This window comes from Rhinopithecus roxellana, chromosome 1 (genome assembly GCF_007565055.1).
Source record: "Rhinopithecus roxellana isolate Shanxi Qingling chromosome 1, ASM756505v1, whole genome shotgun sequence".
NCBI classification, from domain to species: domain Eukaryota; kingdom Metazoa; phylum Chordata; class Mammalia; order Primates; family Cercopithecidae; genus Rhinopithecus; species Rhinopithecus roxellana.
In genome coordinates this window covers 101713079-101857257 of record NC_044549.1, presented here as the reverse complement: position 1 = coordinate 101857257, position 144179 = coordinate 101713079, and the positions used below count along the sequence as shown (strand labels likewise).

General features: G+C 37.8%; 1 protein-coding gene across 5 annotated transcripts; it reads left to right on the top strand.

The window, feature by feature from the left end:
- The first annotated feature begins 30667 nt into the window (after positions 1-30667).
- MME (membrane metalloendopeptidase) lies at positions 30668-121837 on the top strand. Of its 5 annotated transcripts, none has more exons than XM_010371541.2 (24): positions 31231-31479; positions 33028-33074; positions 35157-35326; positions 36055-36090; positions 65622-65783; positions 67114-67194; positions 67293-67388; positions 67500-67618; positions 69414-69479; positions 77978-78112; positions 80084-80185; positions 81914-82050; positions 82160-82253; positions 83374-83502; positions 84290-84388; positions 87069-87149; positions 88465-88568; positions 97938-97996; positions 104431-104550; positions 106031-106164; positions 106275-106340; positions 110010-110105; positions 110440-110516; positions 118483-121837. In XM_010371541.2, the coding sequence occupies exons 3-24, from the start codon at positions 35167-35169 to the stop codon at positions 118580-118582; spliced, it is 2253 nt and encodes a 750-aa protein (XP_010369843.2). In that variant the 5' UTR covers positions 31231-31479; positions 33028-33074; positions 35157-35166; the 3' UTR covers positions 118583-121837. The 5 variants fall into 5 exon arrangements, with proteins under 5 accessions (XP_030784358.1, XP_030784363.1, XP_030784359.1 ...); XM_030928506.1 differs by lacking the exon at positions 31231-31479 and adding an exon at positions 31881-31942; XM_030928498.1 differs by lacking the exons at positions 31231-31479; positions 33028-33074 and adding an exon at positions 30668-30777.
- The last annotated feature ends 22342 nt before the right edge of the window (positions 121838-144179 follow it).

The following is a 144179-nucleotide window of genomic DNA, read 5'->3' as shown; positions in this document are numbered from 1 at the left end:
TATACATAAACTCATGTCACAAGGGTTTGGTTTACAGATTATTTCATCACCCAGATACTAAGCACAGTACCCAATAGGTATTTTTTCTGATATTGTTCCTCCTCAGACCCTCCACTTTCAAGTAGACCCCAGTATCTAGCATTCTCCTCTTTGTGTCCATGTGTTCTGGTTGTTTAACTCCCAGTTATAAGTGAGAACATGTTGTATTTGGTTTTTTGTTCCTGCATTAGTTTGCTTAGGATAATGGCTTCCAGCTCTATTCATGTTGCTGCAAAGGACATGATTTCATTCTTTTATATGGCTGCATCATATTCCATGTTATATATGTACATTTTCTTTATCAAGAAATTAATGGGCATTTAGGTTGATTCTGTGTCTTTGCTATTATAAATAGTGTTGTGATGAACATATGCATGCATGTGTCTTTAAGACAGAATAATCTATATTCCTTTGGGTATATACCCAATAATGGGATTGCTGGATGGAATGGTAATTCTGTTTAGTTCTTTAAGGAATTGCCACATTGGTTTCCGTGATGTGTGAATTGATTAACACTCCCACCAGGAGTGTATAAGTGTTCCCTTTTCCCTGCAACCTTGCCAATATGTTATTTTTTTGACTTTTTAATAATAACCATTCTGACTCACGTGAGATGGTATGCCATTATGGTTTTGATTTACATTTCCCTAATGATTAGTGACATTGGGTGTTTTTTTATATGCTTCTTAGCTACATGTATGTTTTCTTTTGAAAAAATGTTTGTTGACGTCTTTGCTCACTTTTAATGGTGTTGTTTGGTTTTTGCTGGTAAATTTGTTTAAGTTCCTTATAGGCTCTGGATGTTAGAACTTTGTCAGATGCATAGTTTGTAAATATTTTATCCCATTCTCTAGTTGTCTGTTTACTCTGTTAATAGTTTCTTTTGCTGTGCAGAAGCTCTTTAGTTTAATTCAATCCCATTTGTCAACGTTTGCTCATGTTGCAACTGCTTTTCGGGTCTTCATCCTGAAATTTTTGCCAGTTCCTACGAGGTGACAGAAGTCTTGAGTGAATTGTGTTCTATAGTTGGGCAGAAAGCAAAACACATAAGTGATGTGTTTTGGATGTTTGAGCTGAGGATATTTCTAAGCAAAGTGTGGGAGGTTCAGCCTTATTTCTCCTTGTTGCTTGTAGAAAAATGTGGCAGAAAAGACATAAATTGAAGAAGAAACTGTTAAGCAAAAGAAACCAGAGTTTGATGATTTGGAAAATTCTCAGCCTATCAAATAGCATGCTCTGGAAGTAAGAACAAACATTCTGAACAACATTTTGCTGAAAAGATCACATGTGTAACTCAATAATCAGATCAACTCTCTCAGCAGAATCCAAAAATTTAGATGACATTATTCAAGAAAACGTCTGTGGAGGACTCTTGTTCAATAGCATGGACTGCCATGAATTCCATGGGAAACTAACAAGGCTTTTCAGAATGCTACAGTAGCAGAAACACTATGTAATGGTTTATTTTCACACTGCTATAAAGACATACCTGAAACTGGGTAATTTATAAAGAAAATAAGTTTAATTGACTCACAATTCTGCATGGCAAGGGAAGCCTCAGGAAACTTATGATCACAGTGGAAAGCAAAACAGGCACATCTTACGTGTGAGAGGCAGGTGAGAGAAGTGAGTGCCAAGCAAAGGGGACACTCCTTATAAACCCATCAGATCTCATTAGAACTAACTCACTATCATGAGAACAGCATGAAGGTAACTATCCCCATGATTTAATTACCTCCCTTAGGGTTCCTCCCATGACACATGGTATTATGGGAACTACAGTTCAAGATGAGATTTGGGTGGGGATACAAAGCCTAACCATGTCATTCTGTCTCTGACCAAATCTCATGTCCTCACATTTCAAAACATAATCACGCCTTCCCAACAGCTCCCCAAAGTCTTAACTGATTCCAGCATTAACTCAAAAGTCCAAGTCCAAAATCTTATCTGAGACAAGGCAAGTCCCTTCTGCCTATGAGCCTATAAAATTAAGAGCAAATTAGTTACTTCCTAGATACAATGATGGTTCAGGCATTGGATAAATACATCTGTTACAAATAAGATAAACTGGCCAAAACAAAGAGGTTATAGGCTCCATACAAATCTGAAATCCAATAGGACTGTTATTCAACCTTAATGTTCCAAAATAATCTCCTTTGATGCCACATCTCATATCCAGGTTATGCTGATGTAAGAGGTGGGCTTCCACAGCCTGGGGCAGCTCCACCTGTGGTTTTCCAGGGTACAGTCCCCCATCCTGGCTGTTTTCACAAGCTGGCATTGAGTGCCTGTGGCTTTTCCAGGTGCAGAGTGTAAACTGTCAGTGGATCTCCCATTCTGGGGTCTGGAAGATGGCAGCCCTCTTCTCACAGCTCTACTGAGCAGTGTCTCTGTGGGGACTTTGTGTGGGAGCTCCCATCCTACATTTCCCTTCTGCACTGCCCTAGAAGAAGTTCTCTATGTGCACACCTCTGCCTGGGTATCCTGGCATTTCTGTCCATCCTCTGAAATCTAGACAGAGGTTCTCAAGGCTCATTTCTTATCTTCTGTGTACCTACAGAACAAACACCATGTGGAAGCCAAGTCTTGGGGCTTACACTCTCTGAAGCAATGACCTGAGCTGTATCTTGGCCCCTTTTAGCCACAACTGGAGCTGAAGTAGCTGGGATGCAGAGCACCATGTATTGAGGCTGCACAGGACAGAGGCGTGCCCTGGGTCCAGCCCATGAAACCATTTTTTCCTCCTAGGCCCCTGGACCTGTGATAGAAGGGGCTGTCATGAAGGCCTTTCACATGCCATGGAGACATTTTCCCCATTGTGTTGGTGATTAACATTCAGCTCCTCATTACTTATGCAAATTACTGGAGCAGGCTTAAATTTCTCCCCAGAAAATGGGTTTTCCTTTTCTGTTGTATCATCAGGCTGCAAATTTTCCAAACTTTTATGCTCTGCCTTCTGTTGAATGCTTTACTGCTTAGAAATTTCTTCCACCAGGTACTCTAAATCATCTCTCTCAAGTTCAAAGTTCCACAGATCTCTAGGGCAAGAGTGAAATGCCACTAGTCTCTTTGCATAGAAAGAGTGACCTTTACTCCAGTTCCCAACAAGTTCCTCATTGCCATCTGAGACCACCTCAGCCTAGATTTTGCTGTTGATATTACTATCAACATTTTGGCTAAAGCCATTCAACAAGTCACTGGGAATTTCCAAACTTTCCCACATTTTCCTGTCTTCCTCTGAGCCCACCAAACAGTTCCAATCTCTGCCATTACCCACTTCCAAAGTCACTTCTGCATTTTTGGGTATCTTCACAGCAGCACCCTTTCTCTGCAATACAAATTTACTGTTTTAGTCTGTTTTCATGCTGCTTTAAAGACATACTCAAGACTGGGTAATTTATAAAGAAAAGAGGTTTAATTGACACAGTTCTGCATGTCTAGGGAGGCCTCAGAAAACTTACAAACATGAGAGAAGATGAAACAGGCACGTCTTACATGGTGGCAGGCGAAATAAGTGAGTATGGAGTGAAGGAGAAGCCCCTTATAAAACCATCAGATCTCTTGAGTACTTATTCACTATGAGAACAGCATGAAGATAACTGCCCCAGTTATTCAATTACCTCCCATAGAGTCCTTCCCATGACATGTGGGGATTATGGAAATTACAATTCAAGATGAGATTTGGGTGGGGGCACAGTAAAACCATATCACACTACCAGCCTGGACTGAAAGGGGCAGAGATAAGACAAAATGAAGGAAGGCCACCCGATTTCTGGGATTCTAGCAAGAAATGGGCTGATAGGGCTATTCAGTCGCAAATATTTGCTCATCTTTAAGAGAAAGGAAGAATTACTCTGAGGGCAGAACCACACATACAAATATAAAGGCCAGAGATAGCAGGGTGACTACCATGGGCCCAGAAAACAGAGGATCAAATCTCAGAGGATCATTTTCAGGCCTTGAGCTGAATGCAGTTTGTCCTGCCAATTTTTGCACTTGCTTGAAACCAGTAACCCTTTTATAACTTCCAATTTCTCCCTATGGAAATGAAAATGTTTATCCTATGCCTATCCCAGTGGTCCACAGATGGAGAGGATTGCTAAGAATTGCCAGCAATCACCAGAAGCTGTTCTCCAAAACTGTGAGAGAATAAATTTATGTTGTTGTGTTACCCAGTTTGTGGTAATTTGTTTCAGCAGTCCTAGTACACTAGTACAATGTAGAATTTATTTTTATTTCTTTGCTATTATTTTCTTATGTGATGGATTTCAACTATTGGATTTTTTAGAACTATGTGTCCTTCTTTAATCATTTTTATTTTAGTGCTTTTTAGGTAGGCTTTATGCCACTCCTTTTTGCCTTAATTATTTTTCATTTGTTCTATTAAGACCTTCTGTTTGCTCCTAGATAATTTTGGAATATTCTTCCTTTCATGTTACTGAGAGGAATTTTTTATTCTTCACAGCTTCAATATGAGTATTTTTATATTTCTGATTTAGCATGAAGAGGAAGAGTGAAGTCAGGCTATGGACAATCACAGATAGATTACCTTGCCTGTGCACTCTCCCATATAATTTTGTTAAAAGTTCACTGTATAAGAAAAATTGCTAGACTGGGTACAGTGGCTCACACCTGCAATCCCAGCACTTTGGGAGGCCAAGGTCGGCGGATCACTGAGGTCAGGAGTTCGAGACCAGCCTGGTCATCATGGCGAAACCCTGTCTCTACAAAAAGTACGAAAATTAGCTGGGCGTAGTGGCTCACCCCTGTAGTCCCAGCTACTCAGAAGGCTGAGGCTGGAGAATCGCTTGAACCCAGGAGGCAGAGGTTGCAGTGAGCCGAGATCACACCACTGCACTCTAGCCTGGGCAACAAGAGTGAAACTCCATCTCAAAAACAAAAACAAAAATAAACAAAACAAAACAAAAGGCTAAAGGCTTCAGTGAGTACCTCACAAGAGCATATCCAAATGACTGATTAACATATAACTAAAAAACACTGAGTTTCCAGGGTTCTAGAACAATACTAAATGTCATTAATTGCTGGCATAAATTAGTTAACCACCTTGAAAAATTGTTTGGAGCATCTATCTATATGTATGGTAATATATCGTGTGTTTGCTCTATGAACCAGCAATTAAACTACTAGACGAATACTCAACAGAGGTGTATTTATGTGTTTACAAAAAGACATGTAAAATATGTTCATAGCATTTCCAAACTGAAAGCTGATCAAAGAACTCAACTGTAAAATGAAAAAAAAAAAAAAAAAAAAAAAAAAAAAACCTTGTATGCTCACGCAATGGAATACATCCAGTAATAAGAATGGACAAACTAAAACTACACACAGCAATATACTAAATCTCACAAACATAATATTGAGCAAAAAAGACACTTAAAAAATCTATTGTATTGACCGGGTGTGGTGGCTCATGCCTGTAATCCCAGCACTTTGGGAGGCCAAGGCAGACAGATCACTTGAGATCAGGAGTTCAAGACCAGCCTGGCCCAACATGGTGAAACCCTGTCTCTACAAAAATATAAAAATCAGCCAGGCATGATGGCGTGCGCTTGTTATCTCAGTTACTCAGGAGGCTGAGGCAGGAGAATGGCTTGAACCTGGGAAGTGGAGATTGCAGTGAGCCAAGATTGTGCCATTGCACTCTAGCCTGGGTGACAGAGCAAGACTCCGTCTCAAAAAAAAAAAAAAAAAAAAAAAAAAAAAAAAAATATATATATATATATATATATATATATATATATATAATTCCTCCATTTACATAAATTTCAAAAACAGGCAGAACTAATCTGTGAAATTAAAAGTTAGGATAATGGTTATTCTTGGGAGAGGTGGATAATGACTAGAAAGGAGCCCAAAGAGGTCCCTGAGGCACTAGCCATGTTCTGTTTCCTGATGTGATTGCTAGTTATGCAGGTGTTTAAACTTTGTGAATATTAATTGAGATGTATACTTATGACTTATTCATTTTTCTAATTGTATGCTATGACTCAACATTATAGGGTTGAATTATAGGATTTTTGTAGTAAGTTCAGTGCCTTTAATTTACTCCTTCAGGTTAGGCTATTGTTTGTTTGTTTTTACTTTAACTGCTCTTAGGATGGAGCTCGTTAATTCGCTTACCATCACTCACCAACTGCCACTATCAACCCCATCCCACCCAGTTTTTCTTCTCTGTTTTTAACTACAAATTGTTGGTTCATAGAAAGGGAAATTGAATTCCACCTGCAGCACTCCAAATGCCTCTTCCCTCAGATAATGTTGTTTTATTTCCTCTTCTAGCATCCTTTATACTAGATCTCTGAACAGTTTTAAAGATCAATTGATTTAGATGATTGTCATAATTTTTCAGACTTCTTTACTCAGCTCGCCCCGCCGTAGTGAGCCCTGGTAGACTTGCCAGCCTCTGGTGCATTGGTAGGGAGTGAGTTACAAAATACTCTCAAAGTGTTTGGTGTGTTTTCCCCAAGCTGACCAGATATTTCTGGCATTCATTTTTTTTCATTTGTTTGTTTGTTTGTTTGTTTGTTTGTTTGTTGTTTGTTTTCAAATTGTGGTGACTTTGAGAGGGAGGGGAAGAGAGAAGTAAAGGGAATGGAGATCAATGACATTTTTTAGGATCTAATTCATCTCCTCTCCCCACACTGCTTACAGGATAAGTGGAGGAGGAAATCTTCACTATGCCTGTCATATTTTGCCTCTCTTTTCCTGTCTTGCTTATATATCTATATATTTGATTCTTGCTGCCACACTAAATTATTTTTTTTTACATCTTATAGTTGTTATTATAAACTTATTATTTATTTATTTTTGAAGAGAAAGGTCTATGATACAACTTTTTTCCACTATCTTTCCCCAGAAAGCACAGGACAAGTTTCTCTAAGAGCTATTATATATTCTAAGGTATACCAGTAGAGAGTCTATACAAAAACAAACAAACAGCAACAAAAATCAAAACAAAAAAACCCTTGTGTAAACCCCTATAAATAATGATAATAATAATAAATGCATACAGTAAGTCAAAAAATTTAATGAACACTCACACAATATTTGACCCAAGGTGTTACATAGTAGAATTCGATCAGTTCAGATCCAGAAGTAAGATGAACATCTCCCTCTCCTCAAAAGACAATTAAGCACTGCATACTTTTTCCTTGAAGGTAATGACAGTATCTTATTTACTATTCCCTAGCCTAACCGTACCACTAAGACTGTGGACAAAGTCCAGTTCTAAACAAATATTTGTGACTGAAGAACTTAATGGATGAGTAAGAATGTTGTCTTAACAAATAAAATATAAACATAGCATGTTAATGTTAGAAAAAAGAGAAAAACAGAAAACGTCTCTTTACCATTTCTTTACACTTTTTAAAGCAATTTGCTAGCATTGTGCCAAAGAATCAATAAGCATTTAACTTAATAATTTAGAAAAAGAAAAACCTAAGGAAAAAATATTAAAAAGGCAACATTGGAATTGAATGTATAATAAAGAAATAAATAAGTTGAGAAAACCGTAAACTGACTCTCAAATGAACAAATAAATAGATTTTAAGCCTCACCAGGAAAGAATTGAAAACTAAAGCTCCACATTGATATATTTGAAAAATCCTAATATTTTGCCAATACTAAATGTAATTTCGTAGTAAAACACCCATTTCCAAAACTACTTCATGAAGAATAAGAATCTGTGAACTTGTCAAAGTATTCTCTCACCCAAGGCACAGGTTCCAAATGATTTCATAACTGAGTTATTTTAAATTCTCAAGGAATAAAAAATTCTTCTTCCTCTTAACTATTTCCAAGTTATAGAAAAAGAAGGATCAGCCAGATGTGGTGGCTCATGTCTGTAATCCCAGCACTGTGGGAGGCCAAGGTGAGAGAGGTCAGGAGTTTGAGACCAGCCTGGTCAACACGGCAAAACCATGCCTTGGTGGTGTATGCCTGTATTCCCAGCTACTCAAGAGGCTGAGGCTAGAGAATCACTTGAAGCCGGCGGGCAGAGGTTTCAGTCAGTGAGCCAAGATCACGCCACTGCACTCCAGCTAGGGCTACAAAGCAAAATTCTGTCTCAAAAAAAAAAAAAAAAAAAAAAAAGGATCACTTTTAAGTGCACTTTATAAGGTTAGCATATTGATATCAAAACCTGCCCATAATGACATCAAAAAAGCTGATATTTATAAAGAGCTTTCTGTATACCAAGAACATTGTAAGTGTTCTAGAAATATAAATCTATTTATTCCACAAAATACTTACAAGTCTGAGCATTTCTCTCATCTTACAGATGAGAAAACTTAGAGAAGTTAAATAACTTCTCCAGGATTCCACAATTAGTAAACAGTGGGACAGAGATGGAACCTAGGTAACTTGCATCGAGGAGATAAGCTATTAACCACTATTTTGTATGTTTCCCATAGAAAATAGAAACTATAGGCCTATTTCATTTATGAATGATGATGCCACCATCTGAGATAATTTACTAGAAAGTTTATTTCAAAAGTATATTAAATGAAAAAAAAGAAAACACATCTAAATCATGATGAAAGTAGGGTTTATTAAAGAAAATTAAAAGTAGATTAATAGCATTAGAACTATATAATTCTTAAATTCCCATTTGAATTTTATGTAGTCTAATCAATCAGAAAAGATATACACACACACACATATATGGAGCAAAAATTATCATTACTCATAAACAACATAATAAACACACAAATAAAATGAAAAAGAAATTAAACAATATGATAATTTGTTACATGGGCTGCTAAGTAGATTTTGTTGGGCAGGCAACTAAACCCAGAGTCTCAAAGTAGGAGTTGTTAATCAGTTGACTACTCTTTTGAACAATAACAATAAGGGTAGAAGGTGACCACAAATACTTTACTTGCCACTTAAAATTACTTTGGCCTACTAAGTCATAGATTACTGACTCTAGGAGTAGATCTTCATACCTGCCCTTTGGGAGACTGGGAACAAGAATAACATGCTGAGAGGTTGCAGCAAAATTATGATTTCACAGCTGTGAGACAGCCACTTTGATCTGCCAATGTCCTCCCTTTGGGCTTGCTGAAAGCTGAAACCCCATTATTAAAGATCCTTCTTGCTGGCTGGAAGTTTTCATACTGTGTTAAATGAAATACTTATGGTTAAGATGGTTTACTAACTTTCAAAAGGCATTTCTACCTTAGGACAGGTAATTAAGGGTAAATATATTGGTTTCTCTGGTCCTTAGTTTACTCATTTGTAAAATGCAGCAGTTTGAACAAGATAATTCACATTTTCTTCCAACTCTAACACTTCATGATCCTAGAGTCCTCACAGTCTTCCCTGTAAGTAGGTGCTTACTGTTGAGATGGAGCAGAAGTTCTGAGGCCCTGATGATATCAAGAAGGAGCAAAATGGTGAGAGTGGGGAGGTGTAAGGGCAAGATTCAGGGAGGGTGTCTCACTTTAGGCCGCAATAACAGAATACCATTTCTCACCACAAAGAATTGCCACAATAATTATTTTGCGGCTTAAACAACAAATATTTATTTCTCACAGTTCTGAAGGGTGGAAGTCTGTAATCATAGTGCCAGCATGGTCAGGTTCTTGGTGAGGGCCCTTTTTTCCTGGTTATGTTCTCACCTGGATTTTCTTGGTGAGTACCTGCAGAAAGACAAACAGAGAGAAAGCACTTTTGCTCTATTCTCTTTCCCTTCTTATAAGGACACAATCCCATCATGGAGGCTCCACCCTCATAACCTCACTTAATTACTTTCCTAAGACCCCCACCTCCTAACAATATCCCTTTGGAGTTTTGGTTTCACTGTATTAGTTTTGGGTGGATGCAAACATCAGAGGGCTAAAGACAAATTCTAAATCTTTCAGAACTTTGAAGTATATACATTATCAAATGATCATTTGCATGTAACACTTTTAAAAAGTGTATCAAGTTAAAAGCAGCTGTATATATTAAAAATATCAAGCATTTTTCACTCAGCTTTATTCTGGGACAGGAAGTCACAGAGAGGAAAGCTAAGACTTTAACAACCACATTAAAAACTTGTATTTGTTACTGATGTATATAAATAAAATTAATTTTTATAGTGACTTTATATATTTCAACCTTACTAGATTTAGTTATTAATTCTAACAATTTATCTGTATGTAGGTTCTTTTTTTTTTTTTTTTTTTTTTTTTTTGAGACAGTCTTGCTCTGTTGCCCAGGCTGGAGTGAAGTGGCACAATCTTGGCTCACTGCAACCTCTGCTTCATGGGTTCAGGCAATTCTTGTGACTCAGCCCCCTGAGTAGCTGGGATTACAGGCACCTGCCACACTACCGTTTAACTCTTGTATTTTCAGTAGATACAGGGTTTTGCCATGTTGTCCAGGCTGGTTTCGAACTCCTGGCCTCGAGTGATCTGTCCACCTCAGCCTCCCAAAGTGCTGGGATTACAGGCATGAGCCACCATGCCAGGCCAGTCATCTACTCTGTATGTTCTTTTACATTTTCTAGGTACATACATATTATTTGCAAATAACAGCAGTTTTACTTTCTTCTTTCCAAATCCTTTAACATTTTGATTTCTATGTATTGCCTTACCACTCTAGCTAGGATTTCCTATTCAAAGTTGAATAGGAAGGGTGCTAAATAGCATCCTTGCCTCATCCTTGCCATTGTAATTCTATTGTTTTATATATTTAATATTAATTTATATGTACCTATCTATTTACCTTTGCACTGTTCTTTCTGAAATTTCACCTGCATTCTTTTCTATCTGCAACAACACCCTTTAATATTTCTCTTGGTTTGGATCTGTTGGTAACAAATGATATTTATTTTATGTTTATCCTTCAAAAACATATTTTTTCAAAATTTTGAAGGCTATCTTTTCATTGTCTTTGGACATCATTCTTCCTGTTGGAAATTCAGCTACCAGCCGTATTTTTAGTTCTATGAGTTCAAGATTGTTCTTCCTTCATTACCAGCAAGAGGCAAATGTAATGCTCTGTGTTGAAATATAATATCAAACTAAACTTAGAATTATTTCACATTATTTTACATACAATTTCCAGCATTCAATCAAAACTAACAAGGCACACGAGAATAAAAAAGAACAGAAACAAAACTTTGGGGAAACAATAGGCAACAGAAGCAGGCAAGTATCCAGAAATAATGATATTATTGGAATACATTTTAAAATAATTATGCTTATTATGTTCTGAGACATAAAAGACAAGCTTGAAAATATTGACACACAATGGAAACTTTAAAAAGGAAAGAACTGGCTGGGTGTAGTGTTTCACACCTGTTATCCGAGGCCCAGGGATCACAAGGTGAGGAGTTAGAGACCAGCCTGGCCAACATGGTGGAACCCTGTCTCTACTGAAAAAACAAAAATTAGCTGAGAGTGGTGGCACATGCCTGTAATCCCAGCTACTCTGAAGGCTGGGGCAGGAAGAATCACTTGAACCTGGAAGGTGGAGGTTGCAGTGAGCCACGATCATGCCACTGCACTCCAGCCTGGGACAGAGTGAGACTGTCTCAAAAAAAGAAAAAAAAGAAAGGAAAGAACTAAATCAAAACTAAATATATAATTAATGACTTTATTAATTATATAAATATATGTTATATATTTGTTATAGAAATATGTTATTATATATTATATAGTTTGTAATGTATGATATTTATATATTATCTATCATATTATATATGATAGATAATATATATTATGATTATATATAATATATTATATATAATATATAATTATTATATTATAACATGTTAATATATAATATATAATTATATCATATATAATATAGATGATAATAATATATTATATAATTATACAATATGTATATATAATCATATATCATATCATATATCATATCAATCATATCAATTGTATTATATAATCATATAATCAATTATATTATGTATAATATTAGATATATAATTATATATTATATATTAAGCACTATTTATAATTTATGATATATAATAAATTATATATAACATTATATATTATTTATATATTATATATTTTGGATATATAATTATATTGAAATTATGTGCTAAAAAATATAAAATTATTCCAAGCCTAGTATGATCTTCCTCCACAGAGGATTTACGTTAGCTTTTTGCTAGTGATGAAAGACTAATAATCTCGGATTTCCTTAGTTCAATTTTAGGGATATGTACATTTAAGCTGGAATTCCGTTTCTAGAAAAGACACGTTGCTTTCACTATACCCTATTCCTTAAGGCACGACCCTTTGGGGTCTTAAGATAAAGCACTAAGGGACTTACAAGTCCTTTTCCTATTGGACGGACCTAGGCTTCATTTTTTTTTCCTTCTAGTACTGCAAAGCTGTCAAAAGCACTGCTCCTTTTCCAGCTCTCACACGTCTCTTCAGGAATTGACAGATGACCGTAGAGAAAAAGTGCTCCAAATGGAGGTCTCACCACTTAAGTTTCCTTTTTCTCATGGACCTTGACCTCAGGGTTCATCACTATTTTATCATATCCTTTCTTTTTTAAAAAAATCATATCATATCATATCATATCATATCATTTCTTTTTTTTAATCATGTCATATCTTTTCTTTTCTTTTCTTTTCTTTTTATTTTTGCACAGTGGAGTTTTGTTATGAGTTGTGTAGTCCGCTATTACGCTTAAACACTTCTCTTTAATTCAAATTCCTTAGGTCTCGTGGTAATATATATTTTTAAAATTTTCTCAACAATGATGTGGCTAGATAAAAGTTACTGACAAAGTGATCACAGAAATACCTTGTAAGTTTTAGCTTAAAAGAAGTCAAAAAAAATTTTTTAATTATATTTCTATTTCCCAAAGTATCTTAGTCCATTTTTTGCTGCTATAACAGAACACCACAGACTGAATAATTTATGAGAAAGAGAAATTTACTTTCTCACATTTCTGGAGGCTGGAAAGTCCAAGCTCAATGTGCTGGCACCTGAGGACCTTCTTGCAGCATCAGAACATGTTGGAGGGGCAAAGATAGAGTTAGAGAGAGAGAGAGAGAGAGAGAGAGAGAGAGAGAGAGAGAGAGAGAGGCTGAACTCATCTTTTTATAAGGAACCTACTCACATGATAACATTAATCCACTCATAAGGGCAGAGCCCACAAGGCCTAATCACCTTTCAAAGGTCCCACTTCTTAACATCAGCACACTAGGGATCAAGCCTTCCCCATTTAAACTTTGTTAAACTTTGGGAGACATATTCAAACCATAGCATCAAGGTATAGATTGTGCAGAAATATTTATTTTGCAGGCACGATAAAATGATTCTTTGTTTATCATATGACTAATTTTCTTTTGCCAACTGATCTTAGAAAATTTTTTACCATATCATTGTCTTATAAAGGATGCAATTGTTGACTGGCAAAGGCAACTAAAGCATAAAATAATCTTTAAGAGAAAGTTATTCAGAATCACGTTTTATCATATGATGACCTACTTCCTGTTAGATGGTTAGAATCTAATAGTTAAAAGTAAAGTCTTTAGCAACAAAAATGCCTGTGTTTGAATTCTAGACTTGTCACTTGTTGGGGCAAATTAATCTCTCCCACCCTTAGTTTCGTCATGTGTAAAATAGAAATAACAGTAGTATATACTTAATCAGAGATATTTTGGGAAACATTGCTTAGGAATGATTTATTTAGCACAATGCTTGGTATGTAGTAAATATGTTATAAAGAGTATTCTTTATTAGCCATTATACTAGACTGCAATTTCTCAACCTTGGCTCTATTATTGACATTTTGGACTGGACAACTCTTTTGTAGTCGGGGGCAGGGGGTGTCCTGTATATAATATGTCCAAAAGCACCTTGGCTTCTATTCATCAGCTGCCAGTAGCATCCCCTCAATGTGACAATCAAAAATGTCTACAGACATTGCAAAATTGTCCTGTTGAGAACCTCTGTGCCAGACCATTATATATATATAGAATAGTCATCATACTCAAATGGAAATAATGCTAAATTTGGAATTAAAATACCTCAATTAATTTTCTAGATATTCCCTTTATTAGTTCTATGAAATTCAGAAATTTCTTTGATAAATCTTCATCTCAGTTTCCCCACTGTGCATCTATACCTATATACAGACACATCTCATTTTTTACACTTTGCTTTATTGCACTTCAAGATACGGCATTTTTTACAAATTGAAAGTTTTTGGCAATCCTGTGTCAGACAAGTCTATCAGCATCATTTTTCCAACAGCATGTGTTTACTTCATGTCTCTGTGTTAGCAATTTTAGCAATAAAGAATTTCTTAATTAAGATATGTACTTTTTTTAGAGATAATGCTATTGCTCATTTAATAGACCACAGTATAGTATAAACATACTTTTATATACACTAAGAAACCAAAAAAGCTGTGTGACTCATTTTATTATAATATTCACTTTATTGCTATGGTCTGAAACTGAGCCTCCAATATCTCTGAGGTATACCTGAATGCATATATAAGCACATATGTTACATAAATGTGAGTATGTATATATATGTGTGTGTGTGTATGTATATATATATATATATATATATATATATATATATATATATATAGTATATATAGGTGGTAGTTTTTCTCACACTGGAAAAGATCACAACTAAATAGTAAACAAAAGCTCTATAAACTTTCTCAAAATTTCATTGGCCTGGTAAAGAAAAAAATAAACATTGTCTGTCAACAGATGGCCAATAACCCACACTCCAATTTTGAGTCCTACAGAAACAGAAAATTGGCCATCACATAACCTTTTACAGTCAAGTTGAATTTTACTAGGAAGTTAGGTCCTTGAGTCAGTGGGTAGACAAAAATCATGTAGAGCCAAAATGACCCTTGAAAACTCATTAGGAAGGTGCTAAATTGGAAAGCTGTAACATACCTCTCAGTAATTAAAAATATATATCTAGTGTTCTGTCCCATATTTGAATAGATAGCTGTTTCTTTCAATGAGCACCAGATGAAGGGTTTGGCTCATCCTTAGGGAACAATTTTGTGTTTTTGTTTTAAAAATATATTTAGGGCCGGAAGCGGTGGCCCACGCCTGTAATCCCAGCACTTTGGGAGGCCAAGGCGGGTGGAACACCTGAGGTCAGGAGTTCAAGACCAGCCTGGGCAACACGGCAAAACCTTGTCTCTACTAAAAATGCAAAAATTAGCCAGGCATGGTGGTGGGCACCTGTAATCCCAGATACTCAGGAGGCTGAGACAGGAGAATCGCTTGAACCCGGGAGGTGGAGTTTGCAGTGAGCTGAGATCATGCTACTGCACTTCAGCTTGGGCAACAGAGTGAGACTCTGTCTCAAAAAATAATTATACATATGTAATATAACATATATATATATGCACTGTTCTAACCCTCTGATTTGCAAAACATTCAATAATGAAGGCACAAGAGAGGACAGTCATGCAGTCACAAAGGCAGAGATTGGGTGATTCATTAAGTGAGGCTAAGGAAAAACTGGTTTATGTCTCATTTCTCTTGTTGATTCTGAGGCATATACGAAATGTGTGAAATAATGAGGAATATAACACACTGTGTATATGTTATTTCTTGAACTGCACATATCGTGTCATATTCAGGTAACTCAATTATGTTGATGAGACTCTTCTGAATACTCTTTCACTCCTTCATGCCTTTGAACATGCTGTTACCTTCACTTGGAAAATCTTTCCCCTTGGTCTACTTAATGAGCTCCTAGATGTGTTATTAATTTTCCAGGGATGCTGCAACAAAGTGCAACTGGTGCTTAAAACAAGAAAAATATATTGTCTCACCATTCCAGAGACTAGAAGTCTGAAATCAAGGTGCTGGCAGAACTGTGCTCTCTCTAAGACTTTCTAAGGGAGAAACCTTCCTTGACTCTTCTGGCTTCTGGTGTTTGTCATCAACTTTTGGTGTCGCTTGACTTGTAAGTGCATCACTCAATCTTTGCTTCTGTTATCACATGGCCATATTCTCCCTGACAGAAATAGTGTCTCTGTTTCTGTGTGTCTCCTCTTCATCTTACAAGGATACCAGTCATACTGCATAAGGGCCCACCTACTCCAGTATGACCTTTTCTTAGATAATTCCATCTGTGACAATCCTGTTTCCAAATTAGATCACATGATTCCAGGAAGGACACGAATTTTGCAAGGACACTATTCAACCCAATAAAGTATCCTTTGGCAGTTTCCTCAAAGACAGTCTCATTTCTGAAGTGTGTGTGTGTGTGTGTGTGTGTGTGTTTTCTTTTAACCCACCACTTTGGACATTCTTTCATCAAGACACATATAGCTGTAGCTACGGTTTCTCTCTCTTCCTCTCTGCCTTACTAGACTAAAACTTAAGGAAAGGATCATTCTATTTATCTCTATGTCTTAAGGACCTACCAGAATGGCTAGCATATGTGTGTACTTAGTAAACATTTATGAAATAAAATGAATAAATTTCCCTTCCCTTAAGTCCTAAAGACCCTACAGAAGACAAATGGGGACACCTCCCCCAGCACCAGCTATAGAAAAGTGGAACAGGACTGAGTGGAAAGTCACACTCAGCCTTCAACAAATAACAGCTTATAGTTATCTTTAACTTTTCTTGAAATCTATATGAATAAAGTGAAATTTTGTCTCTTTATCTGCTAGTACATAACAACAAAAAAAGTTGCATGATAGATTCTTAGCAAGCACAAAGGTTAAGTTTTGGATTGCTTAACTTAAAACATGAGTTAGATGACTTACGCTCATGTGGAGCCCTGGGAGGTGCCTGAAATAGACAGGCAGTCAGTCACCACCCAGAGCAGGCCCAGCTGAGGTAAAGCGAGAGGGTGGTGACTAATTAGGAGAAGCATTTCATACATAATATGACACTGTGGTCATAAAAGACAGTGCTTTCAAATACGGGCTCAAGTTGTAGAGATATATACTGATGTTCCAGATTGTTGTAGTTTCTGTGCAGTGGAGCTGCTTCTCACACAGTCAGTTCCATGAACTGCTTTTCATGGTGAGTAGGACGGGGATTTAATTATTTAAGTAATTCAGGAGTGTTTCACTATTCACTTAACAGAGCAAAGGGCTGTTAGACCAGGATGATATTCTAGATGTCGTCTAGTCCAATTTTCATTTTATATAGAAGTAAAGCTAAGGTTTACAGTTAAATAAATATTCTACAGTCCAAAAATTAATTTTTAAAGAGCACTTAATGACAGAAAATTAGCATGTTATAGTACTATTTTTTTAAGTATGTAACATTATGACAATCTAATTTTAAAAATGTGTATGAGCTTAGAAAAAGATTGAAAGAATATACAGTAAAAGGAAATAATCATAGATGTGAATATGCATGATTATTGTCCTCTTTTTTTTTTTTTTAAGTTTCCTGTTTTCCATAAATAAGTAATGAGTTGCTCTAGTTGATTCCACGGCTGGTTTCCTAAACTTGTTTGCTCACTCTCTCCTTGCCTGCTCATTGCCATCTCCTCAACGCAATGGTGGAGGCACCTCCTAGTAAACCCTAGTTTTCCATGGAGTAAGTATAGTTTGAAAATAATTGGGCTAAACATTAAATAATTTTTCCCCAAACTGAGTCATTTGTGTATTATGGTAACAACTTTTGATGAACCTGAATATCAATAGAATATTACTTATGTAATATGTTTTCTATCAATTAACTCATTTCCTTTAACTAAAATACATGGTGTAAAGACATTTCATATCGCTGTCACTGGCTGACTGACTGAAAATCTATGTCACTTACTAAAAAAGTAAATACAATGAAAAAATGCAAACAAAAAATCCTAGCTTAGTACTCTCAACTGCTGAAGACTTGAGACTAAGGACTGCTCTCTGTTGAGAAAAGTGATCAACTATTATCACAGAGATGTTACACAAACATAATTTCCAAGTTGAGACTTTTTTCTTTACATAAGTAAATGAATCTAAAGAGAAGTCAAAATAGAATAGCATTCTTATAGTGAGATTTATCCTTATATAATAACTCTGTATACCCCTACAGCCATCTCACCTACTACCATTAGAACTCATAGCATGTTTTAGAACTCACTTATTTAGAGACTATAGAGGAACCATGAGCAATAAGGCAGAATATTTAGGCTGGATTCATATAATGTATTTTCTGGATGTAGATAATGTTGAAGAAAGCTATGCTTTCCTTGTGCTTGCAAATGATTCTCCCAGAGACTTTATTTGTAGTTATTATTCCAAAAATTATTTGGAAGAAAACATGGGCAATTTGAAAAAAAAAAAAACCTCTCATTCAAAGATAAAATAGAGAGACTTTTGTGTGTTTTAAAAATTTATATGACAGTTAGCTTTTGCAATTTATTTTCCTTTTTTTTTTTTTTTTTGTTTTTGAGACTGATTCTTACTCTGTCACCCAGGCCGGAGTGCAGCAGTGCGATCTTGGCTCACTGCAACCTCCTTCTCCCAGGTTCAGCGATCTTGGCTCACTGCAACCTCCTTCTCCCAGGTTCAAGCAATTCTTCTGCCTCAGCCTCCCGAGTAGCTGGAATTACAGGTGCGTGCCACCATGTCTGGCTAATTTTTGTATTTTTAGTCGAGACGGGGTTTCACTGTGTTGGTCAGGCTGGCCTTGAACTCCTGACCTCGTGATCTGCCCATCTCGGCCTCCCAAAGTGCTGGGATAACAGGTGGTCTTGAACTCCTGACCTCATGATCTGCCCACCTCGGCCTCCCAAAGTGCTGAGATTACAGGTGTGAGCCACAGCGCCCGGCCCTTATTTTCCTTCTAAAATACTTTTCAAACACTCACCAAACAAGATATATGGATAACAAATAGACACATGAAAAGATACTTGACATCATTAGTCATTAAGGAAATGCAAATTAAAACCACGATACACTATCATAAACCAATTATAATGGCTAAAACTAAAAAGATTGACTGTATCAAGTGTTAACAAGAATGTGGGGCAAATGGAATGCTTATACAGTACTGGTGTGAAAAATGCTACAACCGCTTTGGAAAATAGTTTGGCAGTCTGTTAAACAGTTAAACTTTACTGTCATATGATTCAGCCATTGCACTCCTAGATATTTACCTAGGAAAAGTGAAAGCATATGTTCCTATAAAGATTTAAAAATGAATTTACATAGCAGCTTTATTTGTAATGGCCCCAAGTTATAAATTATATAAATTTCTATCAACAAGTGAATTGATAAACTAAGGTATATCCATTCAATGGAATACTATTCAATAATAAAAAAGAATGAACTAATGCTACTGCATGAATGAATATCAGCATAATTATGCTGAATGTAAAAAGGCAAAAAAATAGTATATACTGTGTAATTACATCTATATAAAATCTAGAAAATGCAAACTAGTATACAAATGGTATACTAACAGAGAGAATAAGAGATAGGTAGGGAAGGGCAGCAGAGAGAGATTACCAAGGCACAAGAGTTACTTTTGGAAGGTGATGGATAAATTTATTATCTCAATGGGATGACTCTTTCATAATAAATGTCACATTTTATTAAATTATACACTTAAATATGTGCAGTTTATTGTTATGTCAATTATGCATTAACAACTGTTGAGGCCAAAATAATTCCTCCCAAAACTTGAATACTTTAGGCTGGTCTGACATGGTGTCACTGGTGTCACAGTATCAGCTACTTTTTTTTTTGTTTCTGTACTTTTAACTACATTTCCCATTCTAACAGGCCTAGCACGTGTAAAGTAGCACAAGTTTTATTAAATTAGGCTTAGCTGGCATAAAATCTGAAAATACAGAATTTTGCAGACCTAGAGAGTTATTGAAAGTTTCTGAACATCTGAGTGAGTAAAATATTCTGAGTTTCTATTTAATCGACCAGGAAATAATGTGAACAATGAATTGAGATAAAGAAAAGATGAAATAGTGTCTTTCTAAGGATAATGTTCAAAATGTTAGTATAATAATCCAGGAAAAATAAGAGAATAGAATTTCTGCTGGCTGATGTTGGCTTTGGAAATAAAATGTAGGGAAAAGGATTCAGGAGATCCTGTGGAGATCCAAATGCTGAGATTTGTAAATTCATTGTTTGTTGGGGAGTAATAAAGGACTCATCAAAGGCCACTAGGATGTGTCAAGCCTAGATGAACTGGAACAAGGCTGAGCCTTTAAAGTATATAAGTTCATGAGAGCATGGGTTTGTGAAACATTCTACAAATGAAAGGATAAGTGGGAAATAGGTTGGACTAATTGTTGTAGGTTTGGGAGTTGTCTGCCATGAGATCAGAGCTGAAATAATGATATGCATAAAAACAGTCCAGCAAGAATTTCTAGAAAGAGAGAGATGAAAGGACAAGAAAAGATGCTTTATTTAGTAGGCAAATGGAGGACAAAGAGGAGGGAGAGACCAGCACAATGTTGTAGAAGCTAGAAGAACCGAAAGTTCAAGAAATAGATGTATTAAAGATTAAGAAATGTCATCAGGCTAGAAATAATGGAGAAAATTAAAGATACTTTCAGTGAGAAGGATGAAAGAATTGATCAGCTTGGGGCAACTCAGAGTTAAGAGAGGTTTGTTAAGGCCCAGAATGACTGAGCTGACACGTGAATGACTTGGAGGGAAGATGAACGTACCAGTAATTGAACAGCACTAACCTGGCCCTTTTTCTCTGAGACAACTTCAAATAATATTATTCATATCATTCCTTGCTATAATATGAAATTGTGCCTTAGTAATTTATTGGTGATATTACAGGAAGGGAAACATTGTACTTTATGGAGAATCCTCCTTACTTTTATTAATACCTACTTAAATAGTGACTGGATAAATTAATATCACTCTGAATTTCTTAGCAGGAAGAAACTCACTGGGTTTCAAATGAGTAAAAATCAATACCTTCAAATTAATGAACTAGGAATAGGCTCCATTACCTTCAGCTATTTTAATACCCTAGTACTCAACAAGAATGTGACTCCCTCGCCCTTGTCCCTGTGATGTCGGTTGACGTCAGCAGAAGGACCTTATTGAGAACTACCTCCTTACCCAGCTCCGGAAGCAACAGGAAATGGGCATAACCACAGGGAACAGGAAGAGATTGTTTTCCCTTTGGAATGGAACTGCCACCTCTACCAATAACCACTACATAAGACAGGTGGACAAGGCAAACAGACAACAACTCTCTTGTAAGAGTACAGTTAGTGTGATAGAGACAAAAGCAAGACAATCACATTGTTTAATGTTTTTGGAGCTATTTTTTAATTATACACAACATCGTACTAGTCAAATGGGCCCTCTTAATGCTTTTATTTCTTTAATTTTTCTGGCCTAGTTTTAAAATTTGCAGTGCATTAATATGCATTGAATACGCTTTTGTGAAATAACATCCTAAATCAGTATACTTGAAAAGATTTCTTACATTAAAAGCATCTTGTAACAAGGAGCAGTTCGTTTCTTCAGAACTTGGCATTGAGATATTTTAAACATTGTAATGAAAGCATACAACAGAAGCCACTATGTACATACATCTGCATAAACAGATCAGGATGAGTTTTTAAAAATGTTCTTTTTGCTTGGACTTAAAGGATCTGGGTAAATGCAATAATCTGAATTGGTAAGAATCCTTGTGGTAAGAATGACCAGCTGATAAAAAAGATTAAGAATAACGGGGTTCAAGATAAACTTTATCTTTGCAAAAGGATTGGTATGGTATAAAGCATAAATAAATAAAGCACGGAACATAAAAGTCTAACATTTAGATATTTCTGTTTCACCTGGCACTTTTCCTGGAAGCATTATGGATCCAAGAGAAGTTAGGAATTGATTACATTTGGAATATGATTATTTCAAGTTAAGACACAAACTTTCCCACTCAGGAGTTGCTTAGAAGACGCATTTCTTCATCTTGCTTGTCCTAGTTTTGATTATTTGGAATCAGCACCTCTGCCAAACATCAGAGTCAGAAAGAACCAGAGATTTAAAGGTTAATCATGCCAAAATTGAACAGCTGTCCCCCTGAGAAAAATCTGGGGTGTTTGGGTTTATTCCTGTGACTGCTGCTGTGTAGTATTCAATACCCTGCTCTCGCCCCCAGCGTCAGGGCCACAGCTGTCCACAGGAAATGCATCAGAGAGGTCTAATATGAATGAATCATATGCACATGTTCCTTGGTATGTGGTGATGGGTAAACCAAAGGCTCAAAATCAGCCCTCCCTCCAGGCCAGAATTGGTTCCAGGCTTGTGAATGCAAAGTGTCCACACAAGTTGTGCTGTGAAACTACCCTCCTTTCCCCTTTCTCTATGTATTGCCAGTAAAGGAATTTTAGTGTGTTGCTGGGATGAAACACATAATCATCTTGGAGACATGAGGGGATGAGCATATCTCTGTAACTGAGCTTAGTCACATCATACGCGTGGCATGTGCAGCATGTCTGGGAGGGACTTTCATCCCCACTCCATCAGCACATGGAACAGTTTAGCCAGGGAATAGGCCCAATTCCATGTTTGGAAATTTAATTTTCAGTCACTCAGCTATAGTCAGTTGAAAAACTTTAGTGAGTGACTATTTTCAAATAATCATGTGGTAATCATAGGGTATTTTTTCTTGAATGAAATTTGAAGGTATAATATTTCTGAGTCTTATTTGTCCCATCATCACAATTAATTATTGCATTTGGCACATAACAAATATTTAGATGTTTTACTAAATTGTCGGGAGCAGCAAATATCCCATATATGACAGCAATGCTACAATTTCAACATGATGTCCGTCATCCTAGCCACAACTCACCACCACCACTATCAGATGTTCCCTATCTCAGTGAAGTGGTAGATCTATCCAGTTGCCTGATACTGTAGTGGTCATTCTGGATTCTTTCTTCTTTATCTTCAATATGAAAAAGTCGCTAAGTCCTATGGATTTTACCTCAAAAATCTATCCAATTGCCTTAGATCACTTATTTATATTTAAAACATCTCTCATAAGAATCACTGTCCAAGCCCTTTAACAATCTCCTTGCCTCCATCCTTTCCCATCTTCCTCATTCCCATCAATGCAACATAGACATTATAACGGACATTCCGACCTTATTGCTCCATTGCACAAAATTCCACCATGCCAAAAAGAGTAAACACTTTTCTATCACATGCAAATCTACTGTAAATGCTTGTTTGCATTTTTCTTACCCACTAAACTGTGGATTTCCTGATTACATAATCATTACATCTTCTGTTTTCTTTGTATCTGTAATATTCTACGCAGAGTTTTCTTGCTTTTTCATTCAACATTATTTTTCTCATTTGTTTAGCTGCAACTGGTTATTTTTTATTCTATGTAGTTTAGCTGCAGTTGGTTTGTTTGGTTGGTTGGTTGGTTTGTTGGTTTGTTTAGAGCAGTTGGTTATTTTGCATTCTGTGTAGTATTCTATTTTATGAACGTATTACCATTATCTATCCATTCTCTTATCAATGGACTTTTGTATTGTTTCTACTTTTTTGAAAATTAATATAGACCACGTTGCTACAGAATCTTGCACATATCTGCAGGTTTTTTTCTGAGACTGTGCACCTAAAGGTAAATTTGTTGGGCTGTAAGTCATGTGTTTCTTTAACAATTCTGGATAATATAAATGTTCTATAAACTGGTTTACTGAAAGTTTACCCAAGTTTAGTTTTTTAAAAATTATGTTGGCCTACCAAAACTTTTATTAGCCTATAAAATGTAATGCTTAGAGTTATCGTTTCCATGGAAATCTATAGGATCTCTCCCAGAAAAAGTTCATTTGCATGATTTTAAACAGGAATCATTTGTATTGTTGTGTTTCCTACAAATTGCTAAACTAATCCATTTTCATCACTACCTATTTCCAACAAGGACAACTTTTTCCGAGTTGTGGAATAGCTTGGTCAATGAAAAGTCAACCAAAGGTGCATATCTCAATAGAATCACATAATCTCTGGAGGATCCACTGGCCAGGAATCTGCAAACTACAACCAGTCAGCCAAATCCAACAGTGGTCAATGGCCCATTTCAGAGCCTACAAGCTAAAAATGATGTTACATTTTTAAGAACAAACAGACATTAAAATGAAGAATAAATAGAAATGACCACAGCACAGGAGATGCACAGTCTCATGAATTAATAAGTAAATGTCAGCTAAAACTCCAAATAAAACCAAGTCTTATTCACCTGACTTCTTATATACCACTAATAAGAATATCAGTTTAGACACTAGTCAGTGCATAAAGTCTACTAAGCCTGGTACACCACATTAGTTTGCTGTAAATAGAATGTTTTAAACAACAGTAGTGGGTAATAATAAAACACAATGGCATTAATTTTAGAAAAGAGTATGAATTTGTACAATCTTCCAAAAGAGGAAAAACAAAAAACCAAAAAAAAAACAGTGTCCTTGTAAAGAACAAAACCAATTATTGGTTGTCTTTTCAGTAGGATTCTGAGCATTGGCTAGCACAAAGGCAGTGAAACTTGCTCTGTATCAAGCCAGATAATACATATTTTAGGCTCTAAGGATGATTTAGGTCTCTGTTGCATATTCTTTTCTTCCCTTTTTTTTACAACCCCTCATTTAGGATATATCTATATATTTATATCAATGCCTGTTTATCTGTCTACCTATAGGACTGTAGATGGGTCTTTTAAGGTTATGTTTTCTCATTTGTTTCTCTTGTAAAAATGCAATTAGTTTTTTAATATTCATCTTATATCCAGCAATCATATTACTCTGTTATAAATATGAGTAAAATCTTATAGATTACTTTTTCAGTATTGATAATCACACTACATAATTTACCATTATTTAATTAGTTCTGTCTTCTTTTCTATTCACTTCCCTTCATCTCTCCTTCCTTTTCCTCTCTCTCTCTCTCTCTCTTTTTCCAACTACAGCATCCAGGCCTTCTAACCCAATACTTACTATTGAACTCATATTTAATTTTAATATTGAAAGTAAAAGAAAGCTATCTTTGGTCATTTTTATGTACTACTGCATTCAGTTTACTTTCTTAGGATTTGTTGTTTTCTTTTTCTAACTTTCCAAGTTATATGCTCACCTCATTAAATTTTAGCTTTTTCCCTCTAAAATAAAATTATTTAAGGCTACAAATTTTCTGCTATTGATAGACACCTCGATTGACATATATTGATAAGAAATATTTTTATTGCATTCAGTTACAGGTTTCTTCACTTCAATCATGATTTGCTCTTCCTGTTTGATTTATGTGTGTTTTCTTTCTTTTTCTCTTTCTTCCTTCCTTCCTTCCTTCCTTCCTTCCTTCCTTCCTTCCTTCCTTCCTTCCTTCCTTCCTTCCTTCCTTCCTTCCTTCCTCCCTCCCTCCCTCCCTCCCTCCCTCTTTCCTTTTCTTTTCTTTTCTTTTTTTTTTCTTTTTTTTCCAGAGTCGTACTCTGTGACCCAGGCTGGAGTGCAGTGGTGTGATCTCGGCTCACTACAATCTCTGCTTCCCCCATTCAAGTGATTCTCCTGACTCAGCCTCCTGAGTAGCTAGGATTACAGGAACATGCCACCACACCCATCAAATTTTTGTATTTTTAGTAGAGGGGGTGGTTTCTCCATGTTGGCCAGGCTGGTCTCAAACTCCTGACCTCAGGTGATCCTCTCGCCTCGGCTTCCCAAAGTGCTGGGAATACAGGCATGAGCTACCACGCCTGGCCAATTTATGTGTTATTTTAAGGTGTTTGTGTGCATTGTTTTACAATTTCTAGATGTATATGTGGTTTTATTTTTATTTAATCATGTTAAGGTCCAAAAATGTGTTATGAAAAGTCTTCGAGATTCACTGAAGCTTATTTAATAGTTTGGCGTATAATCAATGTTTATAAATATTTCATAGGTGCTTAAAAAATGTATAGTCTCCAATTCTTAAGTGAATTGTTCTATATCTTTCTATTGGATTATCTTTTAATATTGTTACCCAGATCATCTATATCCTTACTGATTTGTACACTTGATTTATCAAATATTGAGAAAGGTGTATTAAAATCACCCAGTAACATGGGTGATTTTACCCTTTTAATTCTTATATTATTTTTGTAATACATACTTAAAATTTATGCTACTCAATGTAATCAAGCTTAGAATTTTATCATCCTGCTGAATTGATTGCTCTCTTTTTTTGGTAAAATTTTAGTTTTATTACAACCTTGCTATACCAGCAATCCTTCAGTTATATTTGTTTGATGTATTTTTTACATTATTTTACTTTCAACTATTCTATAGCCTTATGTTTTAGATGTGTCTCTTTCAAACAGAAGGCAGCTGGATTTTGTTTATTTGTTTGTTTTATGCCAATCTGTCTTCTAACTGGAGAATTTGGTTCAATTATATTCATTGCAATTAATATATTTTTATTTATTTCTAGCATTTTATACTTCCTATATTTTATGTTATACTTCCTATGCTTTTTTTCTGTCCTCCTTTAGATTGACTTATGTTTAATTTTGTTTTTTCTTTCTGCAAAACTTGACCTTATGCACTATATTTTATCTTTTTAGTGGTTATATTAGTACTTTTTACATACATAATTAACCTAATGAAGTCTAAAGTATACAATTAATCAATTTCATTATCCTTCTTTCCAACAGTGTAAGTAAGGACTTCATTTTATTTATTTAGCCAGTGTCTCACTATGTTGCTCAGGCTGGTCTCAAACTTGGGCTCAAGTGCTTTTCCTGTCTCAGCCTCCTGAGTAGCTAGGACTACAGGTGCACATCACCAGGCTTGATTGAGTAAAGACTTTTGAGTGCTTTAATGGTAATTAAACTCGCCCAACTTACACACCCCTGTTGTCTGGTTTTTTAGTTGATCTTTTTTATCACCATTTTTTTATTTTTGTTAATGTTTGCTTAGATTTTTTCATGTTGTTACTATATTCTTTGCTTATCATTCTTTCTCGCATATCAGATCTTCCATAAACTATTACTTTGCTTCGTAAATTCATTCTCAAGAAGTTCTTTTGGTTAGAGTCAGTTGTGGTAAGTTTTTCAATTTTTATTTCGAACAGTCTAGCTGGGACTGCTTTACCATAAATCTTTAACTTGGAAATACTCAGGCTACACAATTAGTATCAATTCTAGCCCTGCATCCATCTGAAGTCTAGCTGAATCATGAATTCTTACAGAAAGTTTTTGTTGTAAGATTACCAGCCTGAATCAGGACTGAAAAAAGCAAATAGATTTCTGTTTCTTGTGGGAGAGTAGGGGTGAGGAGTAGGAGTTGGGGCTGAGTTTCATTTTTTGTTAGCCCACCTTTTCACTTTACTCTGAACTAGGCTTTGTATGAAGTCCCTCAGCACTTGCAAGTTCTGTTCAAGTGAAAACTCTCGGTCACTTAAGTCCAGTGAGGCCTCCTGAAATGGATAGATACCACCAGGACATCCATATCCTTCTTGATTTTTTTTGTCCGTGTTACAGGAAAGACATCTTGATCCCCCAAAAGAGGGTTCTTGGACCTCTTGCAAGGAAGAATTCAGAATGAATCTACAAAGTGAAATCAAATTTATTAGGAAAGTAAAGGAATAAAGAATGGTTACTCAAAAAATAAATAAATAAATAAATAAAAAGAATGGCTACTCTATAGGCAGAGCAGCAGCACAGGCCGCTTGACTGAGTATACTTACAGTTATTTCTTCATTATATGCCAAACAAGGAGTAGATTATTCATGAGTTTTCAGGGAAAGGGGCAGAGATTTCCTGGAACTGAGGATCCCTCCCCTTTTTAGACTATGTAGGTTAACTTTTGGATGTTGCTATGGCACATGTAAACTGTCATGGCACTGGTGGTAGTGTCTTTTAGCATGGTAATACATTATAATTCACAAATAATGAGCAGTGAAGACCACCAGTGGTCACTTTCGTGGCCATCTTGGTTTTGGTGGGTTTTGACTGACTTCTTTACAGTATCCTGTTTTATCAGCACCGTCTTTGTGACCTGTATCTTGTGCCAACCGACCTTCTATCTCATCCTATGACTAAGAATGTCTCACCTCCTGGGAATTCAGTCCAGCAGTTCTCAGCCTTATTTTACCTAGCCCCTATTCAAGATGAAGTTGCTCTAGTCCAAATGCCTCTGAGAGTTCCCTTTGTTTTTGGCTTTTAAGGTTTTCCTTTACTTGCCTCCTGGCTCAATGGTGCATATAAAAGTGCACTATTGCATTTTGAAAGGACTTAAAAAAAAATTCATCAAGCATTTGTGTCACACCGGTGGTTTTTAAGGATCTATTCTGCATATTGCTGGAACCAGTGCATTCCATTCTTAATAACTTATGTATGGTCACCAGGATGACTACGTTTTCCTCCATTCCTATAAGTAGCCAAACTGAGTGATCTTGGACCACCTCAGTAAGCCTCAGTTTTCTAAATTTACTTACTGTAAATACTTGAGGACTCTTTATTAGATCCCTTAAAAATTTTATCTCAAACTTGCATAAACTTCTGGGAGGAGATTTAGCATTCTTGATTTAAAAACAAACAAACAACAACAACAAAAAAAAACCCCTAAGTTTCTAATGAACTTGAATGAAATCAAGATATCGTAAGGCAGGTGTGGGTAGTAGAAGCCTGTAATCCAAGCTACACAAGAGGCTGAGGCTGAGTGATTGCTTGAGCCCAGAGTTAGAGACCAGCCTGGGCAACACAGTGAGACTCTCATCTAAAAACAAAACAAAGCAAAACAAAACAGAAAGAAAAGAGAAAAAGAAAAAAAGATTTGTTCTGGGAAAACAGTTAACAATCCATACTGTCGACTATCAGCTGAAATTCAGAGTCTAAAAATAACTTCAGGCATTTTTTTTTCTTTTGTCATAAAGTAAATCCATCCCCCCTTTTTTTTCCTTTAAATGTCCTCACCGCCAGGCATGGTAGTTAACACCTGTAATTCCAGCACTTTGGGAGACCGAGGTGCGTGGATCACTCGAGGCCAGGAGTTCGAGACCAGCCTCGTCAACATGGAGAAACCCTGAAACTAAAAGTACACACACACACACACACACATAAAATAAGCTGGGTGTGGTGGCAGCGTACCTGTATTTCCAGCTGCTCAGGAGGCTGAGGCAGGCGAATCGCTTGAACCCAGGAGGTAGCGGTGGGTCGAGATCACACTACTGCACTCCAGCCTGGGCGACAGCGCGAGACTCTGTAGGAAAATAAATAAATAAATAAATTCCAGTTGAGATGCTTTCCAGGGCGCTAGTCAAGCCCCGTATGCTTATTTGTGGGAGTGAAAACACCAATATTTCAGGATTGTTGTGAGGACTAAGTAGTGTCTGTAAGACGCACAGAGAAAGCATAAATAGTCGTGAATAGCACTTGTTAGGTCTACACACTCCATTTCTCTATATCAATCGAATTATTTAAAGATTGGCTAGCTTTTTGGGGAAATGTCTCTCCATTGTATTCCACTTATCTTATTAGCATGAACTACCTTTTCTCCTTGCTTTTCAGCTTTCTCTCCTATGAAAAATATGGAAAATGTTTTAGTACAAGGAGACCCTCTCAAGCAGTAAATCATTTTGATATTAAAGACAGATGATTGCAAACCCAATTTTACTTCAGTACGAGTTCCGCAGGGGAGTGTGAGTGTGTGTGTGTGTGTGTGTCTGTAATTACATGTGATTCAAAAGAGGAAAGGGATCAGTATTAAAGGTACTTGTATACTAGAAGCAAAGAAAAAAGCAAGTTTAGTTCCTCAGAGCTCCTTGTTAATTATAGCTGCTAAAGGTAGCTTTTACAAAGAAACTGCCTTTGTGCCAAAAGTAGTTATTTCCTTGTTTGTATTTATCCCTTTGAGGAGGAATCGCTGTGTCTTGAGTGAAAGGGGTGCTCTGCTTGCCAGCATTAAACTGATGAGGGTCCAGGTGCATGACGGATGATTTCAGTAGGTAGAGCAGACACACTTTAGTTTTATTTCTCTCTTTCTCACACCCCACACTCAACCTCCGATGTATACACGTTACAAGATTCCCTGGAGTCAGGAGGTGGGAGCGGAGAGTTTCAGTACAGATCTTGACATCAGAGTACTCCGACCAAGAAAAAGAAAGAAAAAGGGAAACGAGGTGGAAAAAGCAGGAGCAAGGAAAGAAAGAAGGAAAAGCGGAGGGCCACTAAGAAAAAAGAAAACGAAGGATGGAGGGAGAGAGGAAATTTAAGTGAAGAAGGAAGGAAGCTTGGATTCAGGGAGGAAAGGGAGCGAGAAAGAGAGCGAAAGAAGAGCGTGAGAAGAGGCAAGCATTACAGTCTCCGGTTCACAGGAGAGAGATGGAGCCCTCATCAGCACTAGAGAGTCCCAAAGAGCCAGTGTATTGTTTTCTTGAAAGCCCCGAAGCTAAGCAATTCCGAAAACGTTTAGCAAAGCCCTTTTGGGAATGGTGAGATGACGGGTGGGGAAGATAGGACATTTTCATTGCCACCGCCCGCCCCGTCCCCCCTCCCCCCGCCCCCGTCTCCCCGGCCCCCTCACATGTAGTGACTGGATTTGGGAGACCTAGCGGAAACATTCAGGTCACCCAGGGAACTGCTCCTCTCGCTGGTCCTGCATCGGCGAGGCGGGGTGGCAGGGTGGCAGGGTGGCGGGGGGGGGGGGGGCGGGGGGGGCGGGGGGGCCGTGAGAGCGCAGAGACGCGCGGGGCGCGGAGATGTGCAAGTGGCGAAGCTTGACCGAGCGCAGACTGGAGCAGCCGCCTAACTCCTGGCGCGGGATCTGCTGAGAGGTCACGGTGAGTCTCTGCGGGTGCGGGTAGGAGGGATGCCGAGGTGCCTCGTCGCCCCCCGGCCCGGGAGGAGGCGGGTCCGGAACCTCCCCCTAGTCCGGCCTCAGCCCGGAGCCCGCGCGCCTTGGGCGGATGCACCGATTGAGCGGCGCTCGGCGGGGCACCCAGCCAGCCAGTGCCACCCGGCCCCGCGCGCTCATTGGTCGGGATGTGTCGGCTCAGCAGCCTCCAACTTCTCCCGAATCCCACTGGTGAGTCCCAGGAGAGCGAGCTGAGGGAGAAAGGTCCAAAGGGCGCGAGCGCCCAGGGCGCTGGGAGCCCGTGGGACGGGCACGGGGAGGGCAGAGCCAGCCGAGAGGAGTTGCTGCCGGGAGGTGCGCTGAGCAGGGTCCGCAGCTAAGGTCCGGCGCGATCGGAGCGCCCAGGACCCTGCGGCCGTGGAGGAGGCGTGCCCTGGGAAGGAGCCACTACTGGGACCTGAAGAGTGAGGGGAGGGAGAGGGGCCCGGAGGTTGACCTGGAGGAGGGCTCTGGAAGTCACGTCAGGTTGACTCTTCGGGTTCATTTCCATAGTTCCCTGCGGCCTCTGCCTCGGGGAATTATGTTTGGTTACCGAGATCCGCTCTACCAGATTGCACCGGGGCTGATTTGGGGGCTGGGAATTTGCCATTCTGCTGTACAGACACTGAATTTTTTTTTTAAAAGCAAGGTTTGTTTTCATTTTGGTTTCTGTCGGATTTTCTCATTTGTAACTCACTTTTCTATTTTTACTTTTCTTAACCGGAAGATCTTTTCATTATCCCACCTCTTCATCTTGCTTTTAACCTGATTTCCTATTACATAATTTATGCTTAAATCTCACAAGGGTTGGTCGGTGCGGGGTTGGGGTGTCCTTTTGTAGATGAAAGTTTAAGACTTCTTACTTAACTGATTTCAATCTGTTTGTACTGTTTCAAAATAAGGGTAATTGCAATCAAATATCCCTCTTTAGCCTCTTGATCAAGTCGATTCCTCCCCCATGTATGATTCGAATGACAGTTTTATTAAACTGAAAACTAGTACCTGACTTGCAGCGTCAGCATTTGGAAACTGCTTATCGGCAAATCGACTGTATGAAGCCGTGTAACTTCATGCCCTGCCATTTTTGTGGGTTCCAGCACTTTAAAAAATTGGTAATTTCTTGGACTTAACGCTGTGTCTTTGGTTGTAGAGCAGCACTAACCAGGAGAGTAACATAGTTGGCACTTTGTGTCCAGAACTCCGTATTTCAGGCTGGGAAACACGTAATTAATGTCTGGGAAACAAGAAGATGATTATCCTGAGTACCTCTGTCCTCAGCTTCTGCAGACACAGTCTAAATATGCAAACTGTTTCTCCTTCTTCCTGTGCCTCAGTTTCCATAATACAAACTGTAATTGCAAAGCACAGCTTCAGGAACCTGCAGATATAAGTTAATGTTATAATGTACTATGAAGATGAAAATTGCTTAGCTAAGTCTAAGTCTGTAAGTCTATGAGGTTTCCTTTTTAACAAATCAGTTATTCAGGTTTTCTGCTTTGACTATCTGATATAGTTATGCTTATGCTCAGCTGGTATAAGAATTGCTGCTTTACATTGCTTTGAAATTCAGCTTACACTTAAAATAGTAATTTATTCTCTTGGTAATGTCGAGCTGAAGTTTGCAGGTTCTTGTTATCTTAGACCTCGTAATTCTCTATTCTCGTCTGTGGCAGTGTCCACTTTTCCGTTTAAACTTTTTATTTAACACATCTTCAGTTGAAGTGAAATATTTTAAGAATACAGGTGTGTTTTTGCATACCCTGCTTTACATGGGATTACAAGCATCAACTTTTTTTTTTTATTATTCTTTTGTTTACTTGTCCCCCTTACTCTTCTCTTAAATGAGATTGGGTGTGGTTAAGTTGGATATTCAGGTATCTGGGGGTTAGTCATATGCTCCACAGTGAGATTCCAGATACTGTCCCCTGATTTCTTAAAGAAAAATAGTGAACCTTCCAGAATTAACTGGAAATGAATGACAAAGTTAATTAGGAGATTAAACTTGCATCATATCTGCTTTCGCTCAATGCTTTTGAAAAAACGTTACTAAGAGCAAAAGACTTCCTTTAAGAATTTACAGAGCATTTACAAGAGGGGGAGATGGAGGAAGACCTTGTAGATTATTCAAAGATTATATTGTTTTGATGCAGCTTCTCTCACTGTCTTCATTTCTCTGTAACTGTTTCTGCAAACTTAGGTGCTGAACCATTAAGAGCCCAGCTGCTTCAGTACGCAGTCTTAAGGGTAAGGAGAAGCCAAGGGAAAGTAACTTACAGGGAGAAACAAATGCTTATCCACTAGTTTTACTACACCACAAGGCGTGGAGTTGCCACAGAGCACCTGTAATTTAGCCCTGAGGCTGCCCTGGTTCACCTCTTCACTTTACAGGGACAGTGACTGCCATTTCTAAGGAAGAACTAAAAAAACAAACAAACAACAAAAAACGTCATTTTGTACCAGTAAAACATTTCTCTACATTGCCTTCTGAAATATGCAGGGGAACAATATTCAGGAAAGGGAAATACTTTAGCAAATGTGCTTAATATTCAGATGTTCTTTAGGACAGTCATGAAACATCGGGAGACTGGGAGACTTATTATTGTTTACCTCTCTGTAAGGTGTCCAAAGTATTATTAAATTTGTTCCCATCTTTTATTTGCCCAACCAATACACTATTAAAATAGGACTACAATCAATGCAATTCCATATCATAACCCCAGGGGTGGTGAGACTAAGCCAGCATGCCTTACATAACCATTAAGTAAGACATTTTAACATTCAGATACATTACATTCCACTTTTATTGAGCAGACACAGTTTTCATTGTCTAATAAAATATTTTTATTTGATAGTCTGTCCTTGCTTATAGCCTCATGTAATCAAGGGGACAGCATGTTTAAGACTTTGTATCCAGAACCTTAAGGTCTAGTTGTGGTTCGCTTATTAATAATTCACTGGGAAGGGTAATTTCTAGTTTTCTGCTGGGTCTCCCCACCACACTTCAAATGTAAAATATGTTTCTTCTTTCTCCTATGCCTCAGTTTCCACAAAACACACCTTTAGAGAATTGTGTGTATTCAACAAAGATCTTTAACTATAAGAGCATTTCTGAGCCGTCCCTGCATCCAGGGACCAAATTCTCAGAGCAGTTTGTATTGAGCTATAAACAGCTAATCTGTCAGTTTAAGATGTTCTTTTATACAGTCATGCAGCAAAATGGAAATTGTGTGTTCTAATCCTTGGAAACAGACTGATAAACTGTCACTAGGCCCCTGATAAAGTTTAATATTTAGGCTTATACCCCCTTATTTTTCCCCCTAAATTTCTACAATAAGATCTAAATTAGCTTTTACTGCATGATGATACAGCTTTATTTTCAACAATGACCGAGTGTGTTCTTTCCAAAGAATATTGACTCGTTGTGTAGTCTTAAACACATTGTCTGACTTCTCTGTGCCCCAGTTTCCCAATTCTTTATTCTCTTCTGTGGCAGTGTCCACTTTTTGGTTTAAAGTTGTTAACAAATCTCCAGTTGAGGTGAAAGATTTTAAGAATACAGGTATGTTTTTGCATACCCTGCTTTACACAGGACTGCAAGTATCAACTTGGTAACTTTTTGTATTGTTTTGTTTACTTGTCCCTTTTACTCCCCTCTTAAATGGGATTGGGTGTGGTTAAGCTGGATATTCAGGTATCTTTTGGTACAGTGAGTGACCATTTTCAGTATGTTGTCTAACCAGTTAATAGATACCAGTATCAGTAGTAGTAGTAATTTTGAACTGTAAAAATAAAAGTTGTCTTTATGACTAAAATAAACTACCTCATGTGTTCATTCCTTTTGGTGTTTATCTATATTAATATTTCAAGTTATTGCTTAGTCAAAACCTCAAGGTATTAGTCATTGGTTTTTGAGCTTATAAAGAAAGCCACTGGAGCAAGATATAAAATTAACCTTTGATGTTAGTCCAGAGTTCAAAAGGGTGAGTTTAAAACTTTCTTAATGGTAGTATAGCAATTATTTGCTTAAAAACTGCTGAATTAATCCTACTTGAGTATTTAACCAAGTCTTACTGTCTAATTTTGCTGAGATTTTCAGTGATATATCAAAACAAAACAAAACAACAGCAACAAAAAACAAAAGGTTGTGATTGAGACCTGTCGAATTCATTTGACTCTATATTCTTTGCATTCAGCAACAAAATTTTGACTTCTCAACAGCAAAATCATATTTCTATTTTAAAATGACTGAACCTTTTTACTTTTATCCAGTCACATTACGCATTTGGACATTTTCTTTTTTATCATTAGCATTTTCATTTTTTGCAGATTTTAGGTGATGGGCAGATCAGAAAGTCAGATGGATATAACTGATATCAATACTCCAAAACCAAAGAAGAAACAGCAATGGACCCCGCTGGAGATCAGCCTCTCGGTCCTTGTCCTGCTCCTCACCATCATAGCTGTGACAATGATCGCGCTCTATGCAACCTACGATGGTGAGTTACTCCCACACCTGTGCATCCATAAATGCAAAAGAGAAGGAAATCTTCCTCCATGCTTTTACCGTCTATCTAACAAATGTGTTAGGGATAGAGGCACTTAAAGACTGACAAAGAGATTCATTTAAAAAATGTAACATCAGTATGTCAAAACAGTTAACTTTGAAGTACAGTGCCTCTTATGTTTGAGCTGTTATTAATTGCAAGTATATTTAGTGTGCTCGTGCTTACTTATGAGGAATCTCAAGTATGGTTTTATTTGATTAAAATATACACAATTTTATGGCCAGCTTTAGTAACAGTCATTAGTCAGTTTTTGTTGTGTCATTGAAATTCTAAAGGGCTTCACAGGAATTTAACAAATTTAATTTGAGTCTTGGAAGTTTTTCAAAACTAGGATTAAAAAAGATTGATTGTTTAATGGTTAAAAAAATGATTACCAAGCAAAAACAACTGATTATTTCAATTTAATAGGCCTAGAGCTTAGTTGGTAGAGAAGATATAATAACACATTCTTCTTCATAATCAAAATTTTAAATTTAGATTTTACCTATTTTATTTTCTTATATATTTTTCTAACCACTGGCAATGATATATAATGCTCAGTTTTTAGTTCTTGCTTTAAGAAATTGCTTATTTAATCTGCAGTTTTTAAAAGAACAAAAGAAAAACACATTTAAAAATGTGCGTTGCCAGTATTTATGCATATTGTCTCCTTTTTCTAGATGGTATTTGCAAGTCATCAGACTGCATAAAATCAGGTAAGAAATGGTTTTTACATGTAATAGTTATACAACTGATGTATAATATCGAAAATTAAATGCTAATCTTAGTTTGCTTTGTTTACACTTTTATTCATTATAGATCAATTATTTATGTGTCTGGCTCTATAATCAAGGGAAATAAAATTATATTTAAGTAGTAGATTAATTAACTTGTCTACTGTGAAAAATATATTACTATTTTCAGCCCTGGGCTGTATAGCAGAGCAATAGAAAACTATTTCTTTATTTGTATGGAGCTTGCCATGCAGTTGAAGAAAGAAAATGGACACATATGAAATGGTAAGCATTGTATCATTGTGTTAAATTTCTCAATGCACCTCACTAGGTGGGTGAGAAGAAAGGAGTGAGATGTAGCATGTAAATCTAGATGGAGAAGTTAAAATTTGGGAAGAAACTTCTTTTTTTTTTTTTTTTTTTTTTGAGACAGGGTCTCACTCTGTTGCCCAGGCTGGAGTGCAGTGACATGACCTCAGCTTACTGCAACCTCTGCCTCCCAGGTTCAAGGGATTCCCCTGCCTCAGCCTCCCAAGTAGCTGGGACTACAGGTGCCCACCACCACGCCTGGCTAATTTTTGTATTTTTCGGAGAGACGGGGTTTCACCATATTGGTCAGGCTGGTCTCGAACTCCTGACCTCAGGTGATCTGCCTGCCTCGGCCTCCCAAAATGCTGGGATTACAGGCATGAGCCACTGCAGCCAGCCTTAAACTTGGGAAGAACCTTGAAGTAGGGCTGGAATTTAGATGTGGCAGTGCAGAAGAGGGAATTCCAAACACAACAGAAGTAAACTATGTTATTGAGAAGTAGTAAAAATGTACGCATGATAGAAGGGCACATTGTGGAGAACCTTGAAAATCCATGTTTAGCCTTGATATTGTAATACAGGAGAAACAGATATTTTTGAAAAGAGGAGTGACCAGGCCAAAGGTGAAAGACGATTCCGGGAATGGGAGGGATGGATTGAGTGAAAAGGAGGGCAGGCAGGTGGGGGCTGCATCTGTACTCCAAGTGTAAGCTGAAGAGGTTGGCCTGTGGTGAGATAAGGTGCTATTGAGATAATATGGAGGGAGAATTGGATGACTCAATAGAACTGACTTGCTAAATAAAATGAATGAGTTGAGAGTGATGCCAAGTTTTAAAATCCAAGGGACTAAAGAGAATGGTGGCAGCCCACACAGAAAGAGAGAGGTTATGAGGTGGATGTAGATGTGTTTGGTCTAAGCCATGGGTAACAGCCCCATGAGAATAGACAGCAGGAAGATAGAGGTGAAGTTCAAGAAGCTGGAATATGAATTTGGGATCTGTCAGTTTAAGAGTGATAGTGGAAGCCTTGGGAGTATTTGAGTTCTCAAAAGAAGAGAAGAGGTTCAAGGGCTAAACTTAAAACAACATCAATGATTCGAAGAGAAGAAAAATAAGTCCGAGCAGAAAACAGAGAAGTGTATGGAGCTATATAAATCCCATCAATTAGAGTGTGGTGAAAATGGAAGTATTTCTTCTTTCATCAAGAAGAAGGAAGGTGGTAGCTGAGGGCAGCACTTTGGGATATGAACACAATGTTTGTGGCCTTTAACAAGAGATTCTAAACCTCCTTTCTAACATCTATGTGTCTTATAAGAGATAAATAAACTGTCCCAAATAATCTGAACCATTTTCTGCTGGATTTTTTTATTTTATTTATTTATTTATTTATTTATTTATTTTTTGAGGCAGGGTCTTGCTCTGTCACCCAGGCTGGAGTGTAGTGGTGTGATCACAGCTCACTGTAACCTTGATCTCCTGGGCTCAAGGCATCCTCCCACCTAAGCCTCCTGAGTAGCTGGGACTATAGACACCTGCCACCATTCCCGGCTACGTTGTTTTTTTTTTTTTTTAAGTTTTTTTTGTAGAGACAGGGTCTCTCTATGTTGCCCAGGCTTGGTTTTGAACTCCTGAGATCAAGCAGTCCTCCTACTTGTCTTCCCAAAGTGCTGGGATTACAGGCATGAGCCACTGCACCCAGTCTTGGATATTCTTTACATGAATTTTTGTTATTCACTGAACTTTGCAAAAGAATGACGGGAAAATATCTGGCAATTCTAGGTTATAGTCTAATGTCCTGAATCTATGCTCTTTGCTTTTTTTGTGTGTTGTTTTTTGATGTTTTATTTTGCTCTGGGTCACAAGTGCAATGGCCAGACACCCTGAGATGTGATGTGGGGAGCATGAGGGAAACTTGATTTAGATGTTAGCCATTTGCTCCTCAACATGGTGCGTTTTTCTCAAAAATAAAGTTTCTTTATTCCCCAGGGAAATGACTGCACAGGTACCTTGGCTGGGGGATCTCTGTGGTCATGTGCGAAAGTCAGCATGTGTCCAAGTTGTCAAAGTTAACATTTACTTCCTCCCTGGATCCTCCTATGCTTCCTCTCTCTACCAGCTACCCTATTACATGCTCAGGCTGTCCTGTTTTGGGAAACTTCCACTCACATATTGACTACTGAGGGTTAATTCGTCTATCTACATACAACACACTTGACATGTCTCTTTGGTGTCTTAATCTATAGGTTCTCTCTTCTCTCACTATTTTTCTTTTTTCTCTTCTTTTCCTTGAATTTTATTTTTGAAGAAACTGGATTTTTTGACTAGGTAGGCATGTTTTTATAAACGACAAGTGATTTTGCCTCAGAGATCTAGGCAGGTTTTTCTTCCCAAGGAGCAATGTGACATTCAGAATCTGGAATCTTAAATGTGACTTAATGTTTCCAGATATGGTTTTTAAATAGTGTTTGGCAAGTCTCAACTCACTAAAATGTATTTAACCTGTATCCTTTAATTGCAGCTTAGAAATCAAACCAAATGTATAACACCATGCAGAATATATTTTGGCAGAGAAATGTATACAATAGAAATAACTTCAGTGGGAAACAAAGTTCCTGTATAGCTATGTATTTTTCTTCATTCTGCTCTGTTGGTTCACAAGCCATTAGAATACTTGTTCACATTGGTAGTTACTGTTCTTCCTAGGAGAATAAATAAGATGACACACAGCCTCATGGATACACTCTTCATACTCATAAACACACACACACACACACACACACACACACACACACACACACGCACACAGAGTCTTCTGCTGGTTAGGAAATCTTTCTGCCACAGAAAAATACAACTATTTCTTTTAGAAGTTGTTGCAAATTAGGAAAACCCTAGAGGAAATCTTGGATAAAAGCAAGTATTAAAGAAGACTGACAAGAGTAGACTAGATGGAAAGAAAAAGAAATAAGAAAAGAGAAGGCTGGGTGCAGTGGCTCACGCCTGTAATCCCAGCACTTTGGGAGGCTGAGGTGGGCAGATCGCCTGAGGTTGGGAGTTCAAGACCAGTCTGACCAACATGGAGAAATCCCATCTCTACTAAAAATGCAAAATTAGCCGTCTGTGGTGGTGCATGCCTGTAACCAAAGCTATTCAGGAGGCTGAGGCAGGAGAATCACTTGAATCTGGGAGGCAGATGTTGTGGTGAGCCTAGATAGCACCATTGCACCATAGCCTGGGCAACAAGAGTGAAACTCCATCTGAAAAAAAAGAAAGAGAGAGAGAGAGAGAGAGAGAGAGAGAGAGAAAGAAAGAAAGATGAAAAGAGAGATGTTGAAAAAAATATAAAATATCTTACTAGCAAGTCTATAGGTCACTTTAAGAGAGTGGGGGGTTCAAACCTGAGCTCAGAAATTCTTGAGAATGGGAAAACGAAGTATTGACACTCAGGGTGCTTACATTATGTGAAAGAGGGCCCCAACTTGAACCTTTCTCCCAGTGGAAAGGAACGTCACAGCAAATGGACTTTTCTCTTTGATCCTTTGAAGTCAAGGAATAGAAGTCAAGCCGTACCAAGACAGAAGTAAAATATTGCAGAAGGCTGTTTCAAATCTGTTTGGTGTTACGTATTTTAAATCTGAGCATCTAGGATTTAAATATTTATGACGTACATAAAATGATGTTTATGTATACTTTAAATTAACTTGCCTATATGTGTAATGCTTCAGTATAAAAGATTACACCAGACCTAAAGTAAAACAAATACCATTTAAGAAATAACATCTTAAGGCAGAGATCAAAATGCTTCAAAGTATTATTCATCACTTATTTTCCCTATAAAGTTACTTGTATGTGATTTTGCAGACTTTTCCATATAAATCTAAATCCTGAAACTGACTTCCATTGCATTGTAACCTTCCTAACTCAACTTTCAAGGAATCTTAGGCTTTAAATCAGGGTTTCTCAACTCACTATTGATATTTTTGTGCTGGAATTATTCTTTGTTGTGGGTGTTATTCTGTATATTATAGGATATTTAGCAGCATCCCTGGCCTCTACCAACTAGATGTCCAGTAGCAGTCCTCTCCTAGTTGTGACAACCAAAAAATGTCTCTAGCTATTACTAAATGTCCCCTGCAGGCAGCACAGTCACTTGTGACTGGGTACCACTGGTTTAAATGGCCTCAAGATGTATCAATGCGTCCCTCTTAATGGTAGGCAGGATAATGGCCTTTCAAAGATATTCACATTCAATTCCCAGAGCCTCTGAATATGTTGCCTTACATGACAGCATGCCTGTAATTCCAGCACTTTGGGAGGCCAAGGCAGGTGGATCACTTGAGGTCAGGAGTTCAAGACCAGCCTGGCCAACATGGTGAAACCCCATCTCTACTAAAAATTCAAAAATCCGGGCATGATGGCACGCGCCTGTAATCCCAGAGGGAGGAGAATTGCTTGAACCTGGGAGGCAAAGGTTGCAGCAAGCCAGGATTGCACCACTGCACTCCAGCCTGGACGACAAAGCAAGACTCCAAAAGAAAAAAAAAAAGACAACAGAGATTTGAGGTGTCCACAAAAGCATGTTAGAAGTGTGGTCCTAAATTATCCAGAGACCAGAGAAGCCAAGTTAAGATGTGATCGATACAGTTTACAAGAGAGAGTGGGACCACCTCCACCTGTGTAGTCACGCAGGTTGTACACTGCACATTTGTCGATGGCAGCCTTGACAGACAGGCTTGTGGAACATCAAGACCTGGATGAAACACCTCTCAGGACTGTCCACTCCTTTTATTTTAATTCTGCACATATCAAGAAAATTTTTGATGATTATTTAATTATTAATACAAGGAGAGGTGGCATTCTGTTACTTGAAAGATATTTTCAGTATGGTGAGATAATGCATAGCAGTCCCGCTCTTATCCTCTGAGGATCCCCAAGATCTCAGTGGATGCCTGACACTGGACTGAACCAGTACTGAACCCTATATATGCTATTTTTTTATATATATACCTATGATATAGTTGAATTTATAAATTAGACATAGAGATTAATAACAATAATTAATAAAAAATTGAACAATTATGACACTATTCCAGCATCACTATTCTTATGGTTTGGGGCCATTATTAAGTAAAATAGGGTTACTTGAACACAAACACTATCATCCTGCAACAGTTGATATGATAATAATGGAGAAGGCTCCTTCATGACTTTCATCACACTACTCAGAATGGTGCGTGATTTAAGACATATGAGTTGTCTGTTTCTGGAATTTTCTATTTAATATATTGGACTGTAGTTGATCTTGGGTAACTGAAACCATGGAAAGTGAAACCACAGATAAGGGGGAGACTACTGTATGCACATGCCGATTTAATGATCAGATTTGTGTGCTTTGAGCTATGACCCTTGAACTCAAATGAAACTTGCAAATGTCTGCAAGGGCCATATCATGGTGATGCCCTAGGTGGATGTATCTTGGCAACAGCTGGCCTTTTCCTGGCTGCAACAAGGCATCTCTGCTTTCTTGCCTGTTAACACCTTGAAACCTCCATGAAGAAAAACAGCACAATTAGGTAAATACAGGAAGGACTGACGGCTACCTCATGGGGGCTGCTGGCCCTGTAGCAACCTTTCAGTGTAGGAAATGAGGCTATTTCGCTATGTGATTAAGTTTGGAAAAAATCTTTCATGGAATAAGAAAGCAGCAGACATCTTAGTATGAAGACCACTGAAGCACACCTTTGTTAATTTAAATGTGGCATGTGACAATTTGTTTTGGGTGGCTTCCCTGGCACAATTCTCGTGAAAATGGTATAGGGATATTACCTTACATTTATCCGGTCAAAATTAGCATCTTTCAATCAAATCCTTTCCAAGAAAGGGAATCAATTATATGATAAATATACAAATATATAACATGTGTTTTTACTCTCCAGGGAAATTTTAAGCAAATAGTACATCATCATTTTTTAAATGAATGGTCAAGAAATTGAAAACATACATAAGTTGAATTAAGCAGTTGAAGGAAAAGAAAATTAGCAATGCCTGGTAAGCTAAGTGGTGCTCCAAAGATTTATTTTATAGCTACGGAAATTATCTACATGTAAAGGGGGTGGATACAAACTAGCTTAGGTTGGGGTGAGAACCCTGGTTTGACATTTAACATTTTAGAATAAGAGACATAGAAAAATTCCTCTGTAGTTGAAGGATCCTGCTTTGTCCTACTCATAAGCAAATCCCTGGGGTGTAGCAAGGTGCTTTCTGGTAAACCTTTGATATAATATGAAGCTCAAGTTGATAAAATAGATTAATTGAAGTAAATTGAAAAATACAGAATTTTAAAAACTGTAAGGAGAATGTTGCACAAGCATTTGAATCCTGTAAATTTTCATTCTTTAAGACCATTCAGAAAAGGAGATTTTGTCGGGGCCTGGTAGTGACTTGTTTTGATCCTATTTCTGAACTGACTGAAAACTAGAATACATTCTTTCTGTTCAAAACATCCTAGAAGGGCCACATATTAGTCAGCCCTTCTCCAGAGAACAGAACCAATGGTCTATATATATAAAGTCTCAATATCCAAAGGCTCAAGAACCTGAAGTTCTGATGTCTGAGAACAGGAGAAGGTGGATGTCCCAGTTCCAGAAAAAACAGAGAATTTCTTCTCCCGCTGCCTTTTGTTTTATCTGGGCCCTCAGCAGATTGGATGATGCTCAGCCACAATGGCGGTTGAGTGTGGGTCTTCTCTACTCCATCCACTGATTCAGATGCCACTCTCTTCCATAAACACCCTCACGGATGCACCCAGAAATAATGCTTTAGAAATAATGCTTTACCAGCTATCTGGGTATCTCTTAACCTGGTCAAGCTGACACCTAAAATTAACCACCACAGGATACAATGAAAAAGATAGTTCCAACCGGGAGTGAGGATGTGGAGAAACGGAACCATCACTCATTAATGGTAGGAATGTACATTTTAGTACACCTGGATCAACATGTTAGAAACATTTTGGAAAACAGTTCGACACTTTTTACAAAATGTTAAGTATATACTTTCCAGACAACCCAGCAATTCTACTCCTAGGTATTACTTAAAATAAATGAAAACACATATCATCACAAGGACTTCTTTGTGATTGTTCATTACAGCATTATTTATAAAAGCCAAAATATGGAAACATTCCAAATGTGTATAAACAGGTGAATAAACAAAATGCCATATAGCTATGAACTATGATATCACACAGCAATAAAAAGGAGCAAACTACTGTTATGTGCAATGGTATAGATGAACATCAAAAATATTATGCTAAGTGAAATAAGCCAGACACAAACTGCATATTGTAAAATTCAATTTGTATGAAATTTCTAAAAGAGGAAAAACTATAGGGGCAGAAGACAAATATTGATAGCCTGAGGCTGGAGATGAAGCAGGGATTGGCTGCAAATGGGCATAAGGGGACTTCTGGGGGTAATGGAAGTGTTCTAAAATTGGACTGTGACAGATTCTCAGCCTTTTGGCTAAAGATCAAGTGTAAATTGGATTATGGTGATGGTTGCACAACTGTATAAATTTACCAAAAATTAATCAGGTGAATTTTATGGTATACCAATTAATAACCCAAAGCTGTTAAAAAAAAAAAAAAAAAAAAAAGCAAATGAAAATTCACCTTCATTCTTTCCCTCATCTCTCCAATGTCCATTTTTACATTGTTATCTCATGTTTTGATCTTATGCTTGCTATCATATATTGAGTCCATTGAGCTCCATTTTTGTAGTTTACATGATTATATGTAGTTTTCAATGTCTACCAAATCTTCCCCCAAATAAACTCAAGCTTTTTAGTTTGAGTGAACCTCTATGATTTAATTATATTAGCATTATATTGATGAAAAGTCTCTGGAAATAGTAAATCAATTGGGAAGTTAAAATTATTTCAGGATTAGGTGTTGGAAGCCCTGTTTTTACCCCCTGGGGTTTCACTTACAGAGGAAGTCAAAGACATATGTGTCCAGGTGTACCAGCCATCTGGATCAAAGCCAGACCACTTGGTCTACCACAGAGCAGTTAGCAGTTCCTGCTTCTGGAAAAAATGTGTTTGTTTTTCACACGGGTGCTGTGAGATGTTTCCCTTTCACCTTAACTGACAGAAAGCCAAGAACCAAGACAGGCGCAGTGGCTCAGGTCTATAATCCCAGCACTTTGGGAGGCTGAGGCAGGTGGCTCACAAGGTCAAGAGTTCATGACCAGCCTGGCCAAGATGGTGAAACCCTGTCTCTACTAAAAATACAAAAATTAGTTGGGCGTAGTGGTGGGCACCTGTAATTCCAGCTACTCGGGAGGCTGAGGCACAAGAATTGCTTGAACCCGGGAGATGGAGTTTGCAGTGAGCTGAGATCTTGCCACTGCACTCCAGCCTGGGTGACAGAGTGAGACTCTGTCTCAAAAAAAAGGAAAGTCAAGAGCCAAATTTGAATTAACTTGAAATTATAGGACTTCTTTGTATAAACTTGCTTCATCAGCTTTATTCCTGTTCCTCTTTTCTTTCTCATACAATGTATATTAGTTTATTTTATGTATCCCTCTAAAGCCACTTTGAATTATTTTAGGAAGAATGTAGGCTAATAATTAGATGAATAGAATATAAATTCCAGCAACAGGTATGTGCAGGAGAAGGGCTGTTAAATTATAAACTTTATTTCAAAGAGATGCAAGTGTTATGAGTAACTGAGGTACAATTTTTGGAAGCTTACTGCTTCTTTTTCCACTAAGCCAACTTTTAGCTTGGGAGATCTGGGATGTAAGTTTTGGCCACATCCTGTGTTATTGGTATGTGATCCTAATTAAGTCAGTTCAGCTTTCTGCATTTCATTTTCGTTATCTACAAAATTGGAATTAAAAGTGTCTCATTTTACAGGGAAACAGCAAAGACTAATGACAGCCTATTTCATGTTACACGTCCTTCAGGGAGATACACCATAGGTATAATGCACAGATATGATTCATATAACATCTTAGCTCATGAAAATTACAAATGCACTATTTAAAATTTTTTTATTGAGAACCAAATAAAAATCAAATCAAAAGGCAGTATATTTTTAAAAAGGAAGTTGTAGCCAGAGAGGGTGAGAAAGAAAGAGAGAATGCGGTACATTTTACATATTCTCAAATAAAAATGTGTCATCCTTTATTAACATTTTCTTTGATCACTGTGCTCTGTCTTAGCATGGGGGTGACAGTTCAGGCTTTGAATCAATTAGAATGAGCACGATCAGAAATGAACACTTGAATCTGTGTTTCCTGTAAAGAAAAACGTACCAATGGGGACACCTTAGTTTGCAAACCTAGCTAATCTGCACTCATCCTTGCCATTACCCTTTTTCTCACCTCTGATTAATCCCTAAAAGTAAATAAGTCAGAGGCCTGCATCAGGAGAATGACTAGATCCTTGGTATTCAATGCGTGGTCCGTGGACCAACAACAGCAGCAGCCGCTGAGAATGTGCAAAAATGCAGAGTCTCAGGCCCCGCCTCAGACCTACTGAATCTGCAGCTGCACTTTCAGTAGCCTCTTCAGGTGATCTGTTTGCACAATAAAGTTGAGAAGCACTGAAGAATAGTGATTTTCATATATGGCTGCTTATGACAATGATTTGGGAAGCTTTTGAAACATACCCATACTACTAAACCTTCTACTCTTCCTGGGCACACAAAATTTCCATTTCTTCAGTGGAGTAGTTTCTGTTATGTGTTAGGAGGAAAAGCAATTTAAGTAAATGAATAGATGTTAAGGGATATAGGAATTGCCTGCATATTTGCATTTTTTAAAATAAGGTACATATTGACCAACTGATTGCTTTAACAGGTTCAATTTCAGACTGTGTGCTCAGTGAAGACTTTAAGTTAGAGAGGAGAGACATCGAGCCTGATTTTCTGCTAATCATAGACAAGTTGAACCTGGAATGTCTTCCTAAATTTCCCCAGTGTGATGAAGGCATGATATTTCTGTAGAGACAGTAGCACAACTTTTTTCCTCTTCCATTCATTTATTCATTTATCTTTTCATTAGTTAATTAGTTGTATTTTTTCAATTTTATTTTTCATTTTCTTTTAGAGGCAAGGTCTCCTTGTGTTGCCCAGGCTGACCTCAAGCTCTTGGGCTCAAGCAATCCACACGCCTCAGCCTCCCAAGCAGCTGGGACTACAGGCACATGCTAACATACTTGGCATTCATTTTTTTTTTCTGCAAAAGCATTAATCAAGCACTTTCTAAATGTTGAACACTAGACATTGGAAATATGAACTAAAATACCCCCTGCCCTCAGGAAAATGATAATCTGGTCAGTGTGACAGACATAAACAAAATTACCATATTGTTTGATAAGTGCTATGATGGTGATAAGAAGATTTGTGTGCTATAGGTGCTCTGAGAGAGGCGCACTTAACCAGAGTGGATCTGGGAGTGGGCAGCTAAAGTGATAGCAGTGAGGCCAGGAAAGCAGTCCCACATCACCCACTAAGTTCTGAAGAGTTGGATTGCCCAACCAGTGGGAGCAGGGGAGAGCATGTGCATAGGCTGTATGCAAGATGGAGGCAAGAGCTCAGGGAGTTTAGGACCTACTAGTGGTTCATGATGGCTGGGATGTAGAAGCTATCAAGACATGATACTAGAGAAGTAACCAGGGCCCAGGTCACAAAGGGTCTTATATGCCATGATAAATGGGTTACATTATCTCCTGACATTTATAGAAAATGAATAAAATTTAAATGCCGCAGAGGGCATCTACAGGATTTTAAATAGGGGTGTGGCACTGTCAAGCAAATTGGCTGCTCTCTATCTCATGCCAGGTAAAGTGGAGGCAAAGATTTACCCAAAGAAGGGAATAACATTTCAGTGTCCCTGGTGTGTGAGAGAGCTTGGCAAGACTGAGAAACTGAAAGAATATCTGTAAGGCTGTCATAGAGGGTGTGTATGAAGATATGAGAGTGAAGGCAAGATGGAGAAGTGTTCACTGTTGGCAAAAGAAATAACCAGGAGTTGAATTTTGTAGTCTGTGTTAAAGTGAATGCACTTCCTTCTAGTAGCCGTGGGAAGTCACAGAAGGAATGGTTTTAAATGATGCATGACTTTGTCAGAATTATTGAGAAAGATCACTGTCTAGAAATAAAGAATGGCTCTGGGCAGGAAATTGGGCTACTGCACTTATTTGGATGAGTATTATGGTTGCCTGGATTTGAATGGCAACAGTTTTTGTTGTTGTCGCTTGCTGTTGTTTGTTTGTTTTGAGACAGGGTCTCCCTTTGTCAGCCAGGCTGGAGTTCAGTGGCACAGTCACAGCTCACTGCAGCCTCAACTTCCCCAGACTCAGGCGATCCTCCCAACTCAGCCTTCTGAGTAGCTAGGATTATAGGCACGCACCACCATACCCCATAAGTTTTGTAATTTTCTGTAGACATGGGGTTTCACCATGTTGCCTAGGCTGAGAAATGGATAGATTTGAGAAGTATTTACTGGGAAGTAGAATTCATAAGGCACAGTGTTTCTGTAAATAGGTGAGGTTGTGAAGGGGAAGTGAGGAGAAGGTAACTCAAGTTTCTGACTTGGTAAATCGGTTGATAAGTCAGCCATTCACCAAGCTAGGGAACACTGAAGCAGAGCTTATTGGGTAATAGACTGGGACTAATGCAGTGAAGAGTTCACTTTGAGATAGTTTAAACTTGACATACTGTACATATTCGATGTGGTAGAGTTCAGGGAAAATGGTGTTGGAAATAAAGATTCGGGGGTCATCAGCATGTGGATGATACGGTTGAGATTTCGTAGGGAGGAAATGGAGAAGAGAACCCATAATTGCATTACATAAAACAACATTTAAAAATGAGAAGAGGAAGAAACTCCAAAAGACACTGAGAAGAAGTAATCAGAGAGGTAGAAGGAAAATCAGCAAAGTGAAAATCACCAGAGCAAATGGAAGAGCAGATGTCAAAAATTAGAGAGTGATCGTTGGAATTAAGCACAGCTGAGAGGTTGAGTAGGCTAAATGTTGAAACAGAGAGGAAGACATTGAAGATTCCAGTGAAGATCAGGTGGAAAATTGATGGATTTTGTCCATGGGGAAGTAAAAGAGGATGTATATCCAGAGAAAAGAATATAGGATAATTCTAAGATAAAGGATGGCCTCCTCCTTCCCCTTTTGTTTAATACTAGGGAGAAAGAAACCAAGATGGCTGAAATGCAAATATATGTGGAGGCTAGGAGGGACAGGAAGTTGAATGGGTCATGATCCAGTTGCCTCTGTGAAGTAACAAGCAAAAATCTCCCCCTGGGAGTGAGCTGATAGAGAAAGTAAGGAGAGTATGAAGACTGGAAAGGCTCCATGTGAGGAGTGGGCCGTGCACACGGAATTGATGACTCTGTTGAAGTGGAAGGCTATAACTTGAAATGGCATTAAACCAGGCAGTTGTGGGATTTCTCAAGCATCACCGATAATAGCTTCAACAGATATTGTCAGCACTGTTTTAGATGCTAAGGATACCTAGCACCTAAACACAGAGGGAACAACACAATGTCCCTGCTCACAGGATCTTACAGTAGTAAAGGAGACAGTAAATAAACACACGCACGCATATAAAAAACATTATTAGACTAGAATTAGAAGGAAAAGGAAGGCAGCTGGATCAATTCAGAGTAAGCTCATTTGCAGGGGGCGAGGGAATGAAATACTTTGGTGAGATGATGTTTTCAGGGATGGCACCACAGGATGTACTGGATAGAAGATATAAAAGAAAGGTAAAGTAAAAACAGAGAGCTGGCGGGGTGCAGTGGCTCACGCCTGTAATCCCAGCATTTTGGGAAGCCAAGGGGGGTGGATCACCAGGTCAGGAGATCAAGACCATCCTGGCAAACATGGTAAAACCCTGTCTCCTAAAAATACAAAAAAATTAGCTGGGCATGGTGGCACCCACCTGTAGTCCCAGCTACTCGGGAGGCTGAGGCAGGAGAATCGCTTGAACCCAGGAGGCAGAGTTTGCAATGAGCCAAGATCGCGCCACTGCATTCCAGCCTGGGCGGCAGAGTGAGACTCCATCTCAAAAAAAAAAAAAAAAAAAAAACAAAGGAACAAGAAAAAATGGATGGGGTGAGAGTTCTCAGTGAAGTCGAAGAGCAGGTGTAGAGGGAATAAAGAAATGAAAAAACAAACAAACAAAAGCACTTTTACCAATCAGATGATTCTTATTGGAGATGCGGGTTACTCCTGATGAATGTTTCAGAGGTACAATTGTTCTGGGTGATGAGAGCATTAAGATGTCATCATGAAAATGTGTGAACCAATGTGAAGTGAAGGTCAAAGTTAGGAGAGTTCAGATGGTCAAGAAATTCTTAAGCTAGAGTGTAGCAGAGGTTGTCCACAGGGTCTCTGATGTTACATATCAAGATAGTAGAACTTATGTGGAAGGACAGACTGCACAAGGTGCCACAGTCTTAAACAAGCAGAGATCAATGCCTCTGGAGTCAGTAGAAGACAGAGATAAAGTAGGTGAGGCTGGGATGATCGACTGGAAGAAGGCTAAATAAGCAGAGTGGAGAGTAAGGATTTGGCTATCGCACAAAGTTACAGAAAACTAGTTTTGCTTTTCCATGTTGGGGCAAGGTGGAGGGATAAGCCACCTGATGAGATTAGTTCATATGGGTTAGTATTTTCAGTACATGTGTTATCATATGTAATTATCACTCAAAAGGGTAGGCAGCAACTAATAAGAAGAGGTGCTGGAGGGCCACCTGTCTGGCATGTAGTGTGGGATTCCATTTGATAGAATTACAAATGAATTCATTTTTACTCATTTTTATCTTTTCACTATCCTAGATAAAAACTCAAAATGAATCCATGAGTTCTTATCTTAAAACAATATGTTTTGTTTAAACATATCTCAGCAGTGTAATCTTATTTTAATCTTCCATTTCTTCAATCCAGAGGAGTTCAACTACAGTGCCTTTGCTGTGAAGCTAATGAAAAGGGAGTTGGTCCACTGCATAGACTAGGCTAGATGATCGTGAAGTTAAATTGAAGTCACTGAGCAGGTACCCAATAGCCAGCAGTGGATTCGTCTCTCTGCACTTGATGCTAAAGTAAAAACGAGCAAGCCAAGTATAAAATGGTGGATATGGCCCAGGCCATATCCTCTAAGGAAGTTTTTTTGTTAATCAAGACTTCTCTGAACTTCAAAGAAATTCTTATTTAAATAACTCCAAATCATTAAAGACTTCTAATAAGATATATTTGAGGATCCGGTAGTTACTTAAAAATACTCCCAGAAAAGAAAGCTTTTGTTACATTCTTTGGCTTAATTTTCTGGAGTAATGAAATTAGCTGAATGAAATTGGATGTTTCTGATACTTCTGCCAGTTTGACACTAAATGAATTATTTTCAAAACACATGTATATAGCAATTAATGATATTACTAACTTAGAAGCCAAGAAGCAAAATAGTAATAACTGTGTTTGTGACAGAGAAATAATTTTAATAATGTTTGAATGAATCAGATATGCAAATAGTACTGTGATGCAATATATACACAATAATTAACTCAACTATGAATTACTCAGAGCACTGTAGACACTAGTCTAGCAAGGATCTGACAATATGTTGAGAAGAAATGATGCAAAGGAAGTCTTGAAAGTTGCCTTAAAGAAACTCATATCATGCAAATATGAATCTTTTAATAGCTACTATAAAATAGTAGAACTGAGTGCTGTGGCACAACTACTCAGGAGACTGAGACAGCAGGATCACTGGAGCCCAGGAGTTGGAGATTAGCCTGGGCAACGTAGCAAGACCCCATCTCCAATAAATAAATAAATAAATAAATAAATAAATAAATAAATAAATAAATAAATAAATAAGTTAGTAGCAATGGGTGCTATGAAACTTTTTGATGTAGCTTGGATATTTGTCCTCACCCAAATGTCATGTTGAAATAATCCTCAGTGTTGGAGGTGGAGCCTGTGGGAGGTATTTATTATGGGGGCAGATCCCTAATGACTTGGTGCTGTCTTTGCAATAGTGAATGAGTTTTCATGAGATCTGGTTGCTTATAAGTGTGTGGCACCTCCCCACCTGCTCTCTTCCTCCCATTCTTGCCATGTGAGATGCCTGCTCCTCCTTCACCTTCTCTCATAGGTGAAAGCTCCCCTGAGGCTTCCCAGAAAGGAGATGCTGGTGTTATGCTTCCTGTACAGCCTGTAGAGCCATGAGCCAATTAAACCTCTTTCCTTTATAAATTACTCAGTCTCCGTCATTTCTTTATAGCATTGCAAGAACAGCCTAATACACTTTGCATGGTGCATATCAACCATGGTAATAAAGTGAAAACAAAGAAGTGGGAAGCTTTGAAAAGTTGACAAATTGGTTGAGCTCCATATGGAACACCAGCTGTAGGATCAGTCCCATTCCAGGCCCAGTTGCTCTCTGGGGCCAAGGTCAGTAGCTCAAATATTCCACATCCAGTCAGCCCTACTCCTGGTGATCTGCCTCTGACCCCAGCTCTAGTAAATGGGTTTCTGCCTTTTTCCTTGGGGATCTCACTCCTGGCTCATTCCCCACTTCTGGAAAATGAGTTTCTTTTTTTCTTTTCTGTCTTCTGGGACTGAAATCTAGCTTAGCTCTTAACCTCATGACCTTTTGCCAGACCGTGGAGAACTGAAGTTTCCTTGGATCAACACACACCATCTACTGGTTATAGCTCCCTCCTCACAGCTACCTTGGGTGCTCTCCCTGTGTGGCTTCTTTCTGTTGCTTGTAGCTAGGAACTTCTTCTGTTGATGGTCCTTTATAGTCTGACTAAACCAGGATTCAGTCTCACTGGGCTGGTCAAACCACTTCTACCAGAGCCCAGTTTATGTGAATGATGAATGTTTTACATGGAAAAAAAGTTTCTTCATTTACTGAGGAAGGAACAGCTTCACTGATTTTGTGTGCCAACACAGACATCCAAGGATCCTGCTTGTCCTTCACCTATCAGCCATCACAGCTATTAATTTTCAAAACCTAGGAGGGGGGGAATTGGTCTTTTGTTTATTTAGTAAAAGAAAATCTAATTATATGTTAAAAGTTGAAAAAATTTTAGATCCTGCCTATCTGACTTTAAAACGAGCAATAAAAGTTGTTTTTTATTCAGGGATAGTAGCAGGAAAAAGAAGCTAGTATCAGAATGTTTTAAGATTCTGATACAGTGCATGTGCAGGTTTCACTTTACAAATAGCAGATGGTGATGATTTACTATAAGAAGATGTAATTAATTGAGAATGAAGGATCCTTTTGGAGTGTCCATTATGGGCTAGTCATTGTGCTAGGGGTAGGAATTAGAATCCTTTCCGTGGGTGGGGGTATGCTTAAAATAATTGCTTTTGTACTCTATGGATTACCTTGAAATATACTTTGAGTCATTTCTCAAAAATTGTGCATACCATACTGATCTGATAACTCATTGCACTGTTGCTCTGAGGCTCCATCCCCTCACCTAACCAATGGTCATCCATTTTGCAGTCCACAAGAGCCCCGTCTGAATTCATGGAAAGAACTTGCTCGCACTTGGGCTTGATAAAGCATAAGTCAATTTGGCAAGGCATGTGTTAACAAGATGATTTAGAACTTTGCAACCAGCCAGAACCATAAAGACAGCTTGGAATAAAACTAAAGTTGTTCCCATGAGATGCCCATGATGAGGGCTTCTAGGGCAAGGCTGTCGTTTTCTGCAGCCTCAGCAAGAATGAGGTCTCTTTCCCATGATCATTTCCCTCCCCTTCACTGGGCAGGGTGACAAAGACCAGGCCTCTGCTCCCACCAGTCAACAACAGGCAGGGCTCCCAGCATGCCGAAAGTTGAGACCTACCTCTTCCTCCTTTATCTGTTCTTCAGAGGGTAGCCTACCTGTCCAAACCTGCAGAGAATCACTCTGCATGCCAGTCCTCTTTTGGTTGCCTCTTTTGTCAAAAGCGTCACTTACTTTCTCTGCCTGGGACACAGCTCAGAACCTGACTCAAATATTTGTTGAATGGCCAGAGGAATGATTGAATTGCTCCCCTCTCCTCTACCTTCGACTGGTAACTCCTCCTTCATTCCCAGAGCACCCTATACACTTTACCTATAACTCATATCCCACTTGTTATCAGTTGTTCAGTCTGGTTTTTGTCCACTAAAATGTAAGTTTTGACTGTTTCTATTTTATTCATTATTTATTTCTAGCACCCAGCAGTGTGTAAGTTATAAATAAATATTGATTGAATAAATATACTCTCAGGTTCCTTATCTTGAAGTCACAAAAGTATTGATGCCTATACAAGGTGACTTGTAAACACACCTGATACACAAATATAGCTGCAGCAAAGAAACGTTTTCAGTCTAGTTAGGTCCTGCTTATGTAAGTCAGATTTCTCAGTTCAGTATTTCTGTATCAAGCCTCCTAGGTTTAGCCTCTTTCTATCTGATCCATCTTCTTTGCTAGCAATAAAGTCAATTACTCTCTTCTCAGTTGTCTAATTCACCTTGCTAATTCTACCCTCCTAAGCTAGAACTAGGTTAATGAGGAAACAGTTTCTGGAGTGTTTCTCTTTCCTACTATTTTTCTGTTTAAGGGAGAATCTCAACTAGTTTTCTACTTGGGTAAGCATTTCCAGCTCTCTAGGAGCAAAGTCTCTATCAGTCTGGTTTTTCTTTCCCAACTCTGGTTTGTTCTGAATTCCTCCCTTCTCAACAATTCATTTCTTCTTTCTTTTAACACTCTGTGTTCTTCTCTTGAACACCATTGTTTAGCTAAGTGTTGCTGTTCTTCAACAACCACCATCCTCTAAAACTCCTCTGTCCCTGCTCACTTCATTCATAACACATGAATTCAAATTCCTAGCCAGCTCATGCATACCTGCATAAATTAATTTATGGGAGGACATTACAAGTGACTCCTTACCTCTAGGTTAGGAGGAGCTTTACTTATCAACTGACTGAAGTAGGAGCTTTACTTGTCAACTGAACACTGAGTAAGTTTGAGAATTGAAAATAAGACCTGAGCATCACAAAACAACCTTTCATATCTAGATATAGTGACCATGTAGGAGTTCACACACATTATAAAAGTCTTGTTTAAGATGAAACCTGCAAGCTCTGTGAGGGCAGGGATTATGTCTGTTTATCACACCATGGTATGTTCAGTTCCTAATAGTGTCGGGTATATAGAGGCCATCAATATTTGTTGAAATTAAATGAAAAGTTTCAGTCTTTTTGTGCTTCACAAGAAGAAAACCTTTTGGAGAAAGCAAATGATTTAACATAATCTTCTGGATCTTCTATGATAGAAAATAGCTATTTACTCAGTAAAAAATATAAACATGTGAAGCCGAACACTGCCTTGTGCCAATCAAATGTTTGGTTTACTAATAGTTACTCAATTTATTCGTGCTCTCTAGAGAAGAGCTTTTTAAGAATTTGATATCATTTTAGGCAGCATTCAAGAAGCACTGTCTACTCAGCTTGTCCTCTGGCTGTTGTCTTTTTGTACCACTCCCTAACCAAAATTGATGCAAAGGCAGGATGCTTTGAGTTACACTCAGTAATTACATATTATTGAAGTTGGCTGGTTACTCTTAACCAACAATATGATCCAAAATAACACAATGTTTAAACAGGAGGAACATGGGTGTGGAACCCCAGTGCTGCCTCTTCAGAGATGTCTGCCAGAGTGCAGGGAACTTGGGATCTACCTGAAGAGTGTTACTAAGGGAACAATGGAGCCTTTTCATGACCTTCTATAGCTTTAGTTTAAAAAAGGAACATTATCATCATTTGCTAACATTATAATCAACAGTAGATCTCTGATAACTCATTTTAAGTGATATATTGTATTTAAATTACAGTATGATCCCTAATAGCTTTTTGCCAGCAGAGTCTTTCAGGATTCAAAATGCAAATTGTACCTGAAAAAGAAAAATTATTTTTAGACTTATGGCACTTTAACTGTATCACAGAGTACTTTTATTATTATTATTAATAGAATGTGTTTCGGTTGCGAATTCTGGAGGAATCCCTACAGGAAAATAATTGCCAGTCCTCCCTTGGCTCTGAGCCATTCATTGAAATGGGCTATGAGATAAGACTGAAGAATTTCACTAATTTCGGGAGTGCCAACTGAAGATTATTATTGTGAATCCATTAGACATGAGATTTCTGTGATTATCTCAATGAGTTCTAAAATCCAGGGCCAAATGAGGTGAAAAAACTTTATACGATTATATACATGTTATAGAGCAATTAAAATTTTAATTGGGTGTCAAGAAAAACAGTGGTTACTCTACAACTTAATTTGGGTTCTCTCTGCCTCTCCGTAGAGTTTCTGAAAATTTTTAAATGTTATTTGGTGTTAAAGCAGAATGATACTGAGGAAAAAGCATCAGCTTAAAATTAGACCTAGGCTCAGCTTTAGACGAATTCCTTAAATTTTTATTGGTGACCTTGAGTTTGCAACCACCCCATACCTAGATTTTCTTAAAATAGGAGTAATATGTCCTATTTTATAAAGCAGTTCTAAGGAAGAAAAATGATTAAAACCCAAGGCAGTTTCACATAGTATAAGATCCCAGATGCTGGCCACCAGGCTACTTGAGTTCAAAACACAGCATTATCCTTTGCCAACTATGTGAACTTGGACACAAATTACTTACCCTCAATTTCTATACTTGGAAAATGGGGACACAAATATAGTTACCATACCGGGTTAAAAGAAAACAAACATTAAAGAAAGCATTTAAAAAACAGCCAGCATGAAGCTGGCACTTGGTGTTTGACGTATGTCAAGTGTTGGCCTCTATTGTTATTATTATTATTACATTTAAGAATCTTTGGCTAAACCTAAATGAAAATCCTATAGTTTACATTGTATGTTTAAATCTGATAGTGAATTTATCTGATAGCAAGTGGATTCCAGGTTGATTATTCATATGTTTGTGCCTATGTGTGTGTATGCATATTTGTTGTATGTATAAGACCTATACATTTAAGATAAATTAGTCACATGTATATATGAAATATAGTTATAAACTACTCCTCAAACTAGAGCAGCAAAAATAGGTCTCTTTACTTGACAGTACAGCTGTACAGAGTAAATTCACTACGCTTGGAAACTTCTTTCATATCTGCTTATGTAAGTCTGCAGCTAGTTTCTGAACAGTTGTATAGTGATGGTTTCTTGGTACTCACCAATTAGACAAGCATAAGTCATGACCTTGGCTTTCTTGGAACATAACCAGTGGTTGACAGTGAGTGTTTGAGCTAAACGATAAACTAGCAGTCTAGATTACACTCAGCAGCTGGTATCCCCCACTTTCCATCTTTCTTCAACCAAGGCATCACAAAAGCAATTTGGGGGCAGGGATTTTCATTTAAAAATGAAGAGTGGATTGTGGAATCATCCTGAGTGTTTGTAATGAAAGCCATTTGGTTTTTATTAGTATTAGAGTCTATGTGCTTGCTAGTTTTCGGTCATTTTCTCTTCAAGAATGGTCCCCCAGATTCCAGTTTTCACATGGCTGCCTTTTGAATTGAATCCTTTGTGACCCGTTGTGATTACATTGCATTTTCCTTGTGTTCTTTTAAAAAGTTCTGACTTTCTCTGAATTTTGGTTGGGGGGATGGTGGGAGGAGGGTGGCAGCAAGGGAATGGGGTCAATTGTACTTTCAGAATGTTGTCAAAAGAGATTTTTAAATTGTCAAAAATTGTCTAGAAGTAATATCAAGCTTCGTGTCTGCTAATAAAGCAAGCATTTACAACAGAAAGTTCGGTCAAAAATGGGTGTCCTAAGGTCTTTACAAAAGAGCATTTGCTCCTGAGTGCCCCAACATTTCTCTGACCTCTGTTGGACACTTCTAGAACAGTTATAAATCAGGCTAATTATAATGATGTTAGGATACTGGTGTTGTGTGTTTGGGGTTAGGAAGCTGAGAACTTAAGCAATTTGAAGAGAACAAGCTGAAAACAGTTTTGTTCATATATGATTCCCTAAGCCTTAATTCAGTGCAGATTAAGAATAATCAATGGGCCGGGCGCGGTGGCTCACACCTGTAATCCCAGCACTTTGGGAGGCCGAGGCGGGTGGATCACCAGGTCAGAGATCGAGACCATCCTGGCTAACATGGTGAAACCCCATCTCTACTAAAAATACAAAAAACTAGCCGGGCGAGGTGGCGGGCGCCTGTAGTCCCAACTACTGGGGAGGCTGAGGCAGGAGAATGGCGTGAACCCGGGAGGCGGAGCTTGCAGTGAGCCGAGATCGCGCCACTGCACTTCAGCCTGGGCGACAGAGTGAGACTCCGTCTCAAAAAATAAAAAAGTCAAAAAAAATAAAAAAGAATAGTCAATGGAGGGACCGGGCGCGGTGGCTCATGCCTGTAATCCCAGCACTTTGGAAGGCCGAGGCAGGTGGATCACGAGGTCAGGAATTTGAGACCAGCCTGGCCAACATAGTGAATCACCGTCTCTACTAACATACAAAAATTAGCTGGGCGTGGCGGTGGGCGCCTGTAATCCCAGCTACACGGAAGTCTGAGGCAGGAGAATTGATTGAGGCTGAGGCGGGAGAATTGCTTGAATCTGGGAGGTGGAGGTTGCAGTGAGCCGAGATTGCGCCATTGCACTCCAGCCTAGGCCACAGAGTGAGACTGTCTCAAAAAAAAAAAAAAAAAAAAAAAAGAATAGTCAATAGAGGAATTTTGTCACGACACCAGGGGTATATATGTGGTATGTATGTTGTAAATAGATGCCTAACCTATTTAAAACGTGGCTAATCTATAGTGACCAAGAGTTTTTAAAATAGAGTTGTAATTGAGAAAGAAATTATTTGTATCTTTTTCCCACTTAGTTTTCTTTCCTGTTTTGTACATTTTTCTAGATGCTTCAAAAAGACCCAAAGAAAAAAAGAATACAAGCACAGTCATTACTCATTATTTGTGGATTCTGTGTTTGCTAATTCGCCTACTGCCTAAAATGTATTTATTACCCCCAAATCACTACTTGCAGCTTTCTCACAGCCATTTACAGACATGCACAGACTGGTGAAAAATCTTTCAGTCTTTCTACACAAATGTACTCAGCTGAGGTTGAACAAGGGAACCATAGACAAGGATCCTTTTTGTAGTCCATTTAGTCAACATTTTTTGCATTTTTGTGCTATTTGGTGATGATTTCACTGTTAAAATGGTCCACAACTGTAGTGTGGAAGTGCTATCTACTGTTTTGAAGCACAAGAAGGCTGTGATGTACCTTACAGAGAAAATACATGCAATGGATAAACATTGTTCAGGCATCAATTATAGTACTGTTGGTGTGAGCTAAATGTTAGTGAATCAACAAAATATATTGAGTAAGGTGTCTTCGAACAGAAACACACATAAAACAAGGCTATGTATTAATCATCTGTGTGACCAGAAGCTCACAGGAACCTAACCTTGTGTTTCCCCTAGGGTCAATGATTCAGTATTCACCAATTCAGTGTAGTAGTGACTTTATATAGAACAAAACTCATACAAATAACTAGAATAAACCACACTTGTTTTTTAATTCCTGTGAAATAATTCATATGGGAAACCATCAACAATCTGCTAAGTAATGATGAACATTAAAAAAATTAAACCTGGCCAGGCATCCCAGCTACTCAGGAGGCTGAGGCAGGAGAGTGGTGTGAACCCAGGAGGCGGAGGTTGCACTGAGCATAGATCGCACAATTGCACTCCAGTCTGGGGGCCAAAAGTGAGATTTCATCTCAAAAAAAAAAACAAAAAATTAAAGCCATGTAAACGTACTACAGCATAAAACTTTATGCTATCTATTTTGTTCATTTGCTCTTTGTGACTATCATATTTATGTCAACTTTCCCCTGTTTTATTCACAATTTCCCCAGGAGCACTAGACAATGTAGAAATTTCTTTAAACCCTCCCCCCTCCCCACCAGAAAACAAGCCTCCAGGGAAGGTACATATATAAATACTAAAATAGTTGTTGTGTATATAGTGCCCCAAATCCTATTTTCAGTTAACAAATTATTGGTAATGTTGGAAAGCAAGGCATGCAGATAAGAAAGGGGAGATCTTGTGGCTTGGAGGCCATTCAAAGGCAGACTTAAGGTTGCCTCTTCTTAAGGGAGACATGTAGTGGGTCCTGTGTAACTGGAATTTCACCGTGTCTAATCATGTCTAGCAGACTGATGGAATGCTGTGCCTCAAGTTTCTTCTGAGAGGCCTATGAGCCTCCTGAGATATCAACAAAAATGTTCCTTGGCCATCAGAAGAGAGAACTGATTTTGAATATAGTACAATTTTGCTATTTTAATCACTCCAAAACTAGGCCTGTTGGTGCTTGTGGCTCTAGAGAGAGGAGGCCATGGGGGCAAAATTCAAGAGACCCGTTTACCTGTAGGCACAAGATCCCTGCTCAACACTTGAGACAATGAAAGATGAGGAAAGGAGGTATTTTCCCTGCATCATCCAGCTTCAGCACCCAGCAGGAAGTGGATCATGGATGGGGACTAGGTAGGAGGCCATGGAGGCTAAAGTCAGTGGAGCAGAGTGGAATCTTGGGGTCATGGGCTTATGCATGAGACACATGTGAGGTTCCTTGCAACACTTTGCCAGTCAATTATAAGAGACTGAAGTCACTGCAAAACATAGATTGCCATGATGTAAGCCTATTTGCATTTACAGACTGAAAAGGGAAAAGGAAATATTCCTACTTCAAGTAAGTATGGGACTATACTTTTTTGATATTGGATCTGTTGGTCCTCATTTCCATGTTTCTCTATTGTCTAATGTGGTGGTTCCCCCTGACTGCACATTAGACCGACTCTAGAAAATCTTAAAAAAAATGTCTGGACTCACTCCAAAGATTCTGATTAAATTGATCAGGAGTAGATCCTGGGCATCCATGTGTCTAAAAGGCTTCTCAGATGATTCACGTGTTTAGCCAGGGTTGACAAGTACTGCCCTAAAACATGTTGCTGAGATTTTTCACACCCCATTTTCCAGTGTGCTCCAAAGATAACTTAGGCAGGAACCCTGCTACATGTCCACTTCAAAAAGATGCACCCCTGAATGGGCCTTTGAGTGCATCCACCTAAAGTGGCCTCCATGCCACTTTCCTGTCTGGTTACTCCACTGTGAAAAATTCATCTGTGGACTCTTCAAGTCCTCATGCTATACATTGTCCTGCCTTTCTCCCAGCACAAATTGTTGGTGATAAGTCTGACAGTGGGGAGGCTGTGGCTGCAGAGTGGCAGGAAAGAGAGGAAGTAAAGGAGAAGGCAGGGCAAAGGAAGAGTGAAAGCGTACTTGGAAAGGAGTGGAAAGGAGGGCCATGCAAGGCGCTGCTTCTCACATGCCCCCCACCAGCCATCTGCATCCAAAGCAGGGAGGGAAGAGTGTGGGCTCATAGCCATACATGTTTAAGTGCAAGCCTTGGGGCCCCATAATTTACTAGCAGCTTGATCTTGGAAAAATTACTTAATCTTGTACAACTAAAAAGTGGTGGAGTTCTGGGATTCAAAACTGGTCTGTCTGGCTTAAAAGAGCCCAAACGTTCTTCCCAGTGTATACTACATCTCTCAATCCATACACACACAATAGACTTTTCAGTGAGGAATACAGTAATTAATAACTTCCCAGATGGCAGTCGAACTTGTTTTTAAATTCCTATAGTCAAATAAGTTGGGGGAATGTTACAAGAAGATTAGTTAGAAAGAAAATGGTGTCATTTATTATCAGCTCGAAACATTCAGAATTGTCATTTGTAAGAAATAAGCTCATTATTAATAGAAGATTACTTTTCTTGTCTTTGTGTGACCATTTTCTTAAATTAAAAATAAACTTTTTTCCCTTATTGCAAAAGCAATGCATGTTCATCTAATACAAATTGGAAAATAAAGATAAGCAAATAATACAAAATTAAACACACTCTTAATCCCTCTGCCCGGATCTAACTGCTGTAAATATGTTAGTATATATCCTTCTAGATTTTCTGTGCTTTTATACAGATTTTGAAAAATCATAGTATACGTTCTTTCACTTTAAACATCTGGTCAACAACGTTCCATGTCAATACATTTGCCTTTACTACATTATTTTTTTATATCTGCTTATTAAGATGAATAATTTTGTCTGATTTGAAACCACATTTGTTTACTGAGATGTCAGAGACCCACAGATAAGGAAACATCTGAAGAGCCCAGGTGTGGCTATGTGGAGAGGCTGAGTAATTCAAAACAAAGTACAAAACATAAAAACAATTACAACCAGTTTGACAGTTGTATGTCTGTTTCCTACGGCCTTCTACCCACAAGTCTACCGCTGACTTCAAAGAAAAGTCAGCACAGAGGAGGTCCAGAGGATAAGATGCAAAATGAGAATCAAACTCATGATAAGAGATTAAAGGAAGGTTGATCAAAGACCCAGCATAAAAGTGCTAGCCCATGACTTGACTTGGCCCCTGGCCCCAAAATATTCATCAGAACAGAGAGCTCTCTTTGAAGCGATTGGATGCATCCATGCTCAGACAAGCTCTCTGGTCCAAGGGAAATTTAAAGAGTGGCCCTGGAAGGGGTTAGCAGAGTTCTCTCTTCCTCTCTCTGCTCTGCACATCCCTCACAAACTGAATGTTATTTCTTTGGTTTGTTGTGCAGATGCCAGTAGTTCAACTGTACTTTTTGCCTCCTGGGAGATGTGAGAAGTACGGTTGCATTTACAGGATGGAGAATTTGCACTCATGATCAGAGAACTGAAACCTCCAGCCATCCTTTTTATTCAGAGTGTTTAAGGACAGGTGGTATTTCCAAATAGGCAGTAGGACTTGTTCATGACTCTCCTTGTTCATTCTGCTTGTTCATTACTTGTTCACTATTTTCTGAGTAGAGTTTATTGCTCTGTGGTGTCGTGACAGAAGCCATTCATTTCCCATGAAAGGGGAAGAAAACAGAAGTGCCCCCTTCTGGCATAACCTTCACAACATTCAGCTTAAATGTTTTTAAGTATCTTAAAAGAGAAGAGTTATGTATTGCTAAGTGTGTTCTTAGAATGTCTGTAGTTAGCACTTCTTTCAGGCTCTAGATTTCTGGTTTCTCATTTTGCGTAATAATCTTCTATGTATTTAGAATCTTTATTTTTCACCTTTCCCATTACCGTATTTTTACTTCCTTCAGAGTTCAAGGGAATTGCTTTTTCTCTTTACCTTTTTTAGATCAGTTTCCTAGCCTTTAACTGAAGTGTTAAAGTTGGAGTTCTTACTGGAAAGTCTTGGATTGAGCACAGTGTTAGGCTCTGGGAGAGAGAAAATGCATTTTCTATTTTCACAGAACCACAGTCCAGGTGAGGAGATAATGAGTTTGCATGCAAAAAATGAATATGTTGTGAGCTGATACAGACTTTTCTCAGGCCAGTCTTTCATAAAGAAGGAGTACTTGGAATGGGCTTTGAAAATGCCTGAAATTCCAAAATGAAATAATATGCAAGAGTATTTATTAGTACGTGTTGGGGCTGGGTAATATGGTCAAAGTTACAGAGGCAGAAAACCATAAGGTGTCTCACAGAAACTGAGTACACTCATTTAACTGTGACGGATGGCTCATGTGAGAAAGTAGCAAAGGTGAAGCTTCATTAGTTCTATTAGTGTTACAATGTGCTATGGAACCTGGATTTTATTATGATTGCAAAATGATGGTGTTGAAAATTTTGGAGTGGAAAATGACATTCTCAAGTATTTTGAGAACATGACTCTGCCTGTGGAGTACAGAATGGAGTAGGAAGAGGCCTGGAGCCACAACTTGGTCAAAAGTGCACAGAGTCTGAGAGAAAGACTTGAAACAGAATGGAAACAATGGGAAGGATGAAATGGACTCCGGAGGCAGTGAACTGAGAACTGATCTGACCTCTGTGATGAGGTGAGAGGAGGGGAGTGATGAGCTGTAAGAGAAGATGGTAAGAAGACTCATAGATGATTCAGTCACAAATAAACATAATTGCACCCCTACTGCCTAAGTGCTAGGTGACACAAAGAGACTAATCACATCAACAAAATGATTAGGTAGACAGAGTAGGTGTTTACAGTGAAAAACTCAAAGTAGTCTCATCTAAACATTGAAGACAGAGTGAGGCAATGAGCTCTCAGGAGTTGGGAGGAATATTCCTTGAAGTTTTGAGTCACAGAAGCATCAGGGAAGAGATGGAACATGAGCTGAACATTGAATGACGGGTAGAATTTGGAAAGAGTGACAAGGTCAATCAAAGCTGTGGGATGAGGAGTTTAAAGCAAAGGCACAGGACTAAGAAAACACAAGGAACGTTTCTGACACATTGACGAGGTCCATCTGTTTGGAACAGAGTTTGCATAAAACACCAAAAGAGGAAAAGGGGAAGAAGGTAGGGTGATCCATTTAATCTGGTAAAGGTTTAGAAACCAAGCAAAAGAATTTATTTTTACTTCTGAGACAGAGTCTCTCTCTCTCACCTAAGCTGGAGTTCAGTGGCGCAATCTTGGTTCACTGCAACCTCCACCTCCTGAGTTCAAGCGATTCTCCTGCTTTAGCCTCCTGAGTAGCTGGGAATACAGGTGTCTGTCACCATGGGCAGACAATTTTTGTATTTTTAGCATAGTTTGGGTTTCACCATGTTGGCCAGGCTGGTGTCGAACTCCCAAAGTGCTGGCATTACAGGCATGAGCCACCGTGCCTGGCCAAGAGTTTATAATTTAACCTGGGAAATGTCAAGCCACTGACATTTTTCAGCGAGGTTGTGGCCGGTGTAAAAGAGTCTTTTGGGAAGTTTGGTTTGTGAAAGATGTGTAGAATATATCAAGATGAAGAACTGGGTGACTTCTAGTCAAAAAGGAATGATGATGTAAACCAGTTACCAATCAGAATGAGAGGTATGGAAGAGGGGCAAAGGAATTACCAGTAAACCAAGGGGAAATGGAAATACAGTTTTACCCAAAGTTTCAAATCCAGGAGGCTATGATAGCAATGTGCCGAATACTAAGGCATAAAAATCATGAGAGGACTGGTTTGGTAACAGTCCTGAGCGTTTTGTATTAAAGAGCTGGGTCCTGAGGCTCCAGCCAGACAAGCAAACATTCTGAAAAGGCGGTTCAAAGAAGGAGCTTAACGCTTAGCTGGAAACCATATTTACCATACCAAGTTTAAAAAATCCACACAATTCAGCAATTGTTTGAAGTTTTTAATTAATTAATTAATTCAGAAAGTGAAGTATTTTCAAAAGCTCATCTGAGAGCTCTATTCTCTTGATACAGATGAATTCTCAGTTGCTCTTTTGTTTTCATTCCAAAACAGTTCAACTTGTATGAGACTGAAAGTGGGGAGGGCAGGAGCAGAATTTTCTCTGTTCCAGGTATAGACATTATGGGTATTGGGCCATATTCCCGCCTTCATTGGTAATGATTCCTGTTTCATACCATCTTTCTCTCTATCAGTTGCAGGTCTTAGCAGAGTCAGCATCTTGATTGTAAATACTCAGTGTTGGTTGATTTGCATTTTCATCATAGTCCTGAAAGATAAAAGTGGACCTAAGAAAAACTAATAAGCTTACAGCGAGTTTTATAATGACAGACTCTATATAAACAAATGCAAATTGGATGTCAAATCTGAATTACAAAATTCATTTGAGCAAGGTCCAGGAAGTAATAACAGTGGCTTCAGATCCTTTCTAAAATAAGAAAAATTCATTAACTATCTTCCATGGCTTGGAGTCTCAGAGACATTCAAAAGTCACAGCACTTTGAAGAGCAGAGTTGGCAACTAGAGTTATCAGAGTGAAGAATGACATACTAACCTCAGGCGCAGGATGGCCAACTCAAAGTAGACCTCTATTCTTTGTTCTTCTGAGATAGGAAGCCAGAAAACTTAGTGATTCAGGGGTGGGGTGGGAAGGCTGTGGGACCCAGGGTGGAAGGACCCACACAGTTCAAAATAAAACGAACCAACTATAGTGAAGGAAAAGAGAACTATGCACAGGTAGTATTCCTCATCCACCTGAATTGACTTATATAAAAAAGAAAACGGAGCATCTGACAAATGGATGCAATCAAAAGGGAGCAATACGCCTTTTTCTCCTTTTAAGCTTCTTAAGAAATAAACCCATCATTGTATCTAGTGTTTTCTCTGCTCTTGCAGCTGCTCGACTGATCCAAAACATGGATGCCACCGCTGAGCCTTGTGCAGACTTCTTCAAATATGCCTGTGGAGGCTGGCTGAAACGCAATGTCATTCCTGAGACCAGCTCCCGTTACGGCAACTTTGACATTTTAAGAGACGAACTAGAAGTCGTTTTGAAAGGTTAGTGGAGAGTGTGTCTGTGCATCAAAGATTTCTCTCTTAATATGTTCATTTTTTAAATATACAATTGTTAGCCATTACAAGGAATGTCACAGAAGATTAAAAAGTTAATAATCCTTCCAGGATTTATGTGCCACCACCGAGTCACTTTGGTCGTGGCAGACACCGAAATTGATATGCTGACATCTCTTAGCATTCCTGTTTTCATTTGTAGATATGCAAATGATAAAGTTGTATCATCCCTAGAGATGGCAGGTTTGGGTTTTTGTTTGTTTGTTTGTTTGTTTGTTTTTTGAGATGGAATTTTGCTCTTGTCACCCAGGCTGAAGTGCAATGGTGCTATTTCGGCTCACTGCCACCTCTGTCTCCCAGGTTTAAGCGATTCTCCTGCCTCAGCCTCCCAAGTAGCTGAGATTATAGGCACCTGCCATTACACCCAGCCAATTTTTGTATTTTTAGTAGAGACGGGGTTTCACTATGTTGGCCAAGCTGGTCTTGAACTCCTGACCTCAGTTGATCCACCAGCCTTGGCCTCCCAAAGTGCTGGGATTACAGGCGTGAGCCACTATACTTAGCCAAGATGGTAGTTTTATGTCATTTTAGAGTAGAAAAAAAATTAAATGATTGGGGCAGAAACCTACTTTTGTAGTCTCCCTACCCAAACCCTGTGTTAAAGTCACTGTAATATGTTACTAAGATTTGCCTTCCCAGCATAGGTATATTCTAACCTGGCTAAGACTGTCTCCCTGGGAAGTTAAGAAATCTAGACAAGTCCCTCCTATCCTCTGTTCTGTGTTCTCCCCTCTTCTAGAAGTTATTTGTAGAAGAACAATTTTTGCTACTTTTTAACATTGAAACAAGTAGGACAATTCAATTCATTCATTTGGAGCATGAACAGTACAGTCACACAAAGATAATTATTTTCCAGCCTTCAAAAGAACTATTCATACTAAATTCCAAATTCCTCTGTGTTATTGTTTTCTTTTTAATCTCAATTTCAAGAAAAGTAACTGTTACCTATGGCAGAGCAGTATGCATCACTGTTCATAAAAAAAAGATAATCTAGTCAAAAGGACTTTCTTCTAAATTGGCTGATTAAACTGACTCCCAGTTCTGTGCTAGGACTGATAATCTGGTAAGGGGTTTGGTTTTTCCTATGAGGTTTTGGAAGTTGGGTGAGGAAATGAATGTACCTCCAGAAAAGCGAGTTTTTTTTCCTTTTTAACTGAACTCCCCTTGCAAATGTTAATTTACTGCAAATGAACAAGTATGTTTGCATAGTGAAATAAGCAATTGTGTTGATGCATTTTATTAAATGTCCTTATTTCAGATGTCCTTCAAGAACCCAAAACTGAAGATATAGTAGCAGTGCAGAAAGCAAAAACATTGTACAGGTCTTGTATAAATGAATGTAAGTGCTCTTCATTTGATTTCATTAGGAGTATGCATATATTGGTGCCAAACTATGCCTAGATTTCTAACTGAATTTATGTTTGTTGTTTTCAAAAGCTGCTATTGATAGCAGAGGTGGAGAACCTCTTCTGAAACTGTTACCAGACATATATGGGTGGCCAGTAGCAACAGAAAACTGGGAGCAAAAATATGGTAAGGCAATTTTCCTACTTAAAAAATAATTGCCACGTAAAATCTATGTTACTATAATATCGTTAATGAACTAAAGCTTCTAAAGATATATTTTATCTTTTATTGCTTTAGGTGCTTCTTGGACAGCTGAAAAAGCTATTGCACAACTGAATTCTAAATATGGGAAAAAAGTCCTTATTAATTTGTTTGTTGGCACTGATGATAAGAATTCTGTGAATCATGTAATTCATGTAAGTTTGTGTGGCAAATAACTAAAGTTACCTTTAAATTGTAACAAAAGTCCCACACACATTGTTGTTATTGATATTTAGAAATAATGCTATTTTCAATTGAATTGAATAAGCAAGGAGGTAGTATATTCATGCTGTGTCCCTAATACCTGGAGTCCCAATTTTGAAAGTATTTTCTTAATGCTGTGTTTTAGACATTCACATCTTGCTTCTGCTACCTCTGTTTTAGATACCTCTCCCTTCACAAAACAAATGAGAAGAAGGGCTCCAGGCCCCTCCTATGCAGAAAAAGTTCCTAATTTCTTTTTATGGTACTTGAAAGGAGCATGCTTTGGTTTATAGAAGTAATGCAGGTCTGGAAACCAAAAAATAATAATTGCTTTCAAAAAGAACATAGAAAAGGGATTTTAAACATAATTTTTTTCCTCACTAAAGAATATCTGTACTTTTTTCTCAACTAAAGGTAAAAAAAAAAAAAAAGTCTTTCTTTTAAAATGGATTTATTGTATTTTTAAAAATGTAAACAATTTGATTTAGATATCACCTAAACAATTTGATTTAGATATCACCTAAGAGTAGATTAATGAATATGTTTGGAATGTACTGAAAAATTTAGAGTTTTTCTTTCCTCCTTTTTTATTTCTTGGTTTCCTGTATAAGGAATTATACTAAAAATTGCAGGTTACTGAATCACCTAATCATATCTGTGTCACTATTGCATAAATCTTTATGGTCATTTGTATTAAAATCATGAAAGGAATTGAACCCAAATCTCCTGCAGGGGACTCTTTCTCTTCTGAAACTTTCTCCTTGCGGGATCACCTTGAGGGCCAGGGCGTGGGGAAGGCTCAGGGCCCTTCAGATGGAGATATCTTCTGGCTCTTTCCATACCAGTTCTTTGGGTTATGTTTCTTTTGTATTGGCCTAGGCCCTCCACAGCTGCTAGGATTCTCTCTTTAACCCAGAAATGCTCTGTTTCACCTCCACACTCATGTTGCCATGCAGTGAGTCAGAAACAATCTCGCAAAGCTGCAAGTATGCCCAGGTAGCTCTCACTTGGGTATTATAGATGGACTAGACACGTTGGTGCAGAACTGAGTTTCATCTTTCACACCCTTAACTGCTATCTGGGTCTACTGAGGTTCTTCTGAGCAGAGCAGCTTTGAGGGGAACCATGGAGAAGTCGCTTCCATTCCCTTAGGGTAGAGAATCTTAAAAAACATTTTCTGGCACAAGTTACATTAGCTAAAAGGTTCTGGAGTTACCTTACAGGTTTTCCACTTCTCCTCCCCTTCTCCCCATCCATCCAAATCAACTTGAAGACTATTAACCCACTCCCTCCAATGAAAGGGGATCCCAACTAAGGGTGGGAGCAGATGAAAATGTTCCCAGGGGAGCACATTAGAATCTCCGGATTCTGTGAAATCCGGAGAAATCTGGGAAATCTGTGAATATGTAATTTAGAAATTTCCACGTCCTGGAATCTAACATGTTTTTGTTCACTTGCACCTTCTGCTCTGCATTAAAAATCCCTCCCAGTAAATCTTTTGTTCACTTTCTTTTGTTTTCCTTAAATATCTGCAGCACAGTCCTCCAGATTATCTAACTGCCCATTAGTATAACACTTACAAGTAGTGTAGAAACCATTTCCTAACTAGGTATTTACTCAGTGTCTGATGGTTACCCCTATAAACAGCAAGAGTAGGATCTTTCACATACATAGACATGCTTGTATTTTTCTAACTTTTCTATATTCGCTGAATGATTTATTTTCTTTCATGTATATTTTTTACAGATTGATCAACCTCGACTTGGCCTCCCTTCTAGAGATTACTATGAATGCACTGGAATCTATAAAGAGGTAAAAAGAAAAAGAAAATAACCAAAACCAAACTACAGAACCATCTGGTGTAAACTTATAAGTAACAAGCAAGGCCAAAATCAAATTTAGCCCTCTGATGTTTTTCATTCATGACAGGGACTTAAAATCATAATAACATAATAGTGAGCTGTCTTTGATAGAATGAATATTCTCAATAGAATGAATGAAGGTATTTTACAAAACTAGGAAATTTGAAATTCCTTATTTGTATCTTGGTTTTTAGTATTTAAAACATATGATCTATTTTGTAAATTAAAGTATTTTAATCCATCTGTAAACTGCATTATTTAAAAAATGAGCAGATTTGTCATGGTCTAGGGTGGTGCTGGTGAGGACCAGAGGATCAGTGAGAGATACACTATGTAGCATCCTTCTGGAACCATCTGATTTGACTTTCAGAGAACTATGCAGGTAGTGACATTGGGCTCAGACAAACTTTTGCAGCTACCTTGTGACTCTAACATTCGCCAGGTAGCCAGTGGGCATCATATCCCATAGTGGACGTTTGGATGTTCTGGAGTGCTTTCTTATTGTCTCACAACCTTGTCTTCCTTGGGCTGATGTTCACATACTTATTTTTTTTTATTTTTTTATTTTTATTTTTTTTGAGATGGAGTCTTGCTCTGTCCTGTCACCCAGGCTAGAGTGCAGTGGCATGATCTTGGCTCACTGTACCCTCTGCCTCCCTGGTTCAAGCAATTCTCCCACCCTCAGCCTCCCGATTACCTGGGATTACAGGCGACCGCCACCACACCCAGCTAATTTTTGTATTTTTAGTAGAGACGGGGTTTCACCATCTTGGCCAGTGTGGTCTCAAACTCCTGACCTTGTGATCCACCTGCCTCAGCCTCCCAAAGTGCTGGGATTACAGGTGTGGGCCCTGGCCCACGTGCTCTTCTCACAGAAGTAAGGAACAACAGGAGATAAAACTAGTAATCTTACACATTATTAGATATTGGGGAAAGGTGTTGGTTCTACAAAGGTTTTTCTTATAATTATTTTGTAGCTCAAAAGTAAATTATTTTTGATGATTCTAATGTCTCACAGTGTAGTGATGTGACTAAAATTACATTTTATTTTAATTTACTCGCTAAATAGGTTTATGATTGGCGTTTATTTTGCCTAATTATGAAGTTCAAATAATATGGAATGAATTCACTGTAAGGTATCTTTTTGAATGGACTGCACAACACTGAAATGCAGAAAAAGATCTATTATCAAAGGCCACAATTAATAGCACAGATAAATACATGGGTGTGGGATATTTGGGTTCAGTGCAATCTAGTTACTGTGTGGGGTACAGCTACTGGCTTTAAGAGCTATGCAGCAGCATTCTGTGACAGATTTGAAAGGGATTGAGGAATTTTGGTTCACTATTGTACATTTTTATCACCATCAACTGGGATGCTTTTCATATTTAGGATTGTGTTCTTATATCAAATTTTTCAAATCCTACAATACATACTTTTTTTTTACATTTTAATATTTCTGATATTAAGGTATACCTGGCAGTCAATGTATATATTTAAGGCAGTAAAAGTTTTTTTTTTTTTTTTTTAAGTGTTAAGATGTTGTATTCATGCATTTTATACTCAATGCTATCCCATAATCTCAGACAGGTCACAAACTGGCAGTCTTTGGCTCGAATATGATATAGAAGCATTTTTGTTTAACCTGTAGTGTTTTGTTTGTTTTTTTAAAATTTTGAATTAGTTGCCAATATTTTACAAAATTGGAAGATTTCATTTGAGAATCCAGATTTCTTAGTAAATCGGTAGAATTTGAGCCCCTAGCTTTCATTCTTATATGGCAGCAATTGGCCAGAGTGGTGGTGTGGTTGCTCCTTTTAGAAAGGGCATTTGTTGGCTGGGCGCAGTGGCTCATGCCTGTAATCCCAGCACTTTGGGAGGCTGAGGCAGGTGGATCACCTGAGGTCGAGAGATCGAGACCAGCCTGACCAGCATGGAGAAACTCCATCTCTACTAAAAATACAAAATTAGCCCGGCGTGATGGCCCATGCCAACTACTTGGGAACTTGGGAGGCTGAGGCAGGAGAATCATTTGAACCCAGGAAGTAAAGGTTGCAGTGAGCCAAGATCACACCATTGGACTCCAGCCCGGGCAACAAGAGCGAAACTCTGTCTCAAAAAAAAAAAGAAAAAGACAAAAAAAAGAAAGGGCATTTGTTCCAGGTTTGAACAGTCCTCATCAACATGATTCATTGATTTATATTGACTTCTCAGCTCCTGTAGGCACTTGATTTTGCGTATTAGTCTGGTCTTGGCTAAACCACAGCAGTAAAAATACAAATACAGTAGCTCCAACAAGAGAGAAATTTACTTCTATCTGTCATGCCAGTCCAGAAGTAGACAGGCTGTCTAGATGAGGCAGGAAGCTCTGCTCCATGGGAATGTCTGGGAGCCAGCTTTCTTTGATTTTGTTGCTCTAACATCAGCCTCCTCTGGTGTTTTTCTTAGTCTATTTGGTCAAAGGAAAAGAGGGAAGTGGTAGACAAATAGTTAACTTTTATGTAAATGGTGCAAAACTTGCATACATTCCATTGATTAAAACATTGTCATGTGGCCGCAACTAAATATAAAGGAGGCAGGAAAATGTAGTCTTGAGTAGAATGGCCATGTCTGTGCCTTGTTAAAAGTTGGTTGGCAGAGAGGAAGGTCGTATCATTTAAAAGATGAGGAGCACGTATACCAATGTCATTTAGCAGAGCCTGCCACAGTTTACATCCACTGATCTAGGAAATATACTGTATTTGTGATCAAATAACACAGTGGTGATCAAATCTAGAATCAGTAATATGTTTATAGAGTTTATGGCTGAGAAATCTGAGGCTCAGAAGTTTGCCCTCAACACTCAGCAAAAGAGTAGTATAGTGGCAAACTTTGCTCCTTCTCTCTTCTTCATTCTATTACATTATTACAATCTTTTAAGAGTTGGTACTTCATACTGGTAGAGTTCTTTGAATGAGCAAATGATAGAGGAAACTCACCTGCACTGGCACTTACAGCCCGTAAGTTGTTCTCAGCTTAAATTAGGTGCTCTTCAACAATCTGAATCAGACTAGCAAACACGCACCATGCTTGCTGCCTCGCTCCTCTTCCACAACTATGTATTTTTGGTGACATCCTTCTTTCCTGCTAACCTGAGATCTTAGAATTCTTCTCAAGGCAGAGTGCTCCAAGCTGTAAGCAATCTCCTTTCAGTGGAAGGGAGTTGCATATAAAATAAAAGCTACATGTCATCCCAGAAATGGGTAATTATCTGAATATTTCTGCACCCTCTCCCTCTTTTTAAACCCATTCTTTTGGGCATGGAGGTGACAGTGTGTGTTGTTACAGTAAGAATTCCAATGTTATCCTTATTTTTCCCATGATATTTTCTACTCTCTCCTAATCCCTACCACCTGCAATCCCTCAGTTTCCCCTGCATCTCTAGCAAGTTATCAAATAAAAGTTAATTCTAATTTTTCCACTACTCTGCTATCTCTGAAAGATGTCAACCACCTTAAGTATTTCTGTCTTGTGTCTTATTGCTTCATGAACAAAAAATGGTGAGAAGTGTGGAATAGCAAGTTTACCTTCAGCAGAGGAGTTATAAATCTGGAAGAAATGTTAATGTCAGTGTATCATTGGGCTTCAATGATTTTCTCCCTTATAGGCTTTTATATATACTTTTCCCTTTGCCTAGAACTTGCCCCCCTACACACACCACCTGCACACACTTTCCTCTAATATAGTTTTCCTGGCACCCAGGTTTCTGTATACTTCTTATTTAATGTCTTTTTTTTTCTATAAAACTGTAAATTAAATGGAAACAATGCTGTGTCTCATTGCCCTTTGCTCTTTTTCTGATACCTACCTCAGTTTCTGGTCCTTAAATACTACAGAATCAGTGAATGAATGATTGAGGGGGAAGACAGCAGGGAAGAGAGGAAACAAAAGAAAGGAGAACCCAATCTTCTGGAAGCCCTTCTTGTTTCCTTGCCTTGATTCTAGGAAACGTGAGCTTTAGGGCGTCAACAGCTAATAGCATACATTTCCTGAGCATTTTACAAACTCTGTGTTCTCTTGCCTCTTTTCAATCCCCAGTTATTTCTTTGCTAAACTCAGTTTGCTGAGGTATATTTATACAATCAATGGGTATCATGCACTTGCAATTTACATTATTTTATTGAAGATAACCAAGAGGAGTTTTGAGAATTGGCATAGGGTCACCAGCTTTTTTTGTCAAAGAAAGATGTTTTTAGATCAGAGAAGTCCGGCTTCCTTGCATATCGCTGTAGCCTATAATTTTAAAACTTTAGTGTGGGGTCTACCTTCTGCAGATATGCCTCAGAGCCTAAGGATCAGGGAGGGTCACACTCCCTCGTCAGTCAAAAGTACTCTAATCATAGGTCTCCTTGATCAGATTTTTAACTCAGCCCGTTTCCCCAGGTCTTCTTTGATCCTTCCTTCCAGGATAACCCAGGTCATCCAGAGGAATCATCTTACATAATCTTAAAACCAAACTTCTTATCAACTATGAAAATAGCCCCTGTAATTACTAAGACAGATCATTTCACTTTACAGAAATCCTTTTTTTTTTATTTATTTTTTTTGCTTTGGATACCCGCATAATGGAATTTTTGTGCTGTAATATTTGATTATTATTACAATCTAGAAAGGAAAAGTGATACAGAACAGTTGCATCATCTCAGAAAGGGGCCCACATTCACCGTGTCTGCCATTCCTAACAAACTGTTCTCAAAGTATTCTCGTCAAGGAGCTTCTTGTGATATATCTTTGTTAAAGAGGTGGAACCTGAGTTCTGAGGTATTCTGATTATCTGAAGAGATTACTTAATGACACACTGCTACCTCAAAGAACAGAGTAGTGAGATTCAAAACAATTCTATTCATTACAGGGGTACGAATTTGTATGCTAGGAAAACAATACGAAAGATACACATGGCCCATAAACATAACCATGCCCATTCACAAAATTTTTAAATGGAACCAACCAGCCCCCTCATGTGAGAAAGTTCTTATATATTGATTCACTGAGAGGAATGGGGACCTTAATTTTCTTAAGGAATCACCTACCTTCAAAAGAGTCTGAACTCTGTATTGGGAGCGAATTGGAATTGGTCTCAAAGCTTCCCTTTCTCCACCTTCTTAGCGTATCAAGAGCAATTGTTATCTTACTTTGTTCTCCTTCATAAAGAAATCTGAAGGTTAGGAATCCAAAATATTTGAGCATAATTAGATAATAGATATGTTTATGCTCTGTACTGATGTTTGTCTGAGAAGGAGAAATAAGTGAGGTTAGTGGTTTCCAACCCTAAGGACTACTTTGTGTGTGCCACTTACAGGGCTCTGTGAAGAAACACCTCACATATACACACACTTCAAAAGCCACTATGATTTATTTTACTTGTGCGTTTACACATCAACAAAATATTTCTTTGAGTAGAGCATTTCAGGACTAAAAGAAAAGTGAGAAAACCACTGGGGCTAGAGTTTGAGAGCATAAGGAGGTGGGGAAGGAACTGGAGAGTAGAAGCTACAGGGTATACTGCTGCCGGGCATGGGTAGGGAGGAGAAGCCAGAGTTATAAAGAAGTTTAGAGCCTTCACAAAATCTGGGGTTCATAAAAATGGAGACATTTTAGGGACGAGGATAGAGGACTTGGAACATGGGCGTGATGGACTGAAACCAGAAAGTGATGACCCAGAGTCTGTGCGCCTAGATCAGAAAAGCCAAGAGAAGTCTCCAAATTGTACGTACCTGGGAAAGAGCACAGGCTGAGATTGGCCATCCTGTAGATGAGCAGGTGCAAGCTCGAACGGAGACTTAACAACAGGGGATTTTCTTTGTCCACCTACCCAATGTACAAGCTCAGAGAAACTGTTCGGGACTTAAGCTAAGAATAGAAGTTCTGAGGAAATAGGAAGTGAAAGAAACTTAATATATTTACAATTTAACTTCATTTTTTTTTTAATTCAACAGATCTTCATTGAGCTTATGCTATGTGACAAATACTTTTCTAGGCAGTAGCGATTCCAAGGAAACAATTGTTCTCATGAAACTCATGTCCTAATGGGAAGAGATAGACAATCAATAGCCAAGTAAATAATTTAAGGAAATGAGACAAATTGTGAGTGTTATTAAGAAAATAAATCAAGGTGATAGAATAACAAGTCACTTGTGTAAGGCATGGGCGATTCAATCTGGCTTGCTTAAACCATCTCCGACTGCTGTTTGTAGAATGTGTTTCAATGGAAGCAGAGAGATCAGAGAAGGCCACATGGTCATTCATGTGAAAGATAATGATGGACTCAGATGGTGGCAAGTCAGATAGAGAAATCTGAGCAGACCTGAGATAATCTTGTGTAGGTGGCTCTATCATTATAGGGAAACAGTTTGTGTATTTTAAACTGCTCGGCCAATATGTACCTCGGTGATACATGGCGGAGCTCGTCTCACTGCATAACACAGCTATGACATGATAAGACAGAGCTTGCAAGGGAAACTGCTGACCTCGCTTCGTCCTTTCTGGCACCAGGTGACTAATAGTCAGAAAGTTTCACTCAGTTCAGTTATCTGTGTTTAAGAAAACAAAAGGGGGCTTTTAAACATGAGATTTAGTGAATATGACAGAGAATTTTTGAGATCAACTGAACTCGGTTTGTAAAAAGAACTAGATTCAGCCCCCCAAGCATGGAATACACCTTAGAAGTTATACAAGAAGTTGTACAAATCTTCAGGTTCTTATTAATAACCTGATGAAAGCCCCAAATGGTCTCTATGCTGGTCTGAGTTCGGGTCCTCTTAGGCCCCATGTTCCTCCTGCTCTAGCGTCCTGCTTGACTGGGGGCTATTTTTTATTTCCAGTGCCCAGAAAAGGCTGCATGACTATGTTTGCAGTCTGTTGGAGGGAAGCAGGCCTCTGAGGTAGTGAGCATAGTACCGGATAGTTAGTGTTTCAACCCTTGCTCCACTCTCCCTCCATCCGCTGGTAATCCTCAGCATCTATTATTGCCATCTCTATGTCCATAAGTACCCAACATTTAGATGTACCTTTGCACTCACAGTGAATATAAGGATGACCCTTTCACTTCTAATTGTTCAGTAAGGATGTAAAATATTCTTAAAACTGTGGAAATGTTAAAGCACATTATAGCACACTTTATAGCCTTTCTTTGTATTTACCCTGCAAACAAGTCTTTGAAGCATAGAAATCTCACCTATCCATAATCACAATTGACTGCTTTACTAAATTTTAAAATGAGATGGAATCATAATGTATTTTAGTTGCCAATAGGTAATAATGGCTAATAAATAGCAATTAGTTCAAACCTAACGAAAGTGGGACTCTATTTCCTAGTGTTCTTGCCACTACGAACTTGAATAAGTCATTTACATATTCTATAAAAGGTTAGTAATACAACTATTCTATAGTTTACTTTTGCAAATTAAGATGTATGTGAAGATAAAATATAAAGAATTTGAGTTATTAGAAGAAAACTAATATCTAAATCTATGGTATCTTATAGTGAAAGTTTACAGTAACAGGAGCTATTTATGGAATTAACTAAAACCTACAGGTGTGTGTTGGTGGAGCTCCTGACAATACGGCTTCATAAAAAAGAAACTGCTTGACTCAAGGACACAGATAAAAAGATGTCTGATTTTACTATACGAGTTTGTGGTCATTTTTCCATGAATAGTTGAGAAAATGATTATATATGAGAACAGAAAATCTGAGAAAAAGAGATTTGGTAAAGAAATAAATTATTATGGCTGGGCACGGTGGCTCGTGCCTGTAATCCCAGCACTTTGGGAGACCAAGACAGGCGGATCACAAGGTCAAGAGTTTCAGACCAGCCTGGCCAACATAGTGAAATCCTGTCTCTACCGAAAATACAAAAAATTAGCTGGGTGTGGTGTGGTGGGCGCCTGTAATCCCAGCTATTTGGGACGCTGAGGCATGAGAATCACTTGAACCCTAGAGGTGGAGGTTGCAGTGAACTGAGATAACGCCACTGCACTCCAGTCTGGGCAACAGTGCAAGACTCCATCTCAATAAAAAATAAAATAAAATTTAAAAAGAAACATATTATTGTTCATAGAAAACAATAGTATATGTTACTGCTTATCAAGTGTTTTGCAACTCATTCTAATTAAGGCAAAATAACTTTATTGAAAATTAAAAATTACAAAGTCTCCATAACCAAGTGGTTATACATTACTTAGTAATTTCAAAGTGATACCTCATTGCTCTCCTTTAAGCTCTAATTCAAAGATATATTGACTGTCTAAGAATCTGTGCAGGTCATTTCTTTAAGTATTTAGAAAAGGATTTTTATTTTACTAAGGTTATCTATTACCAAAGATTAATATTGAAATGAAAATAAATTTTAAGTACTATGATGAATATTTAGAGCTTCTCCAACAGTTTAGTACTATTTATTTCTTGCAGGCTTGTACAGCATATGTGGATTTTATGATTTCTGTGGCCAGACTGATTCGTCAGGAAGAAAGATTGCCCATCGATGAAAACCAGCTTGCTTTGGAAATGAATAAAGTTATGGAATTGGAAAAAGAAATTGCCAATGTAAAATGCATTTTTTTTTCTGATATACTGAATAATGTCAACCACTTTTTTTTTCTTTCCCCTCTCTATCATACTTTAAGAGTAAAATGTACAGCACTTTAACCAAGTAGTAAAAATGCATGGCTTGGTAATAGATCATTGACTTCAAAAGGACCTTTGAAACTAAAGAATTTTATAGTAAACTGGGTTCCTGACATTTAAAAGACACACTAAATTGGACAAATATTAAACTAGAAACACTTAATTGCCTGTTATAAGTGGATTTCATCAGAATTCTACCATTTACAGTCAAACTGTTGTTAGATGCCCTTCAGACTCAGGGTCAACGCAAAGCTGTTTTAGTTTAGATATGTATAGAATGTTACTTTATTTTAAAGTTTAAAGTGATCACAGAGATTGTCTCTATTTCTTTGCTAAGAAGTATTAAACCCCTGAACATAGCCATGTGGCAATGTGATACCACTGAGTTCAAATTGTCAGGCTGCTGAGCTGACAGAGGATAAGACGATAATTTCGCAACATAGCCCAAGGAGTGTATTCCTGAATTTCTTCTGGCTCTAGATCAACCCTTGGACTCTGAGTTGGCACTTTCTTCCCTGATGATTCTTTGATAGGGCACTGCAGTCTCTGAGTATAAACAGCATCCAGGTTATTGATTAAACCTATGGTCAGAGTCAGTCTAGGACCCACAGAGTTCTCTTTGTCATTGCAAACGACAGCCTGCATCCCTGACTCCCTATCTACTTGCCCCTGCCATGTAAGCTCATCAGAATCTTGAAGAGTCAAGATCATGGAGGGCAATTTTAGCTTTCCTGGGGCTATGTGAAACCAAAAATCTCCCATCAGAACCAGGCTGTTCTTGGAGGGGCCACTGAATGAATGGCATTTGAATAGGTTACATGTGGTTCTGTGTTGGAAACAGACTTGCTAGAGGAGAAATGTTTCCTGCTCTGACTTTTTGCCACTTGCACCTTCCCAGACCATGCTCTCCTTTGACCAGCATCAGCTCTGTAGTTGTTGTGTCTTATCTCAGCATTATGTGTCTATATTTTCAGTCTCGTATTAGACTCTTGTATTAGATTGGCATGAGGCCTTAGCCGTTGTTGAATCATTTATGCATCTCTAACAAAATCCAGCATAGTATTGCACGTAGGACATGTTCAATAAATAATTGTTTTCAGTACATGAATAGGTAAGTGACCTAAAGCGGAAACTGGAGCCATAGTCCCTGAGAAATAATTCCAATTTTAAACCTTTACCTTTTGTCTCTTCTCACTTAAAATTGCTTTTCCTCATTTCAGCCACTAGTTGGGGAGTTGTTATTGCAATTTTTTTTTTTTTAATTCAGTGAAAGAAATAAAATTGGATGCTGCTGCATGTAGAGCACTAAACTGGTCTGGCAGCGTGGGAGAACGGTCACAAAGGAAGGTCCATAATGTTGCCACTCTCAGATAACTTGCAACCAAATTGTGCTCTGTACCAGGAATTTTCTGTGTTACTTGCCATAAATTCTTGTAGAAACAGTGGCACCTATTTTTCCTTGCTGAATTTTAACTAGGACACTGAATGGTAACGGTGAGGATGGGAGAAAGAGTATTTAAGAGAGAAATTGGAGATGACCATATCAAAGAAAGTTAAAATATGAAACATTCACAGACACAACTGAACTGGCCTTTAGCCATAGCTCATAAATATTGCTTATATGGTTGGCAGTTGTCAAAATGTAGAAAGATTTTTTAAAAATTTTAAACTTGACACCACAGCCAAATCTCAATAATTCTTACTAAATAAATATACTCCAAAAATCTCTTACATTTCACTTTTTTTGAAATGACAAAACAAACTACAAAAACAAGTATAGAATAGGACTTAAATTATGTTATATCTATCCTATATTTTACCCTCAAATATAGTTATGTTTTTCTAAAGAATTCTTAATTCTAAAATAATGATTAAAAATTAAATCCATAGGCTACAGCTAAACCTGAAGATCGAAATGATCCAATGCTTCTTTATAACAAGATGACATTGGCCCAGATCCAAAGTAACTTTTCACTAGAGATCAATGGAAAGGTAAGTGGTAAGTTTTTTGTGCTCTCTTATTGTGCCATTTTCTAAATTATAACATTGAAATATTCTTTCTAAAATTCATCAAGATTTTATTTATTGAAATAAATGAACTTCAATTCCTTTTTTTTTTTTTTTTTTTCTTTTTTTGAGACAGGGTCTCGTTCTGTTGCCCAGGCTGGAGTACAGTGACACAATCTTGGCTCACTGCAACCTCCACCTCCTAGGCTCAAGCAATTCTCCTGCCTCAGCCTCCCAAGTAGCTGGGATTACAGGCATGCACCACCACACCTGGCTAATTCCTGTATTTTTAGTAGAGATGAGGTTTGACCAATCTGGTCTCGAACTCCTGAGCTCAAGTGATCCGCTGGCCACAGCCTCCCAAAGTGTTAGGATTACAGGTGTGAGACACCTCTCTCAGCTGGTAAAATTCCTTTTAAGGCAGCTATACAATACTAGAAACTCCCATAGGAAAGGGTTTGGAAAATACTAAAACTGAACATCTTTCTGAGAGGCCATTATATAGTCATCAGACTTGGAAAGTCACACAATAAAAGCACTAGATTTCCTTTTCACTCTGAAAAAGGATAATTTATTCATAGAACTTCCCATGTTCTCATCAAGGCCATCTACAAAGGTGTTCAGAACAATAATTCAGAAATAGAACACAAAAGAAAATCTCTCTTATAGATTCCATTTATAAACAGCAATTGACTTCTTTTTCCTTACCTAGTACCCAATAATCTCTTTTTGTGGCTATGCATTTATTCTTGTGTATTAGTTGACGCACACAGCCAAGAAATGAAGCAACATCTATGGGAAAATCTACAAACGACCACATTCAGCGATGACATTCTCTTTGGCACTAATTCTAGTTAACAAGGACTTTTCCAAAGGCATAAATTATTGAGTTAGATATCTTAGGTATATTTTTTAATATAATAAGTGTTTAATAAATATGTTTTGAAAGAACTACCTAAATCACCAAAGGAAATGAAGAAAAGTGCATAGCATAGTACCCCATACTCAGTAGGTGTTGTGTGCTTGTGTTTGTGTGTGTAAAATACAGCCTAAGATATTAATAGTCTTAAACATTATCAATTCCCATTTAGAAAGACAAGATTTCATCTTTTGGCAACTGCAGACTTAGCTTCTGAAGTGTAAACATGGCATGCCTGTAGAGCCAATATTGATAATTGAAAAGATGCTGTTTTCTTTGACTTCATAATATCACTGTACCACTGCTATAACAGTATGTTTTCATCTGTGATAGAATTTCCACTGAGATGTGTTACTGTGTTTGAATGGTTTATTAATATCCATTTTTAAAAGATAAACACTTTATATACGTTTCCATTTTTGCATCAACCAGAAAAGCTTTATTTTTAAATTTAAATTTAAATTCTATTTTTATTTCTGTATTGGTTAGACAAAGAAGATGACATTACGCCTAATTTCTAGGTATATGTTCTCTAAGCTTAAAGGCTTTGTTTTTACTCTTAAATGGTTGCTTCAATTATTCTACGTAAATAATCATTTGAAGAACTAGTTTTTATTTAAAAACTGATTGAAACAGTTGAGGAAGAATCCCAAGTGAATATCAAACTGATCAATGTGATAATTATGTGATGCAAGTGACACCCTTTAATGTCCAACCCTCTAACTATAACTGAATCTTGGAACCAAGAAGAGAAATACACAATTTCTGAATGTTTCATGCCTGCTTTTTTCCAGCCATTCAGCTGGTTAAATTTCACAAATGAAATCATGTCAACTGTGAATATTAGTATTACAAATGAGGAAGATGTGGTTGTTTATGCTCCAGAATATTTAACCAAACTTAAGCCCATTCTTACCAAATATTCTGCCAGGTAGGTATGTCACAGTCCCCATGTCTTCAAAGTTTGTATTTCATATCACTCTTCAGAAGCTTTGCAGCCTCATCTTTTCTGTTACTGGGTGGTGGTTTTTTTTATACAGAGATCTTCAAAATTTAATGTCCTGGAGATTCATAATGGATCTTGTAAGCAGCCTCAGCCGAACCTACAAGGAGTCCAGAAATGCTTTCCGCAAGGTGAAGAAAAAATCTCTCTTTTCTTAAGACTTAAAGCATAAAGTGATACATGGTTATGAAGGCTTGCCATGTACACTGCTAGGACATGGTGAACTTCGCAAAGGGACAAAATGCCAAAGTTGGTTATCTTGCACATATTTAGGATATGTTGCCGAGGAAGATAAGTCTTCATGGGCTTCACCATCTTATGATGGTCTACGTGGCACCATGATTGCATTGTCCTGTAAGGAGTCACATTTGGTTATTTAACCAGTTCGTGAAATAATACCGTCTTAATTTTTGTTGTTGTTGTTGTTGTTATTGTGTTAAAAGTAATTTTGGGGTTATCTATTTTAATTAACTTGATTTTCAGGTGCTCATTGCACAATGGACATATACACAGATGGACTATATTGATGTGGGCGGTCTATTGAAAGTACCCCTACCTGGAGTTAAATAAGACCTTTTCTTAGCCTATACCTCTGTTATTTAAACCATCACCATTTTGGTACTATGGTGAGGGGAGTAGGCAGTAGAGGTTGAGGAAGGAGAGACTCCAGCAAACGTGTTACTTGGAGTCTTGGAAAGAAAATAACGTTGATTGATTAAAATTTCCAGTTTTTATCTTTAAAAATAAAATGTAGACATCTTTTTAAATTAAAGAATGCAAAAATGGTATTGTGCTGAATCTCCCTTGCTTAGGTTATCCTGTTATTCTTGAATCTATACACATAGAGGTTCTGTAAGTACTCAGAGTTCAGCTAAAACCTTGAAAAGCAATAATGTGTTTTCTCATATACCATATTTCCCCCAATAGATTTATTGAATATAACTTCACATTTATGTTTGTGCAGTGGTTACAATGTTGTATTTTTTTCTAATGCTTTCTACAATGATACTAACTTGTAATAGCAAAAATTTCTACTGGGGCATCTACTGAAAATATACCTAGTTTTCAGATCATATATCAGTAAACAATCCATTTGGATTAGATTTCATCATAGGCTAGGAATATATGCCTTGTGAGGAGAAGTGATGAATATTTCAAGAACTTAGACGAGACATTTGTGAAATGTGTGCTCTTAACATGCTCCAGACCTTTCCTTCTGGTCAAATGCCATTTCCTTTTCCTCTTCCATAGGCCCTTTATGGTACAACCTCAGAAACAGCAACTTGGAGACGCTGTGCAAACTATGTCAATGGGAATATGGAAAATGCTGTGGGGAGGCTTTATGTGGAAGCAGCATTTGCTGGAGAGAGTAAACACGTGGTAATGTTTTCAGAATGATACATTGTCAGTTATATAGGACACTATCAGTTTGTTCACATTGATGAGCGATTACAGTTCTCCATCATTTGGCTAAAATTTTATTAATTTAGGCAGAGAACCTCTGAATCATAATATGCCATTGTTTCCCAATAAATCTTCCCTTGCCTTCCCCAAGAGTCTAGTTATGTTTCTGCTCCTAACACTGTCTAGTCCAAAACCAGCTCACCGTTTTCCAGAAGCAGTGTATTTGGAGTACCCAGTAACATGTTCTATTTATATAGTCATTTATAAACTCTTCTATTATCAAAATTGCCCCAAAATTAGTATTTTCTTAAAAACATAGAAAGTAAAACAGGATTCATTTGGAGTATAAGAAATGTGCTTTATTTTTCATTGTTAGGAAAATGAAGACAGTGGTACTTAATGGTATGGTGAAAGAATTTATTGAAATGTTACTTTATGCTTAGCTAAACCACTAATGGTAATGACAACCCTAATATTTTATGTTAGTTCTTCCAGTATGATAGTGAAACCATTACATTCTGAAAGTGATTTTTACCTTATTGCATATATTAAGACCTATTTAATCAAGAGTGTTGATAATAGCAATATTGCTTTTAAAATATAATGGTCCCATATATCTGTTAGCTTAGGTCACAGTTTGTCTATAAATTTACATTTATTAACATATTAAGTCATACAAAGATAGCATGTAGCTCTATTTTTAAAAATCTGTGTTACAAAGAATGAATTAATGACCTATATTTGTCTTCTGTTCTAATTTGAGGTTGAGGATTTGATTGCACAGATCCGAGAAGTTTTTATTCAGACTTTAGATGACCTCACTTGGATGGATGCCGAGACCAAAAAGAGAGCTGAAGAAAAGGTAAAGAGCAAGCAGCTAACCAGCAAAGAAAAATCTGTATAGGAAGAATTAACTTTAGAAACATTTAGGAAAAAAAATATAATCAAACATTGCATAAAAACTTGTAAGCTCTTTCAATATGTAATATTTCCCGAAAGAGTTTTTGTGGATAAAGATGTATTTCTACAATTTGAATCTTTTATCTCTGCAACCAATACTCTAGCAAGGTGAAAATGTTAAGTTTCTGTTCAAGCAAATGTAAGGTGGTGCATTATTGGTGCATTATAAGATCTATAATTAAAGAGATGTTGAAGAAGCTTTTTGATAACTATTCCTGCCCACCCATAATGTGTAGCTTTTATTGAGACTTTTACTCTCTTGCATAAGAATAAGTCTAAGATTTCTCAGGAAATCTTAGGTTTAAATTTACTGTGATCATTTGTCTTTATAATTATATAACAACTAGGGGGAATACGGTCCTGTGAAAACTGTGAACCTTCTTTATGAGCAACATTCACATGTATCCGGACTAATCTCTGTAGTTAGGGTGGCAGAAAAAGCAGACTCTTTGGATTGATAGAGGAGACCATAGTAAATGTATTTTAATAAGATAATCAACCTCTGGTCTAGTTTTCTTTTAGAATTAAATCACATGGAAGGATTATCTTCTTTCAGCTCTCAAAGAGCCCTGAGTGGGTTAGGCCTAGAACCTCAGCCCCCAGTATTGCTATTTTTCCATCACTCTGGCCAGCATTTCAGACATTCAGGTTGGATTTGCTCCTTTCATGTCACAGCTGTGCATGACATGGTTCTGCTTGGTAAAGCCAGTTGGATTGTTCTGGATCAGCATTTCCAAAGTGGTGTCACGAAATACTGGACATGCAAGTTGTTCCACAAGAGGCTCATGGTCAAAGAGTTTAGTATACAATTCTTATAGGAAGGCTTCCCTCATCTCACCTGAGGCTAGGTTACATGCTCCTAGCGTGTGATTTTATCATACTTGGGAGTTAATATTTATTTCACTGCTTATCATTGCTGTTTACAATAAGCTCTTTATGGGTGGGGTTGGGGGGACAGAAAATATCGCCTAGCATTATATCCTCAGTCCTTTACAACATACGTGGCCTTTGGAAGACCCTTGAAATATGTTGAGTGAATAAATTGATAAATTAATTTCCCATCTTGGACATTTATAATAACTTATGATTCTAACCTTATAATCTAACCCATTTTTAATTGTAAGAAGTCCTGCAATAAAGAAACTTGCTTAATGTTTTTGCTACAGTATTTACCCAAAGTAATTGACAATAAATTTTTTTGTGTGTACTAGTTTATACTTTCTGTAGAATTTGTATCCTTTAGCACACTCTTTAAGGAAATGTCTTACAGGAAAGAAAGTATCATTGAGTGGGGGCTGGTTTGTCATGACTGATGGCAAACCTACAAGAAAATGGGTTTGGCCTCAGTGACTTCAGTGATACATATGAGGTCTAATCCACTGACTGGGGAAACCCTGGGCTCATGTAACAGATTTACGATAAAACCACATCCATTTGATGGCAAACCATGTAACTCGGAGATACAGGCTAAACTCCTCATGAAAATTTTAAATTAATTAAATTATTTGAGTGATATGAAGTGGTAGAATCAGAAGTCAAATATCATTGAGAAAACCAAGATAGAAATAAAACAAAAATAGAAATAGCAAGTAGTAAACAAGTGATAATGAAATAATAAAATAAGTAAAGTAAACCATTTTAAAATAATTTAAAATGAACTTTAGAAATAGTGGTAAATAGGCCGGGTGCAGTGGCTCACTGGTGTAATCCCAGCACTTTGGGAGGCCAAGGCAGGCAGATTGCTTGAGCCCAGGAGTTTCAGACTAGCCTGGGCAATGTGGCAAAACGCTGTCTCTACAAAAAGTACAAAACTTATCTGGAGTGGTGGTGCATATTTGGGAGGCTGAAATGGAAAGATCACTTGAGCCCAGGAGGTAGAAGTTGCAGTGAGCCCTGATTGCGCCACTGCACTTCAGCCTGGGCAACAGAGCAAGACCTCGTCTCAAAAGAAAAAAAAAAAAAAAGAAAGAAAGATAGTAGTAAATACATGATAAATATGAGCTGGAATAACAAGGAAAACTCTGTTTTCCACTTACCTAATTAATGTCATTTATTGAACTTGAGAAGATAGGTGCACTGACTTTGGAGAATAAAGGAGAACATAAAAACTCCAGGAACCAATATTTAGGAATAATATTCGCAGTAAACCTATAAGCCCATATCTGTTTTCTCAGCCAAATCAATGAGGCAGAAAGATAATTATAACCTGTTAGAATGGAAGCTCTAAATATTACTCCTTCTAAAAACTTGAAAAAATATAAAAGCCTTTGAGAGAAAAAGTTCATAAAACTACAAAATATGTGGAACAATGAGTTTTGTCAGTTTTCATGTTGGTTTTCCTGAGAAAGCTGCAGCCTGTAAGGATAAGGCATTAGAAACTCAATTTCAGACCCAATTTTCCTTTGTTCTTGAATCTCCCAGGAAAGAACCATTGCAAAGTTCTCTGTTTAAGAATGTCAGACAGACACTCGTTTTATGAACAGTATGGATCAAGTTATTCAATTGCTAGTCATGGACAGATTATAAGTGTGTATCTGAAAGTTACATAATCATCTTCACATTCAATATTATAATTTTCGTAGGCCTTAGCAATTAAAGAAAGGATCGGCTATCCTGATGACATTGTTTCAAATGATAACAAACTGAATAATGAGTACCTTGAGGTAAGTCTCTATAAAGACTCTGGACTACTGATACTTAGGGCTGATAGTAGTGTCATTTTTAGCTATGGGGTGCCTGAAATTATGTGAAGTAGCCGAAAACCACAGGTCATATTATATAAAGCCTTCAACGCTGGCAACGCTGGTGCCAGAATGATATTTGTTTTAGCCTTTTTGTTTTCATTAGCCAGGACTATATTTGGTTATTGTTCATTTGGTTTCCATATATTCCATTTTAAAAACAGTGAGTAAAATCTGGTGTCCTTTAAAGAGTATCAAGGAAGGGATAGACATCAAGGTGTTGAACAACAGGCAAGCTCCTTATCACGTTTTACACAGGCTTCGAGTTTTCCTCCACCTTCTAAGTTCTCCCCTACTGGATAAACCAGTTCATGCCTACTGTATTTTAAAAACAAAACAAAACAAACCCTGATATTTGAGAACTGGAAACTATTTTGTTCTGCGCTGGTAATGTAACAGCTAAAAGAGCAGAGAGTTGCTTTAAGTCACTACAGTGCTGATTTCAGTTTCAACTGAAAGTCCTGTTGCTAACTTTGTGATCACCACAAGTCCATGATGTCCTGGTGACAGCGAGGTGATCCTTGCCCAGGTCCTGGGATGACAGTGATTCCTCATTCATTGATTACTAGTCTAGCATGGGGATTTGGAAGCCATACTGCCTTCTTCTCTCTTTCCATTTGCAGAAGAAACTTGACTTTCTCTTTTAAATGATCTGGTCACAGTTGCAAGCCCCAGGGGTCCTTATAGCAGGAGGGCAGTGGCTAGGAACATAGACTCAAAACCAAGTTCCTTGATTCCAGATCCCAGTTCCACCACTCAGTTTGACTAAATTGTATCTCAGTTTCCTTGACTTTAAAATGGGGATAGGAGCCCTTAGTTCATCGGTATTAAATGAGCATAATATTAGATTCTATTAGTATAATAGAATTGAATGAGTATAATGTATAATTTGAAGAACTTAGAACAGTACTTGGCACATGGTAAGTACTAAAGAAGAATGTATTATCCATATGTGTTATGTGAAGATTAATGTCATTAAAATGAGGTTTGTTTGACACTTGATTTCATTTGCTTATCATAAAATAATAGACTGAATTTGTGATTTGGCTGGAGTACTGACCTGTGATATACTAATAGAATTAGGTTAATTGGAACTAGATCCTTTTTTGGTAAGTTTTTTAATGCTCTCTGTTAACTTTATTGACTGATATAATTTAAGAAAATCCGTATGTTTTTTAGCAAAAATTTTGAAGATATTGGTTTTAATATTTCTCCCCAAATCTTTTATATAATATAGTTGAACTACAAAGAAGATGAATACTTCGAGAACATAATTCAAAATCTGAAATTCAGCCAAAGTAAACAACTAAAGAAGCTCCGAGAAAAGGTGGACAAAGACGAGTGCGTATATTCTCGTTTCTAACGTGCTCATTTGGAAGCAGGTCTTTCCCTCCTTTCTTTGTTGGATTAAGTGAAAGAGCCTCAGTTAGAAAAATATTAAAAAGTACAAAGTCCTCTTTTTATTGAGAACTTCTAAAAGCATCTAATTATGGTATACTAAAGATATGGGTCAAGAATTTAACCAGATTAAAATACCTTTTTCATTAAAGTATCCTCAAATTTACATTTCTTTAGTTTCGCCTTATATCATTGCCTGTCAGCTCAATTTTATTTGTGAACAAGATTCTCAAAATCACCTTAGTTTAAGTAAGCCAATTCATAGCTCCTTTGAGCCTTCTCTTAGGCCTTACTCTGTGTCCAGAATTTTCTTCTGCTGACAGCCCCCTTTTTTCTATCAGTCAATCCCACAACTCCATCCCCTTCATAGATAGTTAATGTAAGACTTTTCTAATCGTGTGGTAGTCAAACAGGATATACTGGGAACAATTCTTATTCATAGTCTTCTTATGCTCTTAATCTCTGCTTGTTAGTGACATCAATACTTCATAGTATTAGTTTAGAGTTTATTTTTTCTATTAAATAGATATATCTAACATATTTACCAGCATGTGTGTTTATGCCCCTAAATTCCTAGAACCACTTATGTTGACTTTTTCTCCCTAGGCTCCTAGCCCCTAGAGAACAGGGGCTATTCCTTTTGACCATAAAGTTTCAGCATCTAGCATACTGAAAAATCTCAGTTAAAACTAAATTAATGACCGAGCGAGCAAGTGAAAAATAAATATACTAACTTGATTTGTGTAGTAACTAACACAATAACATGCCAAAGAGGTGCTTGTTTCATTCATGCATTCATTTATCCTTTCATGCATTTATTAACATTTTGGAACATGAAGTCCAGGTGTCATTGGGTACTAGGAGAATCAAAGGTGAACTTTGATTACATTACAAGAGCAGAAGACAGACAAGACATGATGTAATAAACAGCACCACCAGGAGAGAAATGTCGTGCCAAGCAAAGTACAAAGTGCTGTGGGCTTATTTGATGATAAGACTGTTCCGTTCTCAGTAAACCAAGTACAGGTTGGACAAAACTACTAATAGAAATGCCAATACATTTCAGTAATAAATCTAACTCAGCTGCTAAAATAAAAATAGTCACACCTGACTGGACCCAGTGGCTCACGTCTGTAATCCTAACACTTTGGGAGGTTGAGGCAGGCAGAGCATGGGTCAGGAGTTCGAGACCAGCCTGGCCAACATGGTGAAACCCTGTCTCTACTGAAAATACAAAAATTAGCCAGGCATGGTGCCATGCGCCTATAATGCCAGCTACTCGGGAGGCTGAGGCAAGAAAATCACTTGAACCCAGGAGGTGGAGGTTGCAGTGAGCCAAGATGGCACCACTGCAGTCTAGCCTGAGCCACAGAGAGACACTCCATCTCAAAGAAAAAAAAATGGTCACATCCAAACATTTCATTATCATGGCTGGTGAATATATACAACATCATCTTTAACAAATTCAAGAAATTGAGGAAGTCAAGAAGTCTGCATGTGAGACACCTGAGTTAATCATTTAGCTAAAAGGCCCTCCCTCTGCTCTTTGCAGGCTGGCACCTGCAAAGGGCAGGGATTTACTTTTTTTTTTTTTTTTTTTTTTTAAGATGGAGTCTCACTCTGTCACCCAGGCTAGAGTGCAGTGGCACCATCTCGGCTCACTGCAGCCTCCGCCTCCCAGGTTCAAGTGATTCTCCTGCCCCAGTAGCTGGGATTACAGGCGTACACCACCACGCCCAGCTAATTTTTGTATTTTTAGTAGAGACGGGGTTTCACCATGTTGGCCAGGCTGGTCTCGAACTCCTGACCTCAGATGATCCACCCGCCTCGACCTCCTAAAGGGATTTAAATTTTAAAAGCTCTTGCTTCATGTGGTTTCTGATGCCTAGTGTGTGTTTCCAAAAAAATCTCAAACATTATGTCTTAAGGATTTAGCGCCAGTTGGTAAAGAATTTTAAACATGTCATTATAACATACAGATAGTGCTGAATCGGGAATGTAATACCCTTTGGTTACTTAGTAATATTTCTAAAATATTTACTTCTAGTAACATGAATTTTCATTTAGAGTTCATAGAGCAAACGTAAATCTCTAAAGAAAAAGATGTACAAGAACAAAACAAAATGAGTCTCTTGTTGTTTTTAGACTTGATGTTATTTTGTTAGTTTCTCAGGACAGAACTTTCTGTGATGTAATTGTGATGGGTGTTGCTAGTGTTTGTGAATCATAACTGTCGAGCACTGGAGTTAACTTCTTGTAAAGTACAAAGAGGAATCTCACTGCTGCGTCTCTCTTGCTGTTCTGCATCGAAATGAAAGCATACTGACATTGACAGGAGCCAAGTCAATAAACATTTATTGAGCAGCTAGCCTGTGCAGAGCACTGTGCTAAACAAAGTAGATGATAAAGAGAACAACATGTTACCCTTTACTCAGGAGGCTATGATCTTAAGGGGTAGATGATTAAAAATTAAATCTGATGAAAGGCAACGTTTGGTTGGTGCTATTACCAGGAAACAAAGTGCTAGAACAGCACTTTTGCCAAACCACAAACCTTTGCTTATTAGTAAAACACAATTTTTCAAACCACAATTAAACTTTTACTTATTAGTTAAATATTCTCTGGAACCAATATATCAGCATTTACATTAATATTGAGGTGAACAGAAATTCACTAAAAACAAAACAAAAATGATTGGCTCCTTTCTGTCTTCCCCTTGGTTGCTTCAAGCGTGGTGTTTTATTTATTTTTTTATTTTTATTTTTATTTTTTTTCTAATCTGGTCCAAATGGATGGTGGCACACCTCTGAAATAAGTGGAACCCCTAAAGCTGGAAGCTCAACATCTGTAACTCCATGGTGCATAGAGAAAGTTCCTTAAAGCCCAGCACCACCAAAAATGGCAGAGCAGTTGGCACCCTGGGAAGTGACGCTGGAGTTTTGCCACTGCAATGAGTGCCTAACTAATACTCTTATAGTGTTCCAGTTCTGCCGTTCACTACCTGTGGCCTTTTAAAAGCTCTGTGGTTTCCTTATTTATAAAGTGAGTAGGCTGTGCTAGACGGTAGAATGTGTCTAAGGTTCTTTCTGGCACTGAAATTCTGTGGACATTACTGTGCAGTTTTCATAAGAGCCAGGAAGTTTTCCTCCTTGTATTCTCCACATCAAATGACCCAAGGGAAAAAAACACAATCTTGAGCAGCAGCGAAATACCTCACTTCTTTCTAAAATCTCCCTTCTGATTTTTCCACTTCACCAATGTTTCGAGAACCAGCCTTCTTTCTAAGTTCTGTATAGTTCAACTTGATTATCAAAGGAAAAATAATTATGCAGAACTTATATGGGTAAATATGATGGCCCAGCAGTGGAAAGTTGATAGTCTGTCCAGGGTAGGCAGGCAGAGCACTGGACACTTGAGACAAATGACTCTCCATAAATGTAGACGGAGATGATTTGTTAAAAAGATTATTTGACTCAGCAAATGTTAGCCAGAAAGAAGAGATACACTAAACTTGAACAAGTCACTTTAATTTCCCACGGCAGTATCTGCCATGGCATCCTCGTGTTCTGCACATGTTGCAAGAGATGAAAATTTTAGATTTTTAGCTTTTATGCTTCCATTAAGCCAACAGAGTCTTTGCAGATTTTCAGTGTGTTTTGGGGTTGTAAGCAAAATATGTTTTATTGGCAAAAAGATTTCTGCTTTTTAGTCAGCGTTTGATGAGGGATTCTGTTTTATTTTGTTTTGTTTTGTTTTCCAGAGGGGGAAGGGGAATTAGAAAAGGAAGCTGAGTAATCTAAAGGTTGATTTTAGGTAGTTCTTTTTTAAAAACAAAACAAAACAAAATATCATCTCCAAACAAAACAATTAAAAGTTCCTAAACTTCCATTTAAACTGAAAGAACTTTGCAAAAGAATTCTGATGCATTTATTTCAGTGTCATCTATTGAAAGGACAGCATTCAGCGGTACACAGTTTCTGATAGCCACCGCTCTCTACGACGTGCATAGCAACACTGCCCTCTGCCCTCCTAGAGTCACAGGATGAAATGGGTCAGCACTCCGGGAGTTTGGAGGACCCAGTGATATACCAAGGCCCAAATAGCTGAGTGCCTATTGTGCTCCCACCACTGGTCTTAGCCCTAGGATTCAATTAACAACAAAACATGGAATATTCCTACCTTCATGGAATTACCTTCTAATGAGCTAGGTAGACAATAGTCTTATGTCAAGTTATGTAAGTACTGAGGGTTATATAGTGTGGAATAGGTTTCACCTCTTTCCTGGAAGTTCTCAGAATTACTTTAAATCAGGAGAAAAGTCACCAAAGAAAATTCTGACAGAAACGATCCACCCACCAAAGTGTCTCCAAAATTAGGAATCTCTCCGAATTTAGCATACCAAGTGTGTGTGCACATATATGTGCACGTACACATATATAAGGCTAGCAAAGACTAAAAAGATTGTGCCTTGTTGCCAAACAGAACTACACACAAACAACTGGTAACATATGGGAAAGAAGTAGTCATTTTCCATTACCTTTTGTTGAAAGAGAAGTGGTTTCTCCCAGTTTAGTGTCAGAATGAGAGTGCTAGCCTCAGACAGATTCAGGTAAGTCACCGGCAGTACTTCAGTTATGTTAACAACCAGTGTGCAGCAATAGAAGTTCTTTGGTCCTACTGTGCTTCTGCCTTTGGGTAAAAAGTTACACTTAGGATCATTGGGAAGAGCCTGTGCTCTGGCGTCATGGGGTAAGGGGAGTAGACCTGAGTCAGAAGTCCTGCTTTGCCTCCTAACCTCTGAACCTAGAATTTTTCCTTTATAATCTGGTGATAATAACTTCACTTTTGTCTTGCATGGTTGTGTTGTACATTGTGTAATGCACCTGGCACATAACTTCGGTGCTCATTAAATAGTAACCAGTGTGACATAGTAGTAAGAAATGATCATCTTCATTTTTAAAGAGGATGGGAAGAAAATGGCATTAATCCCTGTAATGAAATTTTGTATATGGTGCAGATCAACAGCCTAGGAGTAGGAGATTTGATTGGAAGCTGAGTAGGTTCCTATTCTTCTTAGTTTAAATATGATTTTCCCAGTTATATAACATAGTTTGTAAGTGTATTAGGAAAGAGTTTAATAACCATATTGTGCCTCAGTTTCTATACCTGCAAATATATGGATGGTTTGAAAGATGAATAAAAGTATATGGAAAACTTCAAAGTCTTGATGAGAGAATGTTGATAAATGTAAAGGATTAGAGTGATTATTGTGATTGCAAGATAAGAATTCTTTCCACCCAGGGGACTGGAGGAAGACAGAAAAACTATCGTATTGCACTGCTGATTTCAAAGGAGTTGCTTTGAGACTACTAAATGCTGAGAAATTGAACACTAGCAGTAAAGGCTCACTAACAATTTCGTTGTTTTCAGTTTTTAAGTTACACGAGAGTGGATGAAAAAAATTTATTCTAGGTGCTTTTGCAATCTAGTGGGCTTATTATAACCAAAAGGCTATAGGATCAGTCTGTTGTCTTCTGCTCTCCTTCTCAGCTATAAAAATGATTTCTTCACACTTTCCTCAGCACTCAGTTTCTTCAGGGCAATAAGAGATAGAAGAGAAACACCTGGTTCCTCTGTCAAGTATATTTCAGTTCTATTCCCCACCCACATTGTTAGCTCAGCTTTGAGGGGCGTGCTGCTTCTAGTGGCCCCTCTTTGTTTTACTGCCGAATGCCCCCAAATGAGAATAAGCTTACCTGACAAAATTACATCTCATAAATTAAAATAAGGTTTCTTCCTTCCTGCTTCCCCACTCTTCTCTTTATATCACATACATCCCCACATTCATACACATACAGACCACCAGAGGAAGGATGAGAAATGGGAGAAGAGAGTGGTTCATCTCTCAAGTCTGATACTGCTCTCTGGAGGCTGTTAGTGTTTGACCTCCACACTTTAAAGATATCTTCAGGTAACCTACACTATTATTTTAGGGCAAGAATCACCACCTTTTCACTCTCTCTTTGTGAATTTTCTCTTCTCTGTGCTGCCAGCCAGGGAAAAATTTGGGCTGCATTCAAACCAAAAGAATTTAGAGTTTTTGTTACATCACTGTTTAGTTGGCCCTGTTAATTTAGCTTTTGTATTAACATTGAGAGATATTTTGTGATTGATCATAAATATTAGACATTCAGTCTATAGCTGTTATCATCACCTTATTTAAGATGTAATGGTCTAATCACAGTACTTCCAGTTCTGATTATTACCAGGGAAAAAATGTCCTGAGCTTTTGGTAATTCCCCAGACTGGTTTGAGGGCACATCAAGAAAGATCTCAAAGAAGAAAAGGGAAATCCTATAAGCTAGTGCTGTGTAAACCCAACACCATAATTCTAATTTTATTTGAATGTTCAGTGGTCATAAATAGCTACCTATTTTCTTTAAGGTATAATTCACAGTGGACATTTTAATAAGCAAAACGATTCCTGCTGGAAATTTGCAAACATAAATCAAATGCAATCTTAAAGCCCTTAACGTAATGTAACAGAAGAGCAGAAAAGCACTAAAACAAAAGGTATGACATTTAGTTCTACAAAAACGATAGACAAAAGATGGATAATATATAAACTTCATTCATTGGTGTCCCACTTTTGTGATCTATTGTTGTCTGAAAAATTAATTTCATGTATCTTGTTCCTCTCCTCCATAATAACAATTTAAAAACAATTTGGATTGGCACATTTTCTATTTCAGTATTAGGATTTCTGACTAGTCCAGAGCCAAAAAATATGCAATTGTTATTTGTAATTACCTGTAAAAGCTCATGTAGCATTCACTGTCACTAAACCAGAAGTTTGCAGTTGAGAAACTGAACCCTAGAAGCCCTGGGACCTAGATAGCTGTTAAATTAACTTCTATAGCAGTTAAAATTTTAATAACTATAAGCTGTTTATGTAAAAAATTTGCTGCCATGTTTGCCATGAAAATGTCGGGGACACATCAGAATTACCTTTTTCCAATCATGCAAGGAACAATGTTTCCCCCTAGGAGTAGTAAGAGCACATTTTCCATTTTGACCTTCTTGCCAGACAGCCTGGAATCATATCTGAACCTGAATTATAGTAACTGTCTGAATATATATAAACATAGTCATAATATATTTCCTAATCATGATTTTTGCTTATTTTCTTTTATAATACTTCACAGTCACATAAATGCAATCTATTTGTTCTACATAGTTTCTGATCTCTCAATTTTAGTCTAATACCCCTGGGTTTACACATACATGCTTTTCTTGTGAGCCACCACAAATTATGTGGGAAGCAAATAGAGTTTAATTAAAATAAATAAAATTATATTGTTGTAATCATCAACGTGCAAGAAATATTGAAATAGTGATGACTCGGCTGTGATTAAATTAAGGAGGGCTGATATTATCAGTTCCCCCCATCCTGTTTAAAAATTCTTTCTCGATTTAAAACAACAGCAGTAACCAACTAAGGAAGAAATACGTTGATCAATCATTCTTCCCCATCTCCAAGCTTATTTTCTTCCTAAAGAAAAATTCACAGAAATGTTAACTAGATTTTTTTAAAGCCCCAAACCCTTTAAATAAAAAAGTCTTAATCAGGTTGTTGTAGACAAAACCCATTCTTTGAATTTATCAGTCAGTTGTTATATATTGCCCTCTGCTCCTTATTTTTAAGAGATCAAAATAAAATTCACTTCTGACATCCCAAAATAGTTACTGACATTGTAACTAAAGTGACATTGTAACTAAAGTGACATTGTAACTAAAGCCGACTTTGTACAGCTCACCTGGCAGAGCCGGTTCAGAAACAGTTCTGATGTAACCTCATTGTACTAATTACTGTACATCCCTTCTGTGAGTAGGATAATTGCCATTCTAACAGTTGCCATGAAAGTAGAACAACTGCAGTGAAGCCATTAGATGATGATGTATGACTGCCTTAAATGTGTGCATGTGTGCTGACATTTAAGAGGTTATCTGAAGTCAAGCAGTATCCATTTTTCCAAAGAGCAAATAACGATACATGTAATAGTCTACTAAGATGATAACTTTAGTCCTGTTGCACAAAATTTCTTAACACATGATTATTAATATATAGTCTTCATAACATCTGAGCAGAGAGACATGGGAACTTTGGCTCCTATCCTCGTCCCTCGAATTATCATCTGGGAGCCATTTGTTTTCCATTTTCTCATTCAGCCTATAGTTATTTATGCATTTTTCTCATCTCCTCAACTAAACTAGAGTCTTCTGAAGTCAGGAACTGTATTTTATAAAATCTCTAGGTTCTATACAGAGCCTTAGACGTAGTATAGACAGACAGAGACCGACAACTCTACTTAAGAATGACCTGGGTTTCGTTTTAAAGTCATACAAAAATATATCTTTGCTCAATTAGCTGGAATGTTGTATTTTTTGAAGATACTTTTAAAGGGCAATAATCAGAGACATATTACCCTGACACAACTGCTTGAGATATCTTAGTTCCCAAAAAGGTTCTTTGTAAACCAGGAATTAACTATTCTTAATATACTTGAGGCCGCCGCGGTGGCTCAAGCCTGTAATCCCAGCACTTTGGGAGGCTGAGACGGGCGGATCACAAGGTCAGGAGATCGAGACCATCCTGGCTAACCCGGTGAAACCCCGTCTCTACTAAAAAATAAAAAAAAAAACTAGCCGGGCGAGGTGGCGGGCGCCTATAGTCCCAGCTACTCGGGAGGCTGAGGCAGGAGAATGGCGTGAACCCGAAAGGCGGAGCTTGCAGTGAGCTGAGATCCGGCCACTGCACTCCAGCTTGGGCGACAGAGCAAGACTCCGTCTCAAAAAAAAAAAAAAAAAAAAAAATATATATATATATATATATATATACTTGAATCTGAAGTTTTAATGACCCACACTTCAGTATTCTGTCAACTGCTCCAGAATGGTTGTCATAGTAACCTAGTATCAGGAACATAAACCTAAATAAATTTCAATACAATGTTACCCCATTGCAATTTCTGAAGTGATATATTTGAATAGGTTTTGCAACATCAGAGGCCTCCAAAAAAATCCATGCAAATAAAACAAAAGATTACAGACTTGAATATATGCTGATGTTTTTCAAGAAATAGAAATGCCTTCAAATGAGCTCTCAACTAGTGAACTAATTTTAATTTGTTGATCATGTTTCAAACAGAAAGTTAAGATTCATCTAGAAATAGTAATATTGCTTTAATTGTGTGAGTGGGTTGAATCAGATAATGCGGTATCATTTGTAATGAGTTCTTATGTTTTCTACAGGTGGATAAGTGGAGCAGCTGTAGTCAATGCATTTTACTCTTCAGGAAGAAATCAGATAGGTAAGGTGTATTCTTAAATGATTATTTAATATTTCTCTATTGTTCCAAACCTGTAGCGCATTGTATGACCAATTACAGTACCTCTAAACAAGAACAGCTGAGGCTGAGTTATTGATCTACTGAATACATTTCTTGAAAGTAAATGCATCTGTGTACCTTTTTTCACTATAATAGGAAAATTCAGATTAGTACAAGTCATGTTAAGTAGTTTTGTTTCTTTTACAATATTCCTATTTATATCTAAAATGGTTTATCTTATTTCTAAATATTTTTATTTTATTTCTAAGTACCTTTTAAAAGTCCCTTGAATATATCTATATAAAGTCATATTGACTTTAGGACTCATTAAACATTAGCTTCTAAAAATGGTTTAAGGTTTCAAGAGCCAACTTTTCACAGATCTAGTCCTCCTGGCAATTCTGTATGCTGCCTCTGTGAGAGATGATCCTATTCTATGTCATCTCCATTCAGGAAGGCTCCAAGGGCTTTAGAAAGCTGGAATCTCAATTATATTAGATTGAATCATATGAAATTGTATTTACCTGGCCACAATTGATCAAAAAAAGAAAAAAATTTCATATGTTCACTTATAGTACTGTTACAGACATATACTTAGATTAATACATGAATAAATTATCATATATGATGAATAACTGAATGACATAATATGACAAAAATATTTCCTCTTCCTGGGAAGGCCTGGACATCTTTGAACATACATTGGATCACATATATCACTTATCACATACATTGGCTCATTTTATTTTCAAGGGGTTTTTAGCATTAGAAAGGTACTCAACTGATTCAGTACTGCCAGAAATATTCTAAACAAATAGTAGAGCAAGCTTCTGCAGGTGCACTCAGTTCTCCAGGTGCACTCAGTCCTGCCCTTCCTTTCTAAACGTGGTCTAGAATTAAGAGAGAAGATAACCTCAGCATTATTCTAAACCATTCTTCTTATATCTCAGAGTCTGTTGTAAGCCTCATTTTTATTGAATTCTATTACCAATTAGATTAGAAATTATAAAAACTCTTACAAGATATTTATCATTGGCTTTAAAAAAAACCTTGAAATAAATTGTATATTTTTATGTTAAAGTTTGATTATGCCTTTCCCCATTGCTTTCAACTCTAAAAAGAGTTAGGTTAAGAAGTTATCTACATTTTCTTCTAGTATTTTTATGATTTCTATTTTTGGAGTAAAACCTTAATCCATCTGGAATTTACCATGGTACATGACCTGAAACTGTATAAAGTAACCAGAAAAGATTATTTTGTATAACATATAAACAATAAGTAAGATATGTTTACTCAGATTAAAATTACTTAGCTCAAAGTCTAAGCTAATGTTCTCTGGCTAGGGAAATGATTGCCCCAACCCAGACCAGAACCTGTTTAATAATCAACTCATCAGAACCTATGAAGTCAGTCTTTTATATTATTTGAAACCATTCAGATCTTGTTTTAAAATGCCTTTATCTCTAGAGAGTCTTCACTTGAAGCCCTCTTTTTAATATTCAGTAGTTCTGTCAGTGTCTAGTTCATTGGGTCCTGAGACAAACAGAATAGTTAACTTTCAATGGAATCCCAAGTCAAAGCAAGGCAACTTAGACCCCTTAGTGCTGCATTAGAGCAGACTAAGGGATGCAGCTTCATTTCAGTCCAGCCCAGGGAGGACCCTGGATCCTATTGGACCTGGTGTTGATGCATCCTCAGTAGGACCACTCTGGCATGTTCAGTCCTTCAGCCCTTCTCTAGAGTAAGCTCAGGCATTTATGCCAAGACAGGACCTTGTTTGATTCTGAATTACCCCAAGTCCCTGGAGATGGCTCAAAATTGACCCACTTCAGAGATTCCCCAATCAGAGAAGAGCTGAAAATATTTTCATTTTGAGTATAATGTCCTGAAGCCAAAGAGGCATACAGAAAAAGGAAAAGGAAGGTAAAAGTGGCCCAATAGTGCCGTATTTCACAAAATAGACAATAATCCTCTGGCAAATCGAAAATTAGCTATAATAACAATTCTGAATTATATAAAAAAATCTTTTCCAAGATCCTTAAAATAAGGATCCAATGGAAATATAAAATAAGAAAACTTAACTTCTTTTCATATGCTTGTCTGCTTCTTGAACAGCAAAGAGGAGAAATCCTTGAAATGTACACCTTTCTTCTTTGACAGTTTAAATCTTCAAAGTAGGGATTGTCTTACCTAAAAATAGTTGAAGAGTCAAATCTCCATCTTTTTTTCTTGATAGGAATGTGTATGTGGTCTAGGTGTGGTGGCTCACGTCTGTAATCCAGCACGTTGGGAGGGTAAGGTGGGTGGATCACCTGAGGTCAAGAGTTCGAGACCAGCCTGGCCAACATGGTGAAACCCCATCTCCACTAAAAATACAAAAATTAGCCCACTGTGGTGGGTTGCCTGTAATCCCAGCTACTCAGAAGGCTGAGGCACGAGAATTGCTTTATCCCAAATGCAGAGGTTGCAATGAGCTGAGATCGCGCCACTGCATTCCAGCCTGGGTGACAAAGCAAAACTGTGTCTCAAAAAAAAACAAAAAGAAAAGAAAAACAAATGTGTATATGAATATAAATACACACATACATACCTATATACATGTCTTCTTCAACACTGTCTTAATGGATTTGGGATAATGTCCATTATAAAATTAGGATTGGTATAGAATAGCATGTGCCACCATAAGTGAGCCCCTCCCTCCACACACACACATAGACATACAAATACTCCAGATTAGATTGCATACACTTTCTCATGGGATTGGTCATTTTATGTTGTTATGTTAAAAAAAAAAAAAAAAAAAAAAAGCACTTGTTTTGTTATATAGAGACTTACTCATATCAATAATTTCTACTTCTTAATTCAGTTTTCACCATTTTGTTAGAACTCACACATGTAAACTACATTCCAAGTTGTATGCATTCCTACCTCTTCATATCAACAAAAGAAGTCAATTTCCAAGAAAGAAGGCAAACTAAAAGTGCTTAATCCACTGTTCCTCTTCCTTACATGTTTACTTCATGGAGCTCTAGAAGGCCTCTATAACATGACATTAGGAAAGCTGCACTTCAATCTTTTGTCATATGGTTCTCTGTAAGTTCTAGGTGCTGTTCAGTCATCGTATTAAACCTTAAAATCTCAGTCAAGGAAATGATTGAATGTATTCTCCTTTTCCATTAAAATTGCAGAATCTTTTAAATCATTTTTTTAATTTCTCAAATATATAACTTCTTTAGTGTGTTCAGCCTGTGTCAAATATAAATACCTTGAGATAGTTAAATGTTCTAAATTGACTTATTTATTCTTAGGAGTTTTATTTTCAGACTTGAAAATTAAGAGCGTTTCCAAACATATTATTACTCCATTTAATATAAAAATAATGTTTCGGCTATGCATGGTGGCTCATGCCTGCAATCCCAGTACTTTGGAAAGCTGACGTGAGCTGATTGCTTGAGCTAAGTAGTTGATACCAGCCAGGGCAACACGGTAAAACCCTGTCTCTACCAAAAACTACAAAAAAAATTAACTGGGCATGGTGGTTCACGCCTGTGGTCTCAGCTACTTGAGAGGCTGAGGTGGGAAGATTTCTTGAGCCTGAAAGGTAGAGGTTGCAGTGAGCCAAGGTCACACCACTGCACTTCAGCCTGGGTGACAGAGTAAGACCCTGTCTCAAAAAACAAAAACAAAAAAGTTTAATTAATTTGCACCAAAAACAATTACTCAATTGCTGCCTTAGGCTTTATATGAAATATTCTAAAATTGAATTGCTAGCAGCCTTCAAAAAATAAAGTTGTGTTGGGGAGGCAAAAAGAAAAAAGGCGGGGGAAAGAGGAGACACAGTTTTTGCTTCATGGCCCAATGACTTATTTAATTAACTAACTTGTTGACAATCGTGAACATAAAAAATGCACAACTAAGCAGTTGGTTATAAACAACAGTTGTGACACCTGCTAGGTAACAGCAGTAAGGCTAATGGGGAAAATCCTCCTTACAGAGATTTAGCTGACAAAGTAAAAAAGGAGGTCATAATTAGCAAAGTTGAACTTGAAGACTAATATTTAATAAGAACCATAAAAGTCTCATCACTTGCCTGAAGGATGGCATATCGGGGCATGATTAAAGCAGCAGGATCTTTATAGTTAATATTTAGTCTTGATAGCACGTTTCATAACAGCATTTTATATAATGGGTGGATTTTAATCAAAGTACATAGTGTGGGAGATAGCATTCACTTTAAGTTAATAAAGTACTGCACATAATTTTTATACTTTAAGCTAAAAATAATTTCATGGCTCCGTTTAGCTCAGGCTGCTACACGTGAGGTATAACTTTCATCAAAATTCTCTAAGGACAAAAGTACTTTTTTGTTGTTGTGTCATTTGACTGTTATGGCAACTTTCCAAATTTTTGTAGAGGTCTGGAGAGCAATTAAATTGCTCAGATACTTTGAAGTCTTCTTTGTAAATATCTAATATTTATCCCTGAAGCCCATGCAAGGTTATATTGTGTTCAGTCCACCTGAAAGACAAAGAAATAACATGTGCTACTCTGTGTTAACTAGATCTTAAAAATCTTAAGGTCAGGGCCCTTCTTTTGTATTCTTAATGTCCTGCATGGCAATGACCCAGGGCTTTGCACTTAATAGGTGTTGATACTGAAGGTTTTTTTTTTTTATTACAGAAAATAATGTTTCAGTTATTTAGTAGATACTAGAGTTTTAAGCCATTAAAGATGGAATTACTAAACTATGAACATTTAATTAATTTAATTTTAATTTCTTTCTAAGGTCAAAGTTTAATGACCTCTAAGTAATATGATCCAAAATTTTATTAAACAGGGGAAGTATATTCCAAGGTAAGATAATCTCCATCTTTTATTAGTATTTAAGACATATTATTAGTATATTTCAGGAATAGTGAAATATAATTCATCAGAGTTTATATTATAAGAGGATACGGTATATGATGGAAGCAGAGAGGGGAGAGGACCCTGGAGCCATAGGCCAGAAAGATGTGTTTAGCTAGCAAGCAATGGTAAGCCTTCCAAAGACTTTTAGCAGGAGAGTGATGATGCCCAGATTTGTCTTTAATCTGGCTGCAGGATAGTTTCAGAGAGTAGATTAGATTTAGAATAGATTACAGTTGGGTGAGACAGAAAGTGGGAGACTGATCAGGAAATTCAGTCATTCCTGAGACAAGGAATGAGAGTATGTGTGGACAGTAATACTGACAGGAGGAGATAAAGATGCTCCTGAAAGCTACCTCACCCAGCCTCTGCCTAAGCAGACTTGTAAAAGACTGTAAAAGAAAGGAGACATCTAAGATAAACAGAAACATTTACTTTTGCTGATAGAGACCCTTCAAGTGCCATTAGCAGAAAAAGTACAGAGTGAGGGCCTAGAGGGGAAAATGAATTTGATGTTTGACACATTAAATATAACGCGTTTGTGAGACATCTGAATGGAGGAAGTTAGCAAGTTAATGCAGATGTCAGAGTAGACATATTGAAAACTACTATTCATTTATTAATTTACTAAACTCTTTAGGACACATTAGTAAGTTAGGGTGATCATTCATTTATTTATCATTGATTATTCATTGATTCAACACATTTCCTAAGCACTGTTAATGTTCCAGGTACTATTCTAGTTGTAGGTATTGTTCAATTGTAGGTATTTAGATAATGAACTAGAAAAATGTATGAAATTAAAACATAAACAAGTGTATGTACAGACGCACAAATCTCTGCTCTCCAAGGGCTAATACTTGAGGACCTGGAGTAGGATTGGGGCAGACAGGAAAAGGAAGGACTGTGATCATAAAGAAATAAATAGAATATGAGGTAGTCATAAGTGCCTTGATGAAAATAAGGTAAGGTTATGTGATAGAAGTATACCTACAATTGAAGGGCAATGTTTATTTAAGATATTATTGTAGATGGATACAATTTCTTCGATAACATTAAAAATAATACTGGTGTTATTGAGTAACTATTTCTTCCAAATATTTATAAGGGTGAAAGAACCTTCTGAAAGAAGGTTACTAGTTCCCTTTGCTCCAAACTCCTTAGAGCACAAAACAATCTTAAAAGAGATTGTAAAGTGAATCATGATGATAAATCACAGATTATAGCCCCACTCCAGGGTGAACTCTGTTGTCATCCATAATAAAATGCCTGCATTGGCTTCTATTACAGAAGATTTTTGTATATAACTAAGTGAAACTGACATTGTGAACAGCAGCTTAGCCAGCACAAAGCCAACCCCCAAGCCTGCCATCACTTAATAATGCCATGGTGGCATGCACCTGTAGTCCCAGCTACTCAGGAAGCTGAGGAGGGAGGACTGTCTCTAAGAAAATAAAACTTTTTTAAAAATTATGCCACAAATAATCTCTAACTATCTTCTCTCCTTGTAGTCTTCCCAGCTGGCATTCTGCAGCCCCCCTTCTTTAGTGCCCAGCAGTCCAACTCACTGAACTATGGGGGCATCGGCATGGTCATAGGACACGAAATCACCCATGGCTTTGATGACAATGGTAAAGTGCAGTTGACATTTTCCTTTGGCTGAGGTATATGCTCATAAATTTGATTAAGAGTTATTATAATTTATTACTACAAAGCTACATTTATTCAAACATGTATCGTTTCTCTAATTTTCACCACACTTTCAATTTTCCCTTTAAATTGTTGCTTAAAGAGATCAAAAAAATTCTCATAGTGAGGTGAGCAATGTGTGCTTTACACTCTGGCAGAATGAAGTAAATATTCCTATTGGAAAAATACTATGGTGTTTGTCAGCAGCAGTGATAATGCTTGGTCTTAGTTTCCTGATTGTATATGACGTGTCTTGTCATACTCTTAAAAGACAGGCTGCATGTATATGTCTTAAAATCAGATGTAAAAATCAGAAAATATTGTCTCTGCAAGTGCTCATAAGACTCTTAAGCTGCTTTGGGTCAGAGACTTTTTTTTTTTTTTTAATCTTGTACCTACTACCTAGTTCAAGTCTTTGCAAACAGGCACTTAAATGCCACCCTAAATGGCAAAATCAATTTAGAGTTTCAATCAAAGCTGAATTCCTGAGAGGAATAAAGACATGAAATAGTAAAGAGGTGATAGCTAAATCTATGACAAATTTCATTCACAAATGGAAAGAAAGTAGAAAGAGAACAATAAAGAGAAAATAATCCCCATTTTAGAGAGCCAGAGAAAGAAAAAGAGACAGGAATGTTAGAATTCTTAAAAAGACTTACTAAGTGTCTATTAATTCGAACTATGCAACAATCTTTACAGGTAAGTTCTAATACTGTTTCTATTTTCCAAGTGGAAAAAAATAAAAGCATATGAAAGATGTGCCCAAAGATACAAAGATAGGAACTGGTAGAACCAGCAGGTGTGTTCAAGTAGGTTGCCTATATAGCCCTTTTCTTAATCACTACATCATAGACAAACATGAAAAAGATGGCAATATTAAGTGTCAAAACACATGATACATATAAATGCAATTGGAGCTCAAAAGGCAGAAAGATCGATGTAGTTTATGGTTGGCAGGGAAGCTACAGGAGAAAAAGACTTTTGTGTGTGCTCGAGGTAGAGGCAAACTATGAGCCCACAGTGTCCTATGAAGGGTCCAGGAATATAAAAATGCCAGAATAAAAATGTTGACCATTTAAAAAATCTCGAAATATCAAACTAAACAGACTTGGGTCAGGTAAAAACCATTCAACAGAACAAGGCATAACTTCAAGAATATTTTGTCTGGCGGCCTCTTCTGAGATATCAAGAGCCAAATGGGTGAAATGTCTGGGTCAATGCTGAGACATATCAGCAAAGAAAGCTCTGGCAGTCCAGGCTTTGCCAACTCTGTGATGAGGAGGGATGACAGTTTCTCTCATTGTCTGCCTAATTTAATGTTCTGTCACACAGCAGTATTTCAGTCCTTGCACTTTGAATTAAAGATATCTTATAATTCTTGTTGCAATGAGTTCCCATTTTACTTAAATAAATATGTTATAGGTAGAAACTTTAACAAAGATGGAGACCTCGTTGACTGGTGGACTCAACAGTCTGCAAGTAACTTTAAAGAGCAATCCCAGTGCATGGTGTATCAGTATGGAAACTTTTCCTGGGACCTGGCAGGTGGACAGCACGTATGTCATTAGCATTTTCTTGAAAAGTTTTAGACACATTCAATCTTCAGTGTATTGCTGGTGTTTTTTTTAAAAAAAAAACAATCCTAATAAAGTGTCTTTTTTAACAGCTCAATGGAATTAATACACTGGGAGAAAACATTGCTGATAATGGAGGTATTGGTCAAGCATACAGAGTAAGTAAAAAGATTTTCTTTCCATTTTAGTGATTTAGAGTGTTTCTCATATTTAATAATTCATTTACAACCTTTGCAAAAAAAGAAACTCATATAATATAAGCAGTAAAAGATGAATAGAAAATGGGAAAAAATATGAGGAGAAAGAGTTGTGAATATGCTAACCATAAGGGTCAATACATTGATGTGACAGAGCTGAACACTTAAGTTTGCAAAGAGCCAAGAAGAAGAGAAAACATGGAATATTATATCAACTGAAATGAGCAGATAGCGGGTTCACAAAGGAGGCAACATTTTTCTAAGAGATAATACCTGAAATAATTTTTTTTAGAAGAGATGTCCCATAAGAAGGATTATTTCAGGGTCATTGACCAATATAAGAAACAGGACCTTCAGTTTTGTTGCAGGTGAAGTAGCATTTGGGAACAAAAATCAATGTAAACCACAGGCATATTAAACCATAGTTCACATATAATACAGTAAGGGACTGATGTGGTATGGTTCCAGCACATGGCCTTGTAGTCAATCACACTATTATACACAGAGGACTATTATCAGTAGAGCATCGCTTAGAATCCCATTTAACCTTCCATTCATTCTTGCGTTCAATACATATTCATTGAGGCTTAATAGGTTTGGCACTATTCTAAGAGCTGGAGATAAAGCAGTGAATGCTTTATAAAAGGTCATTATTTGAGGATCTGAGCAAGGGTTAAAAAAGAGTCTGGTAGATGCCATGTGCATAAGAAAAAGCAGGGAATTTCATAAAAGGGTGGAGGAATGATGGTCTAGGAAGCAACAAAGATGAATGAGGATGATTTTGAGTGTTTTTCTCAACTATGAAGTAGCCCATATGTAGGAGAACAAGCAGCGTCTACTTGAGATGTCACAAGGAACAAGTTGTTCCTAGGCTAGAACTAGGCTTCTCTAAGACAAGGATGGATGGAATGATCCGTGGAGAAAATGAGGATGTAGAATCATTTGTTCATTATAGAAATGTTTGGATTAGAGTGGAGGAGGAGAAAATCGATGGTTGGGTTAGGGAAGGGGAACACCAGAGAAGTGGAGGAAGAGGTGACTGATGGAGCGTGCAATTTGGCAGTGACCAAAGATGATCAGAGTGTGAAGCTTGGAAGATTAAGTCAGCTACAGGTTTCCAAAAGAATAAGTCCAGCCAGTTCCAGGGGCATGGTAGATTGCTGCTGCTTTGAATGCTTAGCGATTTTTTTACTCATTGCCAGACACTTTGCATTTTACTTCTTTTTTTTTTTTTTTTTTTTGGAGATGGAGTCTCATTCTGTTGCCCAGTCTGGAGTGCAGTGGCATAATCTTGGCTCACTGCAACCTCTGCCTCCTGGGTTCAAGTGATTCTCCTGCCTCAGCCTCCCAAGTATTTGGGATTACAGGCGTGTGCCACCATGCCTGGCTAATTTTTGTATTTGTAGTAGAGATGGGATTTTGCCATGTTGGCCAGGCTGGTCTCAAACTCCTGAACATCAAGCGATCCACTTGCCTTGGCCTCCTAAAGTGCTGGGGATACAGGCATGAGCCACTGTGGCTGATGACATTTTACCTCTTTGGGTACTGGATGTTCTTTTGTTCCTATACATATTCTTTTTTTTATTATTCTTTTTTTTTTTTTTTTTTTTTTTTTGAGAGGGAGTCTCACCCTGTCACCCAGGCTGGAGTGCAGTGGTGGGATCTCAGCTCACTGCAAGCTCCGCCTCTTGGGTTTACGCCATTCTCCTGCCTCAGCCTTCTGAGTAGCTGGGACTACAGGCGCCCTCCACCTCGCCCAGCTAATTTTTTGTATTTTTAGTAGAGACGGGGTTTCACTGTGTTAGCCAGGATGGTCTCGATCTCCTGACCTCATGATCCGCCTGTCTTGGCCTCCCAAAGTGCTGGGATTACAGGCATGAGCCACCGTGCCTGGCCTTTTCCTATATATATTCTTGAGCTTTATTCTAGGATACAGTTAAAATCCTGGAAAATGGTTTGATCCTTTTGGGTCTTGCTTTTGTAACTATTCGTTGAGATGGGGGCAGTGTTCAGTCTAGGCACATTATTCTCAACTGCTGAGATAAGAATCTACTCTGTGAATCTTGGAGGTTTCCATTCTCATCCTGTGTAAGTACCATAAATTGTTATCTCTAGTCCTTTTGGGATATTGTTTTCCTAGCATTGAGTATTTTGCTCACACACATCTTCAGATCAAGACTAAGCTGAATGCTTGAGGATAGCCACCTGTAATCTCTGAGGTTCTCTTTTTGTGTAGCTTTCTCCTCTTTAGTAATCTGTTCTTGGTGTCCCTGAACTCTCAGCTCCTTCTCCTCAACTCAAGGAGTCTCCCCAGCTCTGACTGGTTTTCTCCTACAATATGGCCTGAAAACTCTCAGGATAATAAGCTCAGCAGGATAGGACTCACTGAGAGTAATGTTTAACATCTCTCAGGGGTCGTTCTCCTTTTGCCTGATGTTCAGTGTTACGCAAACCATTATTTTAAATATTTTGTTCATCATTTAGTTGTTTCAGCAAGAAGTTAAATCCAGTCCCTATCACTCCATCTTGACTGGAAGTGGAAAGCATTGGCACTCAATATTCCCATGGTGATTCTGATACACAGCCAGATTGAGAATCACTGCTATAAAATCCAGCCAAAGTTGGGATTGATAGTACTTTCACGGAGGTCCTTACCTAGAGCAAGTACAGAATTGTAATGATGATGCAAATGACAATTGTGCAAATATTTTATTACATTTTGAAAATATGTAAATTCTTAACATGTAATACCTTGCCCCCCTGCTAGATTTCAAGCTCTCTAAGAGGGAGCAGGTGCAAGCCTTTCCCATATCCCCAGCATTGTTCCATAGTAGAGGTTCAGTAAGTCTATGTCGATGGTAAGTGGCAGAAATGAAGTATATCTTCTGCTCATCTAGTTGGTCACCTTCCTTTGTATTAAATTGGAAATGACACATCTAGAACGATTATTATGAATTCCTTTTAAAAGTTTATTTAGTAGAGGAAAACTCATTTTTTTCAGTAGTGCGCATAAATCTTTAAGAATTAAGAGCACTTTTTGACATTCAAATTACCTGAATATTTTCCTTCAAATGTACCTGAGGCTTTGTCCTTTTTTTCCTGTCTCCAAAAGACCAGAATAGTTGCATTTTATTGTCCTCAGACTCATAGGAGACTAGGCCTCTAAGGGATCTCAAGAGAACCCTTTGACTTGGCAAGAGTCACTCGAACTTAGTCTGGTGAGTCTATTTTGCTAAGAGAGTAGTAACTAAGTTAAATGTAGCAATTGTAGACTTACTTGGCAATTCATTTGTCCTGACTAGTCTTATTCATCAATTTATAAAACAACATTTAGTTAAGTTTTTCATCATTTAGGTCATCCATTCATTCAATTGACATTTATTGATCACCTAACATGTACCAGGCTCTTGTCATCTACTAATCAGTATCTTGTTCTTTTCAGAGCATTTGTAAATAAATTTGATTTGCCTTTCTAATCCATAAAATAGCTGTAGGCTACCATAACTAAATGTATTATTAGGGTGATTTTAATATAAAATATTAATTACTTGGTGACAAGATCTTTTACATAGGTTTATATATAACCTTAGGAATTATAATTATTGTTTTTCTATTTTATCAACTGCCTAGGCCTATCAGAATTATGTTAAAAAGAATGGTGAAGAAAAATTACTTCCTGGACTTGACCTAAATCACAAACAACTATTCTTCTTGAACTTTGCACAGGTATTGTGTCTTTCTTGATTGACAGATATGAAAACCATTTTGAGTTAAAATTTCACAGTAAGTTAGATGTTACATGCTGAATTCTCTTGTTTTAATCAATTGTGGCAGAGCATTTGACTTGATTCACTTTCATTGTTTATAATAGACTGTTGTATCATATTAATGATAAATAACTATGTTCCTGGTTGCCTTTCATTGAACATTATTTGAAGAGAGAATGGTTGAGGAATGCAGAATTCCAATTTAATTTTTCTCCCTCCCCTCAATTTGCTAAAACAAATAATCCTTGATTGAACCTGAGTACATACTTTGCTTTTCCTATTCCTATCTCTAGGTGTGGTGTGGAACCTATAGGCCAGAGTATGCAGTCAACTCCATTAAAACAGATGTGCACAGTCCAGGCAATTTCAGGTGCGTGGGTATGAACAGCAATCAAGGTGCTCTTATATTGGGTCCATTGCTTGCACATTTGGAATTTAGACTTTTCTAACTCTGATTCTTTTACATTGGGAAATTCAGTGTTTTTTTTTTTTTTTTTTTTTTTTTTTTTTTTTTTTTTTTTTTTTTTTTTGAGAGTCACAGATAGGATCGAGAGAACACATTAGAGCATTCTACATAAGCATCACCTTGGCCGCTCTCTTTCTTCGAATCTACAATAATTATAATTCCTTAGAATGTATGAGGCTCAGGGCTTGATCTATTCCAGCAAAGATGTTGTCTCAGAACAGTGGCTCAATTTAAAGCTAGCACAAAGACATTTCTAAGAGGCTGTGAATGGTTTAGGCCCAGACCCAATGAGCTCCAAACTGCGAAGAAAAATTTCAACACAAAGGAAAACTTCCTACTAATTAATTAGAGGTTTTTCAATATGGAATAACATTCCCAAAGCTTCAGGAGAGAGTACATTGAAGCAGAGATCAGAACAGCCCATCGAGGATGTGAGAGAAAAATGCTCTACAGGGTAGAAAATTATTTGTATATTTAAGTTTTTATTGTTGTTCTGGTTCCAAAGATCCCTCATTGACTATTTTTCATTCATAACAATAGAAGTGTGTGTGTGTATGTATGTGTGTGTTTTAAGGGTAAAGGGAATGCCAACGTTTTGTCAAGGAAAGTATTATTTTCTCTGGAGGTAAGGAGATTTTCTTGGCAAGATCTAGAAGAAGTTAAAGTTCTTCCCAAATTAGAAAATCTAAGAGAACAATGATTGAAGAGAGTCCCTTCTAACCAACATTTGAATGTTAAATCTCAGATCCTATGTATTTGTTTAAGAACTGAATTCCTAATGCTATCCCTTTCCCACGTACTAGAACACTTAAGTCACTCATTTGCTGATCAACAACACCTCTCAGGCAAGAAAGTTTAAAAAAAAGAAAAAACCTAAAAAATTTGTAGGGTAGTTGGAAAATGGAGAACAAGTTGGAAAATCTTGAGAACAAAAGAGAACTAATGGGCTAAATTTCAAAAGCTCTACATAAAATGAATGTAAGCATACTGCCCAGATCATTTACTCTTGGGAAAAAACACGTTCAATTATGGAGAAAAACACATTCAGTTATGAAACAGTAGAGTAGCCCATTTAAAAATTAAAGAATTTACTCAGCTTGTTAGTATCATCATTGTCATCATCAACATCATCATCATCATCATCATCTAGTATCTGCCTTAATATTTCTTTCCATATTCATTCACTCAATAATTACTTATGGTATGCCTATTATCTCTGTAATCCAAACTAAGTTGAGTTCTGCTAAGATGTTCAAATTAATTGCTCTATAGGTAATGAGCAACAGAAGTGACTGGATTAATTCCCATTTTGGTTTATTCAAGAAACTTTTAATTTTTTTAAAGTTGTCTTTTTCTTTACTAAAGTGAACTTAAGCTTTGAAGTAAGAAACACTTGAGTTCCAACCATGGCTTCACTATTTACTAGCCTTAATGTAACCTCTGTGCCTCAGTTTCTTGATATGTAAAATGAGGATTAAATTATCATGAGAGTTGCTAGAGGATTAATGTTAATATAAATGAAGAGCCTATGTTGTGTGTGTGTGTTTGAAAGTTCATACTAGGATAATTTGTAGACAAGAGTTATGAACAGAATAAGAATTCTTATGTATTTTGCAATAGTTCCGTATCAGTCAAGGCCTTTTTGGTGCTCATTTCTTATGTTCTGCACATTTCAGAATGTTAGTAACTGATCAGTGGTTAAGTAAAATGTAGATAAGTATATAACTGTTTTCTAGCTCCAATTTTAAACTGAAAACAATATTTTGCTATAAATAAGTTAAATTATTTGTACATTTAAGTTGTTATTGTTGCTCTGGTTCCAAAGATCCCTCATCGACTATTTTTCATTCATAACAATTGTGTGTGTGTGTGTGTGCGTGTGTGTGTGTGTGTGTGTGTGTGTTGTGTGTGTGTGTGTTTTAAGGGTAAAGGGAATGCCAACCTTTTGTCAAGGAAATTATTATTTTCTCTGGAGGTAAGGAGATTTTCTTGGCAAAAGGTTGAGCTTACATTTAGTTTTGGAAACAGATCACTTCCTGGCTGTACAAAGTAAAACATATCTTTTAAGGAACTTTAAAAACTAATAGATGCCAAGTTGCTATTTAAGAATTGTGCTTGGTGGTTATATAGAAATATTTATGAATTAGATATTTGTAACCTTATATTTAAATAGCCATAGTATTAAAACAAAAGGCAAAATACGCTTGATACAAAGCTAAATGTATAAAACTGTATTTGCTATGTCTAATCTATTATTGTTTTATTCTTCGTGACTAAAGCTTTATTTATGTACTTTAAAATAAACTGGAGAAGTTAAGGTATAAGAATCTAATTCTAAGGATAGCAGCTAGCATTTATAAGCTCATACAAACTACCATACAACCTAATTTGTCAAGGGTTTGCCCTGCATATCTCCATAAACTAAAACAGATGTCCATAAAAATCTAGGTGAATTTCAGTAATATTATTGTAATACCTAGTATATCTACCATCCTCAGAGAATGAGAGGTTGCAAATTAAGTTTGATAGATAAAGTTTGTCTCTTTTAAGTATTAACATTTTTATCTTAACAACTGGATTAAAATTTCTCTATTAAAAATGTATTTCTGCCTTCCTACCTTAAAACAATATACTGAAAAAAAAACCTAACCTTTTAAAAAATTTTGATGGCACAGACTATGATTATTAGTTATGCTTTTACTGTTTATGAATTTATTCTGTGGAGCTATTTATTCTTATATCAATTGTGATGCTTTTTGATTTATTTTGGCTTTTTATTAGGGTTTTTCTGTGTGTTTGTTTCTTTCCCAGTTTTCTTTCCTATTATTGTATTGCCTGCCTTTAGTTCCCTAATTCCTCCATTTTGATTAGCTCAGAAAACATGTTGTTAAAATTAAGTGGTGTTTAAGCCAAAAACATTTTTCTTTTAGTAGTCTAGAAATTGAATCTATAATTTAAGTATTGACTTCATTTTGGAAATCCAGTTTATGGTTAGCCATCTAAAGTCATTTCAGGGAATGGTTATTATAATATTTATATGTAATCTATAAATATATTTCTAAAATTATTTAGATGTAATTTTCTACATAATATGTAAGGGTCTGATAATTTTGTAAAGCAAGTCCAAATAGACAAACTGATTTAAGTGCTTAGATTGCTCAACCTTATCTTCCAGTCAGGAAGAAAGGCACTTTTTAGAACTGACATCACTAGCAAAGTAAGAAATGTTTTTCAAAGCTTAATTTCTAATATTTTTGAAGGAATATTTTGTCTAGTGTTTTATATAGACATGTTCAACTAATAAGGCTATTTTGTTCCTTCATAACTCTGTAATTTAGCAGGCTAATAAGCCCTCTTTGAAATTCTTCTGTTTCTTCAATTTCCCTTCAATATTAGCGTTGGTTCCTGATATTTTATAGATATCAGTATGGATTTTAGTGAGTTTTGTAGAATTTATATTAGCCCCTCCAATCTTTAGCTGATAACTAGAAATCTATTCCAGCATTTATTTCTTTATGAATGTATAGCAGAACATACACTCATCAATATGACTTTGCTTTGAAAGAACCATAAAAATTAGTTAATGATGAAGATTGGATAGCTTATTTCTGAATGAAACCAGTTAACTTTGTAGCTAAGTCATTCATTTACAAGAATTAACAAAAGGTTGTCTGAGGACCCATTAATTGCACACAGTAATTCAGAAGTCCAGTTGTAGTATGCAGGAATAGTCAGATAGTATATAAAGTCCATTCTTGGTCACAATGCCAAATCTCTTAGATGTTTTTAATACGAGTAACTGTTTGCCAAGGGAATAAACATCCGCAGTACAATAAGTTATTTTACATAATAAAGTAAAAATTTCAAGTAAATCACCTTAAGAAATCATCAATAAAAGCTTTATTATCTTCTGCTATTAGAAACACAAGTACACAGTTTTATACAGCATGAAATTCATGTACATATCTTCTAATAACAGAAGATAATTCATGCAATACGATCTCACTCTTAGAAAAAAGATGTATTTTATTAATAATGTACTCACTTTTCAAAATAGATTATCTAGGCCTGGTACAGTCGCTCACACCTGTTAATTCCAGCACTTTGGGAGGCCAAGGAGGGAGGATCACTTGAGCTCAGGAGTTCAAGACCAACCTGGGTGACATAGTGGGACCTCATCTCTATTAAAAACAAAAAAATTGCCCAGGCATGGACTACATGCCTGTAGTCCCAGCTACTTGGGAGGCTGAGGCAGGAGGATCACTTGAACTCAGGAGGTCAAGGCTGCAGTGAGTCATGATCGCACCACTGCACACCAGCCTAAGTGACAGAGGGAGACCCTATCTCAGAAAAAAATAGATGATCTATTCAAAGATTTGATGTCACAAACACCAAACATTAACTAAGAAAGTAAGTGAAGCCCTAGTGTGTTGTTGACCTATTCAGGATCAAATTAAGTAGAGTCTTTGGATGGGGAGCGGATGGGCAGAATGGGCATGGAGAGCTGAGTGCACGGCAGGCTGAGTGTTTCTGCAGTGCCCACTCTCTGCAGTGTTATCTGAGGACTTTTCTTTGAGGTGTTTTTCTGTTTGTTGTTTTAACTTAATTTTGAGATTTATAAATATAAATCCTAAAAGTACTTTTTAAGAAAAATATAAAATTAAGTAGTGGGTTTGGACATTTTTACTGAAGTACTTGTTCCCATATGATTAAATCTAAGACAGAATCCTTTGGAAAAAAATTAATAAAATAAAAACAAAAACTGCAGCTCTTCCAATCAATGACTCGTGGCTTACCTGGTCAACCAGGGAGCTTGCTCCCCAGTGTGAGGAATGCCCAGGATGACAGGATGACTGTCTTTAGCCAGTATCTAGGCATCCTGAATTGGGAAGAAGGTTGCATTAATAAATCAAAGCTCCTCTCTAACATAAAGAATCCTTGAGTCCCACAACCTGAAAGACTAAAGACCAATGCAAATTCCTAATTTCTAAGCTCTTTTGATTCCTACACAAACAGTCACTTTTGACTACATTATAGAAGTGAATTTTTTTTGACTTATGAACAATGGAAATTTATTTCTCACGGTTCTGGAGACTGGAAGTCTAAGATCAGGGTGCCAGCACGATCGGGTTCTGGTGAGGGCCATCTTCTGGTTTGCAGACTGCAGATTTCTCCTTGTACTCTCACATGGTCCAAAGAGTGAATGTGTTTTTCAATATTTCAGATGTAAGAAATTGACTTTTTTTTTTTAATCAAATTAAGCCAAACTCTGAGCTCTTAGACTAAGCTAGGAGATGAGCCATTTACTTTCAGTGACTTTTCAACATACTCTTTCAGGGTTATTCAGGAATCTGAAATCATCACACAGGCATAGAAATTAGAGAATAGCTTCCATCTTCAGTCCACCATGGTCACTGCTGACATCTGTGCAGTCCAAATCCTCCCAGTCAGTGGTTCCATTTCCTTCCAATGCTCATGAGCTCCAGAGCCTCCACTCTTCAGGTCCAGGTTCTCCAACAACCATGCGCCATGCTATCAGAGGGACTCTCAGAGCCGTGCTCAGAGCAGGAAGCATCTCCTTGTCATTCACACAACCTGCCTTTACTGGAATTCACCCCATTCTTGGGAAGGCCAATCATCTCCCTGTCAAATGGACTAACATATAAATTTTCCGGCTCCTGACTCCACTTCACAACCCCAGGAGATTATTTTCATTTTTAAGACTCCTCTAGGGGTCCTAAAAAACAAGCAACTAAAAAAGGTTACATCCTCCAGGAAAGATAGGGGAGTTGTGGTGGAGAGGAATAGAGAAGTTAGTTGATGCATTGATGGGTGACATATTAGAAAGTCAGACTTACAAAAAAATCCACATGGATCTCTATTTTCTGGAATGAGGAAACGGAAAGAAAATGCTTTCTTTCTCTTCCTGTTGGTCCATAATATCAAACAAACAACAGAAACACTAAGTAGTGTTTTTCTTCCTAATGCCCTATTGCTTCTCTACAGGTAATCACTGTGACCAACCAGGTCACAGGTTCATTCATTCAGTATGTACTGAGTCCTGTGCTGGACTTTGGGGGCACAGCAGGGAGCAAGACATACACAGTACAGCATCTTCCCTCAGTATCTGTGGGGGATTGGTTCCCCCCCTGCAGATACCAAAATTTGTGGATGCTCAACTTCGTGATATAAATGGTGCAGTATTTGCATATAACCTATACACCTTCTCCCTCCTGTACTTTGTCACCTCTAGATTACTTGTAATACCTAATACAATGTAAATGCTGTGTAAATATTTGTTATACTGTATTCTTTAGGGATTAATGATAAGGAAAATAAGTCCATACGTGTTCAGTACAGACACAATATTTCTCCCACATATGTTCAGCCACATTTGGTTGAATCCACAGATGTGGAACTCAAGGATACAAAGGCTGTATTTTGTCCTCATAGAAATTAGTCTAGTGGGTGTGTCAGGAAGTAAAAAAGGAGAACAAATCATTGTAAATGTGGTAAGTGCTTTGATAGGGATAGTCCCTGAGAGAGGAGTTAGTTTAGATGGCATTCAAAGAAGGGGTCCAAGGAGGGGATATTTAAGCAAAGGCATGAAGGCTGAGGAGTTAGCCATGTACTGACTGCTGAGTAAATTTCCAGGGAGTGGGACCTGCAGGTAGCAGGAGGCCCTGAAAAGGGACAGGGTTTGGCTGGTCTGAGGAATTGAACGTAGGTCAGCATAGTTTGAGCCTAAGGAGGAACAGGAAGAGAAATGTACTACGAGGAGGCTAGAGAGGAGACTGGAGCCATCAGGAGGACATTGGAGGCCATGAACAGGAGTGTAAATTTCCTTCAAGTCCATAGAAGGCTTTAAGTAAGAGATTATGGAATCTGATTTAAATTTTAAAGATCATTCTGACTGTGGTGTGGAGAATGGTTGGAGGAGAGAGAAGTGCTAAGATGTACACACGGTAGTACACCTGCCACATAGGGAGAGCTCCATAAATCAAAATGGACTCACCTGTCACTTATGCCTAGTCCTTGCACCACTCCAGTCCACTTGTCTCTGGGCACCTCCTCCCAACCCAAGCAAGCATGATGGGCTGGCCTCAGCAGGAAGAGAAGGGAAGGAGGTGGTTCAGGGTTCAGGGTGGGTGTGAAAACATCACCTCTGCATCAATGTACTGACCCATCTCTCCCTCAAATGCTGCTAGGTGCAGATAGTGAACTGGACTGTGTTGTTTTTGCCCACTGGGGTCAGAGATAAGAGGAAAGTGGCATTTTGCCAGCCCTTTCCAGTTATTCAGGCTGAATCCAGTTTCTGATATTTAAGGAGCCCTTTTGGAAAAAGGAAAATAATCCTTTATCAAATCAACAAAAAATATCTATTTAAAGTCTATTATGTTTAAGTCATTATGTGAGCCCTTTCAAGACATAGTGAGAGGTCATGATTATATTCTTTGACCAAACTCTTATTATAATACAACTCCAAATAACTGCATTTTCAAATGTGAATTATTCATTTGTTTTACAAACACATATAATGCTTATAAATTACTAACTCTCCAATGACAACCTTAAGATGCATGTTCTATCTTGGTGCAGACACCAAGGCACAGAGAAGCTTCATAAGCAAGATTCAAGCCATGTAGTCTGTCTCCCAAATCTGTGCTTTTAACTCCTGTACTTTGTTACCTCTCCATTTAAAAATTCTGTTAATGAGAAGGCATTGACTCATTGTACCAGGATATTTTAAGTTCAACTTTAAACTCCAAATTCATTCACTTGACCTGCAGAGGAAAATGCTGCAGGGCTCCAGTGTGGTATGGACATGAGTATCAAATGCTGATGGTGACTTTTTTTGTTTGTTTCAAAGGATTATTGGGACTTTGCAGAACTCTGCAGAGTTTTCAGAAGCCTTTCACTGCCGCAAGAATTCATACATGAATCCAGAAAAGAAATGCCGGGTTTGGTGATCTTCAAAAGAAGCAGTGCAGCCCTCGGCTAGACTTGCCAACACCACAGAAACGGGGAACTCTCTAACGAGAGAAAATGGGCCCTAGGGGTCACTGTACTGACTTGGGGGTGATTAACAGAGAGCGGAGCATCACAATACAAATAACATTAGGTTGTTCTAGAAAGGGTGTGGAGGGAGCAAGGGGGTCTGAGGTCTATCAAGTCAATCACTTCTCACTGTGTAAATAATGCTTAATTTCTAAAGATAATGTTACTGTTTATTTCTGTTTCTCATATGGTCTACCAGTTTGCTGATGTCCCTAGAAAACAATGCAGAACCTTTGAGGTAGACCAGGATTTCGAATCCAAAGGGAAAAGAAGATGTGGAAGAATACAGTTAGGCACCAGAAGAACAGTAGGTGACACTATAGTTTCAAGCACATTGCCTAACTACTAGTTTTTGCTTTTATTTGCAACATTTACAGTCCTTTGAAACGCTTCCAAAGAATTCTTATACACATTGGGGCCTTGGAGCTTATACAGTTTTAAACTCATTTTTGCCATACATCAGTTATTCATTCTGTGATCATTTATTTGAAGCACTCTTAGAGCAAAAAATGAATGTCTAAAATTGTTTTTTGTTGTACCTGCTTTGACTGATACTGAGGTTCTTAAGGCTTCCTGCAATTTTCTAAGCAATTTCTTGCTCTCTCTCTCTCTCAAAACTTGGTATTTTTAAGAGATTTATATAAATGTAAAAATAATAATTTTTATATTTAATTATTAACTACATTTATGAGTAACTATTATTATAGGTAATCAATGAATATTGAAGTTTCAGCTTAAAATAAATAGTTGTGAACCAAGATCTGTAAAGTGATATGCAGATGAAAATTTGAGACTATTCAAACTTATAAATCATATTGATGAAAAGCTTTTAGCACAAACTTTAGGGTAAAAATTGCCATTGGATAGTTGTCTAGAGGTATATATACTTGTGGTTTTCAAATTGGACTTTCAAAACTAAATCTGTCCCTTAGAGTATCTCTGATAAAAGGGCAAATCTGCATCTATGTAGCTCTGCGTCTCCTGTCTTTTCAGGTTTGTCATTCAAAATATTTTGATAATAAATTGAAATTGTGAACTCATTACTCCCTAAGACTTTGTGACAGCTATCTAACTTTAGAAGTGCATTTCTGAATAGAAATGGGAGACCTCTGATGGACCTTCTAGAATTCTAAGTCACGAAGAGTTCTGGAAAAGAACTGTTTAGTGTTTGATAGGAATTCATCTTTTGAGGCTTCTATTCCTCTCTTTTCCTGTTCTATTGACTATTTTAGTTTATTACCAGATTGACATTTTACAAAAGAGGTGCACTTCCAAAATTCTTACTTTTCCTAACAAAAGATGAAAGCAGGGCTTTTCTATCTAAATAATGAGTATTAGTTCCCTGCCTCTTGAAAAATGCCCATTTGCCTTTAAAAAAAAGTTACAGAAATACTATAACATAGGTATGTAAATTGCATAAAGCATAAGTATACAGTTCAATAAACTTAACTTTAACTGAACCATGAACCTGTAGCCAGCACCTGTAAGAAACAGAGCAGTACTAACACTCTAGAAGCACCTCCTTGTCACTTTATTTCTCCCAGAACGAGAACTATCCTGACTTCTAATATCATTCACTAGCTTTGCCTGGTTTTGTCTTTTATATAGATAGAATCAATCAATATGTATTCTTTTGTGCCTGGCTTCTTTCTCTCAGCCTTAACATTTGTGAGATTCCTCTGTATTGTTGTGCTGATTGTGGATCTCATTCTCATTGCAGAATAATGTTCTATTGTGGGACTTATTACAATTTGTTCGTCCTATTGTTGATGGGCACTTGAGAACTTTCCAGTTTGGCGCTATTACAAATAGTACAACTATGAATGTACTACTTGTTACCATCTTACTTGAGCCTTCAATGGACTTATTTCTTCAAGTCCTTCCAAAAAGTATTACAAGCATTGAAATTACAGTTTCAGGCCAACTGTGGATACCCTTACCCTTTCCTCCTTTATCACAACCACCATTATAATGGGTAATTTCAAGTATATTTATATCTATATTTCCTTAAAGTAAATTTAAAATTTACCTAAGTGATATATCTAGTTGAAGTAATAGGAGCTTCTAGCTCTAATAAAACAGCTATCTCTTAACTTATTTTATTTCCATCATGTCAGAGCAGGTGAAGAGCCAGAAGTGAAGAGTGACTAGTAGAAATCATAAAAAGCCACTAGACTCTTCACTGTTAGCTTTTTAAAACATCAGGCTCGCATCCCTATGGAGGAACGACTCTCCAGTGCCTGGATCCCCTCTGTCTATAAATATAAGATTTTCTGGGCCTAAAGGATAGATCAAAGTCAAAATAGCAATACCTCCCTATCCCTAACACATCCAGACATCATGAATTTTACATGGTACTCTTGTTGAATTCTATAGGGCCTTCTGATGTCTCTAAAATACTACCTATTCTTTAGAGTTGTCACATCAGATAAGACATATCTCTAATCCCATCCATAAATCCATTTCTACTATGGCTGAGTTCTAGTCAAAGAAAGAAAGTTTAGAAGCTGAGACACAAAGGATTGGGAGCTGATGAAACTCACAAATGACAGTAGGAAGAAGCTCTCGACAATACCTGTTGGGAAGGAGTCTGCCTCCATGCCACAGTGTTTGAGTGGATTGTAGGTGCAAGGTGGAAAGGATGCTGTCCAAAGAAAAGAGTCCTTGTTCCAGCCCTATTCTGCCAATCCTGACAGGGTGACCTTGGGTATTTGCTGTATTCTTTTGGGCCTCTGCTTCTCTCACCTAAAAAACAAGAGAATTAGATTATATCAGTGGTTCTCAGCAAGAGAAGGAGTATGTGTCCAAAGCTGCCTTCCCATGAATCTGTCTCCCAATTATGAATCAGTGAGCAGGATAACCTGAAAACTCCCATTTAAGTGTCTGAGTTGAGTTAGACAAAATTTTAGTCCAAATAACAAGTACCAAAGTTTTATCAAGTTTGGGTCTGTGCTGCTGTTACTATTAACCATTTAAGTGGGGCAAAACCTTGCTAATTTTCTCAAAAGCATTTATCATTCCTGTTGCCACAGATGGAGTACTCAAACTAAAAGATATTTGTTATTTTGGAAAGAAGAAAGACTCTATTCTAGAAGTTTGCTAATCAGAAATTTTTATCAGTTTCAAGTCTCAAAGATACAAAATAAAAACAAACATTTTTAATACTATTGCTTTTATGCCTAGTCAACTCTGTTCCAAACTGCCAACTCCTGTGTAAATCTCTACCCCATTTATGTCTTGCAAAAATATTAAGATTAAATGGAGCTTTTATCTCTGTAATCTTGTACTTCCTGCTAGCTTCAAATTGAATTTTTTGAAAATGAATGATACAAACTTTGTATCCAATGTGTCCTTGTTTTCCCCACCCTTTTTCAGAGATCACTGTGATTTTCTGGTTGGATTTTTTTTTCAAAAGTTAAGTGAAATGGCCATCAAATGTTATAGGGAGTCACTAGCATAATCAGATGACGTAGGCAAAAGCCAAAAGTAAGTGTCTTTGTCCACAGTCTCTAGGCTGAAGAAGTTGACCATTTGGTTGGTCAGGTGGAGAGAGGCGTCACATCTGGCTGGTGTCAAAGTGGCACATGTTTATCTCATTCTAATCTTTTATCTAACAATGTTTTCTTAATTTCTGCTTCTTTGTATTTTGTATTTCCTCTAAAACAGTGAGAAACACTACTTTCATTTTCAACCTCCCAGACAAAATGTTGTGTTTCTGTTTTGCCTGACAAAACAGATCTTCTCAGTTGTACAAAGGAAGTCGGGCAGGAAAATAATCATTGGCTGTTGCCAGAAATAATGAAGAGTTTCCAACTTGGGAAGTATAGAAAGACTGGAAAGCCTAATGTTTATGATAAATTTTTATGCTCTGGATTTTCCTTCTACTCAGAAACTAACAATTTTGCAGGTATTAGGCATACTAGCATCCCATTTCACTCTTATAAATACACTTGATAGAATCTGCAACCTGACATTTATGCTATATCCAGGAAGACAAATGGAGTCAAGTATCTGTATTATCGTTTTACCTTGGTGTAAATCCTTCTTACGTGCTATGAATGCTCTGTGTCCTCTGACATACTGCATCAGAGATGTAATGCTAAGACATATGGCAGCTTTATAATACCAAAGAAATAGGGATTCAAACACTAACTAGGGCTGGGTGCAATGCCTCACACCTGTAATCCTAGCACTTTGGGAGTCTGAGGCAGGAAGATTGCTTGAGCCCAGGAGTTCGAGACCAGCATGGGTAACACAAGGAGACCCCATCTCTACAAAAAGTAAAATACAAAATTAGCCAGGCATAGTGGCATATGCCTGTGGCCCCAGCTACTCAAGAGGCTGAGGTGGAAGGATCACTTAAGCCCAGGAGATCAAAGCTGTAATGAGCCGTGATTATGCCACTGCACTCCAGCCTAGACAACAGAAAGCCAGAAAACCTAACCAGCAGAAAATATTTAGATGTAGTAAGTGAAAATACAAAAAGGGCACAATGTTGAGTATGAATTATCATATCAACTATGTTAAAATATTATTCCATAGAAAAAGAGTTGGAAGAATATATGCCAAAAATTAACCGGGGCTATCTCTGGGTTGTAGTATTATAAGTGGTTCTTATTTTCCTTTTTTGGTTTTCTACATTTTAAGTTTTTCTGTAATAGGAAAATGTTACTCCTAAAAAGTCATTTTTAAAATATTATTTGGAAGGAAAAAGAAAAGGAATATGAAAGGGAGGGGAGTGAGGGGGAAATTGACCCAAAAAGAAAAATAAAACTTCCCTGAATAAAAGGGTTGTTTTATTTTTAAATAAAGGGTCCACGATTCTTTAAGGACCTATTCAGTTTGATGTCTCAGGCAACTTAGACCCAAGGAACCTGGTGAAATAGATTTTGGTCAAGAGCTTGCTGCCCCCAGGACAGGCCAGATCTGTTTATAAAGCAACTTTGACATACACTGTATAACACAGAATGGAGGAAGTTGCTGGACCTTCCTCTGATAGTTAAAGTGCTTCTGTGAGAACAAAGCATGTAATCTAGAGGAGGTTTTGGGCTTTTTCTAAAAATGCTAAAAGGTTGACTGATCCACCACCTTCTCCCACCTGGTCCTTCACACCTCCCCAATGCACCCAAAACCCCAGCATTTGCCAAACCCTGACCCAGATGAGGATACAGTGTATGGCTGTGAAACAAACCGGTAGATTATGCAGTAATTAGATCTAAATGCTTCACCTGGTAGGCACCACGATTCACCTGGTGGTCAGCTGCTAAAATTTAGAGGTTGAATAGGGAGGAAACAATGGGATACAGCTAATCCCAGGTGACTCACTGTTTAAATATGCTTAAATTTGATAAGACTTTAGTTGCAAATGTGAAAGTCAAAATCATGCTAAATAAGCCAAAACTAGAGTTTTTTTGACCCGCCTTACCAAATATGGGGTGAGCGTGAATAAATGGGCCTTCTTTCCCTGTCTACTTTATTGTTGCAGACTTGCTTTCTCTAAAGTAAAGTCATGATGGTCAGTCACACTCAGGCTCAGAGATTCTCCATTTCCTCTCCAAGAGAAGGACAGATTTCTTATCACAGTACGCATTGGACAAATCCTAGACGAAAACCGATTGGCTTATTTTGGAAACATGCCCACCCCTGTGGACAACGCAGGAGGAATTGGGGAGGTTGTAGAAAGTATAATCTTTCATCTCCCATGGAGCCAAAGAAAGACAATTTCTCAAAAGAAGAAAAGCACCATTCCAAGAAGAAGAAGAGGAAGAAGAAGCAGAAGCAGAAAAGAAGAAAAAGACATTAAAACACCAGTAATTACCAGATAATTCTGAAAAGCTTCACAAAACATTTTGGGTTGGATTATATTGTGCATATTACTCTTAGAATAAATGTTATCTTTTCATTTTGTTTGATTATACTGTTTAGTTAGATTTAATATTTAAGAAAATGAAGTTATTAATAAAGAAGAGTGGGAACAAAGAGCAATGATGCTATTTATTGTGAGCTGGGCACATGATTTAGGTTGTTTGCATAAAGTGTTCATTTAATATAGCTAACCTGTGAGGTTAATGTTAATGTTAGTACTCCCATTTCTTTCCTTTTTTTTTTTTTTTTTTTTTTTTTGAGACGGAATTTTACTCTTTGCCCCAAGCTGGAGTGCAATGGCAGGATCTCGGCTCACTGCAACCTCCGCCTTCTGGTTTCAAGTGATTCTTCTGCCTCAGCCTCCTGAGTAGCTGGGATTACAGGCGCCCACCACCATGCCTGGCTAATTTTTGTATTTTTAGTAGAGACAGGGTTTCACCATGTTGGCCAGGATGGTCTTGAATTCCTGACCTTGTGATCTCAAAGTTCTGGGATTACAGGCGTGAGCCACTCTGCCCAGCCAGTAACCCCATTTCATGGATGGTGAATTTAAGTTTCAGAGAGTTTAACTGATACATCCAGATTCACACAGAAAATGACAAGACCAGGGACGAAACCAAGTTATATTGAAGTGCAAAGTCTATGTAAATTTACTATCAAATCTGTACCTCACTATAAAATGCACTTAATCCTATCAAAATCAACTCATTGGCCGGGCGAGGTGGCTCACGCCTATAATCCCAGCACTTTGGGAGGCCAAGGCAGGCGATCACGAGGTCAGGAGAGCAAGACCATCCTGGCTAACATGGTGAAACCCTATCTCTACTAAAAATACAAAAAATTAACTGGACATGGTGGTGGGCGCCTTTAGTCCCAGCTACTCAGGAGGTTGAGGCAGGAGAATGGCGTGAACCCGGGAGGCAGAGCATGCAGTGAGCTGAGATTGTGCCACTGCACTCCAGCCTGGGTGACAGAGCAAGACTCCGTCTAAAAGAAAAAAAAAAAATCAACTGATTACTTATAGCTAATAAAAAGTAGTATATTTTTAAATTGTATTACTTATATGTTTCCTATTTTAAAAGAATACATATTAAGTATTTTAAGTAATCATATCAATAAACATTTATTAATCATCTGATATGTTCAAGATACTATATTGGAAACACAAAATTAGAAAAGAAAAGCAAGACTAAGCAATATTGTTTAGCCAGTACTGTACTTCTCTACTACATGTGCTCACTTATTCATTGATGAAACATTGAGCATTATTTATGTGTAGTGCACTATACTAGATCCATTAGAAGATAAATGAAAACAATTGTCCTTTTAATATAGTAGAGACACTAAAAATGTACACAAACATATTACACAGCTAAACATATGGTATGCCAAGAGATATAGAGAAAACAAAATTTGAAAATGGAGGAGAATTTCCTTTCCTATCATGGCGAAAACATCCTGGAAGGGATAGAATGTAACTTGCATTGACAATATGGCTGGGATTTTGGCAATTAAAGCAGAGCATAAGGAAATATTTTGGCCTGAGAGTATCTCACATGCAAGATTAGACAACAAAATAGTAAGAACCCCACAATTACTCTGTAGCGGTGCTAACTCTGAAAGAACATAGCAATGGGACCTATGCACTCTGAGTCTGTTGACACAGTTATTCATTATTTACAGTTACCTTTTTGATGCCTGTACCAAGAAAAGCCTTCCTTATGTATTTGAACATCTTATGCTACTCTCAAAGTTTATTCATGATCATTCTACTATGAAAGATGTCTTGAGCATGTCTTGGCATTTTGCTAGAAGCATGATAGGATAACATTTCATCCTGTTCCTGAGAATGTAGAACTCTCCTTTTATTTCCGCCCTGTTGCTAATTCATTGCACTGAGCAAATAACTAACTTTTCTGCATTTCTATTGTCTCAGAATTAAAATCATAGTTAAGATCAAGGCCTTGTGATAACCAGAAGGCAGACAGGTAGCATTTTGCAAACCACACTTCTTGAGAATGGTGAGAGATATCAGAGTGCACAGGAACTAGAGAACAGTGTTGTGAAACATCTGAATCCAGAGAGAGTCAGATAGACCCAGGGACACAGAAGATCAAAGCAAAGACCCTCCAAATGTCTATAAGCATTTGACTCCTCAATTTCCTCCTCTGCAAAATGGCCATAATCACTTGCACCTCTCTGGGAAGGATACTGTACCAGTTGCCAACAAATTATATTTGCAACTGCATTAAAATGTAAGACCTTTATTCTTACCTCTGACTTTTCCCTGGCATCAATTAAGCTCTATGGATCTTTAAAAATCAGGGCTTTTGGCTAAAAGACCAGGATTTTATTTTTTGTCTTTTTACCGTATTATCTTTCATGTTGCTTTCAGGAATCACTTGCTTGATCCCTTTTGAATCATTTTTCTCACTAGACACTCTTGAAACAGAAAAGGCATAAAAAGTGCAATCCTTTAAATGGTAAGAGATTTCTTCAAAAGTTAAAAAAAGAGAAAGCAGGAACATACTCAAAACAAGATTGAAGTGGTTTTTGTTTCTTTTTTTTTTTTTTTTTTTTTTTATTTGAGACGGAGTCTTACTCTGTCACCCAGGCTGGAGTGCAGTGTTGCAATCTCGGCTCACTGCAACCTCTGCCTTCTGGGTTCAAGCAATTCTTCTGCCTCACCCTCAGCTAGGATTACAGGTATGCACCATCACACCCGGCTAATTTTTGTATTTTTAGTAGAGACAGGTTTTCACTATGTTGTCCAGGCTGGGTCTCAAACTACTGACCTCAAGCGATCTGCCCGCCTAGGCCTCCCAAAGTGCGGGGATTACAGGTGTAAACCAAGCACCTGGTCCAAAATTGAAGTTTTGAGCAAGATGCTAATTTTGGGGAAAACAGTTTATAGCATTATGCAGATATCTTCACTTTGCTCAGAAAATGTCATTGGCCCGGAGACCTTAGGAAAGCCATTTAACTCCTTTGAAACTTAGTTTGCTCAGAAAGGAGCTATGAAAATGTAAACACGTTTTTGCCATTTAGGTGTGTTATAGGCAGAGTAATGGTCCCCCAAGGATGTTCATATGCTAATTCCCAAAAGTTATGAATATGTCAGAGTATATTGCAAAGGGGAACTAAAGGTTGCAGATGGAATAAAGGTTGCTAATCAGCTGGCATTAAGAAGATGAGAGTAGGCTGGATTATGCAGGTGGATAATAACCCAATGTAATAAGGGTTCTCAAAAGTGGAAGAGGTAAGCAGAAGAGCAAGTCAGAGTGATGTGATGTGAGGAGGGCTTGACCTGCTCTTGCTGACGTTGAGGATAGACAAGAAGGGTGACAGGCCAAGGAATAAAGACAGCTTCTAGAGGCTGAAAAAGGCAAGGAAATTGAGTCTCTTCTGGAGCCCACAGAAAGGACCACAGTCCTTCTGACACCATTGTTTTGGCTCAGTGAGACCACGTCAGATTTCTGACCTATGAAACTGTAAGATAAGTTTGTGTTGTTGGGGACCACTAAGTTTATGGTAATTTGTTATAGCAGCTATAGAAAACACATAGTATAAGTAATTATCTGGCAAATAATACTCCAGAATTATTTAAACATTTTGAAAAGAATTCTAATCTCACATATTCTAGTGGTAAAGTATATGCAACTATAAAAATTTTATCTCAAACTACTTACTGTTCTTCACTTAGCTGTTTTTAAATGGTGACTATAGGGATACAACATCAATTTGAGATAACTAGAGATGAGTTGGTATTATTTTAAACTAAAATTAGTGGTCATAATTGATTCACTCATGCAAAGACTAAAACATTGGTCTTTATAAAGTAAACATAATTCATCATACAGAGAGGTTAGGTATTTGGCAGTTAACAAGCCTTGCCTATCACCCACCTTTTGTCCCAGCATGCAAACTAATTAACCACTGAGAGGACCTTCCCTGTATAAGCACTAATATGTCAGGAAAATATTTATGGCTTTATCCACTAAAGTAGCTAAAGTATAAATTGTTTAGGCAAAGCTTTGAGAAAATAGAAACTCGGGACCATAGAAATACTAATCATAAGGCAACCTTCAGATTTTACTTCACTTGGCACACTGTATTTTCCTGAAAGTTATTTATATGTATTATTTTTACCTTAGGCAAGCTAATAATGAATTGCTCTGTTCTAAGGAACTTCAGCACTTCAGCTTTAAAGAGCATGTCATTAAAAAGATATATATATTCCAAGTGCTTAAGCATTATGAATAAAGAAGGATGGTCACACTGGCAAGTGTGTGCTGTCCTTGTAATAACATAAAGAATGTTGCTGGTTTTTAAGTGTACAGCATTTATAAGTTCTATATTTACATTGCTCAGGGCTTCCTCGACCTTTGAGTTCTGCAGATAGCAAAGTACATGAACAAAGCCCAGCCCACAATGTGCCGGAGCCAGCCTCAACAGTTCATGAGAGCTGATTGCTAAATTTTCAGAAATCCCACGAGCTAGTTGATGTTATATTGGTAGCTTGAAATCAGCCAACACTGTAAGTCAGGTTTGGTTGGCTTATTTTTCCTGGAGAATCAGCTGTTCAGCATTTGCACTTTACAAAGGCAATTTACAGTCCAGGAAGTGAAACCAGGGTCATCATCTAAAGCATATACAATCTAGGGGACTTCTTATCTTAGTTAGAGTAGACTTGCATATTTATAGCTTTTCGGACAGATGGCTATAATTTTCTTATTCTTACAAAATTGGTATGCTAAAGGAACTTTCCAACAGATGAAAGTCAAGTATCTCGAGGAAGAGGTGCCTTTTTCTACTTCACACAATGGCAATATGTGTGTTAATGCTAACCTGAGGGATTAACCTAAGTCAGTGCTAAAGACTGAATGTTTATGTCCCCCAAATTCCTGTGAAACCTAATTCTTAAAGAGGCAATATTATAAGGTGGCACCTTTGGGAGGTGATTAGATCAAGAGAGTGGAACCTCCATGTTTGAGATTAGTGTCAGACCCCAGAGAGATCCCTGGCCCTTTCTGCCACGTGAAGAAACAGTCAAAAGACAGCCATCCGTGAATCAGGATGAAGGTCCTCACCAGACACTGAATCTACTGGTGCTGTGATCTTGGACTTTCCAGCCTCCAGAACTGTGAGAAATTTCTGTTGTTTCTAAGATACTTAGTCTACAATTTTCTGTAATAGTAGCCTGAACTGACTTAAGATTATCAGAATAAATAGAATATGATATAGGATTCAATAATGATGGAAGTGATGGAGGAATCAAATGAAGAAATTACATTTACCTATGAATATTTGCAAAGTCTTTAGTAAAATGTGTCATTGAGGTAGGTTTTAAAGATGGACAGATTTTTTTTCCCCAAGAGTGAATGGTAGGATGGGAATTCCAAGAGAAGAAGACAACCTGAATCAACATTAGTAATTGGGTCAGTTCTTCGAGTCAGTCGGGTTATCTCAAACTAACCAGATAAAAGAGTTATTTTTCAAGGTAGTTCAGATCCAAACTGGGGGCATCTAGAAATCAAACTAAGAAGTTTTAATTTTGGAAGTGCACTTGAAATTTTAAAGCCATATTTTCTGCCAAAAAGAGGATTGCACTAACATGAAAATAGAGACCTAGTAGACAACACAAGAGCAGACTTCATGTCTGTTTTTTCACCATTGAAACTTCAGGACTTGTTACAGCACCAAGCATATTTTAGCACTCTTTCTTTTTTTCTGTTTGGGAACTAAAAGTTGAGTTTATGCCATTGTCCTTAATTATTTTACCACAAAACACACCTGTTGAAATATCTTCAGCATATCCAACTAAGCCAACCCCCGAACCATCTCTTGATTCATTTTATAAAACGATTTTTGTATCCTTTCCTCTGGTAAAACACCTTGCCAGATTAAAATGCTAAGAAACAAAATTAATGATAAGAAGAACATAATTAGAAAAATTGTTGACAAAAGGCTAGAACACGAGAAACTTGGTTAATAGTATAGTTGTCATTCTGTCACAGAGCTGTGAATCAGCAGCAGCAAATGGTACTCAAAGTGAGATCAAGGCAGAAAAGAAACTGAAGTTGAATAAAATGAGATACTTTCGTGAAGAGGCCCGTTTTATTTCAGCCTCAAGATTGCCTGTTCCTGAATAGAAAGGGTGCTACACTGGCACCCTTCCCTCCTCTGGGAATCCTGGCAAATCAGTGACAGGACGAGTGTGGTGGGGCAGTAAGGATAACTGTCTTGAATCTCTACCTGATGAGGACTCAAGTACTAGATGGAACAGATCAAGAGCACTAAGTGTGAGGTCCGTATTTATAAAACGATAAACAGAGATGGTAGAGAAAGTGTCACAGTAAATGTCAAACAATCTATCTTAACCCTCATCATCACGTAGAGACAAATTCCAGACCCTCTTAAGCTCCTCTCAAATACTTTTGAGTCCTGCATGGCCCACACGTAAGTCCCATATCAAACCAAGTTTAGGGCCCTTGACTACTAAAGAATTCCCTGCTTCCCAGCTCGTCTTCTGCAAAGATTTCCTCTGTCAATGCAAATTCCTAATGCAGCAGTTATGCTCCAATGCCCACAAAGGGGGCTACTGCTGCCAATCCACACCAAAGGGACAGCCACAGCTACCTGTCCCTGGTGATATATCTCTGAGCATGCTGATGCCAGACATTGATGGCATTGTCATCTGACCCAAGGGCACTATCTCTTGTTACTGCCAAAGATGCCAGCATAGAATCTTTCCATTGCATCAACTACTAGATGATTGAAATCTCATGTTCCCACATCTGATGGCTTTTTATGGGGGGAGGGGAACATATCTCTGTCTATCATGTTTCTGTTTGCTGACTTCTTCACGTAGGACTCAAATTTGAACTTATGGTGACATTCCAAGTGACAGACAATGCAGTGAGCTTAGAATCTTTTCCTTCCCAAACCAAACTTTTGAATTTCAACTCACTTCTCTTAAGTTAAATTATCTCCTATGAGGCTCCTCACTTCATTCTAAAATTCCTACTGAGATGCCTCAGCCGCTAGACAGGGCTGATACTCAGCTGGTACGTGCCTAGGTAGGTGTGCCATCCGTCCACAGCTGGCACCCATTCTGATTGACTGGTGTTAAATATTCTGGCTAATTGCCTATCTCCAGGCCTACCTCAGCCCTAGGGTAAACATAGTGGAGGCTCACAGAATCGTACTTTTAAAAATATCAGAGGAAAATATTTTCCATGCCTGAGTTTCTTAATACTGAGAAAAATATAAGATTGCTACATCATATTAAAGGTATTGACTGTTATTTGAGGAGACGTCAGTGCTTCTCACTTACAGATGAATACACTGCAGTGTAGTACAGAATATGACAAAACGGATTCCTTCTGATACTGAAGCATGACCTGAAGGTCCCAAAGTGGTTTGTCAGGTAAAAACTACTAATTGTGTCTCAGCATCCATTCTCTTTTTTTTTTTTTTCATCACAGAATTCCCCGGTTTTATCTGAGCACATAGCCAACCTGGCTAGAGACCTCATTTTCCAGCCAGGAGTGGACATGTGATTAGAATAGAATATGAGGTGAAGCTCTATATACTACCTAGGTCACATCATTTAGAAATGAAGTTGCTTGAACTGCAAGGTGCAGTCTGGACTTGACAAATGTGGTGCTGATGAGCCAGCCTCAAGCTGGGATGGTAAAGTAACAAGATAGAAAACACCTGGGCCACTGGTCATTCTCACTGTTGACCTATTCTGGACTGTCGAGAGAGAAATAAACTCCTATCTTGTATGAGTTTGACTTGTTAACTTTGAGTTTTTTTGTTTTTGTTTCTTTGGTGGAGGAGGAATGTCTCTTTGTTACAGCAACTTAGTCTGTGTGCTGACAAATGCAAAGAGCTATCAGTCTCTGGAAGAAATAAACAGATGTTTAAATATGTGTATAGGAATGACCAGAGAAGTGCATGATAGAACTCCAGGGACTGTGTAGTCATCATGGAAATAACATGTATCGGAAAGAAAAACTGTAGGCTTAAACTTTCTGTAGCCACTTCTCTTATATGACCTTCCAGCCAATCAAAGGAGAATGAATGAAAGAGTTACATTTTTAAAGTTGTTGGATTTGTTGGGGGCAATTAATACTGGCTACTAAAACACACACTCCCAAAATTTAAAAACAAAATAAAAGTTTTGTTCTCCCTCACACAAAGTCCTATGCAACTAGGCAGGTTTCCTGGAAGGCTCTTCTCTAACCTGTGACTCCACTATCTGGGCTCCTTCTAGATTTTTTGTTTTTAAAACAGGATCTCACTCTATTACCCAGGCTGGAGTGCAGTGGCATGATAACGGCTCACTGTAGCCTCAACACCCAGGGCTCAAGCAATCCTCCTACCTAACCCCCAAGTAGCTAGGGCCACAGGCACGTGCCACCACACCTGGGTAATTTTTAATATTTTCTAGAGATAGTTGTCCCTATGTTATCAAAGCTGGTCTCAAACTCCTGAGCTCAAACAATCCTCCTCCATTGGCCTCCCAGAGCTCTGGGATTACAGGTGTGAGCCACCGTGCCCACCTTCTAGTATTTTTACTTACCATCTTGAAATTATTTTCTTCCCAACATGTCAGTGGAGGGAGGCGGTAGAGAGGGAGCCTGGGGAAGACACAGAGCACATTGAGCCTGAACCTGCAAGCGAGGGCCCAAATTTTCACATGATTTCATTGATCAGAACTAGTCATGTTCAAGACTAGGAAATGTAGCGAGTTCATACATATTCATAAATGTTCTGTCTCTTCCACAGCAGTTATTTTGCCTGCTCTAAAAAGCAACATCCTTAAACATTGGTTGTAATTTATTGTCCTTTTAACTGCTGCTCTCTGCACTTCTGCACTGCAGTTCTGTAACTGCTGCTCTCTGCGGTTAAATACGCCCTTAAATGTAGTGTCTAACATATGCCAGAGTTAGGAAGGATCCAGAGCAGTCCTCATTCTGCAATGTTGGTCCTAATTTTATGAGAGTTAAGAGATTAAAATTTATTTTCTCATTACATTTGAGATCCTTGGTGAAATGCTAAAATTGCATTCTTAGTTCCAACCCAGAGTTTAGTTGGCCTTATCAAGATATAGCTATAAACGGTTGTATGATGGGCCAGGAGATAGATGTGTGCACTCACTCAGGCTGTGTGTCCTTAACTGGCTGAGCATATTTGGGAGAGTCACGCTCTCTGGACTCCATGTCCTCATCTGGGAGCCAATAAGCAAGCAAAACACTGAAACTAGAGAGGATGGAGTGGAACTAGGTGATTCCTGAGGTGTCTGTCCCACCTGTCAGTGGATCTCTAATTTTAAATTTTACGTCTTAGAAACCAGGGCTTTTGAAGAGCTTTCTAGACCTTGTACATTTTTACTTTCAGATGTTCTATCCTATTTCATATTAAACATTGAAATGTACACAGATCCCACATGAAATATGGTTTATGTATAACTATACAAAAGTTTTCATATGTTGGAGCCAATAACCTTTTCAAGTCTAAACTTTTTTTACTGATGTTAACACTGTGCCTAGAGGGCTTAATGATACATTAATCCTCCAAAGAACCATTCTACAGATTCTCACAAAATGGGTTTCAGTACAGCTCAGTGTGTTCCACAGTGCAGAACTCCTACGAAATGGAACAGATGTTAAAACACTTTATCCCTAAGAGGCAGTGACCACACAAGTCACTACCCTCACTTGGGAAAACAAGAGAGCTGGAACAAGGATTGGCAGAAAGGGCAACCTAATGTGACAAATAGATCCAAAGCTATTTGAGCAGTGTGGGCCCACTGATGGCTCGTACACACTCTCAGAACATGACTGTGGAGAAACTGAGTGCGTTTAAAACAGTTTAAAGATCTGAAAGGAAATTTTATATTGTGTGAGAACATTATTTACAGTAGTTGAGCTGCAAGAAAATGGGGAGCAGATATCATAAAAATTAAAAATTGCATGGGTTATTAGCCTTAATGGTCTCTGATCTGAACAAATTCAGCAGGTTAAACACTTCCTAGCAAAGATTAGGCAGCTTGTTCAATCAATATGCCACACTACCCTTCCAGAAAGAATTGTTGCTAACGTTTAGATTGGCTGTATTACCCAGAAGGGCAATCCAGCTGGAGACATTACTGAGGGACTTGTGAAAAGAGCAACACTTCTTCAAAAGGACTTTCTCTCCAGGAACCTTCTGCCTCTGAGCAGAGAACAGGAAAATCATGGCCTGTAAAGCTGCCTCAGCCTAGCCGGGCAAGTACCCGCTTATACTGTTCCCTTCCTAGGATTCTACCTCTTCCCTGATGAGTCATCTTGGTGTCAGTGCAGATAATCTGAACTGATGAAGACTTTGACAACCCAAGAAATTCTTGTTAATAGGCTTACTGACATGCAATGTCAAAATAAGATCACATTTGTGGCCATGCAGTCTTCCAAAATGTCTCTCACCACTGGTTAATCTGGTGGCTAAGAGGCTTACGTATCACTTAGGTCTTCAAAAGGAAGACAGACACTGCTTCTTTCTTGACACTAATAAAACTGGATAATTATGCAATAAATGCCGGCAAGATACCAGCTTTGTTAAAAAATATAAAACAGATATAATAATCCCTTTGTTTATCTGAATGCCTGTGGCTTATGAACCTTGAAGAACAAACTTAGAATTACTTGACATTCCCAGTTTTGAACATCATGACTTTTTTTTAACTCTAAGATCACAAATAAACTTGTCATGTAAGGCCAGTATTTAAAATTAGTGAAAAATATTTAAAAACCATGGCTCATTCTGAAATCAACTGCATTTGGCAAGTATCTCACTAATTACAAACTTTTGTAATTTGGAGTTAGGCCAAGCCATTAAGATAGTCAATACAAAATAGTCCAGGCTAATAAAGTAGCCCAAAAATTAAGATGAACCCAAAATGAGGAGACCAGTTGCCTAACACCTGGTAGTTAGTAAAAACCGAAATCAAATGGTAAGAATAGCCAGAGGAATGGTTGAAGCATGTAAAGGTGACTATGTACAGACAACGAAGGAACCCTGCAAAAAAGGGAAAGAATTCAAGTTTCCTGAGCTAATGAAGTCTATTTCAAACAATTCAAGTATGAATCGCAGAAAATCTTAGCACCAACACTTAACTTGAATTTGATGGAGGTAGGTAAAAGTAGAAAATCTATGCCCCATTTATAAGTATACAAGGAAAAATTGACGGTTAAAAATGTAAATAATCTTATCGTTATTTTTTTACTAACAACCTCAAAAGGAAATAAAACAGAATTGGAAGGAAGGAGGCCTGTCCTGAAAAAAAAACATGACCTGGAGCAAGTTCTTCAACTTCACATGCTTCCATTTCTCATCTAAATTGAGGGACTGGGACTAGATGATGTCTAAAATCTGTTCCAGCTCCAACACTGTTTTTCACGAAAACACTTTTGAAGCCTCAGCATGACTAAATAAAGGGAGCGATATGTTACTGTGAAGAATAAGAACAAGAGCCTGGGGGGAGCACATGCTTGCTTTATTTCTTACCATTGAATTAGGTCCATCATGCCTAAATTCAAGGCTCTCTCCTAATTTCCATAACAGGGCATTGTTACTCATGCCTGCTAAACAACATGGCTGCCTTCAGGATATTGTACGAACTCCCCTATGCATTTTTCAATGTGCTCTGCTTTGAGGTGTATTTTTCATGGGATACCCACAACAAAAACATTTACCTTTGCCTTATCACAATAATCACGGTTTAAGGAGCAAAGTTTATTTTTTTTTCTCCATCGGGACCAGTTCTAAGGCATTTAATGAAGTGGGTCCTTGGAGCCTTACCCTCTTTGCCCATAGCTTTGATAGCATCCTTTCCTCGAGTTCCCTAACTTTGGCTTCCCTAGACCTCACATCCAGGAACCTGCCTGTGGGGCCAGTTCCCCACATGCAGAAGCACAGGCTTCCCATGGGAAGAAAAGACAAGCTTTTCAAAGGCAGACACCCACGCCGATCTCAATGCCTGGCACAGGATCGGAGCTTAATAAATACTAAGTAAACGACTCAAAGCATTACGAACCTAACAACTCTGACCCCCTATTTTCTCAAGACTGCTCACTTATCTAATGAACAGTCCCAACCCTCAAGAGCCATTGGATGCTCATATGTTCATGTGACAATCTCCTAGGTCAGGGGAAAGCATTGGAAAAGGAGCTGCTGAGACCAAATGCCTTTACCCTAAATAAAACTCAGAAGAGGAAGTGGAAGAGCAGTTCAGAATTCTTCAGGTTTACAATATATATTTTCCATACTGCAACCTCATCCTTCAGTGACTTATCTTTAAAAATTACAGTGTAGAGAAGTAAAATTTTCACTTACTTAAAGTCACTAGTATGGGCAATTTTAAGACTTAATGGACAGAATGAAGAAGAATGGAAAAAGGAGCAGGAGAAAAGGGAAGTCCTTTTTTTGAGCTCTGCGAAATTACAGGTACACTTCTGGGTACTTACGTAGGGCGTCTCATTTAGGCCTCAAGCTATTAGACCTTCCCTTTACAAAGAAAACGAGGTTTGCTGAAGCTGGTTTGCTCAAACAGGATTCCTTAGCCGGAAAAATACCAGAGCGAGGACTGAAATCTAGCTCTTTTGTTGTTGTTATTGCTATTTATCTCTTTGAAAAAAGCGTTTCCATTTGTGCTTGACTCAGGTATAACATAGCAATCAAAGGAATCACAGTAAATCTGTATTCCCACAGCTCATGAAGCATTCAGTTTCTCTCCACTAGACCTTGTAGTACCCTGTACCTTTGGAGCCTAACTCAACGTTCCCGAGAAATTTCTACTTCTTACTCACCTTACTTTACACCATTGCTTGACAATAATATGCAACTGTTATGATTTAAATTGTGTCCTTCCAAAAGATGTTGAAGTCCTAACCCACAGTACCTGTGAATGTGACCATGTTTGGAAATAGAATCTTTGCAGATAAGGCGAGGTCATTAGGTAGCCCCTAACCCAGTATAACTCCTGTCTTTATAAGAAGGGGAAATTTGGGGCTGGGCACGGTGGCTCACGCCTGTAATCCTAGCACTTTGGGAGGCCAAGGCGGGCAGATCACTAGGTCAGGAGTTCGAGACCAGCCTGACCAACATGGTGAAATACCGTCTCTACTAAAAAAAATGCAAAAATTAGCCGGGCGTGGTGGTGGGCCCCTGTAATCCCAGCTATTCAGGAGACTGAGGCAGAAGAATCGATTGAACCTGGGAGGCGGAGGTTGCAGTGAGTTGAGATCGCACCACTGCACTCCAGCCTGGGCAACAGAGCAAGACTCTGTCATAAATAAATAAATAAATAAACAAACAAATAAATAAATCGAAGGGAAATTTGGACACTAAGACAAACATGCACTCAGGGAGAATGCCCACATGAAGATGAAGGCAGAGATTGGGAAACCAAGTCAGGAAACACCAAAGACTGTCAGCAAACCACCGGAAGAAGTTAGGTGAGAGGCATGGAACAGATGCTTCCTTACAGCCTTACTGACACCTTGATCTTGGACTTCTAGCTTCCAGAACCCTGAGATAATTTTCTGTTGTTTAAGCCACCACGCTTGTTGTACAGCAGCCCGAGGAAATTAAGACAGCCACCATTTAGCAAGCACCAAGACATGGGGCAAAAGCAAATAGCTGCAAATCACATAACACAAAATTATTTCGAAAAATAAAAATTCAGAAGGCAAAAGTAATACCATATTTGATCAATATTTATTCTACTCTGATCACTACTGTATTTAGAAAATGAGGCCATCAGACATAACCAAGTATTTTAATTACATGAATTGCTCACAATATAAAAGCTTTTAGAATGGTAAGTAATTTTAATGCTTCCTGGAACTGTATTTTTCCAAGATTCAAGCCTATGATATTGACAAATGTATTTTTAATTCACAGAGGAAATTGATATTGCTCAGAAACCGAAAGATGTTTAACTAATACAACTCAGTCATAAATTTCAGCTCAGTGCAGGCAGGTCATGATTCTGATGATCCAAGGAGTGAACAGTGACAGGCTTTACAGATACATTTTCCTAGAACCTTCAGCACTAGCCTCCAACAGCCCAATCCTGGTCATGCTTTCATATGCATTTCCAGTTTGCTTTAAAAAGCACAAAGGGAATAGAATTCAAACAGTATGGAAAATAAGATTGTGTTTTAGTCAACCCAATTCAATTTGTTGGCAAATATTGAACTTCGTTTGTGAATTATGTGGAAAATTGCCAGAGCACTGAGATAACCGTTCTTCCACTGTGTATCACATGAAGTTAGTTGGCACCAAGAAAAGAAAAAGAGAACACGATCATAGCTTATATAGATCAGCACATTCTGTAGATATTTTTCATCAGTCATCAAACACCACATTTTTTCTGGCCCCAGCTCGTTGGAATACATTATTCAAGAAACTATTTAAAAATTAACTGAGTGACTATTAAATTTGTATTTGTTCAACAAATACTTATTTTCCTTCTAGTGTGGAACAGGCACTGTCCTAGGACACCATGATAAACAGAACTGATACAATTTCTGCCCTCATGAAAACTACCCTTGAGCTCGCGCAAACTTTTGTTTGGTACAAAGGGAGTGGTTAGAAATTTAATATTCCCACAAGAAGTTTATGGTGTATTGTAATGGCCAGCCCTACATGGATCTCTCAACTGACAATATAATATACAACACAGGATTAATGACCCAATAGTGACATTAATAATTATATCTGAGTTAAGTAAAGAAGATTATTGTTTGAAACAGACTCCTGTTGCTTTCCTGCCTGGAAACCCCTTCTTCTAGGAAGTGGCCCATTCCCCATTCAACATCCATGACTAAAGCAGAGGCAGCTATGTTTCAATGTGACCCTGCCCCCAGAACTATACACATCCCCTGCAATTATTGCTGATGTAACATGGATTGTGATAACTGCTAAGATTGAAGTGAAACTCAGAAGCAGCTAAAGTTTTCCTATCCCTTGAAATCTAGAGAAGATTGACATAAATCCCCCTTTTTTTCCCTGACTCATGAGCACCTGCAGCCTTGACTTTCTGCTCTGTCAACTTCTTATTTTTAACTCTATGCCTTTTTAGTGTATATTTATTTCCACTGCTTTTAAACCAAATACGCCTCTCCAAAATAAATAACTACGTTTTCATGAGACTGTTGAATGTGTGGCATACTTCACTGAAAGCTTTAGAAATACAGATGGGATGCACAATATAAGGATACAAATGCCCTGTTGTAAGTCTTTAAGCTGCTCTGCCATGTTACTCAATATTTTTGCCCAGTTCCCTCTACTCACTAATTTCTATTCATTTCTCATTCACAACCATTGGACCATTTATTTTATCGCCAGATCTTTTGCTAACGTGTTACTTATTTTGGGGATTATGAAGACCTTTTCCCAAAGATGATTTCTTTCATAAGAATAATTCTGTTACCTGGTAATGAGATTTTTTTTTTTTTTTTTTTTTTACTCCACTACAGACTATTTGTCAAGTACTTTAGGAAAAATATGAAAAGGAAATAGTCATGTTGAGAAGGCTTAAGTGAGGAAGCAACAGTTAGTTGGGTTTTCAAGGATTGACAAGCTTCTTCAGGCTCATTAAAAAATGAAGGCATCACATAAGAAAGCGTAGAGCAATGTAAGAATACAGAGCAGGGGCCAGGAGCCTGAAGTGATAATTCAGGCATCTCCCAAGTAGAACTCCAGGTCAAATTGAAAAGGTGCTTTGTAGTGAGAGAGGGAGAGCTCTATAAAATGGTCTTGAAAAAAGCATAGATGAATGCATAGAAGTAAGGCTTTATTATGGTTTCCCATAAGATTTGCTCATCATGAAATGAAGAATCTTTGTTTCAAGAAAGCAGCTTTAGAACTTTGTATGGATTCAATGACACATGTTAGGTACTTCACATGTGATAGGCACACTGTTAAGAATCAGTGATATAAGATAAATAAATGCTCTGAAAGCTAATGTACTGGGAAGAATCTAGTGCAAAACTTTCTACCCAGGGTACTAGGAAGGCTATAACACCTGTATCTATAAATGCTTCAAGATATTGATCTCTTCAGTCTTTGGGACAACTAGGAGGAAACTTCAGTAGCTGGAATCTATATCTCTTTCCAGCCACAAGCACACCTTTTCATTGACATCAATGTGCAATGCAAACATCGCATGCTGTGGATACCATTAAGAAGCACTGGCAGAGAATTATGATGCCATTGCACAAGTCCAGATGAGCTGAATCAGGTTGCAGCTGTGGTGATGGTAAAGAGCACATGGACTTGGGAGCTACTTATGAGGCAGAATCAACAGATGTTGCTAATTGAGTTCTTGTAGGAGGTAAGGATGAGGGAGAGGACAATGGATTCAGCATGAGAGGTGTTTAGAAGGATGGGCTTCTACAATGTGCCATCCATCAGGGAGGAGTAGAGAAAGGTTTGGAGAATCTCGCTCTGGTAACACCTTCCCGCCCCACATATTTCCCACCTTAAAGAGTTTAAAACATGATCAAAAAAATCTAACACTGACTACCCGCTCGGGACCCCTTCCACGTGTGGAAGCTTTGTACTGTCACTCTGCTCAGTAAAGCCTACGACTTTTTTCTCTCAGTCAAAAAATAAAAATAAAAATAATAAAATCATTGAACCTGGTTCTTGGGGGAGAGATTTTATAGCCAAGAACTGGTGAGAAATTCTGAATTGCAATCATTCGTTTTCTTTAAACTTTTCCCTTGAAACTCCCTAAAATATGAATTTGACATAGTCTTAGCAGTATCTCAGAAAGACACATCAGAATTGGGATTTTTATAGGACTTTCAGGTCGAAGTTCAAGTTGTTTAAGGTGAGGGTGGGGCTTTCAAAGTGAGGAACTGATTGGGATTCAGCAAAGTCTGTGACATAATAGTTTAAGATTGATGGGTCCAGCAAGGCAAGGGTCTTAAAGCCAATCTTGATATGTGAACAGTGATAAGCAAGAATTTGCCCAGATGAGCAGACTGTTGTCTCCAATTAGTTGATATGTAGGAGTTGCCTGAAACAAATAGAGAAGTTATTTATTGGTTACAGTATTTCTTCCCAAGACAAAATTTTCCCAAAACAAACAACAAATTCCTGTTGACTTAGATTGTCTATAGCTTTGTTGTCATAGACAGTCTCAGTTATCACTCTCAACTTTCCAAAAAATGTTGTTTTATGTCTATGCCCAACTAGGATGAAACTTAGCTACTATGTCTAGTTACCAGAACTTCCCCATCCATCTAAGACAAGAACTCCCTCAAGCAAATCCTGAGTAAACACACACGCCTCTACTCCACTCCTGACTACAAACGTGGATTTTTGCAGTAAGGTAATGACTAAGAATAAGTGCTTTGTAAGTGGTGATGTGGATTGAAGACACAAAGGAAATTAAAGACAGCAGGATTTTTTGTTTTGTTTTGTTTTATTTGAGATGGAGTTTTGCTCTTGTAGTCCAGGCTGGAGTGCAATGGCACAATCTCAGCTCACTGCAGGTTCTGCCTCCCAGGTTCAAGTGATTCTCCTGCCTCAGCCTCCCGAGTAGCTGGGATCACAGGTGCCCGCCACCACACCCAGCTAATTTTTGTATTTTTAGTAGAGACTGGGTTTTTCCATGCTAGCCAGGCTGGTCTTGAACTCCTGACCTCACATAATCCACAGGTCTCAGCCTCCCAAAGTGCTGGGATTACAGGTGTAAGCCACTGTGCCTGGCCAAAGACAGCAGACTTTAAGGGTTTGTCATTTTAACAGGTTGCAAGACTGCTAGAGAAAATTGCATAATACAGACTGCACGGTTCCCAACATCACATGAGCTCTCAAAGCTATCTGAAATCTTTCTATATTTTTTTAATAGGCTTATTTCTCAATTTCCATGAAAGGAACTTCATACATTCTCCAGTTTCCTCATAACTCTAAATCAACTATCCCCTTTTACTCCCAGCATATGACCTTGGTTACTATTTCAAAGATAAAAGAGAATCAAGTGGATTTAGACTAAAGTTAAGTTACTGCCATCTAAGTTAAAACTTTCTGCCAGATGTGGTGACCCATACCTGTGATCCAAGCACTTTGGGAGGCCAAGGCAGGAGGTCTGCTTGAGTCTAGGAGTTTGAGACCAGCCTGGGTAACACAGTAGACCCCATCTGTATAAAAAGTAAAAACAAATAAAGTAGGTGGGGGGAGTGAGGAGGGATAGCATTAGGAGATATACCTAATGTAAATGATGAGTTACTGGGTGCAGCACATCAACATGGCACATGTATACATATGTAACAAACCTGCACGTTATGTACATGTACCCTAGAACATAAAGTATAATAATAACAAAATAAAAATAAATGAAATCCCCCCCAAAAGTTAAAATGTACAAGTATCTGCATTTATCCTTTTCTACTTGTCTCCTACTGAATTGGAGGAGACAGCATTCCTCCTCCTTTATCTGAAGCGTGCTCATCTCCTCAAGTACATTGCTCTATTAATTATTTCCACACCTCTATGTATACTCTTTTTCTTCTTAATCGAATCTCTGTCTTCTGGTTATCTTTTGGCCAGTTTGCCACTTCTTTCAATTTCTTCTTCAGCCACCTAATCCTTTGACTATTTTGTAAATACTTGTTTTCCTCACAGTTCTGTCCAAAAGTGTCTTTTCTTCTTATTCTCTGTGCTCTTCTTTCATAATCTTCTCTCTATGTATGCCTTGAACTGTCACCTGGGACTCTCAACTTTATGTCATCTGTACAGTTCTCTCTCTAGAGCTCTACTCTACGCATTTGAGTATGCGTGTTTAATTGGCCATTGTCCTTTCATATGAAACTCAATATGTCTAAAATGGAACCAGACACTTTTCCCTTGGAATCGGCCTCTCTTCGTATCTTTGAGAATGATGCTATCATTCATGCCATTACACCCAGTACCTGGCTGTCTTTTTTACTCCTTTTCTGTCATCAATTCCCATATTCAATCAATCACTAAATTCTGAATTCTATGGATATCTCCTACATGTCTGCATGTCACCATTTCACTGACTCTTCCCTAGTTTAAGCCAATACTATATGAGTTGCTGAAATCACCTTTCATTATCCATCCTTATCCCTTCTAATGTATTCTACACATGCAGTCCTGCATATAACTCTTAATGTCTCTTTGTTTCTCTTTGATAAGCTGCATAATTCTAACCAGAGTTTGCTAGGCATTATTTGATCTATCTTTTCTGAATAATTTCTTTTATAGCCACATCCTTTTGTGGTGTGTGTGTGTGTGTGTGTGGTGTATATATATATAGTCTATATATATATATATATATATATATATATATATATATACACCACACACACACACATATATATATAGACATCCAGGACAATGTTATAGCAAACATCAAGTGCAGTTCAGATGGTAAATAATATTTGTTGAATAAATAGTTGCATAATGAAATCCTATATTTTTTGGTCTCTTTAGATGGCTCTACTCTCTGATATTCTCTTACCTTAAAGAAAATCTAGGACAGGTAATCTAGGACAGGTCTAATCCCTCAAACAAGTTACAGCTCTTTCATCCTAACATGTCTTCCATAGTGGTATCTCA

What these genes read in the sequence shown, in the direction of transcription:
- MME (XM_030928498.1), top strand. Translation starts at nt 35,167, where the DNA reads ATGGGCAGATCAGAAAGTCAGATGGATATAACTGATATCAATACTCCA. An exon ending in ATCAGACTGCATAAAATCAG is followed by an intron (nt 36,091 to 65,621) that starts GTAAGAAATGGT and finishes CTGCTCTTGCAG; the next exon opens with CTGCTCGACTGATCCAAAAC. An exon ending in TGAATAATGAGTACCTTGAG is followed by an intron (nt 87,150 to 88,464) that starts GTAAGTCTCTAT and finishes TATATAATATAG; the next exon opens with TTGAACTACAAAGAAGATGA.